At 37.9% G+C, this 138,673-nt stretch overlaps 15 protein-coding genes, 1 non-coding gene and 2 pseudogenes across 21 annotated transcripts; 9 read left to right on the forward strand and 9 right to left on the reverse strand.

Moving 5' to 3' along the window:
- Positions 1–511: 511 nt before the first annotated feature.
- On the reverse strand, positions 512–1,299 carry LOC121744150 (pectinesterase inhibitor 6-like). The gene has a single exon (XM_042137597.1). The coding sequence runs from the start codon at positions 1,273–1,275 to the stop codon at positions 703–705; it is 573 nt and encodes a 190-aa protein (XP_041993531.1). The 5' UTR covers positions 1,276–1,299; the 3' UTR covers positions 512–702.
- A 2,549-nt stretch (positions 1,300–3,848) lies between these two features.
- On the forward strand, positions 3,849–6,317 carry LOC121743537 (peter Pan-like protein). The gene is made up of 7 exons (XM_042136865.1): positions 3,849–3,993; positions 4,091–4,273; positions 4,521–4,751; positions 4,865–4,957; positions 5,040–5,227; positions 5,570–5,763; positions 5,990–6,317. The coding sequence occupies exons 1-7, from the start codon at positions 3,976–3,978 to the stop codon at positions 6,127–6,129; spliced, it is 1,047 nt and encodes a 348-aa protein (XP_041992799.1). The 5' UTR covers positions 3,849–3,975; the 3' UTR covers positions 6,130–6,317.
- A 60-nt stretch (positions 6,318–6,377) lies between these two features.
- LOC121743538 (mitochondrial zinc maintenance protein 1, mitochondrial-like) lies at positions 6,378–7,711 on the reverse strand. The gene is made up of 2 exons (XM_042136866.1): positions 7,252–7,711; positions 6,378–6,778 (listed from the first exon to the last, which is right to left on the reverse strand). Exons 1-2 carry the CDS (start codon positions 7,487–7,489, stop codon positions 6,705–6,707), a joined length of 312 nt encoding a protein of 103 aa, XP_041992800.1. The 5' UTR covers positions 7,490–7,711; the 3' UTR covers positions 6,378–6,704.
- A 282-nt stretch (positions 7,712–7,993) lies between these two features.
- On the reverse strand, positions 7,994–9,870 carry LOC121743256. Its single transcript, XM_042136505.1, has 2 exons — positions 9,148–9,870; positions 7,994–8,374 (listed from the first exon to the last, which is right to left on the reverse strand). The coding sequence occupies exons 1-2, from the start codon at positions 9,797–9,799 to the stop codon at positions 8,277–8,279; spliced, it is 750 nt and encodes a 249-aa protein (XP_041992439.1). The 5' UTR covers positions 9,800–9,870; the 3' UTR covers positions 7,994–8,276.
- A 5,411-nt stretch (positions 9,871–15,281) lies between these two features.
- Positions 15,282–17,243, forward strand: LOC121744398 (NADH dehydrogenase [ubiquinone] iron-sulfur protein 5-B-like). Its single transcript, XM_042137918.1, has 2 exons — positions 15,282–15,523; positions 16,895–17,243. Exons 1-2 carry the CDS (start codon positions 15,374–15,376, stop codon positions 16,997–16,999), a joined length of 255 nt encoding a protein of 84 aa, XP_041993852.1. The 5' UTR covers positions 15,282–15,373; the 3' UTR covers positions 17,000–17,243.
- Positions 17,244–33,375: 16,132 nt separating this feature from the next.
- Positions 33,376–37,636, forward strand: LOC121744397 (serine/arginine-rich-splicing factor SR34-like). 2 transcript variants are annotated; one of them, XR_006038593.1, is made up of 15 exons: positions 33,376–33,488; positions 33,733–33,821; positions 33,978–34,043; positions 34,111–34,185; positions 34,262–34,364; positions 34,453–34,499; positions 34,651–34,708; positions 34,884–34,933; positions 35,087–35,143; positions 35,243–35,370; positions 35,463–35,558; positions 36,336–36,424; positions 36,510–36,937; positions 37,096–37,190; positions 37,271–37,636. XR_006038593.1 is itself a non-coding variant. In XM_042137917.1 (14 exons), the coding sequence occupies exons 2-14, from the start codon at positions 33,738–33,740 to the stop codon at positions 37,272–37,274; spliced, it is 897 nt and encodes a 298-aa protein (XP_041993851.1). In that variant the 5' UTR covers positions 33,376–33,488; positions 33,733–33,737; the 3' UTR covers positions 37,275–37,636. The 2 variants fall into 2 exon arrangements, 1 of the variants encoding a protein (XP_041993851.1); XM_042137917.1 differs by lacking the exon at positions 36,336–36,424 and having other exon boundaries at positions 36,904–36,937.
- Positions 37,637–38,816: 1,180 nt separating this feature from the next.
- Positions 38,817–40,158, forward strand: LOC121743224 (phytochrome A-associated F-box protein-like). The gene has a single exon (XM_042136460.1). It carries the CDS (start codon positions 38,978–38,980, stop codon positions 39,962–39,964), a length of 987 nt encoding a protein of 328 aa, XP_041992394.1. The 5' UTR covers positions 38,817–38,977; the 3' UTR covers positions 39,965–40,158.
- Positions 40,159–41,811: 1,653 nt separating this feature from the next.
- Positions 41,812–43,381, reverse strand: LOC121743225 (universal stress protein PHOS34-like). The gene is made up of 4 exons (XM_042136461.1): positions 43,087–43,381; positions 42,735–42,829; positions 42,199–42,320; positions 41,812–42,118 (listed from the first exon to the last, which is right to left on the reverse strand). Exons 1-4 carry the CDS (start codon positions 43,256–43,258, stop codon positions 42,025–42,027), a joined length of 483 nt encoding a protein of 160 aa, XP_041992395.1. The 5' UTR covers positions 43,259–43,381; the 3' UTR covers positions 41,812–42,024.
- Positions 43,382–50,723: 7,342 nt separating this feature from the next.
- On the forward strand, positions 50,724–53,473 carry LOC121742990 (E3 ubiquitin-protein ligase BAH1-like). 2 transcript variants are annotated; one of them, XM_042136154.1, is made up of 6 exons: positions 50,724–51,132; positions 51,914–52,158; positions 52,268–52,522; positions 52,682–52,819; positions 52,953–53,011; positions 53,070–53,473. In XM_042136154.1, the coding sequence occupies exons 1-6, from the start codon at positions 50,940–50,942 to the stop codon at positions 53,188–53,190; spliced, it is 1,011 nt and encodes a 336-aa protein (XP_041992088.1). In that variant the 5' UTR covers positions 50,724–50,939; the 3' UTR covers positions 53,191–53,473. The 2 variants fall into 2 exon arrangements, with proteins under 2 accessions (XP_041992088.1, XP_041992089.1); XM_042136155.1 differs by having other exon boundaries at positions 50,727–51,132; positions 53,085–53,473.
- A 5,497-nt stretch (positions 53,474–58,970) lies between these two features.
- LOC121744159 (E3 ubiquitin-protein ligase BAH1-like) lies at positions 58,971–60,868 on the forward strand. Of its 2 annotated transcripts, none has more exons than XM_042137608.1 (6): positions 58,971–59,220; positions 59,664–59,908; positions 59,967–60,224; positions 60,296–60,433; positions 60,508–60,566; positions 60,654–60,868. In XM_042137608.1, the coding sequence occupies exons 1-6, from the start codon at positions 59,046–59,048 to the stop codon at positions 60,760–60,762; spliced, it is 984 nt and encodes a 327-aa protein (XP_041993542.1). In that variant the 5' UTR covers positions 58,971–59,045; the 3' UTR covers positions 60,763–60,868. The 2 variants fall into 2 exon arrangements, with proteins under 2 accessions (XP_041993542.1, XP_041993543.1); XM_042137609.1 differs by having other exon boundaries at positions 58,973–59,220; positions 60,657–60,868.
- A 39-nt stretch (positions 60,869–60,907) lies between these two features.
- Positions 60,908–67,288, reverse strand: LOC121744158 (ABC transporter C family member 14-like). Its single transcript, XM_042137606.1, has 11 exons — positions 67,123–67,288; positions 64,510–66,626; positions 64,049–64,369; positions 63,825–63,911; positions 63,109–63,732; positions 62,854–63,018; positions 62,474–62,768; positions 62,120–62,334; positions 61,684–61,989; positions 61,535–61,598; positions 60,908–61,466 (listed from the first exon to the last, which is right to left on the reverse strand). The coding sequence occupies exons 2-11, from the start codon at positions 66,583–66,585 to the stop codon at positions 61,126–61,128; spliced, it is 4,494 nt and encodes a 1,497-aa protein (XP_041993540.1). The 5' UTR covers positions 66,586–66,626; positions 67,123–67,288; the 3' UTR covers positions 60,908–61,125.
- Positions 67,289–78,731: 11,443 nt separating this feature from the next.
- On the forward strand, positions 78,732–87,177 carry LOC121745670 (annotated as a pseudogene).
- An 862-nt stretch (positions 87,178–88,039) lies between these two features.
- On the forward strand, positions 88,040–90,857 carry LOC121743019 (WD repeat-containing protein GTS1-like). Its single transcript, XM_042136192.1, has 8 exons — positions 88,040–88,265; positions 88,353–88,560; positions 88,760–88,855; positions 89,009–89,083; positions 89,614–89,724; positions 89,933–90,024; positions 90,118–90,202; positions 90,325–90,857. The coding sequence occupies exons 1-8, from the start codon at positions 88,132–88,134 to the stop codon at positions 90,682–90,684; spliced, it is 1,161 nt and encodes a 386-aa protein (XP_041992126.1). The 5' UTR covers positions 88,040–88,131; the 3' UTR covers positions 90,685–90,857.
- A 277-nt stretch (positions 90,858–91,134) lies between these two features.
- On the reverse strand, positions 91,135–93,515 carry LOC121742995 (probable U6 snRNA-associated Sm-like protein LSm4). Its single transcript, XM_042136159.1, has 8 exons — positions 93,328–93,515; positions 93,161–93,199; positions 93,039–93,080; positions 92,681–92,779; positions 92,516–92,593; positions 91,941–91,980; positions 91,576–91,737; positions 91,135–91,388 (listed from the first exon to the last, which is right to left on the reverse strand). The coding sequence occupies exons 2-8, from the start codon at positions 93,161–93,163 to the stop codon at positions 91,366–91,368; spliced, it is 447 nt and encodes a 148-aa protein (XP_041992093.1). The 5' UTR covers positions 93,164–93,199; positions 93,328–93,515; the 3' UTR covers positions 91,135–91,365.
- A 2,497-nt stretch (positions 93,516–96,012) lies between these two features.
- On the forward strand, positions 96,013–96,086 carry TRNAV-AAC. Its single transcript has one exon. It is a non-coding gene; the product is annotated as a tRNA-Val (tRNA).
- A 230-nt stretch (positions 96,087–96,316) lies between these two features.
- On the reverse strand, positions 96,317–99,209 carry LOC121745609 (thiamine pyrophosphokinase 1-like). 3 transcript variants are annotated; one of them, XM_042139579.1, is made up of 7 exons: positions 99,016–99,209; positions 98,826–98,922; positions 98,171–98,243; positions 97,668–97,766; positions 97,248–97,497; positions 96,803–96,927; positions 96,317–96,581 (listed from the first exon to the last, which is right to left on the reverse strand). In XM_042139579.1, exons 1-6 carry the CDS (start codon positions 99,143–99,145, stop codon positions 96,806–96,808), a joined length of 771 nt encoding a protein of 256 aa, XP_041995513.1. In that variant the 5' UTR covers positions 99,146–99,209; the 3' UTR covers positions 96,317–96,581; positions 96,803–96,805. The 3 variants fall into 3 exon arrangements, with proteins under 3 accessions (XP_041995513.1, XP_041995512.1, XP_041995514.1); XM_042139578.1 differs by having other exon boundaries at positions 97,662–97,766; XM_042139580.1 differs by having other exon boundaries at positions 97,662–97,766; positions 98,826–98,927; positions 99,016–99,157.
- A 4,006-nt stretch (positions 99,210–103,215) lies between these two features.
- LOC121744519 lies at positions 103,216–112,152 on the reverse strand. Its single transcript, XM_042138085.1, has 27 exons — positions 111,960–112,152; positions 111,695–111,866; positions 111,382–111,506; positions 110,232–110,354; positions 109,984–110,127; positions 109,236–109,873; positions 108,645–108,766; positions 108,459–108,550; positions 108,154–108,358; positions 108,009–108,072; positions 107,692–107,840; positions 107,542–107,612; positions 107,258–107,431; positions 107,059–107,130; positions 106,717–106,818; positions 106,546–106,635; positions 105,828–105,903; positions 105,635–105,731; positions 105,439–105,508; positions 105,157–105,336; positions 104,937–105,059; positions 104,728–104,811; positions 104,460–104,644; positions 104,231–104,369; positions 104,073–104,132; positions 103,736–103,840; positions 103,216–103,629 (listed from the first exon to the last, which is right to left on the reverse strand). Exons 1-27 carry the CDS (start codon positions 112,047–112,049, stop codon positions 103,516–103,518), a joined length of 3,666 nt encoding a protein of 1,221 aa, XP_041994019.1. The 5' UTR covers positions 112,050–112,152; the 3' UTR covers positions 103,216–103,515.
- Positions 112,153–115,924: 3,772 nt separating this feature from the next.
- On the reverse strand, positions 115,925–137,382 carry LOC121745671 (annotated as a pseudogene).
- Positions 137,383–138,673: the final 1,291 nt, after the last annotated feature.

The following is a 138,673-nucleotide window of genomic DNA, read 5'->3' on the forward strand; positions in this document are numbered from 1 at the left end:
CGCTTAGCTCGCTGAAGTGGAAACGTTGGTGCTCTAAAAAGAACTAGACCAACCAGCCTTGGGTCGAACCCAAGCACTGAGCCCCACGACCAGACCCAAAGACCACCCAATGACCAATTGCCAAGATCCAAGGACAATGACAAAGACAAGGGCACGGGCTCGGGCTCGAAGCTCGCGGCGCGCGCGTGTGGGCTCTATAGCCCATCTTAGTCCACTAGAATTATTTCATGTAATAATCCTTCTTATTGAATACATGTTTAATAAGCTTGTTACTTTCAATGTGGGATAATTAACTCTTAATTAATCCCATGAATTCTCTCATAGCTCATTTAATTAGCTCGCAATTTTGCGCGACTTTAATCCATTATTTCTCACTCACCGGGAATCGTATTTGAGAAAATGAATATACCACGGTCATCTACTCCGAACATAGATTGATGCTATATCATTTAATTTCACAAATAATGTCTCATTGGAAATATTATTGGTCAAAGTTCATTGATCGGGCATATGATTCCAACAAAAATAAATGTATACAAGTATGACATATATTTTAGCCTTTAAGGCCTTTTACATGTTGACAAAATATAAACACAAATATGACATGTTAAACAAAAATCAAACACACAATATTACATTTTGTTTAGGAACACTAAATAAATACAACAAGTGCTAAAATACATACATAATCTTCAACTAATGCTAGTCATTTACTAAGCATCCCGGGCCAGTCGTAGCGAGTTTGTTAACAAGCGCTAGCGCGTTGCTAGTCATGTAAGTAGCATTATTCACACGATTTATGAGATTTACGACACGTTTTCCCTTGTTTTGTTTCTCAAAGCCATCGAGACACGTGTCCTCGTCGGTGAGAGCCGCGCTGAGCCAAGTCATCACATCCCCGACTTGGTTGCTAAACTCGGAAGTACTAAGATTTCTAAGCACTCCCAAAGACCTGTGAAGATTGTCGAGCGTATCTTGAAAACACTCGACACAGTCAGACAAGATGTTCTTGTACCTTTTATTTTTCAACGCGACCAGGTACTTAGCAACTATCTTGACTTCTCCTATTGTCACTGACACCCCAGCCCGAGCCCATTTGCTCGGGCTGTCTTTGGCCGTGCTAGAAAATGAAGCTAGCACGTCGACACAAAGACCGGGATACCGCGTCACACTGCATGCGTCTTCGACGTAATCGTTGCCTAATGTCGGGGAGAACCATGACATCACCACTAGAAACAAGAATATTGGGGAAGCAAACTTCACTTGTGCCATCATAGAAGGAAGAAATAAGTATGAATGTTAAGACATGGAGAAATGAACGATATCATTCTAAAATGCTAGCATTTTTATAGGGATGGATCATGGTGGTTTTGGATTCGTTGGAAAAGTTTTATCAAGAGTGAGAAGTTTGTGAATGCAATAAATAGGGAAGAAATTAATTTTTCATGATTTATATGGTCATGTGAAAAAAGTTATGGTAGTTGAGGTTTTCATGAATATAGGCTGCCTCTTTATAACATACCACATGTTTCGTGAATGTTGTTTGGAAAAGTAGAAAAAAGGACCATCAACTTTACAAGTAGGATATATTTTGGATTACATGCATTTCAAAATCAATGGTATTAAGAAGTTAATTCCCTTTTTTTCCTTTACTTTTTTTTGATCTTCTTTTGATAGACTGTTTTGGATGATTAAGTTTTGGTTGTGTTCGTAGTGATAAAATTGTGATTTATGCTAAACTAAGAAATCCCAAAAAACAATATGAACACCTTATTTAAATTTAATCATACCGTCATAGTATGAACTTTAGATTTTGATATAACTATCAAATCAATTTTATAACTCTGACAGATGTGTGTTTGTGTTCAATCCCGACAGATTACATCATTAAAAATCCATCGAGCAAGAAAGTAAGCTCTTATCAAATTTGTGAGTATTATCTCTAAATATATATTGGGGGTTATAGGTTAGAAAAGACAACAACTAAAGGAAGAAAAATAGTAAGTAAAACTAAATTATCTAAATAAACCACACACACAACACACAAAAAATCAGCAAATTCTCAAACAAATAAATCCACCGGGCACGTGTGATGTGTTTGATTTTGAAGTTATATATATTACTTCCGTCTTATAAAATTATGAACATTTTTTTTAGACGATCATAAAAATAACTCTATTTATTTTTTGTTAATATTTCTTTACTCTAATAAGTTGGACCCCATTTCCCTCTAAAAGCATCTCCATGAAAAATAAGTATATAGTCACTCATCTATTTACTTTCTCAAAAAAGAAACACTATATACTTCCGAAAAATAACAAATTTCATCGAGAAAAGATAAACTATATTTCAAAATTAAAAAATAGTAATAATACATTACAAATCATAAAAACTGATGCCTACTAATTAACCCCAATAAACAAAAGTATTTAAACGAAATAAACAAAAGTAGTTAACCCAAATAAACAAAACCATTTAACCGCAATATTTAAAAGGGATAACTGCCTTAAAAGTCATCAACTTTGCCCGAATTTCGATTTTTCCCACGAGCTTTAAAATTGGCGTATAAAGTCACGAACTTTGCATTTAGTCTGGTATTTCCCAACCCGACCCGACCCTGTGTTTTCCGACAACTCAAAATCCTATGTGGCATACCTGAATATTGACGTGTCCGACATCGGAAAATCGTAAAACGATGTCGTTTTTCGGCATTCTCTCTGCGACATCGGAAAATTCCACGCATTCTCTCTGCACCATTTTCCGGCATATCGCACCGCCGCGGCGACGCCATGAAGGAAGATGAAGAAGACACCATTAATCCTGCCGTCGGAGATACAGCAGCACGGCATAAACCCACCAAGCTCCTATCTTTACACCACCGCCTCTCTTACCTCTCCACCGCCGCCAACAACAACAACCACCTCTCTTCAAACCTCCTCCGCTCCATCTCCGCCACGTGCTCTTAAGAAGACACCATTAATCCTGTCGTCTCCGAGATACAGCAGCACAACCTAAACCCACCAAGCTCACATCTTTACACCACCGCCTCTCTGACCTCTCCACCATCGCCGCCAACAACAACAACCCCCTCTCCTCAAACCTCCTTCGCTCCATCTCCGCCACGTGCTCTTCCTCCGCCACCATTAATCCTGCAGATACCGGTGCATCATAATCAGATTGGAAAATCTGGTCTATGGCCAGGCTACTAAAGTAAGTACAAAATAAAATTAGTTATGCAGAAATTCTGGATTATATGAGGATGCATATACTAACATAACAGTAGGGGAGTGCCGAATTCGACTATATTGAGAAATTTCCTGACAGTCGTCGACGGAAATGAGAGAGAATCGGTGGATGAGGAGCGAGCGGTGGTGTAGGTCGAGGACGGTAGGAATTGAGCGGCACCCCTGTTGACGGAGTGTAGTTGGCGGCGGAAAGTAGTAGAGCGTCGATTGTGTCGGAGGAGACGACGGAATTGAGGGGAAGACGACCAGAATTGAGGGGAGATAGAATTGGGGGACGTGGCCGAATTGGGGAGTTGGGGGATGTTTTTTCATTTTTTTTTATTTTGTTTTTTAATTTCACAGTCACTAAATGTTGTCCATGTAAGCGGCCACTAGGCACCACATCAATTAAATACGACACGTCAGCTCACTCTTTCGCCGGAAAAACCATCATGGGAAATCGGCGACTAAATGCAAAGTTCGTGACTTTATACGTCAATTTTAAAGTTCGTGGGAAAAATCAAAATTTGAGCAAAGTTGATGACTTTTAAGGCATTTATCCATATTTAAAACTAGGGTTTGGAAGCAGAAAATAATTTATTTCATCAGTTAATTGACTTAATAATTCAATAATGCGAGAGCGCAAATACACAAAAACCAAACCCTTGTGCGCTTCCTTCCGTTTTTCTTCTTCAAATAGCTGCAGTTTTATAACCTCCATCTGTTTATCTTCTTCTTGATTTCTCTCGCGATGGCTCGATTTCGTAAAGTAAGAAGCTTGTTCTAACTTGTTTATTCTTTTTCTGGGCTTCTAACCTGTAATAGCCATATAATTTGTTTGCTGTTTGTGAATGTTTATGTTTCAGAATAAGAGGATTCCCTTTGTCAGACCGATTGGCAAGAAGTTACCTTCTTCTGTAGACCATGTAACCGGAGATAAAATTCCCAAGAGTTTCGTGTTTTCTCGCGGCAAGTTGCCTGGCGTTCTTAGACAATTGCAGACGGATTTGAGAAAATTGATGCTTCCTTACACTGCTTTGAAGCTCAAGGTACGTTTTTATTCATTTATTGATCATTGAATCGCCGTTGCTGCTGTTTTAAATTTTGAACTGTTATGTTAGAAGATGTATTCTGCTTTTTGGGGGTTTGTGTTGAACGGGCCAAATTGGGGTAAAAATACCAAACACTTCTAGAATGTTAGATATGTAGTTAGTTTTGTTGATGATTGGAGTCAAAATGAATTAGGCGTATTGTTGCTGCGTATAATTTGGTTAAGTTGTTGTTTTGAATTTTTAGGAGAAAAAGCGTAACAATATCAAGGACTTCTTGAATGTTGCTGGGCCGATGGGTGTTACGCATTTCCTCATTTTGTCAAAAACTGATAGCTCTCCCTACCTGAGGGTAGGTCGGACGCCACAGGGTCCGACTCTTACCTTCAAGATTCATGGATATTCACTGGCTGCTGATGTTATCAAGGCTCAACTGCGCCCGAGATGTCATAAAGATCTTTTCCAAAATCCACCATTGGTAACTACACAATTCCCTAATACTATTTTATGGATTATGGTTGTATATGCATCAATGACTCAAGTGGCTTATTGATGTGATTATTAACTCATATATGTTATTTCGTTCTGTAGATTGTGCTATCTGGTTTTGGGACGGGAGAGCAGCATCTAAAGCTTACTACCATAATGTTTCAGAACATATTTCCTGCTATTGATATAAACACTGTAAGTCTTTGTATTCCTTTACCTTTTTGTCCTTGTCTATGCTTGATCATGGTCTGAAATCTTCCCCCTCGCTGTGTTGCAGGTCAAACTTGCGTCTTGCCAACGGATTGTGCTGCTCAGTTACAACAAAGACACAAAGCTTATTGATTTCCGGCACTACTCAATCAGATTACAGCCTGTTGGAGTGTCTCGAAGAGTAAGAAAGTTTGTGCAAAACCGGCAGGCGCCTAATTTGAGTGGGCTTCAGGATGTGAGTGAATTCCTAACAAGGTATGCTCTCTTTCAATGGATAAAAAAGAGTTATGTGGATGATTTACAACATTTGCTCTGTAGCACGTGTTAGCTAATAGCAAGAAAATTTCCAACCCATAGGATGTTAACTCACACTCATCCTAGTAAATCCTGACAAATCATGTATGAAATCCATTGTTAGTTATTCATAGACACTGTATAATGTTCAATTTGACATTAAAACTGTTTTTTACTCTCAATGGCTTGCTGTTACAAACTTATAGTAAGTATTAGATTCAGTCTCTTGTCATTTATTCATGTTTGTTGTGATCCTGTTAAGTTTTTGTTATTTATAATGATCACCCCTTGGCTTCCTCGAAGGCCTGGTTATGGGTCAGAAAGCGAAGTGGATGATGAAGCAGCAACGGTAAGTCTGCCAACTGATCTTGGTAGATTGAACCGGGCATCAAACAAGAGTGCTGTCAAGCTTCAAGAGATTGGGCCTAGGATGACGCTTCAGCTCGTTAGAATTGAGGAAGGATTATGTTCTGGTGGAATAATATTCAGTGAATTTGGTAAAGACTTCTGCTATTTTATTGTTAACACACTAATTTATGTGTATTGCTTCTAAACAAACCCTATAAAACTTGAAACCTGCTGCGTCCTCTCTACATTTTCGCCCTATCCAAATTAGTGTTAATTTCCACCGACCATTGAATTCTTTTTCCTTTACTTCACACGAAATTATAAACTCGATTCACTCGATTCACATAATCAATAATCTTGTTTTGTTCATTTCAGGAGACAAGATATCGAGCAAGGCCGAGAAAACTGAAAATGCAGGTGAGCAATCTGAGGATGATGAAGAAGACAACGAACAAGATGATGAAGAAGGCGAAGATCAAGACGACGACGACGAAGAACAAGACGATGAAGACTAGCTCCTGTCACTATCTACCCATCGTAACTTGCTTGTTTCCTTGTTAACAGAGAAGAAAATCTTTGTTCCTAACGATTTACATTCTTCTGTAATTTTAGTCCATTTTGGCCAATTTTGTTCAAGTATGAGGTGTATTCCAAGAAAGAACAGCGCTTCTTATTTATAAAATGTTGCAAGACAATTTTATCATGCTATTTTAGTTCAATGCAAAAATTTCTCATAAGCAACATCTTAATTTGAACATAAATATCCATCAAAATCGCAAGGTGTTATTTCATTCATACAAATAACTATGTTTCACCAATAATCATTAGTTTCAATCGCAAACTGCACACTGAAACCTTCAGTGAAATCTAGGAACAACACATTATTGAATGGAAGTATAATCTCAAGAACAAGGTAAAGCAAAACCTCAGAAACAAGTAAGGTTACAAACAAACTCGAGAATATTGATGAAAGCTACAGAACCATAAATTATTCGATTGAAGAATGAACGGAGCTTTCCCATTCTCTAAGCTTGATCGTTGGCCAAGTTTCGTAAAATATGAGTGTTGCCTAGTCTAAAGTTGATGCCTTCTAAGCATTCTTCAAAATTTCTTCAGAGGGGATTTCAAGAGTAGCTCCAGCATGCTCTTTATCAGCTTTTACTTCTGCAGTTACGCAAAGGTGTATAAATGTTTGATAGTATCACACAACATCAGACATATATATCAACAAACAAATTGCCATAAAAATATTTTACTCAATATAGATTTTGTACAGTGAGTCCGATAATTTACAAACAAAGTTTCCTAGTAGTAAAACACATGAGTAATTAGTATTTGCCTCTTATTTAAGGTTTCTTGTGACATTGCTGCACTCACTTGATTATAACAAGAACAGAGAAAACCTTAATGAATACTTGAATCTATAACGCCTCAGATGTTAAGAGACATTCAGCTAAATTTTTCTAATTGATCTACAAAATTCGAAGAATATAAAAGAATGCACAAGAACAAATTCGTTACCACAGATTATCACAAATATTCAATCAAAAACTGTGACGGGACATTTCACAAACAGGTGGTGTGCATACCAAAAATAGAGCACAAGGATAAATCAAAGAGAATTGAGTAAATCATACCGTAGCCGCCGCGCTCGTTGAGCTTGGCTTGGACGAGCATGGTGGATATGAAGTGTGAGGCCTCACGTGCCTCCTCCATGAGACGGCTGAGGTCGGCAGCGGAGGTCACGTGGCGATTCTCCTCGAACTTTTTCCGCACCTCAACGGCGGACTGCCTGAGCATCAGGGTGTCGCCGGCGAAGGTCTTCCGAGTGGCTCTCAGCAGCGCTCTGTACGCCGTCAATGCTTCGCTCCCCATTTTCTGCTTGCTACGACGTCGTTTCCAGCACCACCGATCCAAGATGAGTGGAGAAAGGGGAAGAATTTGGAACCGAAAATGAAAAAATAGCAGCTCGATCTACTCCGAAATTATTATTAATATAGGGTTTGGATTCAGATCAATAACTTTTATTTTTATTTCATACTAATTGGTCTATAACAATAGCTCAATTTCGAACATATTTTTTAATATCTCAAAGCATTTTTAATAATATCTAATACTCCTAGTATTTTACAAAGTACTAAAGTGATTAGTTTGATACTTGAAATATATGATACAAATAACTTGAATCTCATTTTTTATAAAATTATTTTCTAATAAGATGAATTTCATTTTTTTATCATACACTTCAATCATTTTTTCTTGTTCTTTTTTACTAATTTTGCATTAAAACTAATACACCATTACCATAACTATTTTTTATAGATTAAGGAAGTAATACAATACTTGCACTTGATGAATAAACTGCAACTAATACATGGCTTTGAAATAGCATACCAATTTAGTTTGGCCTTGCTATGATGTTATACACACTGGCGTTCATTTCCTCAATCCAATATTTACATAGATATTTTGCTGTCACGATACAAACAATCAAGGAAAAGCAACACCCACCACAATACAAACTTGAATGATATTTATGCTTGGCCAAAAAATGGACGTTTCTAGATCAAAACTTGCAAATAGGCATGAGAAGAATAAATCTTGCTAGGAACATAGAAAACCATCCAGAGCAAGAGGGAGACTTGATAAATGTAATTACAAATTAGGCCATTCGCACATCATGTTTCTTGCGACGGCCTCTGTGATGAGCTTTCTGCAGTGAGTTCTCGCCCACTCTTTCCAGCGGGGAAGCACTATCAGCTGCAGATAAAAACCGAAAGTTTTAGCCATTGTTTGAAACAAGCAAGCATCTATAGATAGGAAACTTGTGATGAGGAAACAAGGGACTTGCATGCCATTTTTTCACAACAAAGAAACTTGTATAAAGCTAGATTTCAGTAACAGTTCTGACTCAGAAGCTTAGGATCATTTATCTGGGACGAGGGATTTGATCTAGAGATATCATCACAGTAATAGAAACAAAACACATTCAACAATGAAAAGGCTAATAGTGATGGTGAAACAAGGGATTTGCATGCCGTTCTTTCACCAATCAAGGAGTTTGTATCAAACTGGATAATAATAACATCTTGACTCACACACAGTTGCTTAGGATCAACCATATGGGATACGGAATTTCTTCTAGTTTAAGGAGGAATGTGCAGAAGATCAAGTGAGCTAATGGTGAGTGTCAGGAACTAAATACAGCTAGTGCTTAGAAACTTCACTGGCACAGTTGAAAATTCTGTAGGAAAATTAGACATTTGAATTCTGAAAGTTTATATCTTTCAGAAAATAATCTTCGAAGCTAATCTACCTCAAATTTCATATCATTACCAAAAAAAGCTGCTTCCACTTAAGAACAGGCTTTCTCACCAGTATAATCCCATTTCACATAATAAGGGGCAACAAATTTCGAGTTAATCATTCAAATTAACCATCATTACATTGCAATAATCACAGTTTCAGCAACATCATTTATGAAATAATCAGAGGAAACTAACAACAGCAATAAATAAAAAAGGGGAAAATACCTCCAAATTCATCGCCCCAAAACAAAACCCTAGAATCATCATCTTCCTCATCGCCATCACCGAGTTCAGCATCGCCGCGGTAGCCCGGCTCACTCCCATACCCAGATTCATTCCCTTGGCTATCGCAATTGCCGAACTGCCCACACCCCCCGCCCAAATTGTCCCTCTCTCCACCCCCCAGCCCACTCGCTTCCCTCTCTCTCCTCGAATTCCGATCACTCACATCCGACGCCCAATTCGGATCCCCAAACAGCTCACCGCTGGAGTCCGTGGCCAGCATAGGGAAATCGGAGCACGTACCGTTCGCGGCGGAGGCGGCAACGGAGCAGCCCGCCCTGCGATCAGAGCTCCGGCCGGAGATGGAGCCGCGACGTCGGCGGCGCTTACCGGAGAACCAGCGCTTTCGCGCGGCGGAGAAGGAGAGCGCCCTGTCGTCGTCGAAGAGGGTGAGCTTGGACATGTCGAGGATGGCGCCGATGGAGAAGGAGGAGGTGGCGCGGTCGGAACGGCAAGGGCGCTTGGTACAGGGGCCGTAGCGGGGCTTGGAGGAGGAGTCGGAATCGAGGGTTTGGGCGAAGGGGCGCCAGCTGAGGAGGTGGAAGGCGCATGATTCAATGGCGTGGATTGATTCTAACGCTCCGCCGCGTGACATAGAACAGCAGATGATTTCCGATCGAGTGGATTAGGTGAATTCAGAAGTCTGATTTAGGGTTTTCCCGTTGTTGAATTTGTTTAAAGAAATAGATCCGCCAGTTCTATACTAATGCTTGTGTTGTGAAATAAGCATATCAATAATTTTCGCATAAACACTAATTGATGCGGATCTTCTAGTCGTGAGTTTGTGAAGTAGGAGTTTTGGGGTATGAAATCTTTTCCTGACCTGCATTTAATAGAAACTTATTTGCCCATTCATTTGGAGTATTTTCTTTGTAGAATAAAAAAACTTCAATCGCCTCTACTGTTTTTGTTTAAGTTCGAAATCTTACAATAATGAATTTAATTAAGATCATTAAATAATTGTTTCGATAGATAAGATTAAAATTCAGTATAGCAAATTGTTTATAGCTTAATATAGTTTCCTTTTTCATAATTTTCTTTCTTTTTATATATTTTCTATTGATGCTTTTCTTTTTCTCATTTTTTCAGTTATATTTAATAATGATAATAAATTTTATTGCATATCACTTAATCTCGAATATAATTCTTGTATAATCATAATAGGAACTTGGAAGAAGTAATTGCATCTTACCCTTTTAAAACATATTTTAAAATACTTAATATTTAAATTTATTGTTAATTTTTCCTCACAAGATTCGTTTCATGGATCTATCATTGAGTGAAGAGGGAGGACCTCGAATCAACTCCACTCCTGAAAGTGATTCTTCAGCAATACAACATCCTATTAAAAAGGATAAAGCTAATTAAGGCTAAGGCTAAAAGAAAAAACAAAGAAGTGACAGCACAATCATATCCTATTCTTGATGATTTTACTAAAGCATTTTCGTTACCACTTAGGTAACGAAAATCAAAGAATAACTAGATGATAAGTATTTTTATTGCAAGTGGTGGTAGTAGAATCCTATGGCATCCCATATGTTCACGAAAATTAAAATATAAGTGGATGCCGAGTCATTCTATGCTCAACAAACACTTTCTATATATATTTAACTATATGCTCAACAAACACTTTCTATATATATTTAACTATATGCTTCATCAAATATACACACAAAACCTCTTATATAGTCATTGAGTTGTCTCTCCCCAAAAAAATGTCTAACAAATTATAATTTTGATTCTTCCAATCTTTTTGAAAATAAATGCGAATAAATTATCATTGAACAAAATCAACAACTCGATCAGAATGTAGCCATTTGCCCACACAACCCTATCTTCACGACCTACAATCTTACCACACCACTAACTACCAATATTCCACAAGCAGTGTGGGAAGGCAGACTAGGGAGGGAGGTTCCAATTGTTTCAAACGACTAGGCAGGTGGGAACATGAAGATGAAGTCCGTAATGATTGACGATTGGAATTTGGAAGTATGCCGTTAATGTATATAATTTTTATCTTAATTATGTTATTCTTGAATTTAATTATGCAAATTTTAAACGTAAATAAATTTCTTTGATTATTTATACACAAATTATAAAATAAAGAAAAAAAATAGTGCTAAAATACATGAGAAAAATTCCATGGCAATTTGGTAAGAGTATCCACAATGGCGGCGAGCGGACCGGCTAGCCGATTTCCAGCGATGGCCGGTCCGCTTGCCGAACCATTGCAGTAGGCGAGCGCCAAATCGTTGAGAAAAACGGCGAGCGCACGCCGATTCCCGGGCGCTCGCCGATCGGCTGGCCGCCATTGCAGGCTCCCGATCGGCCAGCCGATTTTTTATTTTTTAATTTAATTTTTGAAACACTATATATATACGCGATTTGCACGTCATTTTCATTCGCACCACTTGTTTTAACGAGATTTCTCTCTATCTTAATTTCTGTACAAGAGCAACAATGCGAAATGAAGCACAACAACGAGTCTACTCCAGTGACGAGCGGGTCTCAAACTCCCACGGTACCCGTGGGAAGTGGATGGGGTCCGATGGCCGGGTACTACAACATGTACCCTTGGCAGCAGATGATGCCCGGGATGGCATCCGGGGGTAGTATGCCGGGATGGCAGGGGATGCGGGGCGGACCGGCGATGCCGGGCGGGCAGGGGGTACCCGGGATGCAGATGATACCGGGGTGGGCACCCGGGATGCAGATGATGTCGGGGTGGCAGTCGGGGATGCAGGGGAAGCCGGGGGGGCAACGTCTATCTCCCCAGTTTTGATTTTTTGACTGTTTTTTCGCACACATCGACCCCATCGGAGACGCAGTTCACTGGGTGTGATACTTTCTCCTTAGAGGAGTTGGGGATAGATCAGATTCTCGGGGATGCGAGCACTCCCGTTCAAACGGGGGGAGTAGGGCGGGGTCGGGGCGCGCCAAAGAAGAAGAAGGGCAAGGGCAAGAGGGTGGTCGGCGAGTCGTCGCAGCCAGCTGATGACGAGAGCCCGGCACGGACGAAGTGGACGGATGCGGAGAACGTCGCGCTGTCCAAGGCGTGGTGAGTGTTTGCGATGATCCCCTCGCCTCGAACAATCAGAGGATCGTCAACTTGTGGGCTAAAATAGCAGCAGCCTACAAGGCAGTTTGCCCGGAGGGGAGGCCACGCAGCGGGGAAGAGTGCCGGAAGGGGTGGGACCGAATCAGGGCTACGGTCTCCCGATTTTCGGGCTTGTACACTAACGCCCTCCGCATGCAGACCAGAGGTCAAACTGACGAGGACTGCAGGAGGATAGCGGAGAAAGCCTTCCCCGTGCCCGGACTTTATAAGGAGTTCACCTACTGGAACTGCTATGAGGTGCTGATGGACTCCGAGAAGTTTCGGGCAGGTGTCGATGCTGGCTGGCCGAAGAAGCAGCGACTGAACTATACTAGTGATTACAGCGGCGGTAGCAGCGGCTGTCCCCACGACCTCCCCGAGGATGTTCAGGAGTTCCCGTCCCCTCCTGTATTTACTCGCCGCACTCGCCCGGTTGGTCAAAGGTGGGCGCAACGGGCTCGCCAGGGGCCCCAGGAGGTCCAGTCGGCATCCCCCCTGTTGGCAGGTCGACAGCTGAGCTCGCCTTCTTCGCGCGTCAACAAATGTGGGCTCAGATGTATAAGATCTTAGCTGACTGGAAGACGGCAACTAGCCCCGAGGAGAAGAGTTTTCTTCACTCAATGCTCGTGTGTATGCGGGCCGATTTGAATTCCGCCGCGGCACAGTTGGGGGCTCAGACGCGGGCTCAGATGCTGCAGATTTGGGGGTCCCGGATAGCGGCGACAATGGCACCGACGACGGCGAGGAGTGAGGCGGAGGCGGGGGGCTCGTGTGTGGAGGAGGAGTTTTTTTTTAAATTAATGTATTTTTTTAAAATTTTAATATTATTATTGAATTTTTCCGTATCTGTGTCGTAAATTTAATTCTGTATTTTGTATGATTGTTAATTATTTGTTTTTTTATACTTTTGTTTATTGTGGCTAGGCTATGGCTGACCTATTGCTTGTCCAATTGCTTGTCCTGATGATGTAGCAAGAGGAGCTTTTAGTGATGATGATGTGACCGAGGGAGCATATGACTAGGCTAAGAGCATCTCCAATGGCGGACGTCCGGTCGGACATCCGGTCAGACGTCGCGACGGGCGACCGGGACGTCCGCCATTGTGGCGTTTAGGGTCGGATACGGACGTCCCGTGAGGACGTCGGGTGTCCTCGGACGTCCCGGCGACGGGCGGGCGGACGTCCGCCATTGTGGCGTCCAGTCGGACGTCCCGTTTTTTAAATTTTTTTTTTTAAACTCTATATATACGGCTCGTTGAATTTTATTTCATTCGCACCACTTGTGTTAACAAGTTTCTCTCTCTACATCTCTAATTTCAAGCATATCTAGAATGTCTAGTGAAAGTGATAGCGAGAATGAGTTGGAGGTCGCTGTTGAAGGTGCGATAGAGAGGCTGCTACAACAGAGGTTGCAGCGGCGGCAGCAGGCGGCGGTACCTCGGCCGATCCATCGTCGAACTCAAGTACCCCGTGACCACATTGCTGCACATATTCGGTTGTATGCGGACTACTTCGCTCCGCAACCGCGTTTTGGGGAAGCCTTATTCCGGCGACGCTTTATGATGCATCGTCCGCTGTTTCTGCACATCGTGGGTGCTTTAGAGAGAAGATACCTGTATTTTAGGATCAGAGAGGATGCAGCTGGCAAACCCGGACTCACGCCCTTGCAGAAGTGCACTGTCGCAATCAGACAACTAGCGTATGGAGGCGCGGCCGACATGTTCGACGAGTACCTCCACATTGGCGAGACGACAGCCGTCGAGTGTCTGTAGAATTTTTGCGCAGGCGTGAGAGCGATATTCGGGGAGCGGTATCTTCGGAGTCCGAGCCCCGAAGACTGCCAGATGCTGATAGATATGCATGGGTCGGTGCACGGGTTCCCTGGGATGTTGGGCAGCATAGATTGTATGCATTGGGAGTGGAAGAACTGCCCCGCCGCCTGGAAGGAGATGTACACTACCGGCTACAAGGGAAAGAATCCCAAGATGATCCTTGAAGCTGTAGCTGATTACCGGCTGTGGATTTGGCATGCGTATTTTGGAGTCGCCGGGTCCAACAACGACATCAACGTTCTCCAGTCGTCGCCCCTGTTCAACGCTCAGTGCAATGGCGTTGGTCCCGCCATCAGTTTCGTCGCCAACGGCAACCAGCATAATATGGGGTACTATTTGGCGGATGGAATATACCCAAACTGGCCCGTCTTTGTGAAGTCAATCAAGCATCCGCTCGGACAAAAGAAGACATACTTTGCGAGCCGTCAGGAAACAGCTCGCAAGGATGTGGAGCGGGCATTTGGTGTGCTCCAGAGTCGGTGGGCGGTTGTGAAGGGTCCTGCACGGCAGTGGTATATTCCCAACATCGGCGATATCATGTACGCATGTATCATAATGCACAACATGATTGTCGAAAATGAAGCTGCGGAACTGACTCAGTGGACCAATGAAGATGATACGGGTGCAGGTCCAAGTCACGGCGTGGCCACCGCGAATGTGAATATGGGGGTACCTCATGGAGAGGTCGCGCGGCTGCGTGCATTTGCCGACATGCGGCAAACAGATGCTCATGTTCGACTTCAGCAGGATATCATCGAAGAGGTTTGGACTCGGAGGGGTTGACGTGATAATGTATGAAGTTTTTTTTATTAGTATGTAATTTTTTTTTTCGAATCATGTATGTTTTTTCCGATGAAGTTGTTAATTTTTCCCGTTCGTATTCTCGGTCAAATTTTATTTCCGTAAATGTAAATTGTTTTATTTGTGAATATATGATTTTTTTTTATTGCGAGATGTCCTAGTGGGAAGGGCGGACATAGGAGGGGATGTCCTAGTGACGTGGCAGTGGGATGGGAAGTCCTAGTGACGTGGCAGGAGGTGTTTTTGGGATGTCCTAGTGGATGTCCTAGTGGGATGTCCGCCCACTGGAGATGCTCTAAGGCTGGCTATCTGTATTGGAGATGCTCTGACTTCGGTAATCCGCGTATGGGTTCATATCGGGTACTACCTAAAATACCCCCGACGGAGAAGCCCAAATTTACAACCCTAGAAAGAGAAAGCTCGAGGAAGAGGTGAAAATGGCATCTGGATGGGGAATCACCGGCAACAAGGGCCGATGCTACGATTTCTGGGTCGATTTCAGCGAATGTATGTCAACTTGCCGAGAGCCCAAGGACTGCGGCCTCCTCCGCGAAGATTATTTCGAGTGTCTCCACCACTCTAAAGAGGTCTCTGCCCATTTCTCTTTTTTTTACTCTTTTCTTTTAATATGTTACTCGATTCGATGTGTTTTACACTTCAATTGTGGCTCAATTTATGTATTCGGATGTAAATCTATCTTACTCTTAATGGGGTCATCTTTTTTATGTGCTGGGGGTTGAAATTGACTATCGGTATCAAGTATTTCAACTGTTCAGATTGCTTATGGGATTTGAGCTGCTAAATCTTATTTGCAATGATCGACAGTGTTCTTATAATCTATTTTCTCTTTGAGTACTGTGTTTATATTTAGAAGTAATGTGGATTTGAATTTGATCCAACACAAAACGAGAGGATATGACAAATTTACATGAGTGTGTTATATAAATTGCGTATTTTGCAAATGGAAAGGACTGTGATTCGATCACTTTGACTGAAAGGAGTGTAACTTATGGTTTGATATAAATGTTGTATGAGTGATAGCTTATGAATTATTTCAGTGATACACAATCATTTGTAGTTTCTGTTTATTCTGCAAGATTCAACTATCGTCTTTATTGTTTTGTTGTCTGCATTCGTTATCTTCATAATATTTTTTGCTAAAACAAGTCGCAATCTTCAAGTCTCAGTAAGTTTTATATGCATCACTTACTCTTCTTTAAGCTTCAGTTAACAAAACAAGTCCAATGTTTGAGATTGTTGCTTCTTTCCTTTTGAATTCATCCATCATTCACCATTTTCAAATGAAGCTTCCTAGTAATTTGAGAATAGTACGTAATGCAAGATCTTACTGATACTTTAGATAGATCCATGTGCGCTTATTTATCATCGTAGAATGGGAGCTTCCAAAAAGTAGGACCTAATGAAGCCTTCTAGGTATGAAATTTTAGGTTGCAGTATCTAGCTCATATATCTCGGATGTTTAGATTAATATACCGATCATCATAAAATTCTAAATGACCCTAAGTTCCTTGAGTGATCAATATTTGAAACTTGTGCTGTACTGCCTGCAGTTAGACAGTCTACTTGCTTCTTTTCCCTAACTTCTCCCTTTGTGCTCTTATGGTGGCAACTGATGTGTATTATGGTTAAGTGTGTGATGTGTCAAATTATCAGTACCATTGATTCTCTTAGTGACAAATCCATCTTCATGGCTTGTTGGTAAGTGGTTGGGTTTGTTTGCATTTCAAGGAAAAGTATAGATATAAAGATGAACCGAATTTGCATTGAACGCAAATAATTCTATACGAGTTGTGACCTATTCTAATACAATGACTATAAGATTGGAATATTTCTTCATCTGGTGATGTTTATGACTCCAAAATTCTGAACCTCAGTATTCTCCATTTGAAACTGTGGGCGACATAACTCCTGGTTTGATAGTATTACATTTATTGCAGTTCCAACGGAGGAACCGAGTTTACAAGGAGGAGCAGCGTCAGCTGAGAGCAGCTGCAGATAAGGCCATGGGAGGAGGCGGAGGCGGAGATGGTGGCCATCATTGAGAATGGCTAACGGAACCAATGGAGGGGATGGGATGGGAAGTAATTGATTTTCTCTAAAACTTTGTTGGAAATTAAAACATAAATGAGTTGTATTTGTGTTATCGGATACAAAACATCTTTAAAATGGGAGTCTCGGTGCAGGAACCGCTGCTGTGGGATTATGTATGTTTTACTCACTTTGTCAAGCTGACTTGCTTTCACACAGTGCTTGGTAGATTTATGAAGTGTTGCTTGGTTGCTGACATGGGTGGGATGTGAGTCTCGTACCCGTATTCTCAATTTTTTGCCTCACCTAAGCAGGAATGGTATTCAATCACCACAGCCGATAAACGATGCCAGCAAACATGCATAGAATCTCAAGCTGAAAAATAAAACCATAAAATTGCCACCGGAAAACCACCATCCCAACTGCACATGTCCACTACCAATCAAAATCAAAATCAAAACCATAACCCCAACTCAAACAAGCCAAAGTCTTCGAAAATTGTAACCAAAAACGTAGATCCTCAATCGATCCATCCATCCCAGACCCCAGCTAGGAAGAGGTGGAGGCCGTGGAAAACCACCAGCTATCGCCATACTCATCCAGGCTACTACTCAAAATTGTCAAGAGAAAGCGAGACTGGTTAACCGTGTAGGCGTATGGGGAGAGTATACAGAGTAGTGAAAATGGCTTACAATCAGAAGAGGAAATGACGACCAATATTTCTCAAGCAACTAAGATTACAAAGATTTAAAAAACATACTTCTACATCTATCAATTTATCAAACCACTGTAACGAAAGGACATGAGGAAAAAAAATAGAAATAGAATAGGATATACAAACAAAAGATTGAGAAATACTAAATACCAAAGTAAATAAATAAAATTATTTGAAAAAAGTAAATAGTTCATTATAAATTCGATCAACAAAACAAATGAACCATTTCATATTTAGCATATGATTTATATGATTATAATTTCTAATATTTAGCATTCGATTTATACAATTATGCATATCATTATAAACAATAACAAAAAAATATGTACTTATCTCAAAACACTATAAATGAACCATTTCATACTTAGCATACGATTTATACAATCTTAATATCTAATATGAGAGTGTAGTAATGTTAAATAAAATAAATAAAAAAAAGAGATGTGTAGATAAAATAAAATAAGATATATGAATAAAGGAAAATGTACTACTAAATTAAAAAGAAGCATTATCCTCTTGAACTAATCTAAAAAAAGGATTTCCACATCTCACACAATTTAATACGAAGTACATTTTTAATTTGTGAAAAAAAATCGTACAACACTTATTAATCTAAAACTTGAAATAAATAAATAGTTCATAAGTTTTGGGGACGAAAACATACATTTTCATATGTAGAAACAACACTTAGAATTAACACAACAACAAAAAAATTCATAAGTCTGAAACACTTCTTTATACACTATATTAACAGTAAAATCATTACTGCTACCAATTTCATCTTTACAAACTAAAATCATTACTGCTACAGATTTCATCTTTACAAACTAAAATCTAAAACTTCATACTCAATACTAAGAAAAATATTATGTTAGCCCAACTAAATTATTATGGACTGGATCAAATTCATTATTATGGAGTAGGCTAAATGAAATGAAATGGAAAGCCCAACAATTGAAAACAAAATAAAGAAAAACGGCACAAACCTTTTCACCCAAATAGATTACGTTAGCATTAAAATCAAATTTAAATTAAGAAAACTTTAATAATTGTCTCTAAATAAAAGAAAAAAAATATTAATGATCATTAATCATATTAGTACAAACATATTTTGAGTACAATCAAATAAATTAATTGTCTATGTCCCGTGCACAGCACGGCCAAAAACACAATCACACACTCATCTCTGTCGCCCTAAACCAAAGTCAAATAACACACTTACAGAATCCCAAAAGGCCTAATCCAAAATGCCTTAACAATCAGAGAACACCAAAATCTACTCCTCATGGGCAAAAATCAAATCAAGAACGCCGATGCCGACATCTAATTGCCCAGCACAATCACCGATAGAGGATTCAAATTGGCAAAACCCATCGACAACAACGATCCACCACATATTCTATTGATCGGCAAAAATGGGACAGGTCGGTGTTCAAAGAGACAGCGAAGAAGAAAGAGAAGAATTGGAGAAGAAGGATTCACAGAAATCCAACAACGTACGAATAAGAAGGATAATTCAAAGGCTTCTTTAATAAATCGAAGGATTTCAAACCAAGGTAAGACCTAGATTCATATTATGACTGATTTTAGTTGAGCAATCAATGAAAGTTTCAAAATTAAATTAATTATCCGAAAAAACAGATCGATTATGATTCAGAAAATGTGATGTCTATAGACATCAGTAGGAATTCTCAAAATAAGCATGTACAGTATGTTATTAACAATTGTGATTTATTTTGCAGAAATGCAAAATTGCTCGAAATGTTTGGACCAAAAATTTAAAATTGATTGATGAACAAATTCTGAGAATTTTTCAATTACAATAGATAGGTTTAAAAATTGAATATTTATATTGATTTTAATTGGATTTAAAAAATTTATTGATATACTTCTAACCATCTTTTATTTTACAGGTAAATCAAATAGAAAAATAAATCACAAAGACAAATATTAACTAATTAAAATAGTATTAATAAGATTATAAACAATTAAAAATATTATAAACAACAACAAACATACATTTGAAATTCTCTTAACATTCTGTAATGAAACATTTCATATTCAGCACACTACAGTATTAAAATATACAATTTCCAATATCAAATACAGGGGTAGTGATAAGGCCTATTTCATGCATCGGTTTAGGGGGTAAAATGTACTATACTTGGTCAGTTATTGCGGAAAATAAGTGTTAAATAAGCAGGAATAGGCTTGACCAAGGCAACAAGGACAAGTTGATCTAGTTGGTACAAAAGGTGAAAAAGGCCAAAAATCTGGTGAACTGATCAAAGGGGGTGATCAAGCAGTTGGGCGGGGACCATTGGATTCTAGAAGGAGGACACGTGAGGCTAATGAGCTGGATGGTGGGCATCATTCTGTTAGCAAGGACGACATTCTAGAAGAGGGACACGTGCTGATACATGAGACGCAAGGACGAAGCTGAGTCATGAATCTGTTATTGAAAAGCGACGTCATTCTAGAAGGAAGGCACGTAGCAATCGATGAGTAGCTCGCTCACAGCGTGAGCGAATATCCTCTGCCAAGATCGTTATCTAGCTGGAGATTGTGTGAAGTACCTATAAATAGAGGATGTGCCACCATAATCAGGGGAGCTCCTTTACCAGCCCCTTTTACCAGTTCCGTTTTATCTTCTTTTTACCATCTTCTTCTATCTTCAGCAATTTTCTTTTTTAGTTTAGTTTACTTTTTAGTTTAGTTTCCCAGTTCTAAAGATAGTTAGAGAAATGGTTAGCTAGAGAGAGGGAGCGCGACAGAGTATTCGATATCTGTTCGACGTTGTCTCGAATTTCCATCCGAGAGTTTTCTCGACTCTACTTGCTTTCTTATTTCCTGAAGTTGTTAGCCTAGTTTGATTTCGAGTTGTTATGTAGTTAAAGAATCAATCTTTCTGTATTCTGTATGCTTGCAACACTGTTCTGAGTTTTGGGTGTAATTTGGAGTTGTTTTGTTTTCGCCTTCGTGTTTACTGTTCCAGCTCAGTTTCGCTCTTTAGTCTTTGACCAAGTGTTTAATCATGTTGAATAGCAAAGTGTTTTTATTTTCGCAGCATGCCTAGGTAGTCAGTTTTTATTCCAGCATGTCACTTACTTGATCCAGTAGTTAGCAGAGCCTTGATCCAGTAGATAGTTACTTTCTGTCTAGCGTAAAATCAGTAGTTAAAAACTCCCAAAATTAAAGTGTGGCAGCAGACGACCCCTGTTCACTACTCACACACTTGATACACTGGTTTCTCTGTGGGATCGACCCCCACTACTAGAAAAATGATATTTCATCACATTTGAAAATGGCAAGATAAATATACTCATATTACAGTTTACCTATAGTCACACGTGTAACAAGTGTGATATTCACAGATGTAATATTAGGTTAAATGTAAGCATAAAACTTATATTACCACACTTAAAAATGACACACAAAGCAACATGTAATCACATTCAAAACTGTGACAAAACGTCATCTTAACTTACACTGTTATATTAAATGAAAATTTACAGAATGCCTCCTATAATTGTTTATATTTACAAACTCCCCCTTTAATTATATGTTATTTAACCTGCAAGTTTTGATAGTATTTTATATTCTCATCATTCAAATATTTATACAATTATACACTTTATTTTAAATATATATATATAATTATATTTTCACTTGCAACATAAAAAATTCATAATAAGCTATTAATAATAATCCAGCAAAAGAATGTATATACAATGCCAAATTTAATATACAAAAATCCCCAAGTATCTAATGATTTTACACTTCTAAAACTACAAAAACCATACTACTAAAATTTGTAAAAGTCCTAATCTATTCAAAAGAGACAAACATAGTTGTAGGTGCATTGCTTATCTCTTTCAAGAGTAGGCATCTTATATCTGTCAAAAAAGAAAAACCAAAAAAATTATTAGCACTCCAAATAATACATATTCTAAGTTATATATGAAATAAATATAAAGGGGAACAACCGCACAGTGTATATTACTCCATGACATAATGACTTTCCCCATCATAATACAAATTTGTATAAGGATGCAATGGTGATTCTCAACTACATCATGCTTATCACTAGATGACGAAATATTGTCTTAATGAATACCCGTGCATTCGTTGGAGACACGATCAAGAACATATAGTATGACAAATATCTGCTCAACATTAATGTTAACAGAACAAAATTACAAATTAAACCTATTTCTTTAATCCCTAACCTATTTCACAAAACATCAAGGGTCTTAATTTCATAAAAACATAGAGAAGCATCGAATTAGAACCTTTTGGGTGCAATCTACTCTGGTCAGCAATATGATTCTCGGGTGGGCAGCATCTGCTCCATTAAAAATCTCTGTTCTGTTATGCAATGGAAAAAATAAGTAATTGCCCAAGTGAAGATATCACCTACTGGTATCTATCCAACTACAAGCTTCAATTAAAGTGGTAGTTTTAGGTACTATCAAGGCTTTTGATAGCTTCAATCACTAAGAATTCTAAAACAACAAATGAGAGGAATCGGTTTGCAGCATCCCAAGCGTGCTAACAATTCTCAAAACATATGCTGCAGTAATTATTTCTACTCGGATATCAAAATAAAACAATTGACATTGAAAACCGTCGCAAAATCAGGGATCTAAAAAGATAATTGAATTATACCATCAATTGCGTCGAAAAATTCCCCTTGCGCTGAGACGAAGCTGCGGCTCTCCATTTGAATCTGGCTGAAATCGGATGAATCAACCTGAATCCTGGGATCGAAACACCCTTCATCCACCTCAGAAACACTGTCTACGCACTCAATCAAACATTTATCCTCCTCCTCATCCAGATTAAAACTCTCAGTTTCCGGAACCCTTACGTTGCCTCCGCCGCGACGCTTGTGATTAGCGACGCAGGGAGAAGGGGATGGCGGGTCGCGGAAGGAGTAGTCGGGTATGGGCGACTGCTCCGGCGTGGTATTGAGAGCCGGGAATATGTAGAGGTGCCTGGAACGGCCATCGACGTCGGGCTTTTTTAGGGATTCAGCAACCCTAGGCTCGAGAAGGTTATCTAACGCGATTGCAGTGAAGGAATTAGAATTAAATGGATTGAACGGAGGTTTCTAGGGTGAGGGAATTAGAATTGAATTTGCCGATAGCCGTAGAGGAGTGGGCGGCAGTTTTATTTCAATTAGGTTTGGAGCTAGTTTCTTTATTCATTTGCCGCTTATTTCTCAATTTCTAAAACAAGAGTTATTAAAATTTAACTTAATTGTAAAGATATCACTAGTTTATTAATCATACATATATATTTTATAAAAATTAATGATTATTAATTTTTTAAAATAATATCTGATGATTTTCTTAAATTATTCAAATTTTTCTAAAAATATATTATATCATTACTGAGTTATTTCTATGATATATAAATAAATTCTCTTGTTGTATAATTAAATGAGAATTATCATTTGTTTTAAATAAAGTTATAAATAAAAGGTACCAATGTCCAATGCCGTTTCCTTAAATATTATTTTTGAAGTTAATTATATTTTATGTTCAAATACCAAATTTATTTTACTCACATAATTTTTTAATTAGATTAGTTTTAAGAATTACGCATGAAATTTTTTTTAATAATATAATTGTAAGAAAGTTGACAGTGTAAGTAAAGAAGTCTTATTCTCACATTTATTTAGTTATGTAATATTAGTATTGAATATAAATGTGGCCAAAGGATGGTGTAGTGATAAGGTATATGTGATGTCATCTTTTACAAAGTGTGATAAGATAAATGTAAGGATAGCCTATTTTTCTAGTAGTGCCCGAACTTGCCGCTTTACTGTTAAAGTAGTGCAAAATTGGGAGTTATAAATTACATTGGTGGCTAGCGAGAGCGTGCACGTCTTGATCAAGTGGCAACGACATTTGCTAACTGATCCATCCGGTTCAGTTATCTTCCATATAACTTGATCCACTCGAACACGAAAACGCTGCGACCAGGTAGCACCATAAAAAATAACAAATAAGGACATACACGAATTAAATAGAATAAGATATACAAATAAAGGAAAATGTATTCCTAATCACAGAAGAAGAAAAAAAGAAAATTATATGAACGTAAAATAGTTCATGATTTCATTCAATTAAACAAATATATGTCAATATATAAAATACGAAAATTAAATTTGTCAAATAAAAAATTTCATACCAAATAAAACAATTAATAATAATTTAATAACTATTAACATAATTATTAACTTGAATAATATTACAAAGTTGTTGGAATTAGAATATATAAAAGCTCCAAATATATGGACCAAATAAAAGGTTAGCAGCCAAAGTAAATAACAGAAAAATTATGGAACAATTTTACAATGGACCATTAAAAAAAAGTCTATATTATGAAAACGTAAATTACTAATCCTTATTTCTCACAAATGAGTACACACATTTTACATAGATCAGCTTACAAAATTTAAATAAAGAATGATACTATTATTAAGAATCATAGGGCAAAATAAATGATAAGCCCAATAACTAATAAAATTGAAATTGACCCAACACAATATTCTCCAAATTTGATCAACTTAAGATTACACTAATACAACTAAATCGGCTAATTAAAATACATTAGGATTTATTAACATATAATACACACCATATAAATACATTTTCCTCTCCATTTCAAGCGTCGTCTCCATCGACGAAACCCTACCTATTCCGCTTTAAAGAACCGAGAGAAATGGCGACGGCGACGGCTACGGCTATGGCTACATCGCACTCTCAGCCGGTGACGTCTCAAACGCAGCCTCAATCGGCGGCGGCATGTACCACTCCAGCTACTCAACCAAGAAGTTCTTATTTTTTTCCTTTTTCGGCGACGGCGTGATCAACGAAAAGATTCAAGCTCTGTTCGAAACCGTGCACTCTCATAGATCGACCAAATCCATCCCGTACACGACTACAACAGAGGCACCGTTTGGATTTCTTCCAAGACCTGGATAAAATTAGAGGAAATTACCTCCCTCACCACAATCAGTCGAAAAAGGTAACGACTTCTTGACCTTCCATTCCTTAATCTGCATAAATAGCCTAATTCTGGATCGATTTAAAAAAAAATTATTCAAGAAGTTTTTTATACTCATATTGACAATGATTTCCCCCTAATTTCAGAAGCAATATAGAGTCTCTAAGTAGAGAAGGGCAAAAACCCTAGTTCGAAACCATAACAAAAATGTAAAAAAAAAAAGAAAACGGATTCGGGCTGACCCATTTAGGATCATTTAAAAAAAATATAGGGTTTCTGACACTCTACTCTTAAAAAAAGTATGCAAAAAAAGAAGTAACTGCGACTTGTGGCTATAAATTCGAAAACTGTAGGATTTCAAACACAATTTATAGGCTAGTCATCTATTCTCTGTAAACATACAAATCATATATGTGAAAAATACTACTAATAGTATAGTATTAGATACTTTGCAGATAGCTCGCTAGAGATATAAACCAAAAACTCGCTAAAGGTATAAACCAAAAACTTCAAGAAATAATGAGATAAGCGAAATAGAGAGTGAATAAAATTCATATAGTAATTTGTATATATAATTATATAAATTATAACAGTGTTTTTGTGGATGGCAGGAAAAAAAGTGGAAGGCATGATGCATTTGATCAAGGCTTACTGGTTGTGAAAGGTACTTTTGCAGTGATGATATTTTTCATAGTCCATTTGTTCGTCTTCTTATAGTTGGAAACATGATCTCTTGATCGTTCCATTTCCAATGTTAAACCTTGCATAATGATTTCTTGTGCTCACAACAATTTCTGGAATTGATCTTCAATTAAGATATTAGTAGTTGGTAATGATTAAGAAAATGATAAAGCTACCTATAGATGTTCTTCTTTGTGTAAAACTAACTACTTCAACCACTTGATTCTCTTTATTATAGAAATAGGCAAGCACCTCTAATTGAAAAAGAAGAAGAAATAAGAAGAATGAGAATGCAAAGAATATGTAGAAGCAAGTTGATACAGTAAAAAACTACATGTTTCTGCCACTGGCCAGCATAAGGTAATGGTTGTTCCTTCCCTGTTTCCCTAACAATCTTGGCCAGAGTTTTTGCAGTGATGGCTTTTAATATTTCCTGATGGAATGCAGATTAAATACCTCTAATATGGTGTTATTTGTTTTCATTTGAGCAGTTAGTGTGCAAATAGTGTCTATTTGGAAGTGGTATTTATAAAGAACTGAAACTTCCTTGGTAAGTCAATTTGGATATTGGTTTCCTAAAATTTTAAAATAAATCTGAACCATTTCAGATATTGGCATGTACGTCTAGTAAGTGGTCTTTGTTTTTTATCATGATTCTGTTTTGTTCAATGTTTTAAAAACCGGATCGGCCAGCGAACCGGCGTCATTACTGGTTCACTGGTTCAACCGGTTCACTGGTCGAACCATTGGTTGAACCGGAATACTGTTTTTATATATATATATATATATATATATATATTTATTTAGTAGTAAATAATAAAATTTAATTAAATGTTTTGTCAATAAATATTATAGTATTATATATTTAATAGTATTATTTTAGAAAACAAGTCTTGTACTATTATATTAGAATATTTAATGACGTTAAGTTTAAATACAATAATAAATTATAATACACAATATTAAAAACTAGTATTAAACTCTATGTATAATTATAAACTCATATATTATAAAACATTAGTGATTGTAAAGGTATAATTAAAATATAAAAAATATATTATAATTAACAATTTCTTAAAAGAATATATAAAATTAAAAGGAATTATCTTAAAAGAATATAAAATTAAAAAGAATATATTTTTAGTTAATGATAGAAATTTATTAATTTTTTATCAACAAATATAATTAAATATATAAATTATACTAGTAGTAAGTTATTGTAAATAAAAAATTTACTAATATTTATGTATAAAAATAAATAAGTTCATAGTATTATTTTCAAAAAGTAATGCGGCAAAATAATGTTATACACAAAGATATATGAATAAACATAAATTAAAAACATATATTTAGTAAATACTCCTAGTATATAATCAAATAGTAGTAAACTTTTAATATAATTAATCACATATTCTTAATATACATATATACGTATTAAACGCGAATTATTAGTTTATATAGATAAAATATTTCGTGTTTAACATATGAAAATAACTTATGTTCATATTACTACCAAGAAGTCTTTGTGGTGTAGTGGTAGAATTGTTGGTAAGTTCACCGAGAGGTCTTGAGTTCGACCCCTATCAAAGCCAAAATTTTAGAATAAAATTTTGAAAAGCATTAAAAAAATATTTAAATATAGTTGAACCGGTTCCCGGTTCCCGGTCCAACCGGTTCGACCGGCCGGTTTTACCGGTTCGAGGCGGGTCAACTAACAGGCGGTTTTTAGAGGCAAACCGGACCGGAATGCCTACCGGTTCGCGGTCCGACCGGTCCGACCGGCCGGTCCGGTCCGGTTTTTAAAACATTGGTTTTGTTGCACTTTTTATTCTTTATTCATTATCCTTCTTTTTCTTATTATTTTTTTATTCTTTATCCATCTCCAATTCTTTATTCACTTTGTAGATTTATAGAATTTTCTTAAATACAATGTCATGTATACCATCTCTTTTTTGATATGACAATATTTTAAAATTTTAAAATATTTCATGTTTGCACGCACTGCAGAAGAAAATATACATTTTTTAGAAATATTTCAATCTCAGTCTTACCAAGATTCAATAATATACTGCACTTATCTCAAGATTAAATTTTTCTTCTTTTTCTTAATTTTTTTTTATTCTTTATTCATCTCTTTAACCACCTCTTCAAAATCTTAGTGCTTTATAAATTGCTGGGAGGAGGACCAAATCAAAAATATTAGGATATAATGGATAAGTGAAATAGGTAGAGAGTAAAATCTGTAAAAACCATTTAGTATTGTATATATTCCTATATTAGTTAGTAGTATAACATAACTACGAACTGACATAAAAAAAGTGGCAGTGGCATTCAGTGTTGAAGCAGAATGAACCACAGATTATTCACACTTTCAGATTATTTAAAGATTTAATACATGATTTAGCAATGAGCTTATGCTCATCTTTCGTGTGATTGCTGTGCTTAAATTCATACTTATACTTGCTCTTCACATAGGTCTTACATTTGCTAAAGAAATTAAACTTAGATAAAATCAGTTAGAACATTATGGGAGATATAGTATTGAAGGTGCAATTACTTAGTCTAGAACTTGTATTGTAAAGATGACTTAGAACATGTGAGGAAATTGGTATTCATAACATAAGCCTTGAGGTATACCTCAAGTAATATCTGAAAATGGTAAAAAGATTTGCATTTTAATAAAACTCCACACAGTGCTGGTCTAAAACTGATTAATAGTCTCTAAAGTATTAACCTGTAATATTATTTTTTTAATGCTTTATATCATTACATAAATCTATGAGAGTATCCTTTGACCTTATATAAGCAAATGATTATGTCATATTCTGCAGAGTCATAACCTTTCAAAACAGGAAGAAAGATGAGAGCGCAGGAAGGGTAGACTGATCTTGATAAGCATGACCAGATCTCATTTGCAGCAATGACATTGAGAAGGTTAGAACATGTGTATGTATTAATTAAAAGAGTATGTTTAGTAGGTAAAAGAGTATTCTGCTGCCCTATACATAAAAAAAGAAAAGATATTCCTATGTTTGAAACATACTATTGTCTCCTTACAATTTTGACAACATATTTTGCTTTCTCAAACTAAACATACCTTACTATCATGAAATACAACTTCTAAACTGTAATCATTCTTGTCACCAGAATATCCATCAAAAATCCGGGCACATCTGACCTTGGTGATAGAGTTGGAGAAACTGGGATGAAGATTGTCGAGGAAGGTTATGAAATGTGTCATTCTTGATTTACTATAGGAGGATCAGTAACTCATGAAAAGAGCTGACAAACTACTAAAATAACTTCAATTTAAGAAAATGTAGATCAAGAATGGAGGCACAACAACTGGCAGCACGATTAAGGAATAAAAGAATGCAAACAAAATGTTAGATGAGGTAAAAATAATTGTTCTTTAGTCAGCTAAGAAGTGCTTGCATAATAAACGACTATTCACAGCAACAAAAATGTAAAAATAACTTGAACATAGCCAAGAATAGAAACAAAGAACTAAAAAGAGGTGATTTTGTAAGAGAAACTGTTAACTGAATTTTCACTTGTTGATATTGCTGATTTGTGGAATACGAATGAGTGTTGAGTGAGATTTGTGGAGTTGCTAAGGTATTTATAGGAAAAATATACTAAGCATGTTGTTTAATAAACCAATGCAGTTTCCCAATAAGACACAATGATGAGTGAGTATTTCCACATATCAAAACAAAAAAAAATCTTAAATATTATTTTCCTGTAATTAATAATATTGGACTGCATGCTTTTAAAAAATGTTTTTAAAATATTTCTCACTCATTTTATGCATAATATATGTACATGATCGAAATTAGAATATGACTTTAGTAAGGTTAGACTCATTTAATTTCATAAGGTTATAAACATACAACTCAGGACAATTTTATTATTTGTATTTCTAACATATTCTTCTAATATATATACATGTGTCATGTCAGTGAAATAAAAGCCAGCCTAAAACCCTATTAGAACACAACAGCCGCCACTCTCTACAGCAAAAAGGAGAGAGAAAGCAGTCAGATAAAAAAGCCAAGATACACAATTATTACAATCTTCCACAGGTGACATGACATGCGTGGAAGCTGAAGCAACTATATTTCATGATCAGCAAACAACAAGAACTAATAATAAGAAGATACAAAAGGTATTATATTCTTTCATTAATATTACAAACCAAATAACTTCTGATTCTATCATCCATGCCTGCATTCGAGGTTTAAAACTTAAAGTTCTTATAATTAATCATACTTCAGTAGTAGTCTTAGAGGTAGATTTAAAATAGATTTCATGGCCTTTCAATTGATTAGGGTTTAGGGTTATTAAGCAATAAACATAAGACTTAGATGCATTATTAGTCTTTCATTTCACTATGTTAAAAAATAGATTATAAAGTCCAATATTTAGATGCATCAAAACATTAGTATTTGGTTTCCAAAAACAAAAATGAACTTGTGATTTTAATCATTCATATTGTATCAAATAATTGGAATTTTTAGAAATCAATTAGAAGTTTTAAAAAATATTAAAGAAAGTAAACTCATGCCTATTGTTTGTTCTGCTTTTAATTTACAGAATAGTTTAAGCATATTTTAATACCGATTTATATAAAAATAGTTCACTAATTATATTGCTAACATGTTTAAATATATTTTTCCATGTATGTATCAGGTTGCATAGGAAAGGGAAGATTAAGCACCAATTTTAAGAGAAACCATTTATTGCAGAACAATTTTCGAAGTAGGTACGCAGACAAAATAAATATCATACAACAAATGAGCTCTGCCACATAGGATAATCAAAGTTTACATGCACTATCTAGTTAAATAAAAGTTGTGAGCAAATTCTGAATTTAATATAAGTTGTGCAAAGACTAAATGAATTTTTATTTCAGGTTGGGTTGTTTGGAAGAGAAAAAGACAAGAGGAGAAAAAAGCACAAATCTCGATTTGTAATTGTTGGTTCATATAAATATTATATTATTAGTGTAATTGTGATGTATAATGTGCCATAGTTTAGAAAATAGGTAAAAAAAATAGGCCAAGAAAGTGAAATAGGTATGCAACACAAAATATGATTTTTTTTTTTACTTTCCAACTGGCCCCACATGTTCACACGCCCCCTACCAAAAGTGTAACTACAAAATCTGCAACAACTTGTCTAAAACATAAGCTTAAAAAAATTAACTAAAAAGATTCTACTATAAAGCCTGCAAAAAGTATTAAAAAAAGAAAAGAAAATGAATGTCAGTTTCCCACCAAAATTAGTGTGTTAGTGGAATGTGGGACCTATTTAGGTAAAAGTGAAATGTGACTCTTTTGTGGAACGGAGGGAGTATTTCCTTGCGAGTTGATGTTTGTGACTCTGAATTCCGAACTCAGTATTCTCCCTTTTAAACTTTGTAGTGACCAAGCTTCTTTTTGATAGTATTACATTTTTTGCAGTTCCAACGGAGGAACCGAGTTTACAAGGAGGAACAACGTCAGCTGAGAGCTGCTGTAGATAATGCCAAGGGAGAAGGCAAAGGTGGTGATGGTGGCCATCACTGATAATTGCTAATGGTGACAAAGGAGGAATGTGAGCTAATTGATTTTCTTCAAAAAAATTTGTTGGAAATAAAACATAAACGAGTTGTATTTATGTGTTATCAGATGTTAAATACAAATGAAACGACCTACATCTTTAAAATGGGAGTCTCGGACTCTTGGTGCAGGAAATGTTGCTTTGTGCTTTTATCCCGTCTGTATTTCTTGCCATTTACTCTGCTGTGGGGTTATACGTATTTGTTATGTTCACTTTGTCAAGCTGATTGACTTGCTTTCACATAGTTTGGTAGATTTATATGAGTGTTCATGCTTGCTTGCTGACATGGGTGGGCTAGTGGCTGAGTGTGTTTTGGAGATATTCATGTAGCAGATTTTCAATTTTTGGTCTCACTTAAGCAGGAATGATGTTTGTAGCATAGCTTCAAATTATCCTAAAATTCCAGAATTTTAAACTATATTGCCTTTAGAAGTGAGTGGATTTGTCTCCACTCTCCAACTTGTTTTAAGATGTCACATTAAGATACTAGGAGATAAAGTCATGCTCTAATGACTAAATATCGGTCATGATAAATTTATGATTCTAGTAAATTCACTTTAGATATTTTATTTTTTTGTTTTGAGTTGCATTGTAATTGCAAAATACTCCTACATAACAAATAACAATCGTGTTTTGTACTCCTAATAGTAATTAGTACTAAATCATATTTATGATTACTTAATTGAGGTCTCCAAACTCCAAGGAATAATCTAAGTCTGCAAATTTTAGTTAGTAACCTTAAGACAATTTACACCTAGGATTAAGGCCTCACTCGGGCTGGGATCCCCTGCTCACGGGTGAGGGGCAACATCCCTGCCGTGCATCCCTCCATCGCAAGGGATTCATTCCGGCCTCACCCTCAATCTTACTCCAACAAATATAAAGAAGAGTGAACTGCAAAAATGGTCCCTGGACTATGGGTTTATCTCGCTCATAGTCCCTGGACTTTAAAAATATCGCTAGACATCCCTGGACTAAGAGTTTATCTCGAAATTGGTCCTTTTGCCATTTTTTGATACGAAAATATCTTTTTAAGGATTTAGGCAATTTAATCTTTTTACACTTTTAACATTTTAAATATAATATTATTTCAGTAATGTATTAAATCTGATATTATTTTAAAATTATCATTCTTCTTCCCTTTTGTCATCCTTCATTTTGTTTCTTTATTTCAATATTAGATTTAATTTTATAAAATTAAATTTTAAATTTATATTTTAAATATCAATAAATTTTTATTATTATTAAAATTATTAAATAACAAAAAATATTAGTTTTAATCAATATTTGATAGTGTCTAATATTTAATCAATAAGGTATGCCGACGCAAACTTAGTTTTAATTATTATTTAATAGTTTTAATCATAAATAGATCATATGTGAAATAAATATACATCTAATGTAAGATTAATATAATTTTTGTTTATTTATTTAAAAATAATTAAAATTAACTAGAAAATTTAAACAAAATACTCCTATATAAAAATTTTACTAGTATCAAAATTTTAGTCAACTTCATAATATATAATCACAAGCCGAAGCTAAGTAGAAAAATTCTTATTTTTCAATCATGATTAATATTATTTTTCTGTACTTCTTCAATTCAACTGAATATTATATTAAATAAAAAAATAATAGTTTTAATCAATATTTATAGTGTCCATGAATTAATAATTTTAATTAATAAAAATTTATTGATATTTAAAAATCTAAATTTAAAATTTAATTTTATAAAATTAAATCTAATATTGAAATAAAGAAACAAAATGAAGGATGACAAAAGGGAAGAAGAATGACAATTTTGAAATAATATCAGATTTAAAATGTTAAAAGTGTAAAAAGACGAAATTGTCCAAACCCTTAAAAGGGTATTTTCGTATCAAAAAATGGCAAAAGAACTAATTTCGAGATAAACCCTTAGTCCATGGATGTCTGACAATATTTTTAAAGTCCATGGACTATGAGCGAAATAAATTCATAGTCCAGAGACCATTTTTGTAGTTAGGTAAAGAATGATGATCACTCAATTGATTAACACATCATTTGATGACATATTATATGTGGGATATATATGTCGACAATGCACCACTAAATTAATATTTCTAATTCAAAAAAAATACTTATAAACAATTAGTAAAAATTACTCCGTATTTAAAGAATATACACTTTGGATTCGATACGAATTTTAATGTAAAAATTGATAAAATAAGAGAGAGGTGGAGAAAAAAACAATTAAAGGATTTTTAGTGGAGAGAAAACTTTTCAAAATTAAAAAAAAGTACAGAATTGTGAGACGGATAAAAAAAGAAAAAAAAATTGTACTGTCATATCAGAGTTTTTGGCCAATTGGAGTATCTAACTTTACCCCCTTTTATTTTACTTTCCAAAATTGCCCTTCTGTTTCATTCAGCCGCGTTTAAAACCCTAATTTCATATCCTACTCTTCTCTATCTGGACCTCGCTGCGCTCCGCTCTCTCATCCATCGGTAAACCCCATTTTTGAGCCTCCCTACTGACTGTCCTTTCTTTTGATGTTTAATTTATTGAGTTTGCTAGGATTTTGTGATGCATAAATTGGTCTTTGTTCGAATTCATAATTGTTTTGACCAAAATTGATTTTGGTAAAATTACGTTCACCGTATTATTTAAGGAATTTGCGTAGTTTATGTTTATAATTCATTCCGGATTAAAATTGTTGTAACATTTTGGCGTTTTTATGATCCTCTTTAGCAAGAATGAGTCGATCTAGCAGAACTCTCTATGTTGGCAATCTCCCCGGGGACGTTCGTGAGCGTGAAGTGGAGGATATTTTTTACAAGGTATTTATATGTTAATGCAAGTGTTCATTTTATCCGACTTAAGCAGCTGTGCGAATTGAGTTTTAATACCTGGATAATTGATTTCTATATGCTCTATTAGATAGATTTTAGAGTGGAATATCAATTTTGATATTGTTCAATTTCATTTACTGGCAGTATGGACCAATTGTGCATATTGATCTTAAAATCCCCCCAAGGCCTCCCGGCTATGCTTTTGTTGAGGTAAGGTTTGATTTACTTCTGAGTTTTAAATGCCTTGGAGCTTCTAATCTCTGCCATTTCATGACAGTTTGAAGAGTCTCGGGATGCTGAAGATGCCATACGAGGGCGTGATGGCTATGATTTCGATGGGCATCGCTTAAGGGTGGGCATTGTTTGTGGTTGTCACCTTTTGCTCACCTCTGTTTGGCTATGCTAATATTTATGATATTTGGTTACAGGTTGAGCTAGCACATGGCGGGCGCGGAAACTCATCATCGACTGATCGTCGTACTGAAAGTCGTGGTCCCCGTGGAGGAGTTTCTCGGCGCTCAGACTACAGAGGTGGGTATATGAATTCATATGTAAATGTCATCCAATGTTGAAGATTTTGACATTACTGCAATTTTCTCATGTGGACTTAATATGCCAGTTTTAGTCACCAGCTTGCCTCATTCTGCTTCATGGCAAGATCTTAAGGTAAGAGTGCATTTAGTCAACAGTCTATGGTGAATGGTCATACACACCATTTAGCTAGTCATTGGTCTTATGTCCTATTGTTGTTGTTATTGTTATTATTATTATTATTATTATTATTATTATTATTATTATTATTATTATTATCATCCAGGATCATATGCGTCGAGCTGGAGATGTCTGCTTCTCACAAGTTTTCCACGAGGGTAGTGGTAAGTTTTATATCAATATGGGTACTTCTTTTGAGTCTTTAGACAGATTAACTAATACATATTGCTAGCTTATAATATTATATTCTGGTGCCATGTGTTCTCCGGGATATTATTTTGGCATTTCTATTTGTGGCTTATTTTTCGTAATGTGAAAATGCAACTTCTCTTCCCTCAGGAAAGACGGGGATAGTAGACTACACAAATTCTGATGACATGAAATATGCTGTGAGTCATATTGCTTCTCTTCCATTTCTTATTCCTTATGAAACTAATATGCATTTAAATGACTACTTTCTCTGTTTGTTTCCTTACTTGAGCAATTCTGGCCATACTTTTGTACCTGCCAAATTCAGTATTGATTTTTCTAGTCCAATGCAGATCAAGAAGCTCGATGGTTCTGAGTTTCGGAATGCCTTCTCACGGGCTAGAGTACATGTATGACTAATGTTCTAGCTTCTGCATGGTTTTCTTTTTTTGGATACCAGATTGCAATTTCATATAGTAGTATCTCATAACATCTTTCTTTTTTATTAGGTCAAGGAATATGATTCCAGCCGCAGCCGCAGTCGCAGTCGTAGTCGCAGCCCGCCTTACTCAAAAGGCAGGAGCAATGGTCGAAGCAAGAGCAAAAGTCCAAGTGTTAGCCGAAGCAGGAGCAGAAGGTTCAATGCTGTTTAGAGGCAATTCATGTTCTTTTTATAGGCTTGTAAACATCTGTTGATGGGATTAATTTCTTTGATAAATCTACTTGCAGCAAGTCGCCTAAAGGGAAATCATCACGCCGCTCAAGGTCTCGGTCAAGATCTGTATCTCGCTCTCGTTCTGGATCAAAAGCGCACTCTTTGTCAAGGTATAGTATACTTGTCTGGATTTTTTTTACTGAAGAGTGTGCTTTTACTTCGGCTCTGTTGGTTGGCAAACGTTGCAATTTTTAATGGATGCAGTTCCATTTTAAAACATTTTAATATATTGTAGATGATGACCACATATAATATTACTACATTTCTTCTCCCGCAATACTCTTTACATATTCTTGTTGTTTTACTGAAAATGAGTCCAAAAAATTAAAACTTAAATTATCATTACAATACAAATATTGGCTAAACATGTGCTGATCCTTTAACTAACAAACCCAAAACAAATTTAAATTTGGGATATGGACAGTAAATTTTTGTAGACAAAGCACAAAAAAATAAATTTTTAAACTTCTGCTAACTTTTTTATGTTGATTATAAAATATCTATCCTGATATTTTCCCTAGTAACAAGTGCAAGTACGATTAATGCATATGTATTTCTCTTATTTTTTGTGTTTTGTTTTGTTCCGCAATAGAACCCCTATCATTAATTATAACAGTTGATAGTCCCAAGCACCCCAAACTGTATTTCGTTACTAGAGCCAGCAGTTGATGCCAGTAAAATATTTGTTTGAACTATTTGAATAAACAAAACATGACATATTCTGTTTTCGCCATTGAAGGAGTCTGCTTTTCTTGCCTCTTCCCTTTTCTTCCTTGCCCTCCCACTTTTGCATCATGTATATGGTTGTGAAAAATTATTTCAGCTGTCAAAGGATCACTTTTCTTTATCCTTTGCAAACTTGGAATTACTTTCTTTCTTGTTCCTAGATATGGATATATGCTCGATCTGGGGATTGCATATTAGGATCTTGTTGGGTAAATTGGTTCAGTTGGCTACAACTCTTTTGGGGTTGGAGGTATGATGCTTTCTAGATGGTAACTTTGGAATCCTTCTCGATGTCTCTGTTCTAATGAGCATCGCAAATGTCCAATGGGTGCTAGATTGGGAACATGAAGATCATGGATTACTATGGTGAAGCTGGATATTGGACTAATTGAATAAGAGAACACCTTTTTGCAGTGGAAACGTTTAAACTGTCTGGTGCTAAGCTATCAACTCATTCTATCCGAATGTATATTGATTCTTTTGGTATCTTTGCTAATCACATGTTCCAGTGCCAAGGCCGTTTCTTCTTTGATAGGTTACTTGCTTGTGTGAAATTAATATTTTCATTTTTGTTTTTCTTCTCATGTGTATCCTAAATGTTTGTGAGTTTCCTCTTGCCCAATATGGTCACGGTCACTATGATGTGGAAGTGGCAACAAGGCTCTTGGATCAAAGTTTTAAAGAGGGACTAGTGGATATTAAATTGGGTTGTTTCTGGACCTTTTGCAGATCTCCTTCAAGATCCAGATCCCCGAAACCAGCTGTAAGTTTTGTCCTACTTCAGTAAATCGTTGGTCTTATTTTTCACCCTTCTGGATACATATAATATGATATTATGTTCAATCTAAATTTGGTCATTTTATGTAATATTGGCCAACATTATGCTTTTTATATCTTCGTTCCAAAAATTATAACACCCAGAAACATACGAGTGCGAGTCCAAAAAAACGTGGTTTAAGCAGAAGCCTTAGCCGTAGCAAGAGCCCAAGCCAGAGCCGAAGCAGGAGCCATTCCAGGTTTACTTCTTTCAGATTTGTATGTTGTGACCATAATATTGATCTACTTGATGTTAATTATTGTTATTATCTTTAATCAGGTGAATCAGTAATTTGATGGGGAATTAATGCTGCAGTGCTTGGCTAGTTAATCCTGCACTAGAATTTGCAGTAAATCAAGAGAAACTACAATGTGTTATGACTGATGGTCAAATTTCTAAATTTCTCGTGTTGTCTGAAGAAAATTTTCTGTTTCTGCAAGACCTATGAACCAATGTTATTTTTTTTTGCAAGTTGTAGCTATATCGTCTGTACTATTGTTGATGACTATAACTTACCAGCCCTTGGATCTCTGTGGACTTGTGCTCACATTTATGGCTAGCAGTTTATGGTTTTACACACCTCTTCTGCTGGACTTTGTGATCTCATATCAATGTTTTATAAGTGCTGGCTTCATTTTAAATTTATTTGGATCTCCGTGCTTGATCCCGGTTGCCTTGATCGATGCTATCTGATATGAAAATGAGTTTTATGTCACAGCTTGTAGGTGCTGCCAAGTATGAAGATGAGTGTGGGTTGCCTTTTGTGGCCTAATTTGGACGGAGTATCTGGTGATAGATGTGGTAGAGAATTGGGTTCTGATATTTGAAATTCGAGTATTCTTAGATGTTGTGGGATGTATTGGAGTGTAAGAGAATGGCATGAAATGATATTTCTTACATGTGGTGAGATTCGATTTGGAGCGGTGATGGCCTATCTCAACTACCACAACTTTAAAATGTTTTTTATCTTGTTTGCGCATGGGATATGAAGGTCATGTGTGGATGGCGATGGATGTTGGAGCCTTATATTTAAGGGTCTAAAAAGAATTCCATGTGTTTTTTTTGAGGGAAATAGCGGATAATTTTGATTCGAGTGAGGGGTGGGGTGGCGTTTTCTTCATATTCTCATCGATTTAGGAAAGATTTGTATGGAAACAAGGCCACAAGATGGATAGAGGAATCGTGATATTTTGGGACTCCAAAACTCTGATTTAAGACGGTTGGATGGATAAACATGTAGTCTACAATGCAAATGCGCGAGAAACACGGAATACGGACTATTCATTTCGATGCAATGTATACCTCACGTGGAGATGATTGATGAGGAGGCTCTGAGCATGAGATGAATTGGAAGTGGCAGTCGCGTTTGAAAAACCGATGGCGGTATCGCGGTAATGAAGAGAGGGAGAAAAAGGCCTTTCAACTTTTGTCGAACTCTAATTATGAGGGCATTAAATTTTGTTGAGTTATTTCAGCATCTACTATATGGATTGAGATGACCACGAGAGATAAATAATGAGATGATTAGAGGATAGTAATAAAAATTAGAGATATAGTGACAACGTCAATATTAAAATAATTAAAGAATAAATTTTTTTAGAATAAAGGAGAACAGTATTAAAATTAATTCTATTAATATTACATAAAATAAAAAAAGTTAATTTCTAATTTAAATATACTATGACATATTTACATAAGTATTTATGGAATTGATGAAGTCCATTTCGTTTTGCAATAATTTATCCCCCTATTGCCGCAATTATATACAACTTTTTCAACACGTGCATGACATTTCCGCTAAACCAGCAACTTTTATTCCGTCACCAATTCAACTCCAACCACAGAAATACTTTTGCAACGTCAGTCCCTAATTTATTCCAAATTTGCCAAACACGCCCTCTCCCGCAAAGCTAGAAAACCTCCACCACTCTCACTCCGCCATCTCCAGTCTCCACTCTCTCTTCTCTCCAACCGCTCGCAGCAACAATGTGTGAAAGCGCTTTCTCGAGCCTCTCCGACGACGTCATCCTCAACATATTCTACAAGCTCGCAGACGATCCTAGGGTTTGGGCTCGGATCGCCTGCGTCTCCACCAAATTCTCCGCCCTAATCCGGACCGTCTGCTGCAGAACCAAATGCGCGCAATCGATCCCCGCCGTCGTCTCCGATCTCCACCCGGAGGCGGCGCCGCCGAGCTCCTGGTCCTCTCTCTACAAGCTCTCCGTCTGCTGCCCCGGCCTCCTCCACTCCGGCGTCCTCCTCGAGAACTCCGATTTCGGCCTCGAGCGCGAGATCGGCCCCAATCAGGTTTATCAGGAGCACCGATTGTCACTAGCGGCGGGAATCGCCGGAGAAGAAGTTGCTTCTTCCAGCAGCCGTGATCGGCAACCGGTGATTTCCGTTCCTGATGGCGTGTGGTCGCTTTACGATGATTTGCTGTATGATACTCTGTACAGCGACTCCGCTGCGCTGGCGGCTGAGGCGACGCCGGATATTACCGATATCCAGCCTGAGTTGGCGGAGACGGAGGATCGGAATCCCGATGCTTCTCCTTGTAAGAAGAGGAAGATTTCTAGGTCACACAGGTCGCATTTGGCGTCGGGGATTTGGAATCTGAGCCGTGAGCAGGGGAATAAGCTGCTCGCCAGCAGATTCAAGGGGGATAGTTTGTACATTTGCGATTGGCCGGGGTGTGTTCATGTTGAGGAGAAGAGGAATTACATGTTATTTAGGGGAATTTTTAAGAATTTCAAGCAGTCGAGGGTTTGGAGAACGATCAACGATGGGTGTAGGAGCAGGATTGATTTAAATTGTGCGTTTTGCGCGTCGAAACAGACATGGGATTTGCATTCATCGTTTTGTTTGAGGAGATATTTTGGCTTCCATGACGACGGGGAGCCAGTCGTTCGAGCTTATGTTTGCGAAAACGGGCATGTTTCCGGAGCATGGACTGATTGGCCTTTGTACACTTGAACTGCAATCTGCTTGTTTATGGGTAAAAGTATAGTAGAATATAGTTTTTAGTTACATTTGTTGTCAATGTTTGTTAGCTTATGAGTCTTTCAAGATATATCTATGTGTGTTTAGTTTGTGTAATACTAAAAATTATTTGTGCTTTGCAGTAATTAGCTTAATTTTGATGATATGTCAAATTTTCTTGGGAGTAACCTGGAATTTTGTTTCTATATGGAGCGATTCTCAGCTTGGTTTAACGCAGTTGTGAAACTGTACATCATTCTCTTCTATTTGGAGATTGATGGAGAAACATAAGAAGAGATTATGTAAAGAAGCCCTTTGCATCCTAGAATGTGTGATTTCTTAAATTTTCAGTTCTATGACCTAGTTTCCCTAATCGTAGTAATGTGGCTTTAGTGAGAAATGGATACTGTTAATCATCTTGGCCTTGTGACCAGTCGCATGACCTTGTTTCATTTTACATATATCATCGTTCATAGATGAACTTGTTCTCTAATCATAGAAATCTTTATTCAGTGACCTTGCGGCAACTCTCAGTCATCTCAACATTACCTTCTTGTCCTTTAAACTTGGTTTTAGAGTGACATAGGGAGACTGAAATATATTGACCTTGCGTCTCATTGCATGAGCTTTGCATGTTAGATAGTACATTACTGTTGGTGATATAGATATGAAGCGCCTGCTATTGTGTTCCAAGCTCTGATGTTCTCTCTTTCAAATTTTGTTGATGTGCTTCTTCTCCACTCATAAGAAACGGTCTATTCAACAAACCTCAAATGTCGAAATCATCTTTGATTGATTATCATTGGTCTTGGTCTAACCCCTCCAATTGATCTGCCTGAACCCTTTGGATTCTCACTTTCATTCTTGCTGTGAGATTGTACCAGCTTATAGCTTTGTCTGTTTGTTATGATATACTATGTACTACTACTAAAGTATACTTGTATTCTAGTGTGGTTTAAAATACTCCCTTCTGTTGGACTACATGCTCTCGACGTGGATGATGGAATGCATAGATAGGGGTGTGCGGTATATTCCTCTATTATAATGGGAGATGGAGGATTGAGAATTTTACTCCTATAAAGCTCTTAATTTATACTCCATATTTCATCTTGGTACAAATGACTGGTTTCTGGTGATTTGGTTACATATACTTAGATTTCATGTCTTTACATATCATCATTGGTGCCTGGTGACAATTTCTACTTTTGGGTGAAAAAATTATGCTCATTTTTTTAAAATGTCATAGTCATCCACTTTGATAAAAAAATCTACTCATTAATATTAATATCGGTTTGTACTTACAGATCTCTACTTTGTGTAAGGCTCTATCCATTTGTACACATTGTGTAATTTGGTAATTTGTGCCCTATCTTTTTAATTAGTTGATTCATGTCTGCATGCATACAACTTGGTTGTTGTGTTGGACGGGCTTCATTATATTTATTGGTTTTCTGTTCCAGATGAAGATTTGATTTTGTTATGTTATTTCCTCGTAAAAGTAAATGCAAGAACAATTACAAAAGACACAATGACTTCTGTGGAAATCCGAATCGAGAGAGAACCACAGACGGATTAGAGAATTTGACTGAGTCGAGAACTTATGTGGTAAGGCTGCCCCAACCAAATTGTGAAAAAAAGTCCGAGTCGCATCGTGAGCCTCTCGGACTCGGACCCAAACATTACATGACACTAGCATCAACAATCACCACGTTAACACGAAAAGTGTAGCCAAAATCCCAAAACAACGTTGATGGAGCCTAACAGAACTTACCTTTGAGATCGCTACATAGAAAGAAAGGGGGCGTGGCGCTTGCAGAAATAAATAGTTGAAAACATTGATATCAATTCGAAATCATCAAATTTTGGCTTTTCTATTCACACATGTACACACAGTCATTGTGATGAAATCACACAAACCCAAATACTTGAATTCTTTACAGGCATGATTCTTGCTTATTTATACCATATGTAGTGCACAAGAATATCCACACAGCAAGAAATTTTTAAACAAGGGCACCATCAACATTCAACAACACTAAGAAATAGCAGTTGCATTACTTAGTGTGCATCTTCCTCGGCTTTTTCACTATCATCACCGAGCAGTGAGCATGATGCGCACAATAGTCGCTCACACTGCCTAAAACAGCCCTGCACCAGCAATTACACAGTTGAAAAACTCAACAAAGAACTTATTTTCTATTGAAATGGTTAAAAGAGGGATCTTTTACCTCTTGATAGCTCCATAACCATGGCTGCCAACAACGAGCAAAGAGGCATTATGCTTGTCTACTGCGTCGCACAGAGCATTCCTAGGATCACCTTCAATAGCCTCCAATATCACATCCTTAACCTGCTTAAAATGTATTCAATCACAATTCACAACCAACACTTACAAATGACTATCCTGTTGCAGTGCATTGATACCCAACATTAATAAAGCATTCAAATCGAAAGCATATGTAGTCGTGTGTGTTTATGTTTCGTTTGGATTGCGAAAAACACATCTCATGTAAGGACCCTTCAAAAAAATGGAACTTCCTCTGCACTAAACGTTGCAGAGATTTTCTATATACCTCTCAAACTGCACTAATGGGTGATTAATGTGAGTGTTCCAAACAACAAATCAAAAGCTACCACCAGATGATTAATGTTCTAAACGTAGATAACCATCTATGATTTGATGTTCCTTCATAATCATGTAACCGGAATTCCAAATGTTATTCATAATAAATGAAAACAAATATGGTTAGTGAATGGTGATTACCGATTTAGCTGCACAAAGTTCTTTGGACTTTTCCATAACTCTTGACGCAATGATCTTCAAATCCCTCTCAACGTAAGGTAGCACCTCAGCAGCACCTAATATACAATGATACAAGCCACAGAAAACGAAATAGTATAAGATCAATATGCGACAGAGTCATTTCATGAAGTTGACTCTTTGATCTTCCACTAAATGCCTAGCGATTTCAAAATCAAACAATGATCCAGACCTTACTAAATCGATCGTTACTAAAACCTAATCAACAAAACGAGCAACCATCAGGAAACTCAAATTTTCGACGAAAAACAACACAATCGGTAAAAAATTAGGTTGACAGCGTAGGCGGAAATACCAGGTCCGGTGAGTCCGACGGCGGTCGTGGCGGAAGGCTTGGCGTGCACAATAACAAGTGTGAAAGGTGAATTTTCCGGCTCCGGCGAGAAGAAGTGCTTCAAAGTCCAATCCAAAGCGTAAAGGCTATGATCGCTGTCGTCAATTCCAACCACCATCACGGATTTATCCATCTCTGCAACGATTCGAGCTGAAATTTTCGAATATTGTGGAAATTAGTTATAGCAATTACCTGGTCTAGAATTTTCTGGGGGAGGGGGGTATATATATGTTAGGATTAGTGATCAAATTGCAAAATGAAAAATAATTAAAAATTTGTTTTTCAACAGTTGAAACCAGACTCCGCATACCGCAAGCAGCGTTTTCCGTTTTCTTGTTGGCGTTGGAATCGTGCTAGTGGGACCCGCTACTCAGTGTGCTGGCGCCTCGCCGCCTGATTGCTCAACGTGTCACTCCATTCCTCATTATCGTTAATAAAATTTTAATTTAATTAAAGTTTATAAATTCTCACGGAAAAATTCAAATGAATTGGTTGTGCCGTAGATTTAGATGTATAATTATTTGAGAGAGCATCTTACTAATTCAATTTTACTTTATTCTCAAAATGGTAAATTAGAGTTTTGTGGGTTACTTTATGTTGTGCGTAGAACTGTATAATTCTCGGTTATTTCATTCACAATGAATTGATACATCATATATAGACCTAGGGATTTTATACATGGTAAGATTTTCCTCAATCAAATCTCCCTAATTATTGTCTAAATATTTCGTTCAATCTTCTTCCTGATTTGATGCAATCTTCTCTGTTTCTTGCATGATACTCTCCAATCTCCAACACTCCCCCTCAAGTTAAGTTACGGGATTCCCGAAACTTAACTTGCCCAGAACTTCGTGAAAGTTCTTTGCAGATACGGCCTTGGTTAAGATGTCTGCCAGTTGATCTTCGGACTTTACATACGGAATCTCGACGATCTTCTCTTCAAGGTTTTCCTTTATGAAATGTCGGTCAATCTCGACGTGTTTGGTTCTGTCGTGCTGTACTGGATTTTCTGAAATACTGATTGCTGCCTTATTGTCGCAGAGAAGTTTACAAGTCTTCTGTGATTTAAGGTTCAATTCTTTCATCACTCTCCTAAGCCAAAGAATTTCAGTGAGACCACTTTTTATACCTCGGAATTCGGCTTCTGCGCTTGACAGGGCCACAACCTTCTGCTTTTTACTCCTCCAAGTGACCAAATTTCCTCCTACAAAAGTGAAATATCCTCCTGTCGATCGCCTATCAATTGGATTTCCTGCCCAATCTGCGTCAGTGTATCCATGGATGTCGAGATGTCCATTCTTCCGGAACAGTAATCCGTGTCCGGTGGTTCCCTTCAGATATCGCACTACTCGGAGTGCTGCCTCCCAATGCTCCTCCTGTGGATCATGCATAAACTGACTAAGCACTCCAACTGCATATGCAATATCAGGCCGAGTGTGAGAGAGATAGATAAGCTTTCCCACTAGTCTCTGATATCTTCCCCGATCAGTCGATGCTGCTCCTTTGATTATTTGAAGGTCGTGATTCTGCACCATGGGAGTATCTGCTGGTTTGCACTCAAGCATCCCGATTTCTGTCAAGAGGTCGAGAACATACTTCCGTTGACTGATGAAGATTCCTTTTCCAGATCTAAGTACCACGATCCCAAGAAAGTATTTGAGGTCTCCAAGGTTTTTCATCTCGAACTCTGTAGCCAAGTGCCTCTTGAGGTCGCTTATCTCTTCCATATCATCCCCTGTAATGATCATATCATCGACGTAAATGATTAGACATGTGATCTTTTCCCCTCTTCGCTTGATGAACAGTGTGTGATCCGAGTTACTTTGTTGATAGCCGTATCGTTTCATCACATCTGTGAATCTCCCAAACCACGCTCTCGGAGATTGTTTCAGCCCGTATAAGGTTTTCTTTAACCTGCACACCTTGTTTTGCCCAAATTCCTGTTCAAAGCCCGGCGGGGCCTCCATATAGATCGGATCTTTCAATTCACCATGAAGGAAGGCGTTGGTGACGTCATACTGATGAAGTGGCCAGTCTCTGTTTGCTGCGACTGATAACAAAACTCTTACTGTGTTCATCTTTGCGACTGGGGAGAATGTCTCTGAATAATCCACTCCTTGAGTTTGCGTATACCCTTTCGCCACTAATCGAGCCTTATATCGCTCAATACTCCCATCTGGTCTTCGTTTAATTGTAAAGACCCACCTGCACCCCACCGTATGTTTCCCATCGGGTAACGGGCTCACTTCCCAAGTTCCATTTCGCTTTAGAGCTTTCATCTCGACAAGCATTGCATCTCTCCATTCCTTGCTTTTGGAGGCTTCTTCAAAGGTTCTTGGAATTTCTTCTTCACATAGCGCTGTATGAAACGCTCTTGCCATTTTGGACATGTTGGCTTCAGCAAAGTTGGCCACCGAATATCTGCTCTTCCTCCCTATTCGTTCTGGGGAGTACCTCTTGGGCGGAATTCCTCTTGTACTTCTTGGAGGGAGTACGTACTGTCCTGTGTCCTGATCAATAGAGGTGTCTTCTTCCTCTTCTACTTCTGCACTTGGTGAGTTAGGGGTAAAATCTGAATTTTCATGATTCGGACCAGATATTACCTCGGATTCCGTTACGGTTGGATCAGAGAAGAACGGCGGAAGTGTCGGAACTATGGCCTCAGCAGACGGGATCGGCTCAGGAACAGTGCCAGCTTGTTCTGTTGGGTCCGAATCAAGGTTACTTGGCACATACCACCGAAGGGAGTCATTTTCTTGGGTCTCCCCCTGTCTCACACTCTCCCCCTGAGTCCCAAGGTGGTAGAAGAATTCGGTTTCAAGGAAGTTACAATTCATGGTGGTAATAACTCGTTTGGTTGTGGGGTCATAACACCTATAGCCTTTCTGGTTAATCCCATACCCCATAAAGACGCACTTAATTGCACACGGGGAAAATTTATTTCGTTCATGTTTGGGAATATGGACATAGACCGAACAACCAAAGGTTTTGGGTGGTAAGGATAAGGCTGATGGAATTTTGGTTAAGGTGGAAAGGTGATCAAGGGGAGTTTTCCGATTTAGTGTTTTTGTGGGTAGTCGATTAAGAAGGTAGACTGAGGTAGCAACTGCTTCAGGCCAAAAAGTAGGGGGAACTTTCGAGTCGAAAAGGAGGGCTCGGGTCATTTCGAGGATTATCCTATTTTTCCGTTCGGCTACCCCATTCTGCTCTGGCGTGTGAGAACACGAGGTTTGGTGAACTAACCCATTTTCGGCAAAAAAGTTTGTCATAGAGCTGTTTAGGAATTCTCCCCCATTATCGGATCTTAAAATTTTAATAGACGTCTGAAACTGAGTTTGAACCATTTTATAAAACAGGACGAATTTATCATATACTTCAGATTTATGTTTCATGAAATAAACCCAAGTAGTTCTACTGCAATCATCAACAAATATCACAAAGTATTTAAAACCAAAACTAGTTCCTATAGGCGCAGGGCCCCACACATCAGAATGAATCAAGGAAAAAACAGTGTCAACACGTGTATCATTTGGTTTAAACGAGTTTCGGTGGCTCTTGGCCAAAACACATGCTTCACAAGAGAAATTCTTTGGAACAAAAAGTTTAGGAAATAGGGATTTTAAATAACCCGGAGAGGTATGACCCATCCTACGGTGCCAGAGCCAAGTATCTTGATTAGTGGTCCCGTGAGCAAGCATCGCCGCACCATCTCGTCGAGCAATCTCATCCACAAAGTACAGTCCGCGACGCTCAGTGCCACGTCCAATAATCTTCCCCGTCCGGATATCCTGTAACATACAGAAGTTTGGGTGCATTAGCAAGGAGCAATTCAAATTTCTTGTCACATGACTAATCGACATCAATTTCTGAGATAGTTCAGGCACATAGAGACAATTAGGATTAAGAACGTTGGGAAAAATTTCTATAGTTCCCGCCCCTTCTATTGGTGTTACTCATCCACTTGCCGTTTTTATGTGTGACTTCGGAGTCTTATGAATTTCTAAAAAATCATTCTTGTCATACGACATAGTGTCGGTTGCCCCACAGTCAAAAATCCATCCCGTATCATTAACAATATCACAATCCTGGGCCTCAAATGCATATGATAAATTTTCTAGGGGGGCAAATGAGTTTCTGCAAATAATGGGGTCGATTCTGCAATTATCAATAACTTGGGGGCTGATTTGTCTACACTTATCCGGATGGGGTCTTTTTTCTGAATATCCAAAGTTGGTGGGTTTAATTGAAAGGCAAGGGTTATTAGGGTTAGGGCATTCCGTCCCCAACCCTTTACCTGTCTCGCCGCCTCCGTCGAGTCTGAGCGAAGCCACCATGGCTTCTGCCGTCTTCACCCCACTACCCCCGTCGCCTCGCCGGCCGCCGTCGGTTGAGAGACCGCCAGTAGCCGGTCCTTTCTCCTGGAACCCGGTTGTTTCTCGGCCTCCTTCGTTCTGGTTTCTTGCTCCGCTGTCGATTCCGATGGCGATCTTCGCCTTCCCGGTCTTCTCCTCCTCCCACCACTCCGGGTATCCCACCAATTGAAAGCACGTCTCCTTCGTGTGTTTGTGCATTCCACAATGTGAACACCATAGTTTGGACTTGTCTGGTTTGCCGTTTCCCCGGCGGTTGGCGGCGGAGCGCGGCGGAGGTGGATGACCTCTGTTCTGTGGTTGTGATGGACGGTATTCTCGAGCTCCAAAACCGAATCCGACTCCCCCCGATGATGGTTCATTTCCGACCGCGACGGAGGCTGAATCGGACGTCGGTGACATGACTTTAAGTCGAGCTGCCTCCCGTTTCACCCATCCGTACGCGACGTCGGCTGAGGGGTAAGGTTCTTCCTTAAGGATTTCTCGTCGGATCCAATCGTATTTCTCATTGAGCCCGGTGAGGAATTTGAATAACCTCAATTCTGCTTTAATGTCTCTGTATTGTTCCACTCCCTTATCGCAACAATTAACTGTTTTATGCGAGCACCGATCAATGTCGATCCAGAGGCCGTGTAATCGGCTCCAGTAGGCTTCCAGCGTTGAGTCCCCTTGTACTATTTTGCTCGCTTTGTCGCGCAGGTCGTATATCAAATACGAGTCCGATGAACTTGCGAATGTAACCGCGAGGGTATCCCATAGTGACTTCGCCGTCTGATGATGTGCGAAATCCGCTATGAGATTGGTCTCCATATTATCAATGATCCAGGAAAAGACGATTAAGTCTATTTCCTCCCAATCGGTGTATCCGATTTCGCCTGGTTTTGGTGGAGATGGAACTCCGGAAATGTGGCGGTAGACTCCTCGGCCGCCAATGGACACCTTCATCAGCCGTGCCCATAGTGAATAATTCGAGCCGTTCAACTTGAAGGCTATGGTAACACTCTTACTTGATCTAATCTTTTCGGCAATTTCGATTTGGGGTGGCTTGTCTTCTGCCATTTTTCCAGGTCGAGAGAGGTTTGGACAGTTGCTTTCTTCTCGTCGTTTCGGTCGAGAGAGGTATGTTTTGGGCTATGATGATATTTTTCTGAGCCTGCTCTTGATACCATGTAGAACTGTATAATTCTCGGTTATTTCATTCACAATGAATTGATACATCATATATAGACCTAGGGATTTTATACATGGTAAGATTTTCCTCAATCAAATCTCCCTAATTATTGTCTAAATATTTCGTTCAATCTTCTTCCTGATTTGATGCAATCTTCTCTGTTTCTTGCATGATACTCTCCAATCTCCAACAGTGCATAAATTTTAATTGTATAACTCTAAGTATAATATTGTTACTCTTGAGCGAGTAATCAGACTCGATAAAGTAGAGCGTCATCCACCACTGTTCATTCTTGTATCTCAAATTCTCAGTATTAGACTTCTTGTGTCCAGATGTACCAAACAAAATGAAAAGTTTATGATATTATAGGTCAATTTCAAAGTTTATAGGAAATATCAAATTTTAGGCAAAGTTTATGGTTTTAGACACCAATATCCCTTATATAAATGTGATTGATTGGAGTGTAAGTTGTGTGCATAGACTTGATAAAACTTTAATGACCAGCCTTTATTTTTATTTTTTTTGGTGTTAGCTAACAAGCAAAACACTTGGAAATCTTAACAATGATTCTGTTTTGGTGGTTGAGAGATTGAGTTGTCGAGCAGTTCGATCATTTGGGTCGCATCAATCTGGTTGAAGATCTTCCTTTGTTTATAGGTCTGTATAAAAAAATAGTGTCATCAAATGAGAATCAATCAGACATTAAGTTGTTGCACTGAGTTTCTTTTTGTTTGAATTTATATGAGTTGTTGCCCCCTGTTGTTTTTCCGTCTGCGAGATCTCGATATGTTTCACAAAGATTGAAGATCTCTTTTTATAGCCGGTGAAAATAACTGGATAAACGTTGATTGTTTATATCCTTATATGGTTGTTACGTTGATTGTATGTCATGAGTATATCTTTTAGTTGATGTCCTATCTTATCCATTGTCTATTTTTACTGCTTCAACTTCTTCTTTGGTGCTTCAAAACTTAGCGCACCTCTACGATTCTGATCATAGTTGAAAACTCATCGATTGTACCAAAATTCTTCAAACAATTAATACTACTACAATCTATTGCATTTGATGTGTTCTTATTTTATGGAGACGATATACTGTACTACGGAGTATTTCATATTAGAGGAGAGAGAGGACAATTTTATTCAAATTCAATTTATTTCACCTACTTTAGACTATTATTACCCATAAAATTGAATATCTAATGTACTCCATAATTTATTCTCAACTAATTGGAGGGAAGATGAGAGCATCTTATCAATCTAATCTCAAATATAAAATTAAAAAAAAAGTCAATTTGAACATATGAAACCATAGGTAGATTTCCACCAAGTGATTCCATAAACTCCATTTGTCATTAAAAAGACATTTTTGTAGTCAATCAAGCTGCATCCGAATAAGTTTATGCAATAGTATTTGGGTCTATAAATATTAAATAGCATATTCTTGTTAGTGCTATTCTTATGACTACTCAAACTCAATACCTATTGATGCTGCATCCACCCACGTTTAAACTAAAGTGACTAATAATCTTGATAATTTTTTGCATGGAAATGAAAGTATATCCACACTTAAATGTATGGATGTGACAATCAAGAATCCACTTCAATAAATCGATCAATGTGACTCTCAACAAATGAATATGCCGCTGATTCTGATCAATTTTGTACCATACAGTTGAATTAATTCATGTTACAATTACAAACATTTTACTTACAAAAATTCCACGTATCCGACTTAAAAATCTATAAAATAAAACGACCACTAATGTAGCGCCCCTTGTTATATCACAATTCACAGTATTAAGAAAAAAAAATAACAAAATGAAACAGACACACTAATGAAACACGCCTTGTTATATCAAAGTCACAAGAAAAATGTTGAAAAATTAAACAAACAATAATGTAACACGCCGGGTCTATTTTCTATAATAATGATTAAAATAAATTTTCTATTTGAGTATTGTACGTTAATTACGTTCACGTGGTAGCGATATTATTAATAGCCCAAAATTAGAAATTGAATTAAGCAGATAACTAACATTCCAAAAACTGACAATTGAAGTAAAATACTCCAAAATATCAAAACTGTGACGAGGAATCCCACCTTCTCTTTTCTCTCTCCTAATTTCGTCACCCCCACTGCTCCATTGGCGCTTCTCTTCTTCCCTTCTTTCTCCTTATCTTCATCACTTTTTTATGTTTATTTAGTTTACTTTCACGAGAAGAAGGGAAACCAGAAATTAATTAGAGAGATCAATGCCAAATTCGGGATAATGAAGTTCTGTAACGAATACGAGGAGATGATGCAGAGGTTGGGGCAGAGGAAATTGCCTCGGATTGGCTGTGGGACCCTCAACAATATTTTGGAAAGTTGCAGAAAACAGCTCCTCCATTCACATACTGCTGATGTTCGTGACAATCAAGCTAATGCTGACGGTGTTTCTGCTGACTCACAGCCCTGTTCAGGTCATTGATTTTATTTAGCTATTGTTTTTTTCAATGTAATTTGTTTTTGTTTTTTTTTTTTGTGAAAACGTGGTTTATATACAATTCATTGGTATAAGGCTCGATGTTGACTAAGTTATTGAGTTTCTGCTGCCATGAATTATGATAATGGCTTCGAGTTAGTGAGATCAGTTTAAAATGTGGTACAATTGATTTGATCCTACATTTTGATGTGTTTTTTAGGTTGTGCGTATTGATTTATGGAGCCTCAACTTTTTTGATCTGTTTTGTTAGTAAAGTTGCTAATAGTGGGATTGAGCTGAGGCTGGATTAGGGCGATTTAGTGAGATGAGATAGGGCCAATTCTCTCGTGCTTTTCTTGTTTTCTTAATTGGTTCATTTGTAACTAAGTATGGAAGTTCATATTAGATGATTATATCATCAAGTAATCTGTGGAATGTAGGTTGATATTCTGGTGTTTTTGAATCACATATTTGCCTTTTGATTTCATTGAGTAAGAGTTAAGGTAAGGTTGCTGCTTAAACTTATTGAGTTACTGTCTAATTTGGAGATATATATTGTCATTCTTGTGTCCCAAGAGATACACCATATGTATGCTCAAGTGAAGTTCTAATTGCTTTGTTCCGACATCTTTATACAGTACCGAATGTCTATGTATATATTGGTTGTTTGCTGAATCTAAGACGTAAACCTTGTTTGTAGTGTTTGCATTACAATGAGTAAAATACTAGTATTTGTTTGCTCTTGTCTTTTCTGATGCAAATTTGGGTGGGTTACTTAGTGTGCAAGGGGACGTTTTTCCCTCCGCTTCTCAAGGAAATCCAGGGAGTAGTCAGATTCTTCAATAGCAGAGTGCAGGCACTGCTTGATCGTCACTTACCATCGGGTTGCTGCAAGTGCTTTCTTTGGTTGGGAGATAGATTACTAGGAACTGATGTTGAGCTTATTCAAGAATGTGAAACTCTTATTGCTTATGCTACCATTAACACCATTGCTGTGCGCAGATTGCTCCAAAAATACGACAAGGTACTCCCCACCGGAACTCTTTGACGAGCAGTGATGATATGAAAGTTTGACACAATTAATTTTGATTAAATGTGGAGAGTTCTCATCTGCTTATTATACTTTACTACAGATTCATTATTCTAAGCAAGGTCAAGCTTTCAAGTCGCGTGCTGTAAGCATGCAGGTTGAGATCCTTCAGTCACCGTGGCTCTATGAACTTATGGCTCTCCACATAAATTTAAGAGAGGCTAAAGCAAATATGGGAAGTGCTCCTCTACAATTAGATGGTTTCAATCTGATATTTGACAATACGAAACCATCTCTCTCTTTTGAGCTCTTTGATTCAATCAGTCTCAACATTGAGTTAACCTGCTCGATATGCTTGGTGAGTAAAGTAACTAAAGCAGATAACTAATGCTAAAGAAAACTATGTGTCAAGTATTGGTAAATCGTTAATCTTAGAGAGATTACACCAATAATAGTACATCTCAACTTTTACATATACCAACTTTGAATAATGAGTTTGTTTTCCCTTTCTCTTCAGGAGACATTATTTGATCCTGTATCTCTTGGCTGCGGTCATCTGTTTTGCTACATGTGTGCGTGTAAAGCTAGTTCAGTGAGCGTAGTGGACGGGCTCAAGGCAGCTAGCGGGCGTAAGAAATGTCCAGTTTGCCGTGAGGTAACTTGTAACCTCATATCTAGGCGCTGCCCTCGGCTTGTTTCTGGCTTTGTTTTTTTTGGTTTGTTACTTGTTTAGTGGCAAATCCCTGCTTACAACCTTAAGGAATGTCTGTCACTACATTCGATATCAGGTGGGAATATACGAATCTGCTGTGAATTTGGAAGAATTGCATATCCTATTGAAAAGAAGGTAAACACATAAATCAACTACTTGTGTGTTGGCATTGGTTTGATGCCATTAAATTTAGGAGTTATTTGGACAGTTGGCCTGAGTACTGGGAAGAACGCCGCAAAATGGAGAAAGCAGAGAGAATTGAGGAGGCAAAGCAGCATTGGCAGTCTCAGGCAGCTCGATTTATGGGTATTTGACGTTGAGAGCATCCACAATGCTAGCCTTGTATTTCACTCACAACCTCATTTTTCAGCTGCCACGTCAACCTTTTTCATTTCAGCTCCAACACCTGCAAGGTTGCAATGCAATCAGCCCCATTTTATACATCACTTCCCTTGTAAGTATCATTTTTTTTCATTTTCATTTTCCTTTTCCTTTTCGGCCCTCCCAAATATGCATGTACATAAGTTTGTAAAACTTTGTTAATAACCTTTGGACATGTTAGTGGTGTAATTTTTTATAATCCAGTTTACTTGTAGAGTTGTAGTTATATACATCAACATGCTTGATTTGATTTTCCATATTAGTATAGTCATCAATTACCTAAGAGGATGAAATATCTATATTCACTGTCATTATAGTATTTTTTTTAAATGTAGCTTGACATTTTCTAAATTTACGTGACCAAGTCTCAAATTTGATAACCTATTTCAATAAGTTGCAAGTCAACTTTACTAAATATTGAGCGGACAACATTTCCTTGTACTAGTATCTAAGAAACAGATGAGTATAGAGGGTTGAATATAAACTACTACCCCGTCTTATTGAATAAGAGTCATTATTTTGTCATTTTAGTCCGTCCCACAATAAAATTCACATTTTACTTGTACCATGAATGATAAGTATGTTACATTCCAGTAACACACTTCACTCATATTCTACTAGTATTATAAAACCAATACTTCCTCCGTACCAAGAATTTCTTGCCTTGGGCGGCATAGGAATTTTTGCAACTTTATTTTGGGTGTGAAGTGGATAGGGTAAAGTAAGAAAAATGAAATAAAGTAGAGAAAAAAGTGTTTCCATTTTTAGTAATGGATCATCTTGGTTGGAATAAATAAAAAAGGAAAGTGATCTTCAATGGGACGGAGGATGTATAAAAAAGTGGACCGCATATTCTACTAACTTTTTCAATCCACTATTTTTTATATTTCTTAAAACTCGTGCTCACATCAAACGCGACTCCTATTATAGGGTGGAATGAGTACGAGTTATATAGAAGTTAAACCACATTATAAATACAGTCATTCTTGATAATGGGTAGGACCTTATATGACTCAGACTGAGATAGATTTGCAACTAAAGGGGGAAAAAATTAATACTGTTAAACAAAATACTGCCGTGATCATATTGACTTATTGCTTTACCACTTTTTTGTCATCCACTCATTTACATAGCATTGCGTAGATATACAATAGTTAAAATATAGACTTAATTTTACGTAGATAGTTTTTATCTCGTCGCACCTATTATTTCCAACCTAAATAATAGTTTTGAACTTACCAATCAATTCGCTATAAGCCAATAAATATGTCAATTTCTTAGAAACTGTTTTAATCATTTTGAGATCTTGGTTTATTAATCAAATATAGTATAAACCATGGGCGAAGCTACTTGGGAGGGGTACCCCTTATCAACATAATTTTTTATATCATTTTGTTCTTTCATTTTTTCAATTTTTTCAATTTCCTTTATAAATACCTCACCTCAAATTATTAAAATTTCTTTATGTAAATATTTTTGCCCCTTCTAACTTGAATTATAACATGCGATTTTATTATAACAATGTCTTGATATTATTAATTTCGTATGTTAGTGAAGGTTCAAATTATATAGTCATGTCATGTAGATGGCAGGGGCAGGGGCAGGGGCACAGGCACTACGCGAAAAAGTGAAAAAATATATTTTAATATTAAACAAAAAACTGCCGTAATCGTTTTGTCATCTATTTCATTTACATGGTAATAAAGAAAAATCATTGCTTTTTATCAAAAAAATAAATAACATTGCGTACTATAGTTGAAATATTCTTTGTACTGAAATTTTCTTAGATAGTGTTTATCTAAGGTGCATTTATGTGCAAGTGCCTTCTCGTACCTAATCTTTCCAACCTAAATTATACACTTAAACAATCAATTCACAATAAATATGTCAATTTCTTGGAAACGGTTTTAATAATTTTGAGATCTTGGTTTATTAATCAAATATTTTATTTCATGCTGTATCATATGAACTATACATGGTAGTGTGTTACCAACTCAACATAAATAAGAAATCAACTATACATGCTATTTTATTATAATAAAAACTTGATATTATTAATTTCGTATCTATCCCTTATCTTAGTAAGGTTCAAAATATGTAGATGCCAAATACTACTATAAAAGATCAGCTTGGCGACTTGTTTCAGTTAGTGCTTCGACTCATTAAAATCTCCATAATCATAGATTAATTATGAGCACATATATGTATAGAATGAGGACATCTAGAGTCATGAGAATAATAAATCTAAAATTACAAAAACAAAATAAAAGTAAAGATGATTGCACGCCACTATCTTTAGATATTTTCTTCTAATAACTGAAAATACTACGAATTCAATTCCAAACTATTGAGTGTAAATATCCATAGCTTATAAAATGGAGATTCATCTCATTCTGAATTTTACACTGAAATATTTCTAAATTTATTTTTTAACAAAAAGAGGATCGTTGTTTGAGTCGGAATAAATTAAGTGGTAGACAAAAACTAGTGGGTTTTTGGAGATTCTACGCCCACTATCGAAGGCTGCCGGCTGCCGTAAAAAACACACATCTCTGAAAACTCTACTGATAATTAATTATCTAATTGGTCGAATTTATACTATGTTTTTTTTTTCATTTTCAACATGATTTAGATATTTCGTGTAGAGAATAAATATCTTAAAATAAAATATCTGAGTCCTTATTTCCTGGCATCTTTTTGTTTCCATTTTAGATATTTAATTTTTAAATTTATGCGTATTACAATAACATGGTTAGCATATTAAATATAAAGAATGCTTGAACCTATTTAATTATGAATCATTTCGGACTATAATCATTGCGTCAAACATTAGCTATTAGTGTGTGAAGTAAATTACTATTTTTTGGTTGTGTTAAATATGGAGTGGTAGTATTTATATTCCACTCAAAAGAAAGAAAGTGATTGTTGTTTTAATTAGCCTATATTATACTATCTCGGTGGTAATTTAATGATGATCTCCAACAACCTACAACCACTCCACAGTTTTAATATTTTAATTTTTATAAAATTAGGCAATTAGCCCACAGAAAACGAATTACTATGTATCTCCTTCAATCCCATTATTTATATGGTATATTCATTTTCAGATTGTTTCAATACTATGACATGTTTTCTTAAATCACATAATTTTAAAATAATATTAAAACCATTTTATAACTTTCTTAAAAACACATATTCAAAAGAGATATATGTGTCATAAATAATTAGATAAAAAAAAGTAGCATAGAAATTTGAATAACAAAAATAGGAGTAGTTAGTCGTACGTAACATTGCTAAAAACAGTTTGTATTAATTAGGGTTTAATTAGGAAATGCATCAAAAGTTTTAATTGGTTATTATCATTACATGCTACAAGAATAATAAATTGTGAGGTGCTAGTCAATAAATTTTGATTCGTGATTTCAGTATGACTAGTTCATGTTGACCTAAATATTAAAACAAAGTAGTGTGTCATCAAAGATTGCACCAAGGAATAATGTCAATTCTGTAATTGTGAGCAAACATATTTGATATTTTCTTAAGAGTGATTAGAGATAAAGAACTTTTCTGATTGACTTGGCTTTTCGCACTCGGCATTAATTTTTGAATAGTCGAGCACAATATATTACTTTTATTTCATTTGTTAATATGGCCTTTTAAAGCATACTCTCAGTATTTAAGAGAAGAGAATTGTATAATCGTAAATCACTCAAATATATAACTGCGGACATTCAAATCTAAGCTTATTTCATTAATACTTTTAACTAGGTTAATAATTGCCACGGCCCACCAAAATGCAAAAATAAGGAGTATTTGATTTTAGTTAAGGGCGGGTGAAACTGATTTATAAATTAATATATACTTAAATAGAAACATTATACTAGTATATACAGATGAATAAAATGAATTATTAAGTTGTAGTAGTAAAATATAAAGAAATACGGAGTATATACTAAAATAGAAATATTACACTTAGAAATCAGAATGGATAAAAATGAAAAAAAAAATCACCACTATTATAGAGCTTAATTATGGTTGAAGTCATGCCCAGTAGAAAACGTAATTAAGTCAAAAATTTTAGTAGTTAGAGAATCCGCCATTTCCATGTGATTTCCACACCAGAATACCTCATTTTTTTAATCTTTTACATTAGTGTTTTGGATTCGAATTTCTTTGAAAATATGCTTAAGAGTATTTTTCTTCTTTCATATTATCCCTATTATTTACTCCAATTAGATGAACATGCAGAAGAATCCCAGAACTCCACGCCATAGTAACATACTCCCTCCACCCCGTAAATAGGAGACATATACTTTGATTTAATTCGAGTTTTAAAAAATATAAAAATTTATTTAAAATGAGTTCTACTTTTATAAATTAAATGCATAATAAAATATGAATAAATTAAAGTTAGTAAAATATAAGATTTATAAAAAAAATATTAAAAGATAAATTAGACAACTATTCAAACAAATAATTGAAAATGATAAATTAAGACAATTAATAGCAGACAGAGAGTCAGTATTTAATAAATACTGTACCTGTATCCTTCCGCCATTTAATTATATAGTAAATCAATATGACCACCTTTTGGCCGATCATAAATACACATTTTTGTAAATTATAAAAGTTATGGAGGCTAGTAATTTAATTTAACTTTTCAATCATTACATTTGGACAAATACTGTATTAAAAGTCATTAATTGATAGATTATTTTATGCTTTAATCGGTTGTACTACCGATCCTTTTGGTTATTAAAATTAACTATTCAAACATACATAGAGGGGTGATTCCATTAAAGATTTAAAGCCAACTAACTTTCTTGATTTAATTACAAAATCATAATGACAATTAATGTGATTCTCATATATTATTTGAGTCCCAAGGGAGAAATGAAGTTGACAATATGTGCGTGAGTGTATCTATTATAATAAATCAATATAAAAATAGAACCCAACCAAATAAATTATATTAGAATAATGCTATGCGGCCACATTATGGCCAGCCATAAATTAATTAAATAATAAAAAAAATTGATTTTTTTTTTAAATTTTTAGTTTAATACTACTTGATTTTACTTTTATATCATCTTCATTATATATTGCTCAACATGTTAGTGTTGCTCTTTCGTAGTTTTTGCTCAACTTATTACTACTATCATTTCTTGATTGTTGCTCAACGTATACAGTAATTCGTGATATTAATGTGTTTTACGTAATGGAATTCAAAGATAAGTATCAACTCACAAGTCCATTCACACACATATAAGTTTATATCGGTAATTCTAATTTTTTTATACATGTAAATGGACTAAATTAACTCTTTATGGCCGGCCACATTATGGCCATTTAGCATCACTCATTATATTAATACAATTTTGGGATATACACGAGTAGTATTAATATAGAAAAAGAAAATAGAAAGCGTAACACAAATGTGTCCTTTTTTAGGCATGAGTTTGCGTGAAGTTCTGAAGGAGAAATTGACTTTTTTTTCTTTTTTTTTCTGGTGATTTATATCCTTCAATACACGTCATTTCATTAAGCCGCAGTTAATGCGGATTTCACATGTATTGCACTGAGGAACACAGATTTCCTAAAGCTATGCTATTGCTATATATAGGGATTACTCATTTTCACATCATTTTCTTTTTCTTTTTCTTCTTAGAAACACAGAGAGAGTCTCTTCAAGTTATACATCATTACATATATATATACTACTCCCATTCAACATCATTTCATTGCATCAAGAGAGAGAGAAGGGGAATAGACATATTTAATCTATAAGATGAAGTTCTGCAAGAAATATGAGGAATACATGAAGGCACAGGGGAAGAAGAAATTGCCTGGGGTTGGTTTCAAGAAACTCAAGAAAATCTTGAAAAGATGCACCAAACAGACTCATTTAGATGCTGCCCTTCTTACTGATCACACCAGTCATACTTGCCCACGGCATTGCTCAGGTTCCTTATCTCTCAACTTATTGTTTTGATTTTTGGTCTAATTTATTGGAATTCTGTTGATTTCTGAGTAGATATATTTTCAGGTATGTTTGGCTCAAAGATGCCAGCTTCTCTTATTGTGTGTGTGTGTGTGTGTGTGTTATTGCTTATAATTGTTTCAAAGTGGAAGATACTATGTAGTATTATTATTGGAGTAGTGCGTGCAAAATTAGGACTTGATTACTCCCATTAAAATGAACAAGTGCAAAATTAGGACTTGATTAATCCCATCAAGGAACTCCATTGCAAATTAGTTAGAAGTGAAAGCAAGAGTTTCCATCCACAAAATAATTTGAATTTGGTGCATGCTCAGCTCAGCTCACATGTTGATATTAGCAAAACACATAAGTAGCTTTCTTGATAACGAGGTAATTAATCTATGTTTACTGAATTCACTTGTGTAGTTTGTGATGGCACATTCTTCCCATCCCTTCTGGAGGAAATGTCTGCAGTTGTCGGATTCTTCAACGCTAGAGCCCGGAGATTGCTGCAAATGCACCTCTCATCTGGCTTGAGCAGGTGTGCCATCTGGTTCAAAGACAAGCTCAAAGGGAACCACATCAAGCTCACTCAAGAGGGCCGCGACTTGGTCACCTACGCCATCATCAACGCCATTGCAATGCGCAAAATACTCAAGAAATACGACAAGGTATTTCTCACCTCTATATAATCATCTCACAACTCTCATCATTAAACATTTCTCGTAGATTCACTACTCCAAGCAAGGCCAAGCTTTCAAGTCACAAGCACATAGCAAGCACATCGAGCTCCTCCAGTCGCCATGGCTCTGTGAGCTCATGGCTTTCCATATAAACCTCAGAGCGTCGAATTCTACCAGCTCAAGAAACTCCACTGCTCTGTTCGAGGGATGCTCCCTCATGCTGAACGACGGGAAGCCCTCTTTGTGCTGCGAGCTCTTTGATTCGGTTAAGCTTGATATCGACTTGACCTGTGCCATATGCTTAGTGAGTTGCACCACATTCCATGCTTGTGTGTTTCTCCTATGTTTTAACCACTGATCATATGTTATCTGCAGGAGACCTTGTTTGACCCTGTGTCTCTTGCCTGCGGTCACATGTTCTGTTACATTTGCGCGTGCAAAGCTGCTTCAGTGAGCGTCGTGGATGGTCTCAAGGCAGCTAGCCATGATCAGAAATGTGCAATATGTCGCGAGGTATTTCTACCTCTCCTTGATCATACATTCCTCTGACAATTCTTATTAGTAATGTCGCGTTTAACTGATATCAGGAACGAGTATACGAAGCTCCAGTGCGTTTGGAAGAGCTGCATATTCTATTGAGGCGTAGGTAATCAATCAATCTCCAACTGTCTTACTGGTGGTTTATTCAATCAAGCAAAGTGTTTTCAGCCTTGTTTTTCGCTTTCTATCTCAGCAGTTGCCCGGAATATTGGGCAGAACGACGTAAAGCAGAAAAACGAGAGAGAGTTAAGCAGACGAAGGAGCATTGGGAGTCCCAGTGCCGCCTATTCACAGGGATATGAGCTGTGCTTAATGGAATAGTTGTATTTTCACATCCACCTTTTGTGATCTTGCCTTAATATGTATAAACCAATTTAGTTCAACCAAAATGGATGATTGTTGACTCAATTAGCATTTCCTGAAGTTACAACGAATTAATAATATCTCTGAATTCAAACATAATCAATACATATATATTTTAATAAAAATTATACAAGAACAGTTACAATGAGTGTTGGCAACTGCCTTGTGCTCTTATTTCCTCCATATTTAGCCAAAGTTGGTTGATTTCTCCCAACACACCAAAATTGTAACCTACATATGAAATCTTGATACAAGTTAAGTAGTCGTGGTAATATCACTGTCTTGACTGCGGATTTCCCTCGTCACAGCTCGGCTGACCGGTTGGCATACTCCTGCACCAGCGCACCAAACAGCGATGGCCTCTCGAGCAAGTGGCCCGGGCTGTCAAACTCCTTGGCCAACCCTGCATCTATGACCAGCACGCGGTCACAGTCCATGACTGTTGGTATCCTGTGCGCGATGCTTATGATGGTGCACGAGGCGAAGTCTTCCCGAATAATCTTCTGGATCACTCCGTCCGTGTGAGAATCAACGGACGCGGTTGCTTCATCCATGAACAGAAGTCTGCTTTTCTTCAGCATCACTCTTCCTAGGCAGAGTAGCTGCCTCTGCCCGACACTCCAGTTGTCGCCGTTGCCAGTAACTGAATCAGATAACGAGTGGATCAGTAACTCAAGCAAGCGTTGATGGGGGGATATGCGAGTCAGTTACCTGATGAATCAAGCTTTCCCGGTTTCGAAGACACAACGTCCTTAAGCTGGCAGCGTTCGAGGCCCTGCATAATAACATTTTTTGGCAGACTCAGATCCTCCATTTCATTATTTCTGCAACATTTTCTATTGCATAGAAATGCAAGCTACCTTCCAAATTTCGTCGTCCGAGTAGACGCCTGTAGGGTCGATGTTGCTCCTCACGGTTCCTTCGAAAAGAACCGGTTCTTGAGGGATGATTCCGAAGCGTGACCTCAGATCATGAAGCCCTAGTCCCGAGATATCAATGCCATCGATCACGATCTTCCCATCAGATGGCTCAACCAATCTGAACAAAACTTGGATAAGTGTCGATTTCCCACCTCCCGTCCGTCCAACAACTCCGATCTTTTCTCCCCCGGATATGTTCAGGCTGATCCCCTTGAGAACCAGAGGCGTATCCGGGCGATACCTGACCTGCACCATCCAAGATGCAACCATTTAATCAGAAAAGCTTCACTGAAGAAGAAACTCATGTTTTCTCAGCTTCACAGTTTTTCCATCAAAAGGTTCAGAAGATTACAGAAAATGAAAATCATGAGCGTACCTGCACGTTGTTGAGCTCAACGTCTCCACGTGATGGCCAGTTAGGCGGAGGCGTGGAGTCCTCTTTCTTCCATTCGGCCTCAGATGGTACGATAGTGAACTGTTTTATCCTCTCAACGGAAACCATTTTATTCTCCAAAAAGCAACTCGTGTATATGGCCCAAAACAATGTCGTGTTTAGCGACAAACCATATGAGAGAGCCAAACCAACGTTCTCTGCAAGATTCACGCAGATTTGGATCACATTAAAGCAGTGATAGAAAGAAGTAACAGTGTCGTTAATCTAGGCGAAAATCAATCTTATACGCTTAGGCCAATGTAGGAATACTATCTAGATTTGAGGCGTGAAAGAAACCTGGCGCGATAATGCTGCTAGGTAAAATTGTCATGAACAATGCAGACATGCAGAGGATGAAGCTTCCCATTAGTTCCAGACGAAATCCAAGCCATTCATTGGATCCGTTGTTGTGGAAATCCATTCGCAGATTTCCGTTTACACGATTCAAATTCTCGTGGCAGAAGCTCTCCTGCTTCCTAAAGCAGCGGATAGTCATAACGCCGGTGATGCTCTCTGAAAAATGATGAATGACCGGTGCTTTTGTGATGGAATCAAGTCGAGTCAATTCACGAGATGTCGCGAGGTAATAACCCTGCAAAAAAACACAAGAAGCACGAATATTTTAATAAGAGCAAAACCAACATGCCAAACAATGAGAGGAGAGGAGGAAGGCGTACCCGGTACCAGAAATTCAGCCAGCCAAGAGGGATCACGAGGATAATGGTCGGCCAAGTGTACTGGCACGTGATGATTATGATGCTGAGCAGAGTTATAAACATCGAAAGGGTGAGGCTACTGAAGAATGGGATTAGGATATCTACATTGGTTTGATCAGTCGATGCCTGCATGATGAGTGAAGAGATGACGATCAGTTTCTTAGTGTATGAATCTTAAACTTTCCAAAATTGTAGTTTTCTCATGATTTCTGTTACCCGGGTCAAGATTCTTCCAGAGGGCGTTGTGTCAAAGAATGACATAGGCGCATGCAGGATGCTACGAAGAATCTGCAAGAAGAATATCTGGGACGTCTTTAATCCCATAACCGCAACCAAAATGCTCCTTATGAAAACGAAAACAAACGCGACTGCTGCAAAGATGGCGTATACGGAGATGAAGAGGGAAGGGCTGAATGAATCTGCGTTCGCATCTGAAGTTTCATACGCCAACCAATAATCACTTGCCATCAAACTCCCCTGCCATGCCACGGAGAAAAACAGCATGGCCACGACCCCCCACCATCCAAATGACTCCGTGCCATACAGCTTGTAAACTTCCAGGCTCACTTTCCCAGTGGCTCTCTCTTCCTCCTTGATGAGCTTGGAATTTCCCTTGTCATGCTCGGATTTCTCTTGAGAGTTACTTTCGCCGTTTGCTTCTCCTAGTTTGAAAGATCTTTGAGTTTTCACCTTCGGGGAGGCAATGTCCTCATTTTTTGTCTCCACATCAACGAGTTCCATAGAGGCTTCATGGGCAGCGACTAAAGCCGTGAAGTCCAGTCCAGAATCCAGTAGGCTGTCGTACTTCCCAGATTGAACGATGGAGCCTTCTCTCATAACCTGGTTCAAGAAGCCAAATTCGAGTTCAAATGTTGCAATCATAACATTAGAACAAGTTTCGATATTTGCAAATGAAAAGGCTTTCCACGTACTAGGATCTGATCAACATTATGCAAGAAGTCGACTTGGTGTGTAACAAGTATAACAGTCTTGTCTCGAAGAATCCCTCTAACACATTCCTGCAAAAGAGGGATGAAGCTACAAACATTAACGAGCAAGTACAGAGAAGCAAGCCTCAGCACGACTCTCTATCAAAATGGGCCTAAATGCTCGATTACTAAGCCATCTCACGATGTTCATTATAGGGGTTTGGTACCTTGAAAATATCTGATCCCGTGTGAGCATCAACAGCGCTAAACACATCATCGAGAAGATAAATATCACAATCCTGATAAACTGCTCGTGCAAGCTGAATCCGTTGCTTCTGGCCGCCACTCAGATTGATACCGCGCTCTCCAATCTCAGTTTGATCTCCAAACTCCATCATTTCCAAGTCCTTCTCCAAGCAACAAACTCTGATAGCTTCCTTGTATTTCTCCCCATTCATCGGCAAACCAAACAATATGTTTTCTTGTATCGTCCCATTTTGGATCCACGCGGTCTGGGCAACGTAGGCAGTGGTACCATAGACTCTAACCTATGTGTAGAAAGCACAGTTTATTAGCTATTGTTAACGACCAACCAACAATATACGATCATCAAATGATCGTGAAAACTACATTTACTCATAACAAGAAGACATTATAATGCTATTACGAAAACAAAGTAGAATTGTACCTTCCCAGATAATTTGTACATCTCACCAAGAATTGCTGCCAGAAGGGAAGACTTCCCTGATCCGACCGTCCCAACAATGGCCGAAAGCTCCCCTTTCCTTATCTCAAAATTTAAATTCTTGACTACCTCCTCCTTGCTCTCGTCATCCCAGCTAAACGTCCCGTCTCTAACCTCCACAGCAATATCACTGGCGCATCCTTCAACACGCTCCACTGTGTCATCGACCAATTCTGCACTAGTCATGAACTTATCCAGCCTCTGTAGAGAAATGATGGCCTGTGACAGGGAGATCATCGACTGGGGGAATGTCCGGATCGGCTCCTGCAGCATCTTCAACAGCGAGGTTGCTGTGAACACTGTGCCAACAGTGAGTGGGAAGCCAAGGAGGAGAGCACTACCAAACGTGATCGTGGAGATGACAGCTGGCGTGCTCCACAGCACGATGATGTTAGCCGAGACCGAGTACATAAACTTGGACAGCCACTTATACTCTGTCTCTCGAAACAACTGAATCCTCTTGTTGAAGTGTTCCTCCCAAGCCTGGAACTTGATCACACGCATGTAGCTCAACATTTCGTTTGTTGCTTTCATTCTCGAGTCGCGGTTCCTCATGATCTGAAATTGGTACCTGTTGTTCATCTTGGTACGAAACACCACAAAGAGAATGACCAAGACAAGCCCTAACAGCGCTGCCAAAGTCGCAGTGCCAAGATACTGGTAAAGGATGACCAACGCCACTGTCATCTGCATCGGCATAAGCCACAGCGAATGCAGCTGCAGCATCATATCTGACAGCTGCTGAGCATCGACAGCCATGTAGTTCACAATCTGTCCGATCCCATGAGCTTGTCTTGCTGAGCCAGACAACCTCAATCCCTTCTTATACAATGATGTAATAAGCGTGGAACGGATAAGCATCCCGAGTTTCTGCGTGTGGAAGTTGAACTGGTGAGAGCTCAAAACCTCAACAAATTTAGCAACTAACAGAACAGACACGAGGTAGTATCCCTCATAAGGGGAAGCGGCCTTCCCTGCTGTGAAATCAACGAACCCTTGGATCAATGTGGGCCCAACATACATCACGCAAAGCCTCAGAAGCGCGAGGAAGGCAGTGAAGGCGAGGTGCTTCCAGAAGCAGCGAACCAGCGTCTTCACAACAGGGTGCTTCGAGTTCTCCTCGGGCTTAGGCCAGTTCTTTTGGAAGAGACGTGACATCCGCTCTGCCTTGTGCTCGGGTGAGAGGCTAGGCACGTCCTCGAGCTTGAGGGGCGCCGTGTAGCCTTTATTCAAAAGGGGATTCAACCAAATCCAAAACATCTTCGAGATAACGGAAGCTGAAGCATAGCCAGTGACATGGGAGTCCTCCGAAATATCTTCAAACTCATGAGTTTCTGAATCCACTGACTGATGATCCCTCACCACCTCAACACCAGTCACCCCTCTGATTCCGGCTGCAAGAAGCACGACGGATAAAGGGAACATGATAATCGAGCCAATGTCATCTACTCTCAGCTCAGAGCCACTTTCTTGGAAAGATATCAAACGTGTGAGAGAAGAAGCAAAGAACAACACCAAAACAACAAACTGCACAATCCAATAAGCTCGGAGAGTCGAAGGGTGTGAGGTTGCTCGAAATCTCTTCTCATGAATAACAAGAACAGTAATCACTAAATAAGTAATCGCTTGGAACAGCCAATACAGCCCATCCACGGTCTGCCATTCCGACTCAGAAGTCCTGATAAAAGCAAGTACGCAAAAAACAGACGAAACGACTGCCACCAGCAATGAGACGAGCAGGACGAGCTTGAACCATACATTGGTTCTAACAGGATCAGTCTTGCTACTGATCAAAGGAGTACTGATCTCACCATTTGAGTGGCGAGTAGCGGTGAATCTCGAATAGATCTTTTGGACAGCGAAGAAGACCAAGACGACCAAGAATAGGATGTCTACAGCAGATATGAGTGCTCTTTGAGGGCATGGAGAGAGAAAGATGAATCTCAGCCATTGCAAAGGTGAGCTCCCTGATGACTGCACCTCAGAGCTAGAGCAAGAAAGTGTTGTAATCCAAGACATTTTTAATGGAACATCAAGTCTCAAACCACCATCTTATAGCTCTGAGAAAACAGAGATCACTGAGTTAGAAAAGTTGGTTCAAATCTAGGCCTCAATATCATGAACTACACAAATGTCCCAGTTTTTTAAGCAGATTCGAATGTGTGTGTGTAATAATTAGTCAATAAATATTCAGATGTAAAAAATGCTGACATTGAAGCAGACAGGTGGTGGACCAAATCACCACATGAACCAGAGCAAAAATGAAGCGCTATATCAGATCTTGTCTGAAAAAAGATGAGATTTTGCAAAGGTGGAGATGATAATTGTTTCCACTTACAATGAATTATGAAGTAAATATGAGAAAGTACGAGACAGAAAAAGGATGACTGCAAAAATCATTCGAAAGTCAAAGTTGCAAAAAACAGTATGTATAAATAATTCAACTCAAGAATCAAAAACTGAATCTGTAACAAGGGAAGATTCAATATATAACGGTATTTTTGCAGTAAAAAGGGGGAAGAAGATGAAGAAAGTATACAAATTTTTTGTTCAAACCTCGTGTTATTTTCCTGCTCTTAGCTCGAAAAAGCAAGTGCAAAAATGATGGTGAGGAGTTCAGAAATTCATCCGAATTTTCATTGCTATTTAAAAGCTGTGATTTGTTTTAGCAAAATGCAATAAGAAATATGGAAATGATAAAAAAGAGGAAAATTGTTTACGAAGACCGATGCATGGTCGATAAATAATCTTAGCGTTGACAGATAATAGCTATAGATTTGGATAGAAATAATTAAATTGAAATATAACCAAATTAATATTTCGATTTCAACGGCCCTTAATTTTGATTTCGTCGACAAAAATCTATTAAACTATTGCTGTACCTCACAAGCTCAACAATTCACGTTGATTGATTTCGTATTGTGCGATTCTGTCATGTTGTTATTCTATCAATTAAAATCAATATATAGTTCCACTATAATCTTTTATTTAGGGACTTGTATCTTTGTATACCAATCGCATTAAATCAAGAGGAAATACTTATCCTCAAGCATCCTACTATAGATTATTTCCACCAAATCCAATTTGATTTCAGTGGATTGCAATTTCTATCCATACATTTAAATTTTGGCGGTTGATTACCCGTTTTTTAAAAAAATTCTTTTACATAAAAATATATTTAAATTATTAGAAATTTTATGTTCAAGAAGTTAGTTAGTGTGACATTCCACACCAAATAAATATTAGTAAAATTTAAAGTAGAACAAGTACTTCCTCCTTTCCACGTTAATAGAGTCCTGAAATATTTTTTTTACGTTCCAACATAATAGAGTCATTCTATATTCGGCAAAAGGCAATATACTCTTTCTCTCATACTTTATCTTCTCTTTGCATCACTCTTACTTTATCATATCTCTTACTTTATTTTGTCTTCATATATTAAATGGAGTATTTGTTAGTTTCTCCGCTGATAAGAAACGTTTCTATTAACATTGAACGGATGGAGTATGATTTTAGCATATTTTTATAAGCATCCAATGTTAGTATGTTACTACTAGGGATGTCAATGTAACCCGAACCCGTGGGCCGGCCCGAATAACCCGATAAAAATACAGGGTTAGGGCTGTAATTTCGCAGCCCGAATTTAAAATCGGGCTATTCGGGCTGACCCGTTCGGGTTGTCGGGTTAGGCGGGCTGACCCGTTCGGGTTACGGGTCGGCCCGTCGGGTTGAAGGTTTCTGCACAGCGAACAGTTTTTGTAACGGTCATAACTTTCTCTATAAAGCTCCGATTGAGGCGTGCAATATATCCACGTGAAGCTCTTTCGAAGACGAAGAGAATGATATGTATTAGAGGTTTATCAGACTTCAAAATCGCGAGAAACATTGACTCAAACAAGGCTGCTGCACATCCACATATTTTGTGTACATTTTCTAATCAATTTTCTATCATTTCTCAACAAACATGTAAACATACCAAAATATAGAAATATAATCAAAATCATCCAAGACAACCCTCTAAAACCATGCAAAATCCAAATACGTCAACCAACTATATAATATCACAAAAAAATCACCATGTGGTTCATGGATTCATAAATACGGGTATATAAAAGCTTTCTTTTAGTATATTTCCAATATAATAGTGCAAAGTGTTTTGACGCCGCTTCGTCATTGAATTATGCGTACTTTGATGATTCTTAAAACAAAGATAAATTATTATTTGACTTATTTACAGTTGGAATAAATTAAATTTGACCAATTATAATTCAAGAAAACTTAGAGTTACTCCAATTAGCCAGCATCTTGATAATTCACTCTTTAACAATTCAAAATATTTTTGTTACATCTACGATGCACCTCTCACGTTATGAAAATTTTATTTAATTTTCTACGAATTGATTTATGTTTGAATTTTGAAACAAAGTGTTGATTTATGTTTTAAATACATAAACATAAACATACTATTGATAGATATTTTGTAAATAATTATGTAATGAATAAGTTATTTAAATTTAAATAACTTAATCTTTTTAAAAATATTAAAGAAAATTAAAAATATGTATTTCATTATTGAATGATTAATTAAAAATATGTATATAATTAAAGAAAATTTAAAATACGTATTATTTTTTGAAAATATTAAAGAATTAAAAATACGCATTGACCCGAATAACCCGGTGGGTTAGCCCGAAACCCGAAGGGTTAGGGTTAGGGTCGAACTTTTATAACCCGAAAAAATCATAACCCGAATAGCCCGTACCCGAATGGGCCGACAACCCGAACGGGTTGGCCCGAACCCGAACGGGTTGGCCCGATTGACATCCCTAGTTACTACTAATTTATTTTATTATAAAATTAATACTCTATCCGTCCACGATTACAAGTTCACATTTGACAAGAAATATGAATAGGATAAAGTTTAGTAGAAGGTGGGTCCTACTTTTATATACTAGTATATTAGTTTTATAATAAAATATGAGTGACATAAAGTTGATGAAATGTGTGTTCATTACTAAAAGTGATATAACTAAAATGAGACATTTTATGGATCAGCGGATGTAAATGACAAAATGATTGTTTATTAGTAGAGGAGGGAATGACTTTTTTCAACTTAAATTTCTAAAAGTTCATGCTGAATAAATAGGCTTTATAATCATAGACAGAAAGAATAATTGTTACTACATCATAACTTGTTATCCTATCGTAACCAGAGAATAGGTTTGTTTTGGATGCATACATGATCCATAAAGACAACGAATCGAATTAAACTCATCAAATTTAGAAAAAAGATGTACCTAAGAATTTGCTATAAGTAACCTATAGACTCATGCAGTGCAACTAAGACATCCATAAACTGACTAATCAATTCGCTAAATCATTTTTTGCAAAAATGTACTACTAACTTTGTTTTTGAAGAAAAAGTGCAACTTAACGACATCTTCCATAAAAGAATCAAAACTGTAAAAAAATGAAATATAATTAAGTTTTTCTCCATGAAAATCGTTTTCACACTAAAAGTCAGCAAAGAAGGTACTCCTCTTTTATCAGGAGTAATAAAATATGTACTCCCTACGTCTCATAGTAGATGTCACACTTTCCTTTTAAGTTTGTCCCACAAAAGTTGTCACATTTCCTCTTTTGAAAAAAGTTCCTTCTTACATTAATTATAAAATTATATTTTCTCTCACCACTTAACTCAAAAAATAATATCTTCTAAAATCACGTGCCTTCTTTCAAGTGTGACATCTATTATGGGAAGGGGAATACAATTTTTTTGCAATACATTATCACAAAACCGACGTGTGGCCTCCATTTCCTATTTCATTCACTTTGATTTGTTATAATCGGGACAGCTGCATTTAATTCATTTTTTTTTAAATATTTGCAGCACTTCTTTTACCAATCGACCGCTTTGTAGTTCAACTAGAACTTGGTGTGTATGCCAAATACTTTTATTAACTAGAAACAATGCAATTTTGTTGGATGTTCATAGGAAAATAACTCCAATGAATTAGCGTGACTACCGGAATAAGATTTACTATTCTTATACTCCATTTGGCACTTTATACATACGAAAGGCGAAATGTTGCTAATCGTTCCAGATTTGCCTGCTGTAAAAAAGGGCCTACAACAATACTAGTGCTAGTATTGTGAATCATTTCACGCTTTTTTCAACTACTCATTCCAGTCTTATAAAAATTACTCACCCCTCTCACAAAAAATAGGATACATTGTGAATTACACGAATTTTAATATGAAATTGACGGATTTTAATATGAAATTGGTAAGTACTCCCTCCGTCCCAATAAATATGAAACATTTGGTTTCTGGCACGGGAGTGTTGTCTGTGAGTTAATGAAATGAGAGTAAAGTAAGAGAGATGAAAAAGTAGAGAGGGTGTTGTTTTCATTTTAGAAAACATTTCGTTTTTAGTGGGACAATCCAAATAGGAAAACGTTTCATTTCTAGTGGGACAGAGAGAGAAAAGAGAAAAAAGTAAGAGAAAAGTAGTGTTAGTGGATTGTGGTGTCCATATTAGTAATATGAGATAATGAAAAAAAGTAAGAGAGGAGTAGTATTAGTGGAATGTGATGTCAATGTTATTATTAAGACAGAAGAGAAAAAAATACTAGTAAAAGAGAAGTTGTTGAAAACTTTCTTTTTTAAATGTGCTCTATTTTTGTGGACAACCAAAAATGATAAATGTGCTCTTTTTTTCGTGGATGTAAGGAGTACTATGTTAAATAATTTAAAGTAAAATAGGAGAATTTTTTTTAAAAAATAGTAAATTGGGTAAAAGAGAATAAAATAAGATGAATTAAATATTTTATTTTTTTATTAAAAACAAAAATTACTATAATATTCTTTAAAGAAAACGTACTAAAATTAGTTGGGATTAGAATTTACGACGCATGGGAAAAATTTATTCCGCCTATGGTGGAGTAATCAATTGAACACGTCATTTTTCACGGCCAACAATAATTTAAACCGACCGTAGACTAGATTGGCCTAGGAAAGTCATCTTTTAGGATGATATCTAAAAGTTTTTATTTCAATTCCATTATTTAATACTAGTACTCTTATAATTAAAATTAAATTCTAATATTAATTATTAAATTTTTACAATTTAAATATCATGGTCGACAACAACTAATTTGAATTTTGAATAATTACAAAACTTACTCCTACTAATTAGACACAACTAGGGGTGGGTCGATACGAGATATCGTATCGAAAACGTTGTATCGTATATCGTATCAAAAATATCGATTTGAAAGAATTTCATATCGTTATCGTATCGAAAGTTTCGATATATCGAACTTTCGATATGAATAATATCAATATCGTTATCGTATCAATATTTCGATATATCGTACCGAAATTCGATATATCGAAATATCGATATCGTATCGAATACCTGTATATCCAAAATTATAATTTCAAAACTTAAAATTCACACAAAAATTAATAAAACTTCAACATAATAAAATTAATAGTGTTCTTACCTCCATAATTAAAATACAACACAACCAAGTACAATTAACTGGATTTATATATATTTATAATTTTAAATTTTAATATGTATTGAATTTCAATATGTTTCGATATATATGATATACATCGTATATTCGATATAAAACGATATATCGCGATATAAGGAAATTCATATTGTTATCGTATCGAAAACTTACGATACGGTATCGTATCGTATCGAAAATTACGATATATCGAAAATTCGATAATTTTTCGATATTTTTCAATACTATACGAGCGATATATCATTTTTTCGATATTTTTCTCCAGCCCTAGACACAACATACTAATTTGAACTTTTACTTGGTGCATGCAAATTCGATAATTTTCTCATAATTGTAAATGTTTTAAATTAAACTATTTTACCTTTTCTATGCATTAGTAGTAGTATATTGTTTTTCGTTTTCTCTCTCGTAAGTAGTAGTAGTAGTAGTAGAATTTACCCACTATTCCCTCCGTCCCAACTAAGTTGAGTCGTATTCCTTTTCGGGATGTTCTAACTAAATTGATGTATTTCCTTTTTTAATAAAACAAACAATATATCCAATCACTCTTGCTTTATTTTATCATCTACTTTACTCTTTCCTATTTTATTCCTATCTCTCTTTATTTTTTCTACTTTATTCCTATCTCTTAATTTTTAACACAATTATTTAATCTTCGTACTCAAAAGTATTATCTCAACTTAATTGGGACGGAGGGAATAATCCATTTAATTATTCCTTGAATTGATCCACTCCTATTTCCCAGCAAAATACAAGTAGTGATTGACAACTCCTCTACAAAATCAAGTCAATGATCCTGAATTCACGAAAAGGTAAGATTTTTTATTTATTTGTATATTCGAATAATAGCTTTTCAACGATTTTGAAATGTTATTAAATGCTACATAGTAGATTCCAAATACGTGGGGCTTAAGTTCAAGTACTCCACTAATATGTCCAATTCTCTAATGTCGGTTAATATGTTTCAAGGTTGAAAAATCACATATAATCTCAAGATTCTCAAGTTCTCAACCTCTATCGACGATGACAGATACTCTCTCCAAACGAAAGCATAATTATAATAAACACGTTTCATAAATTTGGGTTTGTGACACAACAAAAATATTCCGGCACCCGAATAATTGAAAATATTGGATATTTTTTGTACAACAAAAACAGTTCCATATGCTTATGCAAATGCACGTATATTGTGTGTTGCTGTGTTGGTCTAATGGTAGTGTGGCTAATAATCAGTTCAAATGTAACAAGTTTGAACTGTGACGCGATCTTTAAAAATTTATTTTTAAGAAGTATTTGCTAATTAAAGAAATGTACATTTTTTTTAAATATAATAAGACTTGAAGATTTACAATATCATGTGATATTATCCAGTGTATATTACGAGCTTTTGTATTGAATAAAAAAATCACAACGCCCCCTGATTTTATAAGCTGTTATTATTAGTATATCTTTTATATTATTTTTTTCATTCCAATTAAGTTGAGTCAAATTTATAGACACAAAGATTAAAAAGTTATGTCAAAAAATATGTGAGAAGAATATAAGAGAGAGTAAAGTAGGTGATGGAGTAAAGCAAGAATAATTGGATACTTTATTTTATTTTTTTAAAGGGATATTAACATCTAATATCATGAAACTTTCAAAAAGTTGGGTTTTTTTCCCACGAACTTTGAAATTGACAAATAATATCACGAACTTTACCATGAGTTTGTTTTTTTCCCACAAATGAAAAAATTATGTCTATATTAATACATTGAAGAACAAATTTGGAGGATGTGCTTCAAGAAAAACTCTTTCCAAAGATTGAAAAACTTAAAACTCTTGAAGTTGTTGTCGATAAATTACGAAAATAAATTCGTATCATGATATTATTTTTCGGAATTTTTTCATTGGTGGGAAATAAAAAACTCGGGATAAAGTTTGTGAAATTATTTATCAATTTTAAAGTTTGTGGGAAAAAACCAACTTTTTGGAAGTTCCATGATATTAGGTGTCTATATCACTTTTTTAAATGACTCAATTTAGTTGATACATCTCAAAATGGAATACGACTCAACATAATTTGGGCGGATGTAGTATTTCATATAGATAATAGAAATAGATATGTAATACTACTACTCCATCCGTCCTCTATTAATTGTTCACTTTAGTTCCATCATAGTAAGTTTTAAGAAATGCAAAGAAAAATGAGTTAAAAGTTAGTGGAATATAAATCTTATTTTTGTATACTCCGTATTAGTTTTATAGGTGTAATAAAATGTGAGTACAGTGAGTTAGTGTGATGTGGGACATATTTATCATTTATGGTAAAAAGTAAAAGTAGACAATTAATGAGATATAAATGAAAATAATAAAAAGTTAACAATTAATAAAGGACGGAGGAAGTATTATATATTTTATTAAACATAATATATACTGTGATTAAAATTTATAAATGACAATAAATTAATTCATACATTCATATCAAGAACAACAGGAGTAGTAGTACTTTTTTAAAAATTCTAAATAAAAAAAATTAAGGAATTTAAGAGCATGCGTAACGCCATGGGCCGGGCCGCAAATCGCGAGTCCCGGCCCGTCCCATGCATTACACGGAAGGCCGGCACGGCTCAGGCCCGTCCCGGGGCCGCGTTCCCGGCCTGGGGAGCGTCCCGCGTCACGGCCCGGGACGGCGTTGCACGGTGACGGGCCGCAACTGGCGAGTCCCGGTCCAGCGTTACACGGTCCTCGGGCCGGGCCGCAACCAATTTTTTTTATTATTTTAAATTCGAAAATTTTTTCTATAAATACTACTCCATTTTCATACACATTCAACTTCACATTCAACTTCAAATCTCTTCCTAGAATTCGAAAAAATGCCTCCTCGTCAAAGAATATTCGAAGATCAATTGACCCGAGTGTTAGGAGAGGCGGTACCGGCAATCCAAGAAGAAATGAACAACGAAGTTGAACGCTTCCAAGCTGCTATTCAAGCTTGGAACGAACAACGAACCCGGGTACCACGTACCCGGATGTATATTCACCGAGACCGTGAACAAGCTGCCTTGCGGCTTTTCACGGATTATTTCTCTAGAGATCCGCGATGGAGTGATCAGATGTTCCGTCGCCGGTTCCGGATGCGGAGGCCTTTGTTCATACGCATTGTCAACGCCGTTGTATCTCGTGACCCGTATTTCTGCCAAACTACCGATGCTGTGGGTCGGGAAAGTATATCGACGTTGCAGAAATGCACGTCTGCCATTCGTCAACTCGCTTACGGAACTACATCAGATATGTTAGATGAGTATCTCCATGTAAGCGAGCCTACTGGACGGGAGTCCCTCGCTAGATTCTGTCGGGCAGTCGTCGAAGCATTCAAGGATACGTACTTGAGAAAGCCAACGACCGACGACGTTAGCAAGTTGATCGACATGCACGAGCGGGCCCACGGCTTCCCGGGGATGCTTGGAAGCATCGACTGTATGCACTGGCAGTGGAAGAATTATCCAACGGCTTGGAGAGGACAATACACTAGCGGGCACAAGGGCACACATCCCACGATTGTGTTGGAGGTCGTTGCCGAGCAGATTGTGGATCTGGCATGCCTACTTTGGTGTCGCGGGGTCCAACAACGACCTCAATGTGTTGAACGAGTCTCCATTGTTCAACGACTTGTGTGCTGGGCGAGCACCGAACGTAGAGTTCACGGCCAACCACCGTCGGTATAGTATGGGGTACTATCTGGCAGACGGGATCTACCCTCGATGGCCCGTGTTCGTGAAGACTATCACAGCTCCGACAACCGATCGGAGGGCAATGTTTGCCCAAAGGCAAGAGGCGGCTCGGAAAGATGTCGAGCGTGCATTCGGAGTCCTCCAAGCGCGGTGGGCTATCGTGAAGGGAGCGGCCCGTGGTTGACAGCGGTCAAACATCGCCGACACAATGTATGCATGTATCATAATGCATAACATGATCGTTGAGGACGAGCAAGATAACGTCACTTTGTGGAGCGACGATCCGCTCGCCAGCACCGGGAGCAACTACGTTGTCACCGAGCCGCCCGTGCAGGGCCTTCCTCACGACATCCGCAATGTCATGGCTCGTTCAGCTGCGATGCGCCAAGATGAACAACACACTCGCCTCCAAGCCGATCTAATCGAAGAAATTTGGACTCGCAACAACGTTTTCCAGCATTGACGTTATATTTTTATGTATTTTATTTTCAGTTTGAAAATTTATATGTTGTAATTTTGCAGTATTCGATGAAATTAAATTTTCCGTGTTATAAATTTTCAGCGTTTTTTATTTTACTTTCAAAATAGGTTGGAGTTGTGAATAGTGTCATTTATTAGTTGCGGCCCGGGCCGCAACCTGCAGGGTTACAGCAGTTAGGGCCTGGGCCGCAACTGTAGAGGAATGATGACGTGGATGGGACTTGGGGCCGGAAATAGGGACGGGGTTAGTGATGCCCTAAGGAGTAGTAATTTAAGGAAATGCATGAATCGTGACATAATAGATACGAAAACACGTCATTGCTGACGTCGGTTTAAATAGGTGGGACCCGGGAAACTGCGGTGTCTTGTCAAGGAGTGGATTACAAATCGGTGGTTACTAGTAAATTATAAGTATACTGCATAGTATATAAAAATGACTAAAATTTATATTCCCCTGTCATCAATTGGATTACCCACAAGCACATTAACTTGAATTATGAACATAGAATATATTAAAAGAACAATCAGCATCATGAAATTTATAGCAAGATGCATAATCATTATACATTCCATTTCCATCCATCAAAGGTTAAGAGTGTTCATGTTAAGAGTCTTTTCAAATTTGATCTCCATGTAGGCGAAGTTGCAAGTATATCGTGTTCCGACTAAAAATATACTCCATCCGTCTTATGTTACAGTTTACTTTAGTTTGTCCCACAAAAGATGTAATATTTCATTTTTAAGAATAAGGAAATGCATTCATATATCAAAAACCGCTTAGTAATGTTATCTTTATAAACAAACAAGTATGGGTGACCCAGTGGTGGAATCTTGTTTTCCCTGTGCGTGACTAATTTTTAATCATGTCTAAATTGTTGAAAATCTTGAATATGCTATTGGTGTTCTTGATGTCACCAATGACACCTCCTCTTTGATAGAGCGATATACATGGACCAGGTGAATGAGGATGGATTCTTCTATAAACTTGTAGTATAAATTTAACCAATTATTTAAACAAATCATTTAATACATATCCCCTATGAAGTAGTAATTTGGACTCTATATAAAAAACAAATAAAAGTTAGTCATTTTTTTCTAAGACAAAAAAGTATAATTTGGACTCTGTATACAAAGTTGGCCAGCTGCTACTTGCTACTAATTAATTAGTTGTTGAATTTCATCATAATATAGCGTTGCGCTGATCACGTGAGTGATTATTTTTTTACGAGTACTATAATTTATGTAGATTTAGCGAGTGTTGGAAGTCTGTATGGATTTGGAATTGTAGTAGTTGTGATTGCGTTGCCTGGATTCAAATGGAGGTCAATCGTATTAAATATACGAATTTTCAGCATTAGTTCATTAACCCCGAATCATCATTTATTGCACGTTCACACCAAGAATTAAGTAGAACTTCATGTCTCGCATTCAAGTACAATAATAAATCAACTTTCGAACATAGAAATATAAGCTAAACTTGGAATCCAAATTCAATAAATTTACACAATGGATGGTGTAAATTTAATTTAATGTGTTCATTATATATATATGAGCATGATAAATAAAATTTTCCAACTAACAATTGTATTATATATAAATACTATATATATGGGTCCTCTTATATTGCTTATAGCATCATAATCCAAGATCAAGATCAAATCTCTACCCTTAGATTTTAAAATGAGTGGATGAGATTAAATCTTACGAATTTCTATAGTAGACAAAATATCAACAAAAGTATAAGATCGTCATTTTGTTGTCATATCATAATTTTTCGTGTTTTTTGTATATCAACATAGTGTATTACAAATATCAACATAATGACATGAGACACAAGTACACGAAAATATCAACACAGTTTTATTGAGATTTTACATGCATTATATTGAGATTTTTTTGATGTATTTATTGATAAAAAAATCTAGATATCAACATATACGAAAACTGAAATAAAAATCATCAAATTTCATCATCCGAATGAGAAACTGGTGTTAACTGAATTAAAGCCCCTCACCCTCAGATTTCCCTTCTCTCTCGTCTCAGTCCATGGCTTCTCCGACGGCCTATCTTCCACCAGACACACCACGCCATGTAGAACCCGAACAACAACGTCGCTTACGACACCACCCTAGTGTTTGCCGTCAGCTCCCGCCAGCGGCGCATTTGATTGCTAGGTTTTTTCAAATCAACGAGACAGGGAGAGAAGAGAGCGTAGAGAAAAAAAATTAAATATTCTAATTGAAATTATAATCCACTCAAAATAATTTAAACAACCGTTGATCGTTAGTTTTTAACAATTCCATCCAAAATGGACCAAATTCGTATTGTTTTCATTTGTTCGGGATGCAATAATTCAAACGATAATGCTCAGGACCAAAAGTGTAAAATCGTCATATATTTAGGACCACTTTTGGTCTTTACTCGTTAATAAATGGATAAAAAAACTAATGACAGGTAATTGCGGGACAGAACGAGTACTTTAAAATATAGTATCATGCAATATTGACTGCATCGACCCTACTTTCAGCTAATTATAGCTTAACGCTAATTATGTTGTGTCGGTGGCGTGATATTGTAAAATAAATAACTAAATCCCATAGGTAAATATATAGTCTCTATATTCTTCATCATTATTTTCTTCAAATACATATTTATTCTAAAATTAATAATGCACTTACTTCACCTCATGCAACAAATTATTGATCGAAAGAGACGCATCATATAGATTATATATATTCTTTCAATTTACAACTTAATATAATGAATAAATATGCGAATTTTGGGAAAATACTATTCATGGACGAACCACGAACATATATTAAATGAACACGTGAATTTTGGGAAAATGGACTATTCATGGAAACCCATGGAGTTGTAATTATATACTCCTCCATATCGTCACAATTAAATTATTTTCTTTTGATGGTTGAGTATTTTTTAAGATCCCAAAGTTATTATTGTATGTGTGCCTGCCGTGTGCGCCAAATATCTTAAATCACTAGTGCCTATATACAAAATTGAGATACAATATCTAGTTAGTTGTACTTTTATATAATAATAATAATAATAATAATAATAATAATAATAATAATAATAATAATAATAATAATAATAATAATAATAATAATAATTAGATATTCAACCGATATATGTACATGCTAATTATAAAATGTGACAGTGCCATAATGTATAACAAAAACCAATCATGAAATGCATATGTTACTAATTATTAGTACTAGTAGTCCTTCTGTTCTTAAAATAATATTCCAATTTTTTATTTGGGATGTCCATAATTTAAAGTTTCATTTATTATTTTTCTATTTCAGGTAAGGGGTCCAAGTATTCACCTAACTCATTATTGCACTCATATTCTATTATAAAGAAATATATAAAAGTGAGATTCATTTCCTCATTTTTATTAAAAAGGTGGACTATGTATTAAGTTGGGGTTGGTTAGATGATTTGTTTTGTGGTGAAGAGGGGTAGGTGAATAGTGGTAGTTGGGGCAATTTTATTTTCCAGCACTCTGATTCTGATAGCAAAAGTAATTGTACACAGAACTTTAGAGCATGTGCGTACCACAATGAAAATACTACAGTACTTGACAATCGGGGAGGGGAGATCCAACTCTACCAACACACAACGAGAAAAGGAAAAACTATACGGTTGCCCGCATGGGCTTAACTCAGTTGGTTCCTGGGTGGTAGATTGTCCCTAAGCAGACAGGATCGAATGCTGGTAGCCGCAGTGTGGGAGTTTCACTACTGTGGTGGCTCCTTGTGTACTGATTACCAGTGTAAGTTCCTCCCACCTAATGGGCCGCTGAGGTACCGTGTTTGAACCCCTCCATAGCAATGTCGGGCCGGATTATGGGGGCGCCTGGGGTGAGCGAATCACCTTTTGTCCCTAAGGAAAAACTATACGGATTAGTAGCTGAAAAAAACAAAAGACTGATATCACTTGTCTTCATGCAATCAATTCATTTCTGACCTCATCAATTCACCATTCATCTGTCCTATAAAAAAAGGGTAATCCAAATGTCGAGGCATCAAGATTGTCACTTATTTAGTCAGTCGTCATAGTTATCTCTGGTCATGCATAGAGAAAGGTTCCACCGTTCACATCAATAGTTGGTACTAATTTCCACTTAAAATAATATTCCCTCCCTCCCACAAAATCACGCTTAGACCATCCGCAGCGGTGGTGAAAGACGTCACCGCCGTCCGCGCCGTTGGCAAGGCGCAGGACCGCCGCCGCTGCAGCCGCGCCGCTGGCACGGCGCTGCTCGATGTATCGAGCACGTCCGTGCCAGCGGACGCACACGTGGCGCGCTCCCATTCGTCAACGGCATAGCCGTTGTGTTTAAACTTTTTTTTATTTTTTTTTTAAAAATCGGTATTTAATTATAAATAATGCTAAAAAATAAAAAAAATATATTTTCCAAATCCCAAAAATATGGCCGTTTTTTTCCCGTTTTTTCTGAATTTTTTTGATTTTTTTTTATTTTTTTTTCCCCAAAATCATCTATAAATACACACATTCATCATCCATTTATCACATCAAATCATCTCTCATTCATCTCTCATTCATAATTCTCATACAAACTATCAACACATTCATCACCCACTCAAAATCTCAAATGGATTTCACCCATATTATGGTGGAAGCGGAACGCGAAGAACAAGAATACTACGAACAACATCGTGCCGCTTACGAAGCATATGTCGTGGCGAATACCCTGCTCCTCCTCCTCAACGAACCAGATCAAATCGACGGTACATCCATCGTGACCGGGAGGGAGCCCACGAAAGGCTCGTTGCCGACTACTTTGCCGACCAGCCGCGGTTTCCGGCAGATTACTTCATGCGCCGTTTTCGCATGTCAAAGCGCTTGTTCATGCGAATTGTCAACACATTGTCCGCACGTGTTGAATACTTTCAAACAGGTGTAGATGCAGCCGGCCGGCAAAGTATCACGGCGTTGCAGAAGTGTACGTGTGCCATCCGACAACTCGCTACTGGGCAAACGGCCGACATGTTCGACGAGTATTTGCATATCGGTGAGTCCACTGGAATCCTATGTTTAAAGAATTTTTGCGAGGGCGTTCGTTCTGCTTTTGGGGATGAATTCCTTCGAGCACCCACCACTGATGATTGCCAACGGTTGCTTCGTCTTCATGAATCAGTCCATGGCTTTCCCGGAATGCTTGGCAGCATTGACTGCATGCATTGGAGGTGGAAGAATTGTCCGACTGCTTGGAGGGGGCAACACTTGAGCGGTCACAAAGGCGGCGGCCCAACGCTTATCCTTGAGGCGGTCGCCGACTACCGCCTATGGATTTGGCATGCATATTTCGGCGTTGCTGGATCCAACAACGACTTGAATGTGCTATATTCGTCACCACTCTTCAATGATGTGATGAATGGTGTAGCACCGGCGATCGACTTCACCATCAACGAAAATATATACCGCATGGGTTACTATCTCGCCGATGGTATCTACCCAAGGTGGTCGACGTTCGTGAAGACGCTCCACAACCCGCACGACCCGAGACGGGTTCTTTTGCGCAGCGTCAAGAGTCAGCGCGGAAAGATGTCGAAAGAGCCTTCGGGGTCCTTCAAGCTCGATTCAACATTGTGAAGGCCCCGGCTCGGCTGTGGTACGTGAATAATATCGCCGACATCATGTTCACGTGTATTATATTACACAACATGATTATAGCCGACGAAGGGCCGAGGGCGGCTAGCTTCTACGACGAGGACGAAGCCGGAAGCTCAACAGCGAGGTCTCCCCTACGCCGAGGCGAGCATACGACGGTTGGCCAGAGGATCGAGACAAGACACACAATGCGCGATACTCGAATCCACAATCAACTACAAGAAGACCTAATCAACCACATGTGGGCGAAATTCGGCAACGAGTAGTGTCATTTTTAATTTTTAGGATTTTAATTATGTAATTTTTAATTTTTAGGATTTTAATTATGTAATTTTTAATTTTTAGGATTTTAATTATGCAATGTTTAATTTTATTTGTCATTTGTAATATTTATTGTGGGTTTTAAATGAATTTTAATATTATGGAAATGTTTTTGTGTAATTGAATTTTATATTAATTGTGCTCGTCCTTGCGGAAGAGCACAGTTGTGGGTGTTGTGCTCTTGCCAGAGAGCAGGCATGAATAGTACCGCCCGGGCCCACAACCGTGCCGCTGGCAAGAGCACGGTTGTGGATGCTCTTATGAGATGACTCGTGATTTTTTCTGGAGGTTTTATTACGTGTGTTAATGGAAAAGAAAAAGTATACTTCATCCGTCCCCCAAAATTTATCACCATTTGACCCGACACGAGTTTTAAGAAATAAAATAGAAAGTGGGTTGAAAAAGTTGATGGCACGTGGGTCCTACTTTTATATACTCCCTCCGTCCCATTAAATATGCAACATTTGCTTTTTGGCACGGGATTTTATGTAGTGTTGTATTGTGAGTTAATGAAGAGAAAGTAAAATAAGATAGAAGAAAAAGTAGAGAGAGTATTGTTTCCATTTTTAGAAACGTTTCATTTTTAATGGGACAGACTAAAAAGGAAAACGTTTCATTTCTAATGGGACAGAGGGAGTATTAGTTTTATAATAAAATGTGAGTGTGAATGAGTTAGTTGAATGTAAGGTCCACTACCAAAAATGGTAAAAGTGAAAGGTGACAAATTTTTAGGGACGAGAGAAAAAGGAAATAGGTGACAAATTTTCAGGGACGGAGGGAGTAATATTTATATGTACTAATGTAAGAGCATCCACAATAATGGACTAATGCCCGCCCTAGTCACCGGCTAGTAGCTCGGGCGTGCCGTTAGTCCACTATTGGGCGATGCGAAAAAGTAGGACGAGCTCACGGGCGCTATTGCGCGGACGAGCGATAGGCTAGCCGATTTTTTTTAATTAATTTTTTCTAAAATATCATATTCTCATTTCATTTTTTTTCTATGTTATTTTTCTTCAATTCATTTCGTTGTTGTTTTTGGGGTTTTTTTCTCGGGAGGGCTAGGACGTCGGCTAGTCCTAGTGTTAGCCTATTACTGGGCTGTGGGAAGTCCTAGTGACGTGGCAAAGACATTTTTGGTTAGTCGTAGTGGTAGCCTTTTGGCTAGGGCGTCCTATTGTGAATGCTCTTAAGAGACATTTAAAAAAAAGATATAATGTGACATTTTTAATAGGACAAATCAAAAGGAAAAACAAGACATCTTTTACCGATGGATGGAATACTATGTTATGTTCCCATGAGAATATGCATTTTTGATTAAACAATGGATTTAATGCATAATTAATAGAGTAAGAGAGATATATAGAAAAAAGTAAATTAAAATATTGATAATAGAAAATAGGTAACGCCTCAATGGAGCGAGAAAATTTTCTAAAATAAAAAAATATACTTAGTGGAATAGATTGAATTGAAAGGACTACATACTCTTGTTGTCGTGGAACTGATAAAGTATGATTTCTGGTTCTTCCATTCCATGTACTTGACACAACAATAATCATATTCGATTCAGGGCTATCTATTTCAAAACCCTTGTGCCAAGCGCACAAACCCATTTCCCAAAATTGAGCTCCAATCATATACTTTAATAATGAATATAATTTGAGGAAGGCACCAATGCGATCGATATACACGTCTAATTAATTAGCTACTAGTACTACTTAATTTAACATGTAACACGCTTAAGTTATGAATTCTTAAATTTTAATAATACGAAAAGTCGTAGTAGGAAAATAAATAATGGGATATCGCCATCAAGCTAGTTTAAATCTTGCACGGAGATTATTGCTTGTGAAAAATAACATCTTAAGTTGACTTACTGACAACCTATATTATATTGCTATCTATTTCTAATATCCTTCGGATAGTTTAGTAGTATAATCCTATCTAATCTAATGCCATGTAACAACAAGCTGGATATAAATCTCTTATAAAACGATTGGATGTGAATAAACTAAAACAAAAGAATCTACTTTATATTGATTGTATTGTAAGTAGGAGTATTATTTACACGCAAAGGGTACGTAATAGTACTACTCCATATAACAAATTGATGAAAAAAATATTACGATCCACAATACTTTCAGCCCGTTCTATAGAAAAATAAAGAAAAATAAAGACCCACAATTTCTATAGAAATGTTTTAGTAGCCCATACTTTCAGCCCTTTCTTTAAAATGGTTGGGCTCAATCAAGTAAAACATTTAAAAATTAAGCAATTCTGTATTCTTTATTTTGTTTAAGGAATTTATACCACTCTACTAAGGTGAATTAGTTTATTGAATGTTCAAACATTCGAGAAGAACAATACGGATAGAGAAAGGTAGTAGATGCAACAAAACACAAAAATAAAATGAAATTATCATCGCACAAATTAAAGAAATGGTTAAAAGTATGGTAACGACTAACGACAACACTTATTTATTCTACATCTACTTTCACCAAAAAAATATAAAATTGATTAGATATTAGTATTAAAATTAAGTTGAGAGGTAAATTTTAATTTGCAGAATCCAGATTATTCTAAATTTCGCCTAATACTTGAATAAAAATCTTTCTATATATGTTCCCCGAAAAGGGCAAATCCGTCAAATGTGTAATTTTTGCGGGATAATTACATGTTTCATACAAAATGTTTTACCTTTGTTTCAATTTAGTACAAAAAGTATTAAGTTTACATATTTCATACAAAAGTTACATTAGTGTTTTAAATCAATACATTCCGTTAAGTCATTGCTAGCACTGTTACTTCCAATTACATTGTACATACAAAAAGTTTTATCAATGTTTCAAATTTGTACAAAAAGTTTTAAATTAAAACTTTCCATTAATTATTTCAAACACAGTTATTTTTACTACTCACAAAAATGAAAAACACATAGAAAAAAATCACCACTCTTCACCATCAAATTAGCGAATTGCATTTTATTGTCGAGGCTTTCTCATGTAACAATGGAGAATACAATTAAAAAGATATTGAATATTTTTTGTAAAAATTAAATATTGACTGTTTGAAGCTCAAATTAGTCATTTTGTAAAGATGAAATATGGACTTATTTTATACTGTGTCCTATAAAGAATACAATAAAAAAATAGAGTATATTGATGGACAAGATTTTTTTAAATCACGATCAATTGCTGGAAGAATTAATATTGACTATTATTTTTTAGAGTGATTAATTGTATTAAATCTCTAATTATTCTTTTATTATGATGATAAGTTGGACAAGTTATAAACTAACAAACTGTGTTTAAAATATTTAACGGAATGTATTAATTTAAAACATTAATGTAACTTTTTATACGAAATAGGTAAACTTAATACTTTTTATACTAAATTGAAATAAATGTAAAACATTTTGTAAACGGGGTAATTACCCCAATTTTTGCTCTAGCAGGATCACGAGCCTTCTCGAAACTCTTTTCCTTCACGCTTGTTAAACGCAGCTCTGCTTTCATAGTTTTCCTATCAGTTTATTTGCCTCCGGTGGGGCAGACAACTACCTTTATGAGCTCAAACTTGATCTTCTTGATAAAATCAATGTAGAGGTGAGATGCTTTTGCCACTGCTTGGTTTTTGGTTTCTTGATGGTGAGAGGTCCGTTGTTGAGTTCTTGTTGTCGTTGTCCACTACTTTGACTCGAGCTTACACACTTTGGTAGTTTAAGTTTACTTTGAAAGGAATTATAGCACTACTATGGCTCTTTAGTTAAGTTGGTAATATGATGCAAAGGCCTCCTTATTGGCGGAAAATGTTGTTGTAATCCCTTTGCTAGAATGGTATCGGTTTTATTAGTTTGGTTTTCTCTGTTATCTGCTATGATCTGCAAATATGCTCATCCATTTGTAGTTTTCTTTTCTCTAAGAAGTTGGTTTATATTTTCAGGAGAGCAAAATAAACATTGGTCCGAGGAGTATTTTCTGTGTTTTGGAGATGAGAAGATACATTATGTGAAAGTAGACTGGGATAAATGGGTGGTTGAAGCTGATGTGGATGGTATGATTATCTTCTTTTGCTTGTGTATTTTACTACTTTGGTTTGTTCTATTAATAGTGATGTGATTGTATTTCTTGCAACTTTATCAGGAGGACCCGGCAATCTTGATTTGGATGGAATGGATTTGTCGGTAGGATTCACCAAGTTTTTTAGTTTTATTTCGTGTTTATCCTCGGAAGCTCTAATGTACATTAATTTTGGTTTTGTTGTGCAGAAATTTGGCGACATGGGTCTTGATGATGATGCCGTAGGAGATGACCTTGAGGAGAGTGACGATGAAGGTACTGTGATTTAAGTACTGGTGTATGCATTAAATTGGTAAATGTATGAAGTATGTAGCCGATAAACATTTATAAGTTGCAGTTTTGTGAAAGATCTTATTTTGGTGATAGGACTTTAAATGTCTCGGTGTGATGGGGATTGATTGCATTACATGTTTCATCACCAATTGTTATTTATTTGAACTCATTCATAATGCCAACTGGACTTATGAGTGAATGGTTCTGCATATGCAATCAATTGGGTTTTCCTTTCCTCAAGTAATACTACGTTGATTTGCAGAGATTCAGAAGACGGAAGAGAAGGTTAACGGTGCAGCTCCAGGCGAGCCCTGAGAGTCGGGGCAAAGTTTACAAGAACACTTGGTTAGGAAACATGTTTTTGGGGTGAAGAATAATGGGAACTGGGTGGTTAATCTTTTGAGTCCATCTATATGTGGTTGCAGAGCAAGTTAGAATGTAGAAAAAGGCTGTGTTAATATACTGATTTTCATGGAGTTTAATTGGATGACATAATTGAATGGTGACCAAATTTGTGTTACTATAAAGAAACACTTTATTTTTTAAGGACATTCTGTTGTGTTAATATACTGATTTTCATGTGTCAACAGTGAACAAATTTCACCAAGTTAAAACTCAAAAAGTGATATGTGGAGTCAGAGTTGTTGAAATATTAACTTTATCTACAAATTTTTTTTTTTTAATCATCTATTTAAATTGATCTCTATCTATTTGTAGTGAAAAAAGAAAATTTTAATAAAATGTACTATCACATTTTACACTATAAGTTGAACCATTTTTTTTTATTTTTTCTTAGTTCAACCATTTTATTTGTTTGATATAGTACATGTTATCATATTGCAGATAAATAATTATCTAATTATCTGATTAATTGTCATAAAATCGTTTTATTAGCATATCTACTAAAATTCATACAAAAATTGCAGCAAAACCGCGAAATTACATTGTGCGTACCAAAGTTTTTGTTTATTTAATTTAGTACCTGCAGATGAGATAATTAATAATTTAGTTTATACAATACTATAGATTTATTAACTACAGTATTAAAAATATAGCTTTGCTTTGGTTCAGAGTGGACACAAAAAAAGTTAATTCCTCTGTCCTACCTCAAGTGATCAACTTTTCATTTTGGATTGTCTCAAATGATTGATTTCCTTTTTTAGCTAAAAACAAAACTTCAACCATCTCATACTTTATTTCATCTATCTTATTTTATTCTCTCTTTCTTATTTTATTATCTCTTTATCTTTTTTACTTTTTTTCTCTCTTATAATTTACTCTCTCCACTTTAACTCAATACATATTATTTTCTTAATTATCTTGCCGAAAAGAAATTAATCACATGAGATGAGATGAGATGAGATGGAGGAAGTACTAAATATGATTGCATTTGCCAAAGGGAGAAATGGAACAAGATGTTTCTGCTGACATAAAACCCTAGCTTCAACCAAAAATCACCCACGCTCAACACGAAATCAGAAAAAAAGAATAAAAACGCACAGCATGGAAATTGTAGAAGAAATGGAAATAGAAGAAAAAATTTCTACTCCAACCAGCAACAATTTCAAGCGATTTACACTGAAAAACACAATTCAAACCAACTTCGGTGACGATTACGTCTTCGAAATTGTTGCCAAGTACTACTTCTCTCGTTATTTTTTCAATTTTCCTGCTATTTTGTTCAGTTGCTGAGTAAATCAATTGGAATGAATTGAATTTCTCAGAGACGATTGGACGTCGATTGCTGTTTCGCTTTCGACCAATGCCGTGAAGTTGTACTCGCCGCAGACAGGGCAGTATCTCGGTGACTGCAGAGGCCATTCTTCAACGATCAATAAGATTTCCTTCGCAGGTCCGTCATCGCCGCACGTGCTGTATTCCTGCTCCTCTGATTCCACGATCAGAGCTTGGGATTCCAGGTCTTTTCAGCAGGTTTTTTTCTAATTTGTTTGTGGTGAAATGAGCGTTGTTTATTTAGGATTATAATTTTCAGAAGCTAATTCTTTTCCTGGATCAGCTATATATCAGATTCTATGCGAAACTAAACGTTTCTGTGGTTAAATCACCACGCGTCATTTTGGCTAAGTGAGTGTTTTGGTTTAGGTTTTAATAAGGTGGTCTGGAAATGCAGGTGGCTTGCATAAGCGCAGGCCCTTCGGAGGAGGTATTCAGCTTCTCATTTGGGGGATCTGATGGTAATCTCATTGCGGCTGGATGTAAGTCTCAGGTATTAAATTTTCCTTGTAGAAGTGCGTTTGTTTAGTAACATCAATGTAGAAACATATAACAACATGCTAGAGGGACTGATTGCATTGCTTATGGCATTTTTCCTTTATTCATGTACTGAATTTGTTGGTATTCACTGCGTGTCTATATCTAGATTCTTTTGTGGGATTGGAGGACAATGAAACAGACGGCATGCTTGGAGGAATCTCACATGGAAGACGTTACTCAGGTAATTAGAGGCATTTGGTTTTTTTGACCAGGCAAAATTAGTAGTGAGTGAAATGCAAATAAATGCTGTAGCAACCCAACCTAGATTTTTCCACTACAGAAAAGGGAGAGAGCAAGAGTAGGAACGAACACTTGCAATCTCTGTCACAGTCTAGTAGATTGGCTTGATAAAGATGAACTGTGCATTGTCCATAATGCCTGAAAAACTCCGAACTAATTACAGGCACATGCATGCTAATTATCATCCAGGAGTAAATTAACTTCTTGTGATTTTCTAGCATCTATTAACACTACCATTTTCTTGCTTTCCTTGAATGAAATGTAGAGAAAATATAGACTGCCTCGTTTCGTTTCTGATAGGACCAGTCTCTAAAATATGTTATCTGTCATGAGAAATTTGAAATACTAGGCCTTTGTATGTTTGGGAATGCTTCTCTCTCTCTCTGTCAGGATTGAATTGATGGGAGTGAGTATTAATTCTTTTGGCAATATTTGTATGGATTTCTCAGTTAAGGCATGCAATAAATGCAGGTTCACTTTGTCCCTGGGCATCCAAACAAGCTCCTATCTGCTTCTGTTGATGGATTAATGTGCCTGTTTGACACCAGTGGAGAGATAAATGATGATGATCACTTGCTATCAGTAAGTGAGATAATCATCTTTAGTTTCGGTTTACCTTCTTCTGCATGCTTGCTTGTTAACTTTATGCATTTCTGCTATACATGTTAATGACCTACTTCGTCTTGATTGAAATGTCCTAGTATCTCATGTGCTGAGCTTAGTTACATTTTTAATGTATTCGATGGTTCTTTACATTTTTTACTCATACTTCACATATCTATTATGGAAGGTCTTCAATGTGGGAACTTCAATTGGAAAAGTGGGATTCTGTGGCCAGGCAAATGATAAATTGTGGTGCTTAACACACATTGAAACTTTGAGGTATGTTCTATGGAATGGCTTTATGTCTCAAGATCTGATTCTATATAAAAAAACAAAGCAATAGCAATTTCTTACTTTTAATATTCCTCGTAGTGTTTGGGACTGGAATGAGTCAAGAACTGAGGCAAACTTTGCTGATGCTCGTGCATTAGCATCCGAGAGCTGGACGCTAGATCAAGTATGCAAGTTTTTCCCTTTTTGCTGTGTCCTGTCCTTAACACTAATGCAGTTTTCACTCTTCTTTCTTTCCTTTTGGCAATAACTTATACACTGACTAATTATCATAATAATTGGCGGCAGGTGGACTACTTTGTCGATTGTCACTATTCACTAGAGGAGGATCAACTATGGGTGATTGGGGGTACAAATGCTGGGACCTTTGGGTACTTCCCTGTAAAATTTGGAAGCACGAAGACGATTGGATCAGCAGAAGCTGTGTTCCAAGGCGGCCATACAGGCATTGTAAGGAGTGTGTTGCCCGTGTCGAATGTGCCTCGCAGAATGAATAGTCAAGGCATTTTTGGCTGGACAGGAGGCGAAGATGGTCGCATGTGTTGCTGGTTGTCGGATGAATCTCCAAATGCAAATCACTCCTGGATATCTACTACATTGGTCGAGAAATCGCATAAAATCCATAGGAAAAGACATAGTCCTTATTAGAACACGAGGAGCCTTGTCAATTGTGTTGTAATCTTTAATGCTTTATGCATCTGTTTCCTATTCGTTGAAAAATCTGGGGAGAGTGAAATGATCATTTTTACTTTCATCTTCTATCACAGTTTTGTTCTATGTTAATAGAGTCATTTTTTCTATTTTAAAAAGTTTCAAGTTAATTGAGTCATTTTTATTTTTGCACAAAAAATAATTCTTTCTTATTTTATTATTTCTTCATCTCTCTTACTTTTTTCATTATCCATTTAACACATTATTCTTAAACTCTGTGCCGGCCTCTATTAATAAGGAACAGAGGGAGTATCGTTTTCAGATAAGTTAAACATAAATCATGTAGATAAACGAATCAAATACTACAGTATTTGATTATTAGTTATTGTAAATTAATCTGTTCGCCAGAAGATTAAGAACTTAATTAAAAAAAGTTGGGACGCACCATTTATCAAATATACCGCAGAATATTAGAAATTCACACTCAGGCTGGGAATACTCGGATTAACATAGTATTGGTCAGGAAGGTCCAACTAATAACAGCACGTTGGAGAAATTGAACATGTAACAAAATCTAATATGGTCGAAAGTCGAATGTTTCATCCCCAAATAGCAAGTGGTCTAAAAAAATAGTACGACCACACACACCCCTTCAGACTTATAGTGAATCTTGTAATTTCATCGGCCTCCTCGACCACCGCCTGTCACAAAACAGGCAAATCATTAAAGCAGTGCACCGTAGAACTTATAATAGTATTTCATTTCATCCTGACCAAAGTGAAATAAAGTACTATTGCATTACACCCATGGATGGCTAATAAACAAACATGACAAGTCCATTAAATCATAAGAGAAAAAACAAAACAAAAATCAGACTTAAAGACACACCTCTGTTTCCAGCAGCTCTTCCTCCAACTCCACCCCTGCCTCGAGCAGCACCTGCACCCCGGCCTCCTCCATCCTCCAAACCACGGCCCACACCTTTTGGTTTAGGGCCTTCTTCTCTCCCACCTCTTCCTCTTCCACGCCCTACTCCAGGTGGCCTTCTGTCTGTGAAATTGCATAGCATGTCAATTAAGTATTATTTCTATGTTTGGATGAAATACTTTAGTCAAAAAGAAAATTCAAATGAACACAAGTTGAGCTATATTTCTTTTAACAAAATGCTAGAATGCTAACTCTTTTCGTTGCATGTCTTGAGCTACCCTACATAAATAACAAATTTAATTAAAAGCTGAATCAAAATGAATTACCAGAACGGCTTTTTGTCTCTTCTTGAACTTTATCAATCACCTGAGCATGAGTCAAGTTCATCAAAAAGTTATCATAATATCAAAGAAAACCTAACAACGGAGTATATTAAAAATTAAAAATATAAATACACCCATGTGAGTATGACATGTATAGTATTCAAGCAACTTTTGTGAAGGATCACTTGAAATCATGTGCCAAATAGGAAATGCTCCACTTAGAGTGGGAAGGAGGAAGTATAAAGGAGGATACTAATGTTCATATATAGCTACTCTACTTATCAGGCTTGCATATATGCAGGGATCTGTCTAGAGGATATTTAGTTGCTCCTGTAAGATATCTCATCATCTTGAAAATATAGGAGGCATTGACATCCAAAACATAACCACCAGCTGATAAGGAAGCATTCACAAGGTAAAGCAACAGTTGAAACTTGAAAGCAAGTTTCAACCAAGAATTCAGAAACGTTAAGAACTGATAATGATCAATTCAGATGTTCTCATCTAAATAGAAGACCATCAACTGATGGGATCATGAGAAACAATAATTTCGGTAAAACTGATGCATCAAAGAATACCTCATCCGGAACTCTGAGATACTTGATTGTGTTGCCCCTAACATAGCACTCTGGCATCCTCCAAAACCTATCTCCGTCCTACATATGATTGAAACCATTGAAATGCATGATTAGACTAATTATGAAACATAGTCGTTCAACAAGGAAAGACTTGAAAACATGTACCTTTGAGGTACAGATAACTTCACGGAGATGGATGTTCATCCAAGTGTCGCAGTTAACCAAGTGACCATTGTATGTCTCCCCATTTTTCAGTTCCACCAACTATTAAACAAATTAGAAACCTAAACTCAGTCCAACTATATTCCATAATGTTGCAGTTTTATTATATTAAGGATTAATGATATGAATACAATAACATATAGTTCCCAAAATACACAAATAAACATAATGTAAACATATTTTTGTGAGAATTCAAGAAACAGAAACTGATGGAGAGATAGTTACTTAGCAGGTCAGACAAAATTCATGATTTTGGTCTAGTAATTGAAAAGAAACAACACAGAATAGGACAAAATTGTACCATAGGGTGTCCTTGTGCAGACTTGAGCAACGAAAGAGGAAGCTGCAAAAATACCAAATAAATCAATCAAAAGCCCCAAACCAACATAAACCCTAAATCTGCAGCGGCGAGCAGAGACTTACCATCTTTTCGTATTCTCGCACTGATAAATACTTATAAAACTGCAAAATAGACGAGATAACAGTCATTAGAAGGCGATGCACATTCTAAATTCTCCAACAAAATTGCAGAAACTTAAAAAAGTAAAGAGAAAAAAAAGGAACTAATTGGTGATATAAATCAAAGTTACCAATAGCGAATCGCGAAAACAAACCAAAGCTACGAACGATGGAGAGGGTTTAAAGAAATTGATTAACGGGAGCAGTAGATCCCTCGGAACCCTCTGTCTCTCTCTATCTCTACTGTGCGACGAGTGCCAATTATGGTGATTGGTAAAGGAGGAAGAAGTAATGGAGCGCACCCTCACGACTTTCAAATTCTAGACCTATTACTATTACTCCATTATGTTAATTTTGCAAATAATTTTGGCAAATGGATAAATGTCTAAGTGCAATTTACCCTAACGTTATGTGTTACTCAATTAAAATTTTATCTAGTTAAAATTTTATCTGGTCAAAAATAAAAACTATTTCCATTTTGATCTGTTTCTTAAAAATAAAAACTTTTTCTTTAAAAAGTAGACTCCACAGTCTACTAATGCTAATTATTTTATCAATTTTTTTTTCATTTCTCTTTACTTTTACTTTATCAATTGTGCATTAAAATTCCTACCGTTTCAAATGTTTTTATTTTTCAAATACGGAAATAGTACTTTACCCAGAGCATCCATAGTGGTTACGCCCCTCTCACAACCCTCCAAAAATTCTTCATGCCAACAATAGCCTTCAACCCTCCCAACAGCCTCCCATTTTAACTCATTTAACTTGTTAGCGTTTTCATCAGAAATAGAAGAAAATTAAAAATATATATATAAAAATGGGACGACGAAGCCCGTAACATCAGCACCCCTCCCCTTCCCACAACGGCTCGGCGGACCCAATGGGAGCCGTCCCCCACGGCGGCCGGACGACCCCCATAGTGAATGCTCTTAAGTCAATAGCTCGCACTCTTGTGCTATTACAAAATCATCAAAACTTATATACTTACTGTTGTAATCGTGCTTGGTCAAATGACTTTGACTAATAATAAATGTTACAAGACGTTTAATTTTGTGAAATTAAATGCAATAGCGTCGATCTACGTTCCGAGTAGATGACCTTAGCATATTCATTTTCTCAAATCCGATTCCCGGTGAGTGAGAAATAATATATTAAAGTTAGTCATAATAAAACTAGAAATGAGCTATGAGAAAAACTAAGGGATTAATTAACTAAGTACTCCCTCCGTCCCGTGCTACTCGCACGTTTACTTTTCGGCACGGAGATTAAGGAATGAGTGTATAGCAAAGTCAACAATTGCGGCTGTAGGTGATAATTTTTACTAAAAATGAAAAGAGCGCAAATAACTTGGGACGCCCAGAAAGGAAATAAGTGCAAGTAACACGGGACGGAGGGAGTATTAATTATCCCACATCGGGGATGATAAACTTCTCTGATGAAGTATTTAATAAGATGAATTATTATGTGTAATAATTATCGTGGAATAAGATGGTTGACAGAGCCGAAACGAGCGCGCCGCCGCCCGCCCGCGAGCCGCGAGCGGCGCACCGTGTGCCTTGTGCCTTAGCAATTGGTCTTTGGGTGGTCTTTGGAGCTGGTCGTTCAACGTGGTTCAAGCCACGCTAGTTCCTTTTAAACCACCTCAAACTTCACGCTATTCCCGACGGAACCCGACTCATGGTGGTCCCGGTCCACGTCAGATCCCCACTGGACCCCGACGCATAACGGGAGACAAAAGGTCCCCGATGGTCCATGATGTATCCCGTCGTGTAGTGTGTCCAGATGCATCGTGTCTCTTCAGCTCAAAATGGCTAGTGCACCAGTCAGTAACCCCCGGCGGTTACGGTCAATGGCCTTGATGACAGACATTATGTCTGTTGACTCCAGCAACCCCTGCGGGTGGACTTGGCCTATAAATAGCCATGCATCCATTGCATTCAAATACAACAAACTCAAGCATTCTTGCATACACGCTCTCTCCCTCTCTGTATAATCTTCCCGTCGAAGCTCTGCCCCCGCCTTACTCCCGTTCGCCGGAGCTCTGCTGCTAGCGGTGCGTCTACTTCAGAGACGAAGCCGTTTTATCTTTGGGGACGACACGCCAAACCGAGAGCACTACCGGGGCGTATCTCGTCTTGCGGAAAGAGGACTCCTCGACTAGGCTCACATCTTTACGGTTTATTGTTTCGAATTCTTCTTTGTAATTTCAATTCAGTTTATTTCCGATTAATTTCTTCATTCTTCATTGGATTGTATTACGCTGGATTAGTGTATCTTTGTATCACAATTAATTTTCAACCAACCCTTACAGTTTTTTTTTTCTTTTTGAATCGAACGAATAAATTGGTTACATTATAGTATGCATTATAAGGTCAATTAATGGGAGTGTATGTTATTTTTAATAGTATTTTATATAGTTTGCCTTATAGTATAAGTATTATATATGAAATATAAACATAATAGCTAATTGATGTAAATGCATATACAATAGTTAAATTTCGATTGTTTTAGTTATATTAGATTATGATGCTCAGAGGTCAAATGTTCATCATCATCAAGCTTTTGAGCAACTATATTTTTTGCTTTTATATAATTTTTTGTTAGCAGACGAATGTTTAAAGTCACGAGACATTAAAATTTTGATGCGTATACCATATGACTATTTGAATGCAAAATTTCATTATCACTTTTTTTTATGGATACTACAATGACTAAAGTCAAAGGCAGTATTGCATTTTGGGTAAGGATCATTCAATTTAGATCAATGGGAAAACAAACAATAATCGAGTATAATTTTGGGGAGATCGTTGTCACCTGGTTTCGTGGTGTAGTTGGTTATCACGTCAGTCTAACACACTGAAGGTCTCCGGTTCGAGTCCGGGCGAAGCCAATTACTCTTTTTTTGCATATTGGTGTTTCATGGTTTCCACTTTCCAGAGTTTTTTTGTTATGTACATAATTAAATGATTTCTGAGTTCAGACACGCTCACACAACATATATGTTTCCCGTTACAGATTTGGTCCGCATTTGTTAAACAACACAAAATGACCTTTGTTTCATTTTGCCGAAAACAAATCTCTGTCTTAGTTTGAGAAAGTAACAAATTCAATGACGGATAATTAAGTACAAAAACTTGTATTGTCGTCAACCTTTGCAGATGGATTGATTGGTGTAATTAATACATACTCCATCTGCCATCCTAAGTGTGAATAAACGTTTATATTAAGTATACACATGCTAATACACTAATAATTTCTTGCTTCAAACAATAATTCCACTTGTAAGAATATTCTTAGAGCTTCTCCGCGATCATCTTCAGGCCAATTAACGAATAGCTTCCCTTCCGTTCACCAATTCTCATCATAGTGCCAAATACTAGTATTTCTGAATGCAAGGAAACGATAAAATAAACATACAACAGCAAAATTCATTAATATCTTGCACGACTGAAAAATTATTAGCATCTTCAAGCATCCAACTTAGCCTTTATGATAACTGAGGTTACTATACACAGATGACAGATTAAAGATGGAAAAGTAATCATGAAGGAAATTTTTAATGCAATTCATAAAGACAGTCAATTTGTGATATCAGTAAGCTCGCACCAGTCATCTGATCTTTTTGAGGGATATAGTCCAAAGGAGATCAGAATCTGATCGAACGGTCACTATTTCATCTTTTACCAAGTTTGATGTGCTAATAAGGCCACCGAATCTCATTTCTGTATCAGCTGCAAATACAAGAGCAATGGATCTGAATAAGGCTCAAACTTGGCACATGATAGACGCAAGTAAAGCACTCCTCTGTTTGTAGCTTATGTTTCGATTGTAGCATCACACGAACCCAAAGTATATGTATATGTATGCAAAGCAGATCACTCAACATATGCATTAAATAACTACCGTAGATGAGTAACGTCACCAATACTAAACAGTAATAACATGTATCCAGACATGGCAGAGTTGATGCTCATGGTAAAAGGAATGACATGATATCCTCCACTAAATAGCCTACAATGTGAAAAGAGTGGATGTAATTATAGACACTCACAGAGATTCCATTGAAGCCCTGTCGTGGTGCTACTTTTGGACGGCCCACTGATGGGTACGAGACCACAATGCGGTCCTTCAATGGTGGGATGAATATGGATCTTGTGATGATGACTGCTGGGAAGAAGTTGGATGAGGCAATCATCAGATAGAAGAACTATCCGTGTGCTCGAGAAATGGCAGAGAACATTGATATTGCCAACCTCGTGGTCAAATCTTCCACCTAGTGCTCCAGCAACAAGGACACAAGTCTGGTGGAAATATGTGTTAGTGGCATGGAAAGCAGAAAAAAGAGAACAATTCAAATCAAGTTACCAACAATGTTACTGATAGTTAAAACAAGAAGGGTATAGGAACCAATCAAACAAACAAAATGTACAGATATCCACACAGATGATTAAGTAGAAGGTAATACACTTGCATTTTCATTCTCCAGATTAGGTAAATCTCGAATATATGCAATGCATTTATGCAAATCTGTTGTGTCCTGGTCATCTGAAGCATCAACTATCCTGGTTCCCTGCATTTAAATGCACATTAGTTCGTACATATGATACAACTCTCATGAAATGCACAAAACACAAATCATATGCACCGGACTTAGATCACTGAACTTAAATGAATCATTTAATAAGCTGAGTTGCAAAACTTGCAACATGTAAACTTAATAAAAAAAATTAGGACGGACAACAAATGGGGCCATGATCGGTATAGATTTAACTGCATCCATCTTGCTAGGAAGCTTAGCTTAAGCAGTCTAAAGGTTTATATAACAACTCCAATTTACCAGGTGGATTTCAAGCACCTCAGCAAGCAAAGAAACAAAACTAGAATCAAGATGCATAATCTATATCCTCAAAAGATACTCCTGGTTAAAAGATCTGCATTCTGTTACGGAGATTCAGGACACAAGAATAAACATACCAAAGCTCTGTAGAACTGTGAAACTTCTTCCCTAACAGAATCCATGTCTCCCTTTATTAAGTCTGGCTTATACCTGGATCAGACAAATAGCAAATGAGGGCAGCATAAGAAACAGGCATCTCTTGTTTTCCAGAAAACTCAAATTTCTGTTTTTACCCTACAACAATGAGAAACATGCCTCTAACTGCTTGTGCTTGAAACACATATACATATCCAATTAATTTTGTCATGGTGCACAAGAAGTTAAACATTTTATACTTACTATAATCCCAAATCACATTATAGCCAATAAATAACTACATTTCTTCCAGGATTTATATCACTTCACTAAAGTAGACTGCATCCAAAATCAAAATCAGTCTCCGCAATACAGTCTCAGGCTGTAGCTCATCACCAAAATAGACAGCATCCAAAAACTAAGTCATATTTTTCTAATTTTCTTATATAGCTCGTTCCTTAGTCCTTAACCCCCAAATCTAAAGATGACTTCATTTAGCTAGTCACAGACTCGCAGTATAATACCATTTAGTAGGCTAACAATTTCTACTTTAAGAAACTTATTAAAATACGAATTAGCTCTAGGCAACTAGAAGCGAAATAAAATTGAGATTGCTCAAATCAAACGAGAATCGAACGGTTTACATATTGATCGAACCTTTGACGAACAGCTAAGGCGGTTTCATCAGGGAACAACAGCGGCATTTCATCATACAGCCTGTTCGCACCACCGTCGGCGCAGATACAAATTTGTGCTGCTCTACAAAATACACCACACACTTAAATAAAACCGCCGTGAAAGTCAAACTTACAAATCAAAACACTGAGGAGTTTGAGCTCGAAATCACCGTTCTTCCATAGAAGCGGGGTGAATCGCGGCAGGTCGCGATTGAGGACGACGAGGACGTAGGTGAGCGCCGCAGTGTCAACCGGCGGATTGGGAAGGAGGAAGGAAGACGAGTGAGTCAATGATTCCATAGCGATGAATAGGAGAATATGAGAGTGTTTTTGTTTTAGAAAATTAAGGGAGATATGATGTGAATACGTGAAAAGGAATCCTGTTGTTAATTGACAAACTTCTTAAGTAGATTAATAAATCATCTTAATCATTAAAAAATAAATAAATATTTCATTAATATTAATATTAATATAGCATGTTGTTATGTTTAGTACTCATGTTATTAAGAACGTCGAACCTTGTTTGTTAGTAGCTCGTAATTTTGATTTGTAGTGTTGTACATACCACCTCCCATCAGGTGATATAATCTATACTAAGTTTTTAATTTTAATAGTATATCATACTACTAAACAATAGATTACATATTACGGATATTTTAATATCTCACACTAAATACCAATATAATTTTCATTATATCCAGTGGCGGATCCAAGATTTTTGTTCTAGGGATACAGTAATTTATATTAATTTGGCGCTTCATAATTGACTTTTATCTTCACTTTAATACTACTCCAAAAAAATTATAAAAATAAATAAATTTAAAACAAGTAAAAAACAGTTTAAAAATTTTAATGCATGACAAATACAAAATATAAAAAATTAAATATATTAAAAGAATTAAGCTTTATAAGAAATTAATGAAAAGATAAGAAATTTATTATATTAATAGAATATTTAAAAAAAATTAATAAAAAACTAGAGGCATTATATATTTAAATGCATTAGTAATGGGTATAAAAAAAATCTACAAAACCAAAGGAGTCGGATATAAAAATGAAACCCTCTGTTGTATGTTGAACTCAGGCCCCTTGTTCTATTCTCCCTCTGCCACTGATTATATCCTACTCTCTCGTCTTATAATAGACGTCACACTTAGATAATAACACGAGATTTTAATAGATTTTGTTTTGTATATTAAGTTGAAAGAGAAAATATTATATTAATATTAATATGAAAAAAACAAAATACCAAACAATATAACTTACATACTTTTACAAACATTTTAATACTCTATCTCCCGCTAAAGTCTAAATATGATATCTAAATTTATGTCCGATCAATCTATCTAGAGTACTTCCTCCGCCCCCACAATAATTATCAGTCTTATTATGGGTACGCGTTTTAAGAAATGTCAAGAAAAGTTTATCGGAAAAGTTAGTGGAATGTGGGACGCTCTTTTTTATATTGATTATATAATAAAATTTGAGTGAAGTGAGTTAGTGGAACGTGGAACTTACTTACCATTTATGGTAAAAATGAAGTATGACAATTATTGTGGGACGGAACGAAATGAAAAAGAGTAACAATTATTATTATGGGACGGAGGGAGTAAGGCCATCTGCAACACTGTCTCTTATCCGTCCCTTAAATTACAATTCATGGGCCTCACTGTACTCTTTTACTCCATCTCTTAAATAAGGGATGGAACCTGCAACCCTCATCTCTTATTTGTCTCTTAAATTACTATTAATTCAATTTCAAATTTTATTTTTATTTCCAACAAATTCAATTAATAAAAAACACACTTCATTAAATAAAATAAAAATACAACTTAAAATCCTAAAAAATACATAATTAAATTCGTGGCAAAATAAATTAAAAAAAGACATAATTTAAAATATTAGAAATTAAAATGCAAATTATTGACCATAAAAATTCCACGGACGGAAGAAAATCTTAGTCAAACCAAATTTATAATAGATGCGTATGAGAAAAAGCAAACGTCATCGATCGCTGTTTGATGAAGTCCACGTCAGGTCGTTCAACTCTGTATATTTTGATGTTCTAAATTCATTTTCATTTTTTATTTTTATTTCCAACAAATTCAATTAATAAAAACACATTTCATTAAATATAATAAATTACAACATTACATTCTTAAAACAATAAAACAAAACATAATTAAAAATCCTAAAAAATGAAAAATACATAATTTAATTTCTACCGGCGATGATGTGCGTCTACCGGTTGCCAAAGTTTTCCCAAATGTGCTCAATTAGATCATCTTGGAGTTGGGCGTGGGCGATAGTGCCACGTGTCCTTGCCCGAATAGACAATCGTTGTTGTATAGACGGATGCACTCCACTTCGAGGCGGACTACTTGCAGTTGAGCTTCCGGGGGCTTCAGGGTCGAACCAATTTCCCGCCTCGGGTCCTTCGTCTTGGACAATCATGTTGTGCAAGATTATGCACGTATACATGATGTCGACAATGCTCTCCATGAACCACGTACGAGCCGGGGCTTTGATAATGTTGAAGCGCGCTTGGAGAACCCCGAACGCCCGCTCCATATCCTTCCGAGCAGCCTCCTGCTTCTGCGCAAAAAGAGTCTGCTTTGCGTTCACAGGCCTGGTGCACGTCTTCACGAAGATTGGCCACTTCGGGTAGATGTCGTCGGCAAGATAGTACCCCATTTTATAGCGCCGGTTGTTAGCAGTGAAGTTGATGGCCGGCGCTTTACCATCCAAAACTTCGGCGAAGAGGTGGATTGGTGGAACACGTTTATGTCGTTGTTTGAGCCGGGGACCCGAAGTACGCATGCCAGATCCATAGCCGGTAGTCGGCAACGGCCTCGAGTATAACGGTGGGGTAGGTGCCTTTGTGGCCGTTCGTGTACGACCCCCTCCACGCCACCGGCCAATTCTTCCATTGCCAGTGCATGCAATCGACGCTGCCAAGCATCCCGGGGAATCCGTGCACTTCTTCGTGAAGGCGGAGCAGAAACTGGCAATCTGTCGTGTTTGGCTTCCGGAGAAATTCGTCGGTGAAGGCTGCCCGGACGCCTTTACAGAATTGGATCAAACACATTCTCCCAGTGCTTTCTCCAATGTGGAGGTATTCGTCAAACACATCCGCCGTTTGTCCAGTCGCAAGCTGACAGATTGCTGCAGTACATTTCTGCAGCGTCGTGTGGCTGGGACGGCCGACGGCGTCAAACCTTTCTTGGAAGAACTCTTCCCGGGCCGCCAATGTATTTGCGATGTGGAGAAATAGCGGTTGCCGCATGCTTCCACGGCGACGGAAGTAGGTATCTCCCCATACCGGGTTATCGCAAAAGTAGTCGCGTACTAACCTTGCGGCGGCTTCCTCCCGGTTACGATGGATGTAAGTTCGGGAGCGTCTTTGGGGCGGCGCGGCTTCCTCCTCCTCCCGGCGTCGATCTTCTTTAAGTGATTCTTCCATTATTCGACACATTTGCTCAAATAGATCCATTAGATCGATTAACTTTGAGAGATGAATAAAAGAGATGATTTGAGATGAAAATTGGAGTGGAAAAAGAGATGATTTGAGAGGATTAGATGTGTGTTTGTGTGTGAAATGAGGATGAAATAGGAGTATTTATAGAGTAAAAAAATAAAAAATAAAATAAAATATGGAAAACGGTCGAAAACGGTAATATTACCGTTTTCGAATTAAATTTTTTTTATTAAATTCGTTTTTTTTTAAAAAAAATGATTTTTTGCTTCAGCGTGACGAAACCCACCCGCGGGCCGGCGAGTGGGCGTCACGCATCGCCCTGGAGCGCGCCACCGCGTGGCGAGAAAGCTCGCGCGCTGTCTCGGCGGGATGGTGACGGGACGGGACGCTGCAACGCGTCCCGCGCCCGTCTCGTCATGGAGGGACGGGACTCGAGCCACCCGCGTAACGCGTTGCGGGTGGCCTAACATCAATAGTTTCCTGCACATCCTATTTATTCTTTGATTATGTTGAAAAGATGTGATGTTCATAATCATCTAAACTAGGGTGACTGATGATTTAGAGACGAGTCATTTGCGTAAATGGGCTACTTTTGTGTTATTTTTGTTTATAGTCGATTTTTTCTTTTTATAGTTTAATTCTTGCGTAGTGATGGTGCATTTTCTTTGAGACTTGGCACTGTTTACGACTGTACATAAATCTTTTACTTTATTTTATTATTGATTTTTTTTTGTATTTGTTGGTCTTATACATATGTAATATATGAATGAGACATTTCTCTTAATTGTGGCTGATGCTAATAAATGTTAGTATGATTGGGTATGCAAGGCTGTAATAGTTGTGAGATCACAAGTGCACACCAACCTGTCCCTTTACACACCGCCAAAAAAAGTAAGACAACTTCTACATCCTTTTATCATCTAGAAATATGACATGATCATAGAACAGAAATAAGTTTCTAAATATACAGAGAAGAGAGATGGAATAAATATAATTTAGATGCTAGATACCTGTATAGTAGACTAAGTATGGCTGAAAAAGCCAAAGTTTAAGAGAAACGAAAAAAAAAAAAGATAAATAGAGAGAGGGAACCTGAAATTGGATTTCTACGAGTACAGGTTCCAAACCACCTCAGTTCGAAGAATAAATAACCCCTAAACACCCAAATATTATACACCTATAGAAAACTCTTCTACATGAAGTAGCTTAGTGATTTCTTCTTTCTCGATCCTCCCTCTCCATAGAGCTCGTTCCATTGGTTCAACTCATTCATGTTTTGTGAATCTGATGACACACTTGCACAGACCTGCATTTTGACCAAAAAAAATTAATTTCAGAGAAAAAGGGACTACGAAGACCAGAAAGTTCCAAATGAGCGAATGAAATGTAAAGATCCAAATTAATTGATAAACCTGTTCGTGTGCATATTTGAAGTCCTCCATACTCAAGGGGCGAACGTCTGCACTGCTGTGCAATGCCGGTAATGGTCTACTCTCAGCCAGTGCCAAAGCTTTTTCCTGTAATTTTATCATATTGATAAGTGTAAGTTTTTTACCACATTATTTCATGTGTGCAATCAACAGCGGCACACGAAAAGGGCAAACTAAAGAACAGAATTTCAGATACAAAGAACAAATAAACAAAAAAGAGACAAATGCTCAATCAATAATCCGAACATAGACACTTGATAGCAACAGGTAAAAAACACTTTCGGCCAGTAGAAGTCCGGATGAGCAAAAAAAAGCATACCTTCTTTTCCTTTTCCAGAATTTCTCTTATAGGGCAATGTGCAGCAGTCACGCAGAGATTCTGGAAACAGAAAATTTAAAAATAAGAATAGAGATGAAAGATCGAACCCCCTCAAAACAAATCCAAAAATTAAGATCAAGGAGATGTAATGCTCAAACCTTTAGATCACTTCCTGAATACCCTTCTGTCATACTAGCAACTGCCTCAAGATTAACATTTGGAGCAAATTCCTCATTTTTTAAAATAACTCCTAATATTTTCTCCCGGTTTTGAGCATCAGGCAAGTTGACCATCAGTCTGCACCGGTTCACAGAATATAAAATGACTGGTAGCAGTGGTCTTTTAGCTGAACAAACAAACACGAACTAGATTGTGAGACAAACAAACCTCCGAGGAAGCCTCCGGATTACAGCCTCGTCAAGGTCAAAAGGCCTATTTGTTGCTGCAAGCACCAATACACGTTCCTTATCCTTAGTACGCAAACCATCCCAGTTCATCATGAATTCATTCTTCATTTTGCGCATTGCTTCATGTTCTCCAGGGTTTTCTCGTCTCCCTAACATGCTGTCAACCTACAGTCATAAAGATATAAGAAAAGACGAGGAGTCTAAGAATGGTTAGAAACATTAATGAACCACAAAAGCACAGGGTGAACCTCATCAACGAAAACAACACTGGGTGCTATCTTGCTGGCCAAAGAGAAGACTGCTTTCACGTATTTCTCTCCTTCACCAAACCACTGGATGCAAATAAAAGATTGATCAAAACTATTTAGACAATATACATAAAGATCAGACCTTCAAGGTTAAATGGTTAAAATGGAAAAATAAAAATAAACTATTGAAAGAGTAGGAGCATCCATACTTTAGATGTGATGCTCGACATAGATATGTTGATAAAGTTTGCACCAGCTTCAGTAGCAACAGCTTTTGCAAGCATAGTTTTACCCGTACCAGGAGGTCCAAAAAGCAATATCCCTTTACAAGGCTTCAAGATTGACATGGTCAACAAATAAGATGCAATACTTTGTAGCGTGAAAAACTTTTAGAAGTTCCGACAAGCTACATAAATACAATGTCTGTACCTTAGTTAGCTGTCCTTTGCTGAACAGTTCTGGCCTTTGTAGAGGTAGCATCACCAATTCTTTCAAAGTCTCTTTTACATTTTCCAATGCTCCGATATCTTCAAAAGTGACTCCAATATCACCAGGTGGAATAACCTCAGCAAGGAGCTTTTTCTCAAACTCATTTTCAGTAACTACATCCTGAAACTCATGCAGTTCTCCGATTACACACGAAATAATATGGAATGCATTCATCAAGTAAAGTAATAAATGAAGAATTAATTTAGAGACTGAATTCAGCACCTTAAGAGATTTCTTTGAACTTTTATTCTCGTTCTGAATGCCGTGTAGAATATTGAGCCCGTAGCTGATACTACAATACAAATCCACAAAGAAAAAGAGTAAGAACTAACATACCAAAGAGTTATTCCTTTATCCCCAGCCATCTTCCAATTTCAGTGGTGTTCATTGCTAAAGTAAATATTTTCAAAATAGTCACCTTTCACTTGAAATGACAAGTTTAGGCTCCTTGAGTAGGTCTTCAGAGCGATGCATAAAATGATGGCTCAAAGCCCAGCCAATAATCTTTTCAATGCCTATAAACACATTATAACAAACATTTTAAGGATTACCAGAACCTAAAGCAGACAACAACCAATTCCAAGATCATTCAGTTGTGCAATGTCACTCACTTTCATTAGTCAAAGCTTGGTCTTTGATGCATAGTGACTCAAGATCAGGACAGTCAAGGCGAATTCGATTTAGGACCTAGAATTCATAAGAAGACAGGACAAAAGTCAGCCCACTTGGTTAAAAACATGAGCCCCACCAAAGGCAGGTAATTTGTGGTCAGAATGGTCGGGCTGCAACAGCTGTTTTAATTCAAGAATTTCCCAATCGCATCATTAAAAAATCCATATCCACATTAACTGTCAAGTGAAAGTAATCTCATAAAGAAAAATAAAATATTCCCTTTTATGGTAAAACTAGAAATGTTATGTAAAACAACCACAAAAATCCATCTACACAAGAATTTAATGTGTTAAGGAAATGTTTGATTGTTATCCTCAATTTCATCTTTGGAAACCAAACCAAAATGATGGATCCAAGGGTTTCCTCTGAAGTTTCCTAGATATACTTAAATGGTGTGGCACGTGACAGAAGCTCAACAAATAAAGAATTTTTAGAACCCAATCTGTAGTAATTTATTGGACAGATATGTAAATCAGGACCCACAGTTTTGAAGCAGTAGAGGGGGTGAAACACCGCAACATGAGTTTTTTAATATAAATGTGATCAAACCAAAGCAACTCCAGGAAGAAAACAAATAGTACTAGACCCAAATTAAATTTAATCTCATACACAATCGGCCAGGTAATAATCAAGCAATCATTTACAGAAGTTACACACCGTGCGAATGCCAGCAATATTTGATTGTGATTTCATGGTTTCAGTATCACGATCCAACTGTTGTTTCCAGTCAACTAGCACCACCTCATCCTTCAACATTGAAAACAAGAATTATTACATGCTTCTAACCTCAATGATGGAAAGGTCATAGAGTAGCAAAAATCTAATTACCTGGGGAATCTGTATGGTCACTTTGTTTGGAAAAAGACGGCTGAGCTGCTTCAGAATCTTTGGAGTTTCTTTATTCCTATCATGTAATCTACCAAAATTATCCTGTAAAAGGCATATGTCTGGTCCTCAAATAGGAGCAAATTTAATAAATATGAGTGGCTTGAAATGTATTTTCATAGTTTTACTAGGTTTATAATTCGGAATGTTGTCAAAGAAACTCATGAAATTTAGAGACAGAAAAACACCAATAATGATTCTAACCATAAATATGAAAAAAAATGGTGAACTAAAATAGATGACAACAGGATGAGCATAGAAAGTTTCAATTTTAACCAGCCATACCGGGAAAGCAAGGTCGAGCAATGCTGTTTGGTTGCTTCCAAATTTTGTGAAAAGCAATCCACCAGAATGAGACTATATCGAACATACACAAGATGAGAGGTTTCTTTCTTTAATTTGAGGGAAAAAATAGCGAATGGGGGTAAGGGGAGAAGCGGGGGTGCAATATTAAGAATATGTAGAAACAACAACATAAACTCACTTTCTCCTTCCGGCTGTCTGTTTGAGTATGTGAGGCTATCACAACAACGTTTTCTGGTAAGGATTCAAGCTTAATTTTAAAGGCTGCATAAGCCTCAGAATTACCAACCATGGACTTCTCTATGTCTTTCAATAACAAGATCAAAGGACTGGTTTTACATTCTGTTGAAGCTACCTACAAAATTGGAAAAAAGTAGGTATTTATTGGCAAGCCCATAATATGCAATAAAAAAGTGAACCAACTTGCATATTCTTAACAAGTATACTTTAAAAAATTAAGTATACCTCAAAAACCTCATTAATGGCAAGTTTGTCGATGTCATCAGCACTGGAGCTTTCCAGGCGGAGTAAGTCAGCTGCAAAGAGCGGAAATAGTCAACAAAATAACAGGCTAGATTCCTTGATACACAATGGACTACGTTCAGAGGATATTACCTGCACAGAAGAAACCATGATCTTCTTCACAGAGGCCTCCAAGATCATTACCTTCAGGAATTGTTCTATCAAATCTAACACCAATTTTGGAAGAGCCATTATCCTCAAAAGCAAGCAACACCTTGCCCCTATAACCGTAGGTTGGACCCCTGCGCAAATTATTGAAAGGACATCACAACTTAGAGAACATAAACAATAAAGAAACAAAATCCATTAAAGTGAATTTGGATAACCATGGACTATTATATCTTACTATCTTAGGCACAAAGCAAAGTCAAACAAGAAGTACATCTATAAACAAGAAGAAAGTTAAATACCTTATTTGAGTTTGAGTAGGAGAAAATCCTGTTGGCAAAGAACCAACATACTTCACCCTGTCACCTACCAAAACAACAAACGATCAATTAAAAGACAATTTCTTAGCTAGACTAAGATGAGGTAGAAAAGCTTTTATAGTGATACCCTTTTTGAAGGTATAGGTTTTAGATGAAGCCGTCGATGCTTCCTGCTTGGGTTGAGCCTGAGAACTTATGGTAGAACCCCCAGTAATATCAGCTTCCACACTTGAAGCTGGTTTTTTGAGATGCAGATTCCGTCTGGAATATACAATTGCTCGCTCTAGCTTTGTACTTTCTTTCACAGAATCAGCTTCTTTTATTGCCGGTCCCTAGACAAAGAATATAGTAATTCCTCAATAAGAAGTAAACTAATTTATGGAACAGCTAATAACAGTAATAACTTTGAACTCAGGTCACATAGAAGCTTACACCCGGTAACAGAATAGTGTCAACGATAAGAAGTGAAACACCAAAATATTTAGCAAGTGCTTTGGTCAATGTTTCCTGGTATATTTCCGAACCTATAAAGAACAGAACGACAAAATTATCATTTAATTAGTTGGGAACAGTACATAAAATCACTTAGACAAATACAGAAACACGAAGCTGCATTACCTGCAGGACCTGACAGCAAAATTCTTGGGCATACAGTAGGGAGGTCTGAAGTGAATTTCGCATATTTATTACACTTCAAGTGTATGTACGTGGAAGCGATGAGAACATTTTTTGTGTTTTCACTGCAAAAAAACAATTAATTATATAGAAAACCAAAATAATCTGCCTCTGGGAATAACTAAGAGTTAACTTGTGAATATAATAAGTCAAGCCTTACAGACATGAAATAAAGGTAAACTATGCAAGTTACTACGCACATAAAAGAAACTCCGCACCAAGGAATGTGAGTAAGCATGACTATCATTCAAAAAAAGAACATACTTTTAACAATAGATGACTTACATATATACAGTGCTTATCCCACTAAAAAACATTAACTAAACATCAGAAATATGGAAAAAAAATATCAAGAAGCAGAGATCTAGAAGCAGCTGTCAATTAACCTCAGACTAGACTCATCCATAAATATCATTTATGTCTCAATCTTCGTAAACCAGTGTTGTGCAAATATAGATGTACAACCATTTACCCTTTTATCCATGAAAGTTATTATGGTACAAGAAGCATTGACAATATGAATGAGATTTTTACCTCAGATAATAAGGAAAATCCTGAAAAGAAACATCTATGTTATCACAATGCAACAGTCCTTGTCTCAAAGCATCTTTGTAGGCTTCACGTCTAGATGATATCGAAATGGGAGGATCAGAACCCTTGCCCTGATCTCTAACTGCCCTGCGCTCATCAAGAATCTTAGATATCGTGCCACTGATATCAAATTTTGGAGCTATTGAAATTGGGAAACCATGTCCCAAAGCATTGCTTTGTGGAAGACCTTTCCCGTTCTCAGCAGCAACATTGAAGTTCTTAATGGAGACATTAGGAGATAAAACACCATCTTTTTCTGCAACTGATAATGTAGCACCATCATTAAGGTCAGAAGCATCTTTGTTTCTAGTGTCTGCCATTTCACAAGTAGAAGGTAAAGATGTAATCTCAGAAACATGTTGGGCATCCTCAACATCTTGAGATGAAGAAGGTAGGAGAGATAATTCTTCGGGGTGATCCGTTACTGATTCCAGTGTTGCTGCAACGGGAACATCAGAAGGGTCCCCTGATCTTGACTCAATATGCAAACCTTTTATGGGTTCATCATGAGCTTCTATCATGCTAACTGATGCTGGGCCATCCATCATAGGTGCACTTTCATCAATGAGTTGTTGGAAGACCTAATAGTATGTTAAGGGCATATAGAGAAGACAGATACTTGCCGCCCCAAATATATCAAATCATATAATAACATGGTAAGGAACTATAATTTAGAAAAAAAAAAGGATACATAAGATCGTTTATCCGTCACGCTGAATACCACCTCATCACCTGCATTTATAGGAATCGTGGTGTCCTTGTGATAGTTCTTTCCATTCACTTGTACAACTCCTTTTTTTCCAGTGATTTCAAGCAGCGTAAGTGATTCTCCTTCCTGGATCAGACATAGAACCAGCAAACATATCAACATTGAATCCAGTGTAATGATCAGAACCATATGGAACTCCCAACGAAATTAACTCCGGCATAGAAGTTCACCTCAGACTCCATGCGCTTCAGTTTGCACAAAGATTTACTAATTGTTGGATCTCTCACCCATAAATCACATTGGCGGCCTTGGCCAACAGTGAAAGTTGGGAAATGCAAAATAACATGTGGATTCTGGGAGAAAATCATTACAGAAATATAGTTATGGCCACACACCATACAATATTGAAAAGCAGGGACATAGTGGTTCAACAGAAGCCTGTGGATAAATCTACCTAAAAAATCCATTTGTCAAACAGAATGTACAAAAACAGAAGTCTTTTTAAGGTGCAGACGGGGTAGATAGCAAATGCTGGTTGCTAATTGATTATGGTTATCTCCATATAAATTGTCCAGTCAACCCAGATCAAGGATAAACAAACCTAGGCAACTGAAGAAAAAAAATCCAAACATCACGCTACTTATACTGGAGACATCAGAACAGGAAACTAGACCGCTGGAAAATGTGCATCTAAACACTATGGGACTTTGAACTGGAGAATCAGAAGAAGATACTAGCTTATTTCCTGATTACTTTCAAATACACAAACGAGTAGTGTGACTACCTAGAAATCATTTTCTTTGGACCAGGGCTGACTAATGAGCTAGATTACAAATTGTGGATGCTAAACAGTTACCTCCCCCAACCCCAGGATTCTCTCTAACGCTCTCTTGGATAGGGGGCTAAATCATTGTCAAAAAGTAAAATATACATACGTAAGAGGATACTCAGAAACTTCAGGGATTTAACTATGGCTCCCAGAGTACAAACGACCCTCTCTTGCTTCAGAGTGAAGTTCCAGTGATACAACATAGCAAGAGACCCGGTAAGGGAACACAATAAATTTTGAAAAGCAGAAACTTGAACTTTCAAACCGAAAACAAAAATCTAGTTATCATAAAGTTAGTAGAGAATATGCCCACAACCTAAAGCAAGCAGATACATAAAATCTCTTAATGAACATAATCCCATTGTGCCCCTCAAAGTTTATTCCATTACAAATAAATGATTGACAGCTTTCTTATGGTCATTAATTAAAGGCAATTGCACCCCACAGCAAATCTCAATACCCTCTACATCAAAATAAAATTTCAATTGTCATACTGACTTTTCAACTAGAAGCAATGAACGATAGAAATTTAGCTGAAAGAGCAAATCTACCTGTGGACACTGGGATATAAGTTTTCCCCATGCTGCCCCAGCATTAGTTTTCGGATGCCTCTTCTTTCCGCGGTTCACAGGCCGCCCACTAGACTTCCCTTTCTCTACATCAGTGATGGAATCACCTGCATCCACCGCCAACAATTTTAAAAAAAAAAGAAACAATTTTTCCACCCAACAAAAGAAGAAAATAAATCGAATTTTGAAGAACTTAAGAAGCAAAAGAACAGAATTGAACACCGGAATTCAATTGGGGATAACACATGCAGCGCATGATATAACATCTATAGTCACACGAGAGCCAAAACCTCACCTGCCGCCTCGGCCTTGGGGGATTTAACCGCCGCCACTTCCTCCGATTGCTTCTCGGCTCCACGGTTATCTAGATCAGCCGATCCGGCCTCCAATTCATTCCCCGCCACCGCGCCAACAACTTCCTCCGAAGGCGGTGAATCATTCAGAGAAGAAGAAGACGCATCCGCTCCCTGCATGAACTCAAAAACCCGAAATTGAAAAACCACCAGAAATGCCCAATCATGATAGAAATTTCCAAATTCACTAGAATACAAAACCCTAACCTTGGATCGTTTGCGATTTGGCGTGGACGATGAAGGTGGGGAGGAGATGGGGCGCTTGGAGGAAGAAGAACCACGCCGCGTCTCCACCATATTTTCTGATCTAATAACCTAAATTGGCCGTAAAAAGAAGCTTAATTTTGATCCCAAAATTTGATTTTCCAACTGAAAATCAAGGGATGTTTTCAAAGAAAATGAAATGCTCTGTGCATATGTGTTTATATAATATTTGTGTTTATAAAAATAATTTTAATTTTAGTAGTACAACGCCTTGAGTGAGATTGCAAAATATATCCTTTTATATTCCGCCCCTTTATCGATTTACCTCCTCAAATTTGATTATCTTTCTAAATACGTGTTCATTTTCACTTAGGCCTTAGCATTTTATTATATCGTCGTTTTGTTGAAGTGAGATTGTTTTACTTTAAAACATTTTTGCTTTTGTATTAGTTTTTAGTTGTAATTTTTATAGTAGAAATGTCACTTTTATATAGTAGTAATATCGTATGTGAAGAAAATACAAATGATCAATAACTCAATTTTCTTTTTGCAATTTATTTGATCCACCGTGTTCAGTAGATTTTCTTTATTTAAAGGACGAAACGCAACTCAATATAAATATAAATAAAACAAAAGAAGATCATTTGCATACGTATGCGACGAAAATAAGAAAAAAGTAGTAGTACTAGTAGTAAGTACGAGTAGTATTTATTTTGGGCACCAAAATCGATGTTTTGAACTTTATATCTTATCATTATATATCATCAATTAATTAGTAATGTTGCATTATAATAAATCACTATAAACTTGCGATTATTATTTACCTTTTTACATTGTCCCACTATATGCACACGTGTGTGGAGTGGAGACTCAAATATTCATGTGGTTTTTGCAACTCTAATTATATCAGTATCATATTCTTATTGGATATGATTTCGCATATATTGATGGATTTAAAGAAACGGTAAAAAGACTAAGGATGGAAAGTTAGCTACATTTTGAACTATCAAATCAAATTGCAAATATATGACATGATTTTAACAGTCATATAAATACATAAAAAAAACGCATGTGCTAGTAGGCTAGGCTGTGTTGCAAAAAATATTTAACGACGAAATATATTTAAATTGATTATGCTGTCTGTATTAAAAGTTTAGGAATACACGTAAATACATGTTTAATAAGTTTAAATCAAACACTTGACGATTAAAAAAATTGACTAAAGTCCAATTTTGGTCTCTTATATCTGTCCTAAAATTCTTTTTGGTTTTATATATTAAGTTTGTGACATTTTGGTCCCTAACATATTGTTTTGGTATCTTTTGGTCATAAACATATTGTTTTGGTCAAAAATAACCATTTTATGTTAAAATTAACTATCAAAATGTTTGATCAATTTAATAACTTAATTATAATCTAGGACTAAAGTCCAATTTTGATCTCATACATTTTCTATTAAATTCTTTTCGGTCTCATACATTAAATTTGTGACCTTATTTAGAATCAAAATATACCAAAACAATATGCTATGGACCAAAATGTCACACAGTTAATGTATGGAACCAAAAAGAATTTAAAAGTAAATGTAAGGGATAAAAATTGGTGTTTAGTCAAAAATTTAAAGTAGAGTGAATTCAAAACGATTGTACTTCTATATTTGTAGGTTTTTCCTCGTCCTTCAACCATTAAATATCTCATATGTATACAATACAATTACGTATGGAGTACCACTTTTACTTTTACTATTCCTATCATTACTAAAGAAATTAATTATATATTCTATTCATTTATTTTATTTTTATTTTTATTTTTAATTTTAATTTTTTTACCATACATCTGAAAGTGTAGCTCATGTTATCATTAATTTCTTTTACTCGTTTTTTTACATCTCTAAGAGCATTCATAATGGGACGTCCTAAAGGGCGCCCTATGCTCCGCCACATTATCATTATATGCTCCTACCCTTTCCATCTATAGTGGGACGCTCTAAAGTCCGCCCTATAGTTTTCACTACTATTTTGTTAATTAATTTTTTATGCTTTCAAATATGTCATGCAAAATTATAAACAAAAAAACACTACGATTAAAGGCAAATCCTACATTAATAATTAAAAAAAAGTTACAAGAGTTAGAAATAAAAAATAAGTTCACTAAATCCTACATTATTAATTCATTCCCAACTTGCAGCGTAGATCATCGATCATCCACTTGAGGTATTCGGCTTTGCCTGAGTCCTCGCACTGCATGAGGGCGTGGTGCGTGTCCAACAACGTCCTCCGGTTGGTGGCCGCCACCAACTCCGCGTAGGCATACCCCGCAGCCGAAGTCGGGGCCGGGGTTGGGGTCGCGATCGGGGTCGGGGCTGGGGCCGCAGCTTGTGAGGATGTCGCCTTCGCCTTGCCCTTGTTCTTGGCAGCCTTGCTGTCAATGGGACGCCGGGAGGACATCGGTGTGCCAGAACTCTCATCCTCGTACATCGGCTGGTTGAGGTTCATCGGAGGTGCGCCGATGTCGCTGCTCGTATAATCACCGGCAGCGGTGTTCTTCGTCATCTTCGCCGCAGCCGATAGGGGCAGAATCTCTCCTTGGAACTTCTGCTTGTCATTCAAGAGGAGCCAGAAGTTGTAATGCTTGAAATCGCCGTACAATGAAACGTACGACGCAAGCGCTCTATCGCGCACATCTGTCAAATTCTCGCCGATGTCCTACTCCCTCAAGCACTTCTCGTAGTCCGACGAGAACAAATTGACCTGCTTCTTCACCTGATCCCAGTGCTTGCGGAGCTGCTCCCTATGGCGTTTGTAGGCTGCCGGTGGCTTGGCCTCGTTGTAGCGATCAGCGATGCGCTCCCAGTACGCTATTTGCTTTATGTTGTTGGTAAACACCGGGTCCTCTGAAATATCAATCCAACACCGGGTCAAGACGATGATTTCATCCGGGTTGTAGTTCGTCCTCCCTGGGGCGAACTCTGCATTCTTCTCCAGAGGCGGCAACTTCTGGGCCCTTTACCTGTTCCCCTTCTTCTTGGTGGCGGAGCCCGAGGCGGCGGGGTGGGGCGGGGGCGCGGGTGGGAGACGGCTCCATATCTGACAGCCTGTACGAATCCGTACTGAAATCGGGATCGTACTGGGTGTTGGAGTCAAATGACCGGTATTCATCAAGGTCTGTACCCGGCCACCGTACACCACCACTGAACATCGGACTATCCGGACTTGGGTAATCACCAGGATTCGTTTTATAGTGTATGGAAGAGTGAGAATGGAAGAGTGGAGTTGTGGTGTATATATATAATAAATTTTGAAGAATTAAAAAAATTAAAAAAAGGAAAACGCGTTGCATCGTTCGCGGTATCGTCTGTCTCGCCCGTAGTGGGGCGGACGATGCCTGGTCGAAGGCCAATCGTCCGCGGACGAAGCATAGGGCGCGGAGGATGGGTGTGCCATCGTCCGCATGGCTACAGTGGCGGACTATCGTCCGCCCCACTGTGGATGCCCTAAGGTAGTGTTCGGTTTCCTAGATAAAATAGTATCAAGATACAATCTAAAATAGAGTTGTGAGATTATTTTTTAGTCATAGGGGTTAGCTATAACTAATTATCTCATGATTATCCATCAAATATTGAGTTGTAGTATTAAATCTCATAAACCAAACACACTACATATTTAATTCTGGAATGCAATCTTACAAACCGAACCTCTTTAAAGAATGGGCCCAATCAAACTCAAACTCAAATATTTATTTATTGAATTATTTGAGTATATATTATTATCACTATGTTATCTACACTGGTAAAAAAAACGAATTAATTATCCTCATCAATCAAAGATCTTTTTTATTCACTAGTCTAAGGAGAATGTGCTTCGATTTAAAATTTGAGTAAACATAGATTAGAGAGAATTATGAGATTAATTAAGATATAGACCAACGATTAACGTATTCAAATTGCGGATGTTTTCAACTACTCCCAATAAAATAAACCACAGATCACATTGATCGACTATTAATTTTCAAGATATTTCAAATAAAGTTTATATTACAGTCACCACGGTGGGCTGTGTATGCACGAACCCATGAAGAAAATGCCTCCTTCGCTAATTTGTTTATCTTCGGCTGATAATAAACAAGAAAAGTCATGTTAGTATGGGCTCAATCACTGTGCATTGGGATTTATTGGGAAATAAAGCATGCAAATGAGAAAAGAATGGAGTATTTTACAAGTGGATAAATTACCAAATAAATCATTAAAGATGGTCAAATTGTGGCATGTGATACACTTTCCAAAATCTGAAAATTACATCACGAAAGATGAAAATTTCCCAATTATTCCACCAATCTATTTTTCAGCGAATTTAGAGATGATGTGGCGGTTGGTCGTGAGTGAATTACATGATTGTACACTAAATGAGACGTCCACGTATTCAAGGTCAACTGCCACATCATCTTTATTTCTCCAGAAAATAGACGGATGAATTGCGAAATTTTCATCTTTCTTATTTAATTTTCAGATTTTGAAAAGTATGACAGAATTTGACCATTGACCATCTTTCATGATTCATTTGGCAATTTGCCCTTCCATTCGTTTTGCACATGCATTATATATAGAGCCCAAATTTAGATACGCATAAAAAATCTACTGAATAAAAAGCATCATACCTCCATCGAAACAAAGGACTCTAATTAGGCTCTCTGCAAAGCAATCAACAACAGGTGCATCTCCATTGAAATAAACCTGCTGGCTGGCTGCTTCATATTGTAAACAGGAAAGCTATTCAGTAATTTTAGGAGGGGATACTCTGTCAGCGCCACGCTGTGTTTTTCGAGATCTTTCAAATAATCTATTAGGAAAAGTAAAGAATCCACTTTCTCGCCCAACCTTGCAGTTCTCCCAACCCTGCATTTGGGGCAGAGGGAGTACCAAGCAAAAGCTCATTATTACAATATCCTGTATAGTTTGGGTCAATTTCTGAAGCATGTAGGAATATATCTTAACCGGAATTAGGAAGAAACAGTTTACCTGTGAACATACTCAGTTGCCTCGCCTGGAGAATCGTATTGGATAATGCATCTGACTTTGGGGAAATCCTGGCCTCTAGCAGAAACATCTGTAGAGAACAGAAGAGCTGATTTATCTGTTTTGAATGCCTGAAATGTTGTTTTGCGATCCTCCTGATTCATGCTGCCATGCAGCCGCAACATTTTGCACCCCAAAAATTTCTGACTAGATTCTGTCTTTGTTTGTAAAGCGGTCCATTTAAATTCACTAAACAGAGAATAATGGAAATCTACAGCATCACAAGTTGAAAAAAACACCACAACCTACAGATAGAAAGTACAATTAAAGATGTGGCTACAGAAAAAATAAACACAGATTTCATGTACTAGCTTTTAAGAACATAAAAGTGCAGGAGGGAAGATCACTTCTACATACTAATAATAGAACTGATTAAATAAAACTAATTGCCTCAGCAAAAGGAAGGAGTACTACTTAAGTTAGCTTTTGTACAGAAGTACAAACTATGTTTTCCAGCAGTTCATAAAGAGGGAATGCTTGGTAAAGGTAAAATGTAAATAGTAAATGGAAAGATAATGATAGTGCTTAGAAAGCCTCTTTACCCCCAATAGATTGAGTGATGTGGCCAATCCATCCAAAATAAGATATGAAGACACTATAGCTGAAATTATTGATTGTCACGCCTAGCATAATTTGTATGCCTTTAAATTTCCCTCATCTCCAACCCACCAACCAAGCAACCAATAAGAAACAAACAATAAGGCTCAGTGCATATCTTACTCAGCTGGAGGATCTTAACTCCGGAGCATAGACGTACCTTTTGTGAAGCTCTTGTCTCAAATAGATGCTTTAATATGGAAAGGAGCACCACAAGCCGAGAACCGCATTGCACTGTCAAGAGATAGACTGTGAGAATCTAAGGATGGTAGATGGTAAGGTTGTTGATCAGGAATCCAAGAATTTGATCCATACCTTTAATGTACATCTGTACTAACTGAGTTGGCAGCTTGTATACCTCATTTGAAGTATCTAAGGCTTTCTGGATTCTTTTAGTATATCAACCCCATTTGATTCAAGAGAAACCTTACGAGTTCTACTTCCTGACATATTGTCATCTAGACCAATCATCACTGGATTTTCTAGACTAACATTCGCAAGATGATTTACTTTATCATTCAGTGTAGCCGATAAAAGCAAATTCTGCTTCTGAACTCCAGAATTCACAGCTGAGATATCCTTGCTGCCAGATTTAAGGTTTCCTGTGCCCAGACAACCAAGTATCTCTTCAATGTCTTTGCCATACCCTAACTCTAGAATCCTGCTAGGCTAAAAGCACATTAGATATTTAAGAATTATACAAAGCAAGTGTGTGAATACAAGACAATTCTGCAATACCTATCACCTTCATCAAATATTATCCAGCGAAGGTTTTTATGCACAAAAGATGAAGTACTCTTCAAGTGGTCCAAGAGACGTCCAGCAGTTGCAACAAGGATAGTTACACCTGGAAACAACTCAATTCAAAAAGCAGTAATGATTAGTTGCATAATCTTGACAAGTTTACTACTTACTTTTATGGTTCAGGACATGAGTACTCCAGATAAACTAACAAAATGACTCAGTATTTATATGAAGGATTGCTGGGAACAGCAATCAGGCAAGCAGGTTGCTTAGCAAAGCTTTGTGCTTTAAAACATACAGAGTAACAGAGTTCATCCCTAAACAAAGCCATTGTTGATGCAGAAATCTCTATCTTAAATCAGATGCAGGAAATACTTAGTATGTTGACACTTGACAACAAATATGCAACCAAATGCCAAACAGACTGAAAATCATCGACACAAAGTTCATATCAATATAAAAGTAAAACATTTTCTAACATAAAAACGCAATAAATATAGAAGTGTATACCTTTCCTTAACCTAGCTTTCTCCTTTCCCCGATTTTCCCCACCCATGATATAGCCAGGAACAATCCAATGAAAATGGTGTAGCAACCTCTGCAAAATCTCGTACACCTGCATGCATAATTCGCGCGTTGGTACAAGGACCAATGCTGATATTGAAGATGCTATTCGTCAGAACAACTTTTTAAAAATAGACATAAGAACTACATCTAAATGACAGACATGCATGTCAAAGCATATTAGAAGATACACCTTCCAAGAAGAGAAGATTGCAAGATAAATCCAAATCCCTTGATTGATACACAATTGATTACAACACTAATTGTATTTCCATAGTTAGACATAATTCATGCCTATATTACAAAGGCTGTAAATCATTCTGTATTCATTCGAAACATATCAAATAAACATATCAATCTTCTTCTTTCAATTCTCTTTCGCCATTATGCACGACCATAGGAATTCTACCTCTCTCGATCACCATCGTTAAGATGGTATCAGAGCAGGCTATCCCGGGATCGAGACTCAGAAAATTATCATCATAGTCTCGGTACCTTTCCCGACCTTTTAAGACCTGCAAACAAACAACCGACGAAATGTCAGACCATGGATCCGAAACCCCATCCAACAACAATCAACCAATAACCCTCTCAGCAGAGCAATTTGCTGAATTCTTGAGACTGAATGGGTCTCAAAAATCATCAAACCAGGAGCCTTCATCCCATCCAGAATCATTAGGCGAAGTGCACATCGCCACCAAGCTCGATGGGGATAACTATCCCCTATGGGCGAAATTGATGAGACGGGCCATCGGTGGGAAAGGGCTGTCCTCTCACATCTCTGGAGTTCCAGACCCACCACTACCGAGTGACCCGACATACAACCGATGGCAGCAGCGAGACGACTGCTGTTTCAATTGGATCATCGGAAATATTGACGCCAGCCTCGTAAATGAGGTATCCCAATACGCAACGGCTCACGACTTATGGGAGAGTCTGGCCACTATGTACGGGAGCGGTGCGGACCAGTTCCAGATCTCCGATCTACACAGGCAAGCTTACAGCCTGAAACAAGGAAATTTGTCATTAGAAAGCTTGTGGCAAAAACTCCAGGATCTATGGATCTCCATCGACACCCGAGATCCAAACCCCATGGATACACCATCTAGCATCGAAAAGTATAATCAACACATACAACGACACAGATTATACCAATTTGTGTGGGCATTGGATGACCGGTACGACAAGATTAAAAGAGAGATATTGAACATGGATCCGATACCAACCGCAAGGAAGGCTTATGGAATGGTCAGGCGCGAGTATGTCAACGAGAGACTGATGAACCCAACATCAAAGGACCCGGGAATCGAAGTCGGACTAGGCGTGTTCGACCGAAACCGAAACCCTAGCCCACAAAATCCGCCGCCTCCACCGCCTTCCAAAACCTACCGACGGGAAGAGGACAAGAGCAAAATGGTGTGCACCCACTGTGGGGGAAAGAAACACACGAAAGAATCGTGTTTCCATCTCCATGGGTTCCCGGAGTGGTGGGAGGAGATGAAAAAAGCTCGACAGAACAGAGGAGGCTCAAATCGGAACAACATCGGCGGGGGAAGTGGGAGAGCAGCAACAGCCGTAGTGGGAGGAGACCGAGTTGCCTTCACCGACTCTCCGGTGGGTAACGTCGGTCCACCATCCACAAACAACAGCGACGACGGAATACGGGCAAGCGGAGGAGGAAAAGCTGTAACATCGGCGTCTGTAGCGAGATCGTGGTCGGAAGGTATGATATTACCGATCACCCACGCCGTCGGCGGCGAGGAGAAGACGGCGGAGGTTCCCACAGGCGGTGAGGCGGCTAGGATTTCTACCCCAGCCGTGCACTCAAATACACCCCCCTCCTTCACTAAATCCCAAATCAACCCCACAAGTTCACCAAAATATGACTTAAACCCCGGCCATCAAACCCCTTCTCACAAAGCACCCCAGAAATCCATAAAATCCCGAAATCTACCCGAAACTTCTCCGAAATTACCAAATACACCCCAAACTTCTCCAGAATCCCGAAACTTCTCCAGAATTGCGAAATATACCCCATACTGCCAAAAACTCGCAATTTAGCCCCCATCCTTCTAAAGACATAGAAATACACCCCTCAATACCATGTAAAAATTCCTACGACACCCTAGCATGCGCCTCTACCTCCACATCAGGCCCAAAAGACCCTCATTGGATTTTTGACTGTGGGGCGACAGACACAATTTCCTATGAAGCCTCTGATTTCTTATCCATATCCGGTTCCAAAAAAAACCTATGTCCAAACCGCAAGTGGGGACCTAGCACAAATTCAAGGGGCAGGCACAATCAATATATCGCCCACTTTATGCCTTTCGAATTGTCTTTATGTTCCATCCATGTCACATAAGCTCCTGTCTATTAGTCACGTCACTAAGGAGCTTAATTGTAAACTACTAATGCAACCTCAATTTTGCATGTTGCAGGATATCAAGACGGGGACGATAGTTGGGCGTGGCACTGAGCGACACGGACTGTACTATGTGGACGAGATAGCCCAACAGAGTACTGCTATGATGCTCACTCACGGACCGACCGAAAGGCAGGCTTGGTTGTGGCACCGTCGGTTAGGACACCCATCTATGGGATATGTTCGTCTTCTTTTTCCACATTTAGTTACTTCTATGAAATCTTTCCAATGTGAAACTTGTGTGTTAGCTAAAAACCATAGACATTCCTTCAAGTTGAACAATACTCGAATGAAATCCCCTTTTGCTTTAATACATTCTGATGTGTGGGGTCCGGCTCCTACTACTGGGGGCCAAGGTTTTAGATATTTTGTGCTCTTTATTGATGATTACTCTCGCATGACATGGATCTATTTTTTGAAAAACAAGTCTGACGTTGTTGATAGGTTCATAGACTTCTATAATCTTATCCAAACTCAGTATAATCAAAACATCCTAATCCTTAGGTCCGACAATGGGGGGGGGGAATTCATCAATACTAGAATGCAAGACTTTTTTAGGACCAAGGGGTTAGTCCATCAAACATCATGTGCCTATACTCCAGAACAAAATGGGGTAGCGGAGAGAAAAAATACATACATTCTTGAAATTACACGTGCTCTCCTAATTGAGTCCAACATTCCGAAATCCTTCTGGCCCGAGGCTACGGCAACAGCAGTATACCTCATGAACCGGCTACCCACTGGCATCTTGAATTTCAAAACACCTCTAGACATTTTTTCAACCCACTTCGAAATCCCTTCAAACTTGTCTCTAGAACCTAAGGTGTTTGGTTGTTCAGTCTTCGTCCATATCCCAAAACACGAACGTTCCAAGTTCGACCCCTGTGCCCTTAAGTGTGTCTTTCTGGGCTATGGAAAAAATCAGAAAGGGTATAGGTGCTATGATCCAAAGACCCGTCGAATGCACACAACCATGAATTGTAATTTTGTTGAAGGGGAATATTTCTATAGCCAATCTAGCGGTCAGGGGGAGACTCAACCCACGGACGATAGTCCAAATTCAGACCTATTAAATTGGCTACCAATACCCAGAGTTAACCCAGGAAACCAGTCGGGGGGGAGTCACAACCAAACTCTGTCACGAACGTTGGTCCAACAGAGGAAGCTAGCAGCACCGCCGGGCCGTCACTTCCAGTAATACAGGACGCAGAGCAAATTGACATGAACCAACCATCAACCCCGTCTTCGATTCCTGAGGTAACTAATTCCAATAGTGAAAACGTGTCTTTGGTGAACATTGACCATGATAGGAACACTGGAGAAGAACGTGGAGATCCATACGAACTACCTCCAAGAAGTAATAGAGGAGTACCTTCTCGAAGATACTCCCCAGACTGGAAAGGGAGAAAGGCGAGATATGTAGTAACAAACCTTGTGGAAGGCCACATGACGGAAATAGCCCGAGCTTTCGAAACTGCCCTATATGAGGAAGAAGAAATACCACAAACATTCCAAGAGGCAGTGAAATACAAGCATTGGAGGGAAGCTATGAAGAAAGAAATAGACGCCCTCCTTAAGAATGGTACATGGGAGAAATGCACCTTACCTGAAGGAAAGAAGCCAGTTGGATGTCGGTGGATATTCACCATTAAACGAAGAGCAGATGGTTCGATCGAGAGATACAAGGCGAGACTTGTGGCGAAAGGATACACTCAAGTGTATGGAGTGGATTATGAGGAAACCTTCTCCCCAGTGGCCAAGTTGAACACTGTACGAACCTTACTGACTGTAGCAGCAAGCAAAGACTGGCCCCTACATCAGTTCGACGTAACAAATGCCTTCCTTCATGGCGAGTTAGAAGAAAACAAAGAGGTATACATGGATGTTCCCCCAGGTTTCTCTGAAGAGTTCAACATAGGAGAAGTCTGCAGACTAAGGAAAACACTATATGGACTAAAGCAATCTCCACGAATTTGGTTTGGGAGATTTTGTCAGGCGATGTTCAAACATGGATTCAAGCAAAGTCTTTCTGATCATACACTCTTCACAAAAAGGAGAGATGGAAAAATGACGTGTCTAATCATTTATGTTGACGACATGATCATCACTGGAGACGATACTGAAGAAATCCAAAGTCTAAAGGAAAACTTGTTCAAAGAGTTTGAAATGAAAGATCTAGGAGCACTAAAATACTTCTTAGGAATAGAAGTGTTAAGATCTAAGCACGGAATCTTCCTAAGGCAAAAGAAGTATGTCCTCGATCTACTGACAGAAACAGGTCTTCTCGAGTGTAAACCTGCAGAAATTCCAATGATCCCTAACCATGGATTGAAGATGGATGATGGAGCAGACCTTGCAGATAGAGAAAGGTACCAACGACTAGTGGGAAGACTGATCTATCTCTCGCACACAAGACCAGATATTACATATGCGGTTGGAGTAGTGAGTCAATTCATGCATCGACCACAAGTCAATCATATGGAAGCTGCATTAAGGATAGTGAGATACTTGAAGGGAACTATTGGCTTTGGAATATTCCTACAAAAGGGGAGTGACTTGGAAATCGATGGATACACCGATGCAGATTGGGCAAGTAATCTGGTGGACAGAAGATCAACAGGAGGGTACTTTACCTTCGTTGGGGGAAACCTAGTGACTTGGAGAAGTAAAAAACAGAAGGTTGTGGCCCTTTCCAGTGCTGAGGCCGAATTCCGAGGTATTAAAAGCGGATTGATGGAAATTCTATGGTTAAGAAGGCTGTTGACAGAACTTGGCTTTGCGCCAACACGGAAGAGTCGCTTGTTCTGTGACAACAAGGCGGCAATAAGCATCTCCGAGAATCCTGTGCAATATGACCGAACAAAACATGTGGAAGTTGATCGTCACTTCATCAAGGAAAATCTTGACGGAGGTATTATTGAGTTCCCATTTGTTCGTTCAGAAGAGCAGCTTGCAGATATATTGACAAAAGCAGTTCCCCCGAAGATCTTTAAAGAAATTTTGGGCAAGTTGAGTATCGGAAATACCGTTGCTCAACTTGAGGGGAGTGTCAAAGCATATTAGAAGATACACCTTCCAAGAAGAGAAGATTGCAAGATAAATCCAAATCCCTTGATTGATACACAATTGATTACAGCACTAATTGTATTTCCATAGTTAGACATAATTCATGCCTATATTACAAAGGCTGTAAATCATTCTGTATTCATTCGAAACATATCAAATAAACATATCAATCTTCTTCTTTCAATTCTCTTTCGCCATTATGCACGACCATAGGAATTCTACCTCTCTCGATCACCATCGTTAAGAATGCACACATACAAGGTCAAGCAAAACACTAAACAAAGACAAAGCTCAAACCCCAGGAAGTAAGAGCTTAACACTTAAATAATTAAATTATAGTATGACCTTGATTTTTTCACTTTCCTAATTCCAGTAAGTTAAAAACACACAAATAAAACTAGAACTCCATCGAATTGAACAAAAAATAAAATCATACCAAAGGTGCCATCTGCACGCTCAATTCTTTCATCATAACTCTGCAGCATGTGAATTATTGGAGCTAGATAAGCCACTGTTTTGCCAGTGCCGGTAGCAGCATTCACAAGCCTAATTTTCCCAAACAACGAATAGAAACATAACAATCAGGAGAACTTCAAAAATGAGACAAATACAAAATTACAAACTGAAAAACCTACACATGTCGGCCGGATAGCACGACGGGAATCTCCTGAGCTTGAACCAGCGTCGGCGCCTCGAATCCAAGCTTCTCTAATAACCATTAAAAGCATAAGAATTCAATCGTTTTAAGCAATTTGTTTAGTTAAAAAATGCAGAAACATAAATATTACCTTTGAGCTGGTCGCATAGCGCGGAGTGGAGGCCGAGGATGGAGAATGAACAGGAAGCAAACACCTCCGACGAATTCTTGCTTTCTGATGATATGGCGAATTTTTGATAGGAATAAATGCAAGTAATAAATGATCACAACACGGGAAATTACGTGCTTCGATTTACTGAGGTAAATCTACGTCCACGGGAAGAAGAGAGGGCAAATTTGTATTGCTTGGTCTCGTTTACAGATTACAATACTGATTTGCTATAAGATTCAGGATCTAGAGAGCTTAACCCTGGTCTATCTGATCTAAGTTCTATTTATACATTCGAACTAAGATCGTGGTTTGCAGCCCTGGTAGTGGGGTTGATAACTGCTTAATACCACTAAATAGATCGTGGGTGTAATGGAGGTCGTGGAGATCCTGCATGGGTCCACTATCTCCTTGTTCGGTCGAATACTGAGACCGAACTGCTGAACTTTGCCGATCAGCTTTTGCCGATCTGAGAGTTGAGCTCGATTGGTCGGCTTTTACCGAGCTATAGGCTGTGACCGGACTCTTTGGTTGTGCCGAACTGATATCAGCTTTTGCCGATCTGAGAGTTGAGCTCGATTGGTCGACTTTTACCGAGCTATAGGCTATGACCGAACTCTTTGGTTGTGCCGAACTGATACTCTTTCTTGGGTTTTGGGCTGATGGGCCGTCACTGCTATTGGGCTCGCAATTATTGTTTAGTTGTTTAGTCCGTATCCCATCACCACCCCCCCCGAAAAGCGAAGTGAATCACTTCGGCATTTTGGATAAGTGTAAGGGGGAGGCTGACGTCAGGGGACGTGCTCCGCACGTGTCTGCATTAAATGTGACAGCAAATCCGGCCAGAGAATCCGGAAAAAGTGGGATTTGAAACGGTGCGACGAATTTGAAATGCCTTTGCGAATCCGATAAATATTTCCTTTCTTCATCATTGGAAACACTTTTGCGATTATTTCTTCTGTATTCTCTCCCTTTTTCGAAAAATTTTCTTCCGCTTCTTCAAGACTTTCTTCAGACTTTCGACCATCAGAGAGTAAGAATCATGTCTTCTTCTTCTGAATCTGTTTCTGAATCAGGTAGCGGTAGGAAGGGGGGTAAGGGGTCTTCTGGCCGGAAGAAGTCCGGGGAGAAGACGGTAGAATATTTTCCGAGCATTTTGAGTAAGGATACTGTGATATCCTTACACGGAAAATATTTTCTACCTGGGCGTTTAGTGGTAATTCCCTACGACCTTCATAGGGCTGATTCGCCGCCGGAGGGTTACGCCACCGTTTACGAAGCCTGCTTGGAATGCGGGCTTCGTTTCCCTCTTCCCCCTGCCTTTGTAGAGCTTCTTGATTTTTTTCAACTCCCTTTAGGTCAAGTGACTCCGAATTCTTGGAGGCACTTATCGGCCTTTGCTGCCGAACTGCGTAGATTAGGAAAGGATTTGTCTCTGAGGGCAATCCTTAATTTCTTTCAGTTTAAGAGGAAGGGATCCTGGTTTTACTTGATCCCTTTACAGCTCTTTAGAGCCTTTTGTAAAACCAAATGGCCGAAATGGCAAAATCGTTTCTTTTTTTACAATAGGACAGCGGCTCCGGGCTTTCCCTGGAGAGGGCCGAAGTCCGTAATTCCTCATCCTCGGTTAGAACCGTTGAACGAGCTCGAGGGCGAGCTCAATAAGATTCCTATGATTAGGAAACAGTACTCGGAATCTGAGCTCGTCAAGGGTGACTTCGTGTTCGATATCTCGTCTTCGGACGAAGAGACTGAGGGTGAGGATTTCTTTTTTATGTTTTACTGCTTTAACGACGAAGACTAACCTTGTTTTCTTGCTTTTTGGCAGTGAACATGCTAAACAAGCTCGGTCGCAAATCCTCCGAATCTAATGAGCCGGAGAGACAGAAAGCCACCGGCTCGGCGTCTGATGCCGAGAAGAATCCGAAAAGGCAGAAGACCTCTTCTTCGGATCCAAAAAAGCCGGAGTCGACTTCGGCAAAGGGGAAGGGGAAGATTCAGAAACCCCCAAGAGCGCCGGAGAAAGACATTGTCTTGGCGGCCCCTTCGGAACATGTCTGTGAGCCTTTTGCATGGCCAACGGACTTTGTAGAGGTGAATTCTCTTCTTGATTTTCTGGCCTTGCTTTTTTCCTATATTTTTTGTGGCCCCTCTGTTGACTTTTTCCTTTTTCCATTTTCAGAGGAACAATATGCTCTCCAAGCTCGTCGCCGTTGAACTCTCCAAAGCGTCCAACGATTATGCTGAGATGCAGAGGAAGTTGAATGCTGCTCGTCACCAGGCCGAACAGGCTCGGGCAGACTTTGAGAAGGCAAGGGCCGCTAGGATCTCGGCTCAGGATGAAGCTCAGCGTGCCAAAAACCAGCTCATCATCCAGAGAGAGCAATCTAAACAGAGGGAGGCTGCCGCCGTGGTTGCTCAGGGGGAGGCTCTCCGTGTTTTCGCGGAGAAACTCTTTTTGAGCAATCAATTTTCGGCCTTTATCGGTGATCTGCTGAAATTGATGACCGATAACGCTGAGCAGGGACCCGAAGTCGTCCTGCCGCTGTATGGCCGAGAGATTTCAGCTCGTCTCCAGAGTCTGCCGCTCCTTGAGGAGCTTGCTTCTTCCTCGGTCCTGCTCTCTGCTGAAAGAGTCCGTAACTGCCGCGCTGACCGGGACGAGAACATGGAGGCCATCTTTGCCTCCTTGGGACCTGTTTCACCCGCTTCAATCTTTAACGAAGAGGGTGGGCAGGAAAACGAGGCCGGCAAGGAGACCGAGCAGACGGATCAGCAGGCCGGCGACGGGCATGCCGAGCAGGAGGTGCAGCAGATCGGCGATGGGGGCACCGAGCAGGCTGGAGGGAGTAGGGAGGCCGAGGCTGAAGCCGAAGTAGACAAGGAGAAGGAGGCTGAAACCCACAGAGGAGCCGGAGACGAAACTGGCGGAGTATGATTTCGTCTCCCTTCTCTTAGTTTAGTTTCTTTCTCTCCTTGTAAAATGGCCTTGAAGCCCTCCTTGTGTAAAAAATTTTTCTTGTGAATGAAAAAATTCTTCTTTCTACACTCGTGTCTTCTTTATAGCTTTTCGTAATCTCTTTTACTCCTGTTGTGGTTTACTGCCTGCTCGGTAAACTGAAATGCCGAACTGACATAGCTGCTTTGTATTCTTAACTCTAAGGAGCTGGAGGTACTTCACTGGAAGCGGCTATACTCTTCGGCTTTAAACGAAGCTGAGAAAAAAGCCATAGATGACCAGGTGAAGTATGACGAACTCTTGGCTCGGTTAGTGGAGCTGGAGTCCAACAATAAGGACTTAAAGTCCATAAAGAAAGATCTGGAGGCCGAGCTGAACACTGTCATCGCTGAGAGGACTGCATATGAGGATTTCATCTGCGGGCGCGGGGGAATGACCATATCTGAAGTTCAGAATCAAGTTGATGAACTGTGGGAGGAGCTTCATGTACTCCGGAAGAACAATGCGCTGGAGAGCTCGGCTTGCCAACAAGTTGTGAAGTCATTGCGGCGCTTGGCTTCTCGGTACGACATCATTCTTTCCCGGCGTCCCTCAATCGAGAGATTCCTTAGGCGTTTCCCGCCAACAGATGCTCACACTCCAACTCAAACCTCTAATCCACTTGCTCAAGATTCTACTCCAAACCAACAACGGACTCAGGATGAACCGGAAACGTCAAGACGAGAACGTACTCCAAGTCAGCAACGGACTCCGGAGCAACCGGAAATGTCAAGACGAGAACGCCCTGAAGTTCGTAGAGGAGTTGTGATTATGAGTGAGCAAGATCAGCGGATGCTTCGTGAAGAGACTCTTCGCCGCCGAGGTGCTAGAACTTCCCGGACTCAGGGAAGGGGCGGTAGGTCGATCAGAGCATCTCGTCGACCTACTTATTCTTCAACTGTTCGGAACACCCGAACTCAGCATCATGAGGATTTTTTGGATAGGTGGCTCAACTTTAGCAACCGTGGACAGTAGAATAGTCCTTTGTAATGGTGTAACGCCTTCTCGTAGGGCAGCGAAATTGTATGCCGAACAAGACTTAATAAATGAAATTTTTTCATTTCGCTTCTATCACTGCGTATTTACAGTTCAGCGATTTTTTATTTCATTTATTGTACTCGTCCGCGGTCTTATGAAGAAAACTCTTCTTTGGCCGGACTCGTCCTGAGTCTTATGAAGAAAACTCTTCTTTGACCGGACTCGTCTTCGGTCTTATGAAGAAAACTCTTCTTTGACCGGACTTAGTTTGTGTCCTTATTTGGCGAGTTTTATCGCTTGGATTGGACTTTCCCTTTGTGTCCTAATTTGGCGAGTTTTATCGCTTGGATTGGACTTTCCTTTTGTGTCCTAATTTGGCGAGTTTTATCGCTTGGATTGGACTTTCCCTTTGTGTCCTAATTTGGCGAGTTTTATCGCTTGGATTGGACTTTCCTTTTGTGTCCTAATTTGGCGAGTTTTATCGCTTGGATTGGACTTTCCCTGGTTGACCGAAGTGGTTTTCGGCTTATTGCAGTCCGTTTCAGACGAACTGCTTGTTTCTTAAGCTGAATTGTGGTCTTGTATCTTCCTTAGAAGCTTGGACTCACAATTGTCTTTAATACATGATCTAAAAAGGGGATCAGCATTTAAAGATCAATATACCTCAGTAATATTTATAAGAGACAAAACGCACATAGAGACTAAACGCACATAAAGACAAATAAAAAAGACGAAAAAGATTTTAAACTTTTATAAAACGACCAGCATAAAGGACAAATAGAAACATGAAAGCACATATCCCTAGGACCGAACTAGATACAAGACTGACCGGACCTTGTCTCTTACAAATGGAACTTCTTGAGGTTGGAAATATGCCATGTTCGGGGTACTTGTTCTCCTGACATGTGAGTCAATTTATAAGACCCTTTTCCCAGGACTTCTGACACCCGATACGGACCTTCCCATGTGGGTTCAAGTTTGCCCAGCTTTTCTGCTCGGCTTACTTCATTGTTTCTCAATACGAGATCTCCCACTTGAAACTGCAGCTTTTTCACCCTTTGGTTATAATACCGGGTTACTTGCTCCTTGTACTTGGCTGCTTTTATGCAGGCCAGTTCTCTTCTTTCTTCGGCAAGATCTAGTTCGGCTCTCAGTCCGTCATCATTCAGTTCTGTTGAGAAATTGAGTGTTCGGGGGCTGGGTATGCCGATCTCAACCGGAATTACGGCTTCAGTGCCGTACACTAGACTGTACGGAGTTTCACCGTTGGAGGTTTTTGGTGTAGTTCGGTAAGACCATAGGACTTGAGGAAGATTTTCTACCCATTGTCCTTTGGCTTGTTCTAACCGAGCTTTTAATCCTTTCACCAAAATACGGTTTGTTACTTCCGTTTGTCCGTTTGCTTGTGGGTGAGAGACCGAAGTGAACCGCTGTTGAATATTCAACTCTTGGCACCAATTCTTGAATGTCTTGTCGGTGAACTGAGTCCCATTATCCGAAATGAGGATATGGGGTATGCCAAATCGGCAAACTATGTTCTTCCAAACAAAATCCAATGCCTTCGAGCTCGTTATCGTAGCTAATGGTTCAGCCTCCACCCACTTTGTGAAGTAGTCCACGGCAACGATCAAGAATTTCATTTGCCGAGGAGCTTGTGGTAGTGGTCCCACTATGTCTATGCCCCATTGCATAAAAGGCCGAGGGCTTTGCATAGCACATAGATCGGTCTGCGGCATCCTTGGGATATTTGCATGGATTTGACACTTCGTACATTTCTTAACGAGCTGTACTGCTTCTTGTACCAAAGTTGGCCAATAATATCCCTATCTCAGAACTTTTTTAGCTAAAGCTCTGGCTCCGATGTGGCTGCCGCACGATCCTTCATGAACTTCTCTAAGGATGTAGTCCGTCTCTTCTGGTCCTACACATCGCAATAACGGTTGAAGGTAGGACTTTCTATATAGGACTCCTTCATGAAGTTCATACCGAAGTGCTCGGCATGTGATTTTCCGAGCTTCTCTCTTATCCTCGGGCAGTTGTCCTTGATCCAGATACTGCAAGATCGGCGTCATCCAGTTCGGCGAACTGGTTACTGAAAGTACCTCAGCATCATCAATGCTTCTGTGCGGTAATTCCTCCACTTTTGAGCTCGGATATGAGGCTAACTTGCTTAAAGTATCTGCTCGGCCATTTTCCGCTCTGGGAATGCGGATTATCCGAAAATAAGAGAAACTTCGGCTAATGCTTTGCGCTTTGTCCAAGTATTTTTTCATCCTTTCATCTCGGGCTTCACTTGTACCCAACATGTGATTCACTATGACTTGTGAATCACAATGGATTTTGAGAGATTTGATAAATAGACTTTGCGCTAACCGAAGTCCGGCAAGAAGGGCTTCGTATTCGGCTTCGTTATTAGTGGTTGGGAATAAGAACCGAAGTGAATAAGTTACCTCGTGTCCGTCGGGAGCGATAAGTAGAATACCAGCTCCACTTCCCGTCTTATTCGAAGCTCCATCTACGAATCCAATCCAACAGTCCGGCGGCTCTACTTCGGGTTCCTGGGGCTGTGTTGGTTCATCATTGGTAGGGCTTTTCTGTTCGGCAATAATAGGGATTGCTTGATCGAACTTTGCCTCTACCAGAAAATCTGCCAAGGCTTGTCCCTTGATGGCTTTCCGAGGTAGATATTCTATTGAATGTTCTCCCAACTCTATGGCCCACTTGGCAATTCTGCCTGATGCTTCAGGCTTAGTCAAAACTTGCCGAAGTGGAAGATCGGTTAAGACGCATACCTTGTGAGCATAGAAATATGGCCGCAGTCTCCTTGCTGCATTTACTAATGCCAGAGCAATTTTTTCCAGAGGTTGATACCTTGTTTCGGGACCTCTTAATGCTCGGCTTGTAAAGTAGATAGGACGCTGCTTTAGGCCTTCTTCTCGTACAAGTACCGCGCTAATGGTTTGATCTGATGCCGCTAAATATAAGAATATCACTTCGGCATCTGTTGGAGCAGAGAGAATAGGGAGTTCGGCTAAATAACTTTTGAGTTCGTCAAAAGCCTTTTTCTGTTCGGCTCCCCACTCAAACTTTGGTGCCTTCTTCAAAACATTGAAGAACGGCAGTTGCTTTTCGGCTGCTTGGGAAAGGAATCTATTCAGTGCGGCTAGACATCCAGTTAGCCTTTGCACATCATGTATGGACTTCGGCATTGCCATGTTCTGAACAACTTGAACCTTTAGGGGATTTGCCTTGAGTCCGTCCTTTGAAACCCAACAACCCAGAAACTTTCCCGAATCTACCAAAAAGGTACATTTTTGGGGATTGAGTTTGAGGTTGGCTTTTTTGAGCACGTCGAGAGTTGATTTGAGATTGTCTTCGTAATCCGAAGTGCTTCTACTTTTAACAACTATGTCGTCAACATAGACTTCAACCTCTTTTCCGATCAGGTGCCGAAATAGCTTGTCTACCATCCTTTGATATGTGGCTCCGGCATTCTTTAAACCGAATGGCATCTTTTTATAAGCAAAAATGCCGAAGTCAGTAATGAAAGCCGTTTTTGAAGCATCATTCTCATCCATTAAAACTTGGTGGTATCCTTTATACAAATCAAGAAAACAGAAAATTTCGAAGCCTATCAAAGCTTCTACTTTTTTATCTATGTTCGGAAGGGGGTAGCAATCTTTAGGACAGTGCTTATTTAGATCGGTAAAATCTATGCACATCCGCCATCCTTCTTTTTTCTTGATCATCACAGGATTGGCCACCCAAGAAGGATATTTTACTTCAAATAATACATCCGCTTTCAGTAATTGGCGGACTTCGTCATGGATGACTTGATTTCTTTCTGCCGCAAAGAGTCTTTGCTTCTGTTTTATAGGCCGGACTGAGGGATCAATATTTAACCGATGTGTAATTACCTCGGAAGACACTCCGGTCATGTCCAACGGAGACCACGCAAAGACATCTTTGTACTCTTTGAGGAGCTGGATGGTCTTTTCCCGGAGCAGAGGTGTTCCCGCGAAACCGATCTTGACCGTTCTGGATGGATCATCTTCGTATAACTGAACTGTCATCGAGTTCGGCTCCGGTGTGACTTCAGTCATTTCTCCTGCCTCTGACTCCGGCTGCTGTGATTGCTATGCTTGATGGTGCCGATCTGATTGCTCGGCACTTTTAAGCGCAATCTGCAAACATTCTTTTGCTCTCTTTTGATCACCTCGGATGACTGCAATCCCTCCTTTAGTGGGGATCTTGATTGTGAGGTGATAAGTAGAGCAAATGGCCCGAACTGTGTTGAGCCAGTCTCTTCCCAGGATGATGTTATACGGGGACCGAGCTTTTACCACAAAAAACTCGATCATCGTACTGGAGCTAGTAGGCGCTCTTCCCACCGTAATCGGAAGGCTGATAGTACCTTCAGGGCGGGTGTCTTCCTGGGCGAAACTTTTCAGAGGAAGTGGGGCCGGACTGAGCCGAGCTGGATCCACTTCCAGTTTATCAAAACATTCTTTAAAAAGAATGCTAACCGACGCTCCTGTATCCACAAACACTCTGTGGATCAGTTTGTTTGCCACTCCGGCCTGAATGACAATCGCGTCTTGATGAGGAGAAATGGCCGGGACGGGATCTGCATCTGAAAACGTGATTACTTCCTCCTTCTTCAGCCTTTTATGCATAGGCTCCTCTCGATTGACTCCTCTGCGTTCTGCTTTTAGAGACGACTTAGTCTTCCCGGCTGGGAGAGCGTCAATAGTCTGGATTACTCCGTCATATTGCGGCTCGTCATCGTCTTCGGGATCCTGTTGCCTTTTAGGATCCTGAGGAGCGCAGTTCGCACCTCTCTGTTTCTTATTCTTCTTCGGCAGCTTGCTTTGGTATTTTTTTAACGTCCCTGCTTTCACAAGAACATCAATACCTGCTGCCAAATTTCGGCACTCCTCGGTATCGTGACCGTGGTCTTGATGGTAGGAGCAGTACGTATCCTGACTTCGGCGCGTGGCTGATTTCGTCATCCGCTTTGGTTTTTCGAACATATCAGAATGCAGTTCGAAAATTTCCGCTCTCGACTTGTTCAATGGTACGAACTGAGCGGGCGGTTTCTCAAGATCGAGACGTGCTCCCAATCTGCCTTGTACCGGTGCCCTTTGAATTCTTTCAAAAGGAGTTCGGCGAGGAAGCCCCTGATCGCTATGATCGGGCTTCTTTTTGTGTCCTCTGGATGAGCTGTCTAAAGACCGTTTTCGACGGTCTGCCTCATCGGCACGAGAAAACTGGTCCGCAATGTCCCACATCTCTTGAGCTGTTTGCGGACTGCACTCAACGAGCTTTCTGTAGAGAGCTCCGGGCAGAATTCCATTTTGGAATGCCGAAATGACAAGTAGATCATTGAGATCATCTACTTGTAGGCATTCCTTGTGGAATCTCGTCATGAAGTCGCTAATTTTTTCATCGCGACCTTGACGTATAGAAAGCAGCTGAGCCGAAGTGATTCGGGCTTCCGCTTTCTGGAAGAATCTCCTGTCAAACCACCTTCTTGCGTTCCCGATAAGCAGCTCGGGAAACAGCTTACACATGTGAACCTCATTGAGACCTTGGTTCGCCATATTATACTGATAGCGTCCCAGGAAATCATGAGGATCCACTAACCCGTCATAAGTCATTGACGGAGTTCGGTAATTCTGTGGCAATGGAGTTCTGGTGATATCATCCGAGAATGGAGTCTTCAGCGCTCCATACATAGCGAATCCGACATCTCTCCGGTATGGTGGAGATGGAGTTCTCCTGTGATTTCGGTAACAAGGAGGAGAAGGAACATGTCGGTGGTGAGGATTCTTTCTCCTGGAAGGTGCGACACTACTGCGGTAGTGACTTTCATGTCTGGAGGGGGAGGGAGAATCCGCTGTTTTCTTCTCCGGCTTCTGGCTCTTTTGCAGGAATGTTAGGAACTCATCCTGCTTCTCAGCCAAGAACAACTTGACAGCCTCATTCAAAGCGAGCTGCTGGGGAGGCTCGGTGCGATGACTTTTTGAGTGGTTTGTTCCTTCACCGTGAGAACTGGAGGCAGATTTCTCCCGAGGCTGTTTTCCAGACCTATGGACTGGACTAGCTTCCTCACCTTCATCACGGACGGAAGTATGGGTATTATGTGATCTGGTAAGCATTTTTTTTTTTTGGTAGAAAAGGATCAAAAACTCGCTTTTATCACAGTTTTGGTTCTCTGTTTCCCACAGACGGCGCCAGTGATGATGTGGCGAATTTTTGATGGGAATAAATGCAAGTAATAAATGATCACAACACGGGAAATTACGTGGTTCGATTTACTGAGGTAAATCTACGTCCACGGGAAGAAGAGAGGGCAAATTTGTATTGCTTGGTCTCGCTTACAGATTACAATACTGATTTGCTATAAGATTCAGGATCTAGAGAGCTTAACCCTGGTCTATCTGATCTAAGTTCTATTTATACATTCGAACTAAGATCGTGGTTTGCAGCCCTGGTAGTGGGGTTGATAACTGCTTAATACCACTAAATAGATCGTGGGTGTAATGGAGGTCGTGGAGATCCTGCATGGGTCCACTATCTCCTTGTTCGGTCGAATACTGAGACCGAACTGCTGAACTTTGCCGATCAGCTTTTGCCGATCTGAGAGTTGAGCTCGATTGGTCGGCTTTTACCGAGCTATAGGCTGTGACCGGACTCTTTGGTTGTGCCGAACTGATATCAGCTTTTGCCGATCTGAGAGTTGAGCTCGATTGGTCGACTTTTACCGAGCTATAGGCTATGACCGAACTCTTTGGTTGTGCCGAACTGATACTCTTTCTTGGGTTTTGGGCTGATGGGCCGTCACTGCTATTGGGCTCGCAATTATTGTTTAGTTGTTTAGTCCGTATCCCATCACTTTCTAATTTAGCCTTTTTACCAGTAATTTGGCATCGAGCTCCATTTTTCGAACTGAAATAGTAGTGGTGAGGAGGCGTAGAATCAATTAACTGCAGAAAAAAATATTTCTTCTAAGCTTAGTTCTAATGAGCCAAGTAGAAATGTGGACAAGTTTAGTACATTAATGGGCTGGGCCGAGTTAGCCGGAAGCAATAATTCGTGGAATTTTTGTGAAAATATAAATGTTTGAACAGATATAAGAGTGTGGATAAATTTATGAGTAATGGCCAAAATTGGTCCTGAACATATGATCATTTTACGTTTTTGGTCCTAAACATTATCTTTTGGATTTTTTGGTCCTAAACATATGAAAATTTGATCATTTGGTCCTGGACTAACTGTTCCGTTAAAAACTAACGGTCAACGTAAAATGACCATATGTTCAAGACCAATTTTGACATTTACTTTTAAATCCTAACGGATTAGTTTGAAGTAATGTATGTATTTTGGCATTTATGTGGAGTGGAATAATGATGTAAAAGCTTTATTTGACATCAATAGATTTAGTAATGTTTGAATTTCTTGGTAGTAAGATATGTATTTTGAATGTGGAGTGAAGTAATGTATGGATTTTTTAACGTAATAGTTAGTCTAGGACCAAAATGATCAAATTTTCATATATTCAGGACCAAAAAATCCAAAGATAATGTTTAGGACCAAAAACATAAAATGACGATATGTTCAAGATCAATTTTGGCATTTACTCTAAATTTATTGGTGTTGATGAGATTTACATTTGAATTGTATATATTGTCATTCTATTTTCTAATAATCACTCTCTCCCCAAATCGTGAATTATATTAATTTATTCGAAAGTGTCGAGTACTTTTTTAAATATAAGCATAAATTTTTTGAAATATGCATATGCGTGGTGGAATATTTATTTCCAAATTAATAAGTTTTGTTTTCTATATTTAAATTATTATTATCATCCATATTTGTTATTATTAAACCTCAATAACTAATTTACAATTAAAAAGTAAAGCAATTAATTTATGTGCTTTGCACGAGTGTAACGCTAGTCTATTTAAAGGCAAAAAGATAGAGAAAATGCATCAATCAATTTAGTGAATCCTTGCAATTTTTTGTCTTTGGTCGTCAATTTTGACAACCTAATAAGTTCGCAGTTTGCAGTGTGTGTGTTATGTTCCTTCTCGACTGGTTGACAGACCACTCAACTTGTAAACTTCGTAATTTTGACTGACATCTTTTAAGCCATTTTTACTATCAAAACTCATCTTATTCATTAACCAACCAATTGATATGAATATAATGAAATTGGTATAATTTTATTAATAGGAGAGTGAAATTATAGCAGGAGGGTATTTATGTCAAATTGGTTATCAAAATTTGATCTGTTTTAAAATGGATACTAAAATCTTGATTTGTTTTAAAATGGATATTATCTTCTATCTTTTGTTAACTACAAATAAATTAATATAATTACAAATATATTTATGAAAATTATTAATTACAATTTCAAATATATTAAAATCTAACTAAATATATAAAACAAAACAAATAATACTAAATGTGCATCAAACGAATGTGGTACTCACAGATTCTGCTCACACGGGATATGGAGTATATCATTTCTCATAAAATATATACATAAGTTATGAAGGGCCATAACTATGAGATATAAATATTTTCTTTTGCGTTTTGCAATGTCTTTTTGTGCATATTTCATTGTGGATGCATAAAATGACAAAATTTATCTTTCTCCACTCTTCGAATTATCACCTTTTCCACCTCCAATATTCTGTGGCCATAGTTACAGATATAAAAAAAATGAGAAGAATTGAATATGCACACATATTAAATTGATTCTTGTAAAGAAAACACGAGGGAACAAACAAAATTTAATAATGCTAGTATTATATAGTAAAATTTGAATTTCCCAATTATCTTATCCATATACTAAGAGATATTTTTTAATTATGCTCAAACATACATTAGTTTACCATAATTAGTAGTATTTCTATTTTCTTTTCCTTTATTTTCCTTTCTTATTATATTAAGTAAATTAACAATGTTTTTGAATATCACAAACATGTGTTTTGTACACAAATGAAACATTTCAGGAAAATAAAAACTTTTGTGATTCAATATTTTATTTTGTGATTTAATAAGTCTCAGAGTTACTCTTAATTTTGTTACTATTAGAGCATCCACAACCGTGCTCTTGCCAGCGGCACGGTTGTGGGCCCGGGCGGTACTATTCATGCCTGCTCTCTGGCAAGAGCACAACACCCACAACTGTGCTCTTCCGCAAGGACGAGCACAATTAATATAAAATTCAATTACACAACAACATTTTCATAATACTAAAATTCATTAAAAAAACCACAATAAAAATTACAAATTACAAATAAAATAAAAAGACATAATTAAAATCCTAAAAATTAAAAATTACATAATTAAAATACTAAAAATTAAAAATTACATAATTAAACTCCTAAAAATTAAAAATTACATAATTATTGGCTAATATAACCCGAGGAAGACTACGCATCCGGCGGCACCAAC

Source organism: Salvia splendens, chromosome 8 (genome assembly GCF_004379255.2).
Source record: "Salvia splendens isolate huo1 chromosome 8, SspV2, whole genome shotgun sequence".
NCBI classification, from domain to species: domain Eukaryota; kingdom Viridiplantae; phylum Streptophyta; class Magnoliopsida; order Lamiales; family Lamiaceae; genus Salvia; species Salvia splendens.

What these genes read in the sequence shown, in the direction of transcription:
- LOC121744150 (XM_042137597.1), bottom strand. Translation starts at nt 1,275, where the DNA reads ATGATGGCACAAGTGAAGTTTGCTTCCCCAATATTCTTGTTTCTAGTG.
- LOC121743537 (XM_042136865.1), top strand. An exon ending in TTTTCCAAAATCCACCATTG is followed by an intron (nt 4,752 to 4,864) that starts GTAACTACACAA and finishes TTCGTTCTGTAG; the next exon opens with ATTGTGCTATCTGGTTTTGG. An exon ending in AATAATATTCAGTGAATTTG is followed by an intron (nt 5,764 to 5,989) that starts GTAAAGACTTCT and finishes TGTTCATTTCAG; the next exon opens with GAGACAAGATATCGAGCAAG.
- LOC121743538 (XM_042136866.1), bottom strand. Translation starts at nt 7,489, where the DNA reads ATGGGGAGCGAAGCATTGACGGCGTACAGAGCGCTGCTGAGAGCCACT. An exon ending in CAACGAGCGCGGCGGCTACG is followed by an intron (nt 6,779 to 7,251) that starts GTATGATTTACT and finishes GCGTAACTGCAG; the next exon opens with AAGTAAAAGCTGATAAAGAG.
- LOC121743256 (XM_042136505.1), bottom strand. Translation starts at nt 9,799, where the DNA reads ATGTCACGCGGCGGAGCGTTAGAATCAATCCACGCCATTGAATCATGC. An exon ending in TTGGGGCGATGAATTTGGAG is followed by an intron (nt 8,375 to 9,147) that starts GTATTTTCCCCT and finishes TTTTATCTGCAG; the next exon opens with CTGATAGTGCTTCCCCGCTG.
- LOC121744398 (XM_042137918.1), top strand. Translation starts at nt 15,374, where the DNA reads ATGGCATCTGGATGGGGAATCACCGGCAACAAGGGCCGATGCTACGAT. An exon ending in GTCTCCACCACTCTAAAGAG is followed by an intron (nt 15,524 to 16,894) that starts GTCTCTGCCCAT and finishes CATTTATTGCAG; the next exon opens with TTCCAACGGAGGAACCGAGT.
- LOC121744397 (XM_042137917.1), top strand. Translation starts at nt 33,738, where the DNA reads ATGAGTCGATCTAGCAGAACTCTCTATGTTGGCAATCTCCCCGGGGAC. An exon ending in CCGGCTATGCTTTTGTTGAG is followed by an intron (nt 34,044 to 34,110) that starts GTAAGGTTTGAT and finishes ATTTCATGACAG; the next exon opens with TTTGAAGAGTCTCGGGATGC. An exon ending in TCGATGGGCATCGCTTAAGG is followed by an intron (nt 34,186 to 34,261) that starts GTGGGCATTGTT and finishes ATTTGGTTACAG; the next exon opens with GTTGAGCTAGCACATGGCGG.
- LOC121743224 (XM_042136460.1), top strand. Translation starts at nt 38,978, where the DNA reads ATGTGTGAAAGCGCTTTCTCGAGCCTCTCCGACGACGTCATCCTCAAC.
- LOC121743225 (XM_042136461.1), bottom strand. Translation starts at nt 43,258, where the DNA reads ATGGATAAATCCGTGATGGTGGTTGGAATTGACGACAGCGATCATAGC. An exon ending in CGTCGGACTCACCGGACCTG is followed by an intron (nt 42,830 to 43,086) that starts GTATTTCCGCCT and finishes ATTGTATATTAG; the next exon opens with GTGCTGCTGAGGTGCTACCT. An exon ending in GGTTATGGAGCTATCAAGAG is followed by an intron (nt 42,119 to 42,198) that starts GTAAAAGATCCC and finishes TTGCTGGTGCAG; the next exon opens with GGCTGTTTTAGGCAGTGTGA.
- LOC121742990 (XM_042136154.1), top strand. Translation starts at nt 50,940, where the DNA reads ATGAAGTTCTGTAACGAATACGAGGAGATGATGCAGAGGTTGGGGCAG. An exon ending in TGACTCACAGCCCTGTTCAG is followed by an intron (nt 51,133 to 51,913) that starts GTCATTGATTTT and finishes TGGGTTACTTAG; the next exon opens with TGTGCAAGGGGACGTTTTTC. An exon ending in AATGTCCAGTTTGCCGTGAG is followed by an intron (nt 52,820 to 52,952) that starts GTAACTTGTAAC and finishes ATTCGATATCAG; the next exon opens with GTGGGAATATACGAATCTGC.
- LOC121744159 (XM_042137608.1), top strand. Translation starts at nt 59,046, where the DNA reads ATGAAGTTCTGCAAGAAATATGAGGAATACATGAAGGCACAGGGGAAG. An exon ending in TTGCCCACGGCATTGCTCAG is followed by an intron (nt 59,221 to 59,663) that starts GTTCCTTATCTC and finishes TCACTTGTGTAG; the next exon opens with TTTGTGATGGCACATTCTTC. An exon ending in AATGTGCAATATGTCGCGAG is followed by an intron (nt 60,434 to 60,507) that starts GTATTTCTACCT and finishes AACTGATATCAG; the next exon opens with GAACGAGTATACGAAGCTCC.
- LOC121744158 (XM_042137606.1), bottom strand. Translation starts at nt 66,585, where the DNA reads ATGTCTTGGATTACAACACTTTCTTGCTCTAGCTCTGAGGTGCAGTCA. An exon ending in GGCTGAATTTCTGGTACCGG is followed by an intron (nt 62,769 to 62,853) that starts GTACGCCTTCCT and finishes GTTTTTTTGCAG; the next exon opens with GGTTATTACCTCGCGACATC. An exon ending in CGGACGACGAAATTTGGAAG is followed by an intron (nt 61,599 to 61,683) that starts GTAGCTTGCATT and finishes GTTATTATGCAG; the next exon opens with GGCCTCGAACGCTGCCAGCT.
- LOC121743019 (XM_042136192.1), top strand. Translation starts at nt 88,132, where the DNA reads ATGGAAATTGTAGAAGAAATGGAAATAGAAGAAAAAATTTCTACTCCA. An exon ending in ACATGGAAGACGTTACTCAG is followed by an intron (nt 89,084 to 89,613) that starts GTAATTAGAGGC and finishes CAATAAATGCAG; the next exon opens with GTTCACTTTGTCCCTGGGCA. An exon ending in ATGATGATCACTTGCTATCA is followed by an intron (nt 89,725 to 89,932) that starts GTAAGTGAGATA and finishes CTATTATGGAAG; the next exon opens with GTCTTCAATGTGGGAACTTC.
- LOC121742995 (XM_042136159.1), bottom strand. An exon ending in AAGTTATCTGTACCTCAAAG is followed by an intron (nt 92,594 to 92,680) that starts GTACATGTTTTC and finishes AATCATATGTAG; the next exon opens with GACGGAGATAGGTTTTGGAG. An exon ending in AAGAGCTGCTGGAAACAGAG is followed by an intron (nt 91,389 to 91,575) that starts GTGTGTCTTTAA and finishes GTTTTGTGACAG; the next exon opens with GCGGTGGTCGAGGAGGCCGA.
- LOC121745609 (XM_042139578.1), bottom strand. Translation starts at nt 99,145, where the DNA reads ATGGAATCATTGACTCACTCGTCTTCCTTCCTCCTTCCCAATCCGCCG. An exon ending in CCCGCTTCTATGGAAGAACG is followed by an intron (nt 98,923 to 99,015) that starts GTGATTTCGAGC and finishes TTTGTAGAGCAG; the next exon opens with CACAAATTTGTATCTGCGCC. An exon ending in CACAGTTCTACAGAGCTTTG is followed by an intron (nt 97,767 to 98,170) that starts GTATGTTTATTC and finishes ATTTAAATGCAG; the next exon opens with GGAACCAGGATAGTTGATGC.
- LOC121744519 (XM_042138085.1), bottom strand. Translation starts at nt 112,049, where the DNA reads ATGGTGGAGACGCGGCGTGGTTCTTCTTCCTCCAAGCGCCCCATCTCC. An exon ending in GATTTTCCTTATTATCTGAG is followed by an intron (nt 108,767 to 109,235) that starts GTAAAAATCTCA and finishes GTTTTTTTGCAG; the next exon opens with TGAAAACACAAAAAATGTTC. An exon ending in ACACTATTCTGTTACCGGGT is followed by an intron (nt 108,359 to 108,458) that starts GTAAGCTTCTAT and finishes TTCTTTGTCTAG; the next exon opens with GGACCGGCAATAAAAGAAGC.